Consider the following 122,026-nt stretch of genomic DNA (forward strand, 5'->3'; position numbering starts at 1 on the left):
GATGAGGCCAAGCGCTTGCAGGCGTGGGCTTGGGCGTGGCCTGGTTGGTGAGGGGTTTCCTGGCTCTCGAAGGTGGCGGTGCCTCAGAGAACTAGCCAGATCCCTTATTATCCACTACAAGTATTTTCACCACAAAATAACTTCTTGGCTGGTGTTTGTGACAGAGCTGTGCCTGCCTCACCTCATTTAAAGAGGAAACCGGTATAACTGCAGCATATTTGTGCCACTGGGGTGTCTGTGTGGTGGGTCTTCTGTCTGTTGGGGTGAGGAAGGGGAAAACAAGAACTATTGACCAAGATCTATGAAGAAACTCTGCTTCCTGTCAGTGGAAGCCTTGGGCCTGTATTTTTGTTGCTGGTTTCTTGGGCAGTGGAGGTTGGGAGGGGAATGTTAATAAATAATGTTCTAAGCACAGGTAGCTTCCACTGATGTGAAGTTGGAGTTGTAGGGGGCTGGCATCTCTGAAGCAGGCCCTGTTTCTCTGGGTAATTGCCCATGTGTTTTGCTATCTCACCAACGCTAATTAACAAAGGCAGGGAAAGTTAAAAATTCTCTATTTTAAAAGCAGACCTCTCTAGGTATTACAGATGCCTTGGATTAGTGAAACTAAAATTAAAATCTTTATCTTTATTTTCTTTAAAGTTGGTGAGTGTAAAAAAGTAAAATAAGGACTACTAGTTTTCACTATTGGATTAAAGTTGCTTTCACTCTTTTCTTTAGACTGTAGTGGAGTGCTTAAATCCAAACCACCTCTCTTTGAAATGGAAAAAGAGTAATTCTGGTGAAACTTGACTGCACTACTTGTAGAAAAATGCTGTGGCAATGAGAATGCTTGTTTGAATCAGACCTTTGCTGATGGAGCACTATACACTAACTCTTATTTGGGAATGTTGAAATAATTTAATACAAATGTGAATAAATGGTGTCTTCCTCCCATTATTGACTGTACTAGATTTCACAAAGTCTGAGAATACTAATATATTGTTTCAATTTTTATAGATTTTTTCCATCTTTGTTTTTGCCACCTGTGGAGGTTATAAAGGTACAACTACAATTTTAGTTTCTTGTAAAGGTGTTGTGAACAAAACAGTTACAGCTGCTTTTGCTTATCCATTCAGGTGAGTCTATTCTTTTACTTCCTTACTGTCCTCACCACTGCCCACTAATTTTATTGGATTCACTTGTTACCCACTATAATATGGATAAATCTACCTTTTTTTTAAAGTCCTCTCTTATGCTAATTCAAACATCCTGCAATGTGTAGTCTGTTTTTGAGAAATCAGGGCACTAACTACTGAAAGCATGTTTGTCTCCATCTCTATGCAGATTATGTGGCTGGGAAAAGAGATTCAATTGCCAAATTGAAATATACACCTTCTTGATGACTATCATGAGCTGAAAGCATTTATTTTAGTGGTGCATGAATCATTAAACTATCTCTAGATTTTAAAAAAAAGTTACCCTTCATGTTGTCTTCATTTTGTCTCAATACTAAAGTACTGCTGATCCTTTAAACAGAATTTTAAGGGGAATTCTAAAATCTTTAACAGATGCTTTCTGTTTATCGAATAATTCTAATTCCATTGAGGGATCCAGTTTAGACTTTAGGTGTAGCATTTTGCTTAAGTACTGAATAGGAAAGCTCACCTGGCATTATGTGCACCAGCAGCTGATTTCTATATGAATATGGTCAACTAAACTTGGTAGTTGCCCATAACACATTGAAGCAAAGACAGAACAATATTTCTGTGGGAATATGAGAGGGAGACTAAAAAACACTTGACTGGAATCCCAGCCAAATATAAACAGCAAGGTTCAGAGAAAAATAGGGAAGGAAGAAGAGTGACCCTTCCTCCCCTTTCCCAGCATCCAGAAGGGGTCCTAATAAACATAGGCCTCAATCCTGTAAACTGCTGGACAGGTATCAAGGGCTGTAGCTGCACAGAGCAGGCTATGGGATTGGAGCTTTAGCAGATGCTGATGGTTAGTGAAGGCTAGTATAAAAGATCAAGACTCCCTGCCCCAAGTCAACATCCAGAGGGGGCAAATCTATTGTGCTGTCCATTCAGTAACCCACTAGGGTTGAGTTGAATCTCTCAGCAGAACTGCTGGGAGCCTAAATATTTGCATTTACCTACAGCTAATGATTTAACCCTGTGGCTGGCAAGCTCTCATCTAGCTGTTTCAGCTTAGGCTGGCACACTTAAATTAAGTACAGTTAAATTAGGCTTGTTTCCAAGTCTGAGAGGCTTAAACTTCAACTTTCAGGTTCTGAGTTAATCTTCATTTGTAACTTCTATTTAAGTGTGGTATGCCTTGTAGCAAAATCTAAGTCTTTAAGGTGGGGAGGGGACTATAGAGAGTATTCTGCAACTTGAGTTGCTAGTCAATGTATTCATCTAAAGAATGCCTTATGCAGTCGGAGTGTTGATGGTTTTGTTCTCATAAAATGCTAAGATACTGAAGTTTCCCCTTGTGCAAGAAAGTCTTGCTATGGAAAATGCACTGTCTTTCCCCCACAGGTTGAATACAGCTGTGTTTAGTGCACCAGATCCAACACGATGCGGTGGCACTTGGACTGACTTTCACCTTGTGGGCAACTTCTCCTCTTCTGCACAGTTCTTTGTAACTTTTGCAGTCCTGGTATTCCTTTACTGTATTGCTGCCCTTGTACTATATGTTGGGTACATGCACCTGTATCAGAACACTGGCAAAATCCCATTGATTGTAAGTAACTAACACTAAGCTATTTTCATCTTTTTGTTTTTAAAACCACTGAAAGGAAAAATGACTTCTGCTCAGCACAGACCTGTTTAAGTGACAATTAAACTTAAATTGTCACATTGTGGTGCAGTGTGGAATGGTTTAAAATCACTTGGGTTTATTAAACTTTGCTAATTTAAAAAAATAATAAAGTTGCTGCTTTTTAAAATTAAGTTGAAAACTGTTGCCACTACAACTTTTAGATTAAAATATAAACAAACTAAATTGATAAATGGTATGGAATTTTAAAATATTTACTGGAAGGGGTTCTTTATTAATCTTAACAAACCCAATGTAAGCAAAAAGGAAAATCAAAGATGAAGGCACAGATCCTGCAAACTCTTTAACTGGTGTGTAACTTTACTCACATGAATTCCACTGACTTCAATGGGACTGCTCATGCTAAAAGCTAAGTACGTGCATAAGTGTTAGATTTAGCCCCTGACACTGCCATCTTCTTTAACTTGTAGTGGCAGAAAATATTACTTCAAAACAAAATTGACTCAGCGGCAGCACTAAAAAGTTACTTTCAATAAATCAATGACACTATTATGAATTGTGTACAGAAACAGGCATACACAAAAATAGGAGCCTAACGTTTGCTTATAAAGATTTGTTTTGGGGGAGGGTGCTAGATGCATTAAAACAAGACACACAAGTAACTTAACACAAGTCACATTGACTTCAAACTGCAAAACGGGACAAAGGAATGTAGCCTGGTCAAAGCATTTCAGATTTCTTGACTTGTGGAAGTTCAATATATTGAAAGGAGTTGTTCGCTGCAGACTAACTTTATTGCTCTGTTTATCACAGTAAGGACGTTAGCGAGGCCTGGACTTGTTTCAGCACAGATAAGCACTTTACAAGTTTTCTTATTAAGAAGTTTCACATATCATTTGAACTTTTAACAACTGGGAGACAAGTAAAGAACTTCCACTCTACCTCCTTTTTCCATTTTACAGTCTTTAAATTGCTAAAAAACTAACGTAAATAAAAACAAGCCAATTTTAGTTTAAAATTATTATCCTTCTTTGACTGAAATCTTCTGACTAGTTAGTTGTAATCATGAATAGGCATTAAATACTTTAACAGATTGGGAATCTTAATACAAGTATGGTTCACAGAAAACAGGCATTCCTATTGATTGCTGCAGATTTAAATGACTAAGAATATAGGACCTGGATTCTGCAGTTGGGTCTACATTGGTGGCTGGGTGGAGACCATGAAACCCTGTGGTTTCCGAAGTTTGCATGTACAATCTGATTGCAAAATGTAGGCCTAAGTCTGCGGTGTGAAATACATGCAATAAGTTTAGACACTTATGTTTTAAATGTGCTTGTGAAGGTCATCTGATCTTTCCTTTCTTTGTAAAATGGCTATAGTCAGACTTTTTGGGGTTTCTGCTTAAAATAGCAAAACTAGTAAATTAAGTCTTAGTCTAAAGGGTCACAGTCAATTTAAATCTCACTTTAAATATGAAAATATTTCCCCTACTAGTGTTACTTTTAACACCTAAAACTACAGAAAAATATTTGAGGTAACTTGACAGCTCTCTGGATATTGTCAATTCTGCAGTTTCCTCTGTACAGGCTTTTTCACACATCAACAAGAGATGCAGTTTTGTTTTGTGTTTGTTTTTTTGTTTGTTTGTTTAGGGGCAGAAAGATTTAGGGGTCAGATATACCACCTAAAACTACTTCTTTTAATTTAATGTCCATATTTTAATTTTTACTACCCAAACTTAAAGTGCCATTTGGACAAATTGGAAATTGTGAGACACAGTGAAAGTCTCCCGGGCCACCAAGTCCTATCTGTGAAGGTGGGCCTTGTGTCTAAGGGCTAAACGAGAAAGGGCTGTGTTAGTATAGTTAAAATGGCAAACCTCCTCACCTACTTCCATGTGTGGATGCAATTTTAATGGTATAAAAGTACTTCTATAGGCATAGCGTTTTCTTTTTTTCGCTTCCCAAAATAGAATAAGCTATATTGGTATAAGGCACCTTTTAAATCAGTAACATCTTAGTGCTTATACCAGTATAACTGCGTGTGTATATATACACACACACACTCCTAACTGACATGCTGTTATAACTCTTCCAGTGGGTCAGGCCTGGGACTTGGCTTGGAACCCAGATATTAGCTTTTCCATAGACTTTGAGTGACCTTAGGCAAGTGACTTTTTTTTTTCCAGCCTCACGGGGATTTTGTAAAGATAGTCACTACTGTATAGACAATTCTCTGAATAGTTCAGAGTCTACATATTGGATGACTTAAAAACTGCAGCACTTCAAACAGCAGAATGACACTTTTCAGCTGTCAGTGTACCAAGAGATTTAATATTAAAAATATCAGTACTGCGTTCTCAAGCACAATTTGATTCTCCTGAGCCTCTGTGCCATTTCTGGGGGGGGGGGTGAACATTTAGGATAACTTATCACACTGAACTGTACCTAACATTCTGCCCATGTTTTAAATAACTTTTGGGGGGTGCAAGCCTTCAGATTAGAGAGAGGTAGACTTCTTCTATCTGAATTGTGTTGACAAATTGTAGTAATTGCTTGACTACGTTTGGTTAGTTATTTTATAATGAAATATACTTAGACTAAATAACCAGCATCAGTCAGGTTTATTAATGTGGTAGGTACAGGAAAAATGTTCTATACAACACCAGTCTCCCCAGAGCAGTCCCATGCAGCGATATTACGTTCACCTTACACAAAAGGTGTGCTCCAAGTTGTACATTTCAGCTGAAATGATTTGACAAGTTACACATTTCTTTACACGTCACTTAAATCCAACCCATCAGTTTGTTCCAGTTCCCTAACTTGTTTTGTTCCTTATCTTTCTTTTTGGATACTAGCATTTCAGGCACTGATATGTGAAGGTACTTCCTTCCGTAGCTTGTGCTAAGACACAGAATGAATGTACCTTGATTTTTACAAGTTTCCTGTCTGCTTATTCCAAATGGTTACTTCAGCAAATGCAAGGTGGTGTGGGATACTTGGCATAAGTGAACAGGATTATGGTATAGGCAGTTTAGGCTAAATTACTGTTACAGTATTTGTGATTAATGTTTGTACTAATGCATACTAATATGGTGTGGATAATACACACTGTATTATATCAAAATATGCTAGCCAGCATATTTTAGTCACAACTGCTAAGTTGAATGTCTATAACCTTTTTTAGTATAGAAGGGGTGTAGACAGTTCTGTAGTCCAGTTACAGTACTGTCTGTGTAACTTTTATATTGTGCTCAGAAAGAAAACTAGTATCTGAGACTGCCTAATTAAACTGGCTTAATATGTTTTCACAGGTAAGTCAATAGCTATGGACCTGAAGAAGAGCTGTGTTTAGCTCAAAAGCTTGTCTTTCACCAACAGAAGTTGGTCCACTAAAGATATTGTCTTTGTCACTGTCTAATAGTTACCTAACTCATTGTCTAATAGCTACATATGCCAGTGTTGTATCTTGACTGTAAGTCTGATGCATTTTTTTCACTTTTCCCTTAACTGGAAAATGTGTTTAATTCTCTTGTGGAAGTGGTAATTGACAGTTGTCTTTTGGTATAGGACTTGGTTATTACTGTCATGGCTGCTTTTCTGTGGCTGGTCAGCACTTCAGCCTGGGCTAAGGCACTTACTGATATAAAAATATCCACCGGTCCCAGCATTGTTCAGGAGATTGCATCTTGCAAATTACCAGGATCAACTTGTTTGTTTGCCTCTGTTACCAGCATGGGAACTCTGAATGTGTCCGTGGTACGTATGTCAAGAGTTATAGCATCCTTACCTTGCTTGTATTGCACCTGAACTTACAATACACACTTTATGGTATTCTATGTAGCACCCATTTTTTAGTTTTACTGAAATTCCGTCATGGGTTACCAGTCATGCATGATGCTCATCCTAAGGCAGAGCACTCAGAGGCAGATTAAGGTTTCCTAGGGCCCTGGGCCAGAGCAAGTGGGGGGGGGCCCTCCCCACCCCTTCCACTTATGGTCTCACCCCTATTTTGCACCCGATCCAGCCCCTGCACGTATGACCTCGCCCATGGCACTCCTTTGTGCCCCTTCGCCGGGATCCTGCCCATTCCATCCCCAAACTGCGGCCCCAAGACCAGAGAAGCTCTGTTTCCCCCACCGTGGCCCCAGGCTCCAGCAGGTAGCAAGAGCTCCTCCAGTCCTGGGGCTGCAGCAGGGATCCCTGTTCTGGGGCTTCCCGTGCTCCCCCTGGCTTCTGCTGGGGATGGGGTTGGGGGGCGCTAGGGGCTTTAGGGGCTTCCCCTACCTCCACACCTGGCACAGCTACCAGGGAACAGGGTTGGGGGCATGGGGGCTTTTCCCACCTGCCCAGGGCTCTGGGGTCCCCCGGTTGGCCGAGGCCCCTGGGCATGAGCCTCATAGGCCCAGTGACTAATCTGCCGCTGAAAGCACTAACCAGAGCAACAACTGTTTCCTCTTAAAACCATTCTTGGCAAATCTGTGTAATTTAATTTGCAGAAAGATATCTTTCAAAGTCATTTGGGAATCTCTCTTCCAGGCACCTTTCTCTTAAGCTTCCACATTACTTCTCTCCATAGCCACTCTCAGCGAGTGCGATTTGTCCAGTAACTTTATTGAAATTCATGTGGGGTGTCTCTGGTAGGAGTAAACTAGCTACTGCCTGACATTTATCTATCGAACCTGGCCTTTGTAGTAACTGTTAACCTTCTTCGCATACCCCAAAACAAAGAGATTTAAGGAAAGCTCTTTTTAGGGGCTGGGAACTGCACAGTATTCTTGTGGTGATAGATAACAAGCTTCTCCCCTATTCTCCCCCTTTACTAAAGCATAAGGAGTGTGGCCAAGAGTACATTGTATTAAATTGTAAATCTGGGTTCAAAAGTGATCTTACACTTGCTCACTAGGCCAGTGGAGATCACATGCTTAATCCCTTAATGCATGCCTGCAGTTTCCATTCAATGAATGGAGGAACTTCATAATTCCTTGCATATCCGTGACTGTGGTCCTACATCTCTATAATGAGGATGCTCATTAGCCATAACTATCACTGCTAACTCATGGAGAAATGGGTCTAATCATTAGTAGATCCCTGTGGAAAGAGGATCAATTAACTTAATATTTAAAGCACTTTGCAAGTATAAATCTCTGAAGGAATGTTGCAAGCCAAACTGTTTTGCCTGCTAGTTTCAAATTTGTGTGCTACAAGAGTTTAATTTTTATAATCTATTTTTAACCCCCGCCCCCCAGGCTTTTGGATTACTTAACATGATTCTGTGGGGAGGAAATGCTTGGTTTGTATACAAGGAGACCAGCTTGCATAACCCATCAAACTCAACTTCCCAAAGCTCAGGAATCTATCCACCTACAACAGGAATATAATTAGTAAGATGATGATGTTGATACTTCATAAAGAGCATCTATTTTGCATCCGACGGCCAACAACTTGAAGTCACTGCAGTTTTTTTGTAGTAATGAATAGTTTAAACAAATTAGTGGGTAAACTTCTGCTTTGTACTTAAAGCATGTCTCACAGAAATATGGATGTAAATTTTCAAGTGTTTTACAGTGAAATATATTATGACTCTAAAATGAGTGCAGTTTCTTCATTAAAAATAACAAATTGTTCAGACCCTCCTAAATCTCTTGGCAAATACTTCCCCACACACACACCTTTTCAGGAAGTGGTTCTAGTTAACATTTGTGGGAAGAAACTGATTTGGATTCTGTAACATGACTGATTTCTCAGTTGAAAAGACTACTTAGCTTAGGATGTTTGGAGTTCCAATATTAAATCCCTCATTCAGAGGTTACCTGCTAATAACTTTGCACAGATAAGCTTTCTAAAAAAATATTTAGTCATCTCTGGTAGCATGATTCTGGCATTCTGTAATTTTCTTGTATATTGTTGGTGTTTTTTTGGAGGGGGAATCTAGTATAGACACTTTCTAATGTTGTATTTGCAGATAGACACTTAAGACTTGTTTGGTGTTTATATGTTCATTGTTAATACTTCATGATTCGGGACAATCTTCAAAAACACTTAGTAAAGCTGCAAGTCACACTTCTGTGGCATAATTTAAGAACAGAAGAGTTAAGAAATTTAGGTAGGGTGGGGGTGTTTAAGTGCATCTCAGCTACAAAGCATTGTTCTAAGTTTGAGAGATACTGTAGATGCTAAAGCTGACTCCATCAGTAAACTTATTGTGTTCGATTCAGGTAAATGAATCCAAGCAGAGCAATGGGAGGTGCATAGGACTTACCTACCTAGTGACACAACAGCTGGAGATGTCTGTCTTACTAATCTATACAGGTCTTGTTTAATAGTCAAATCTTGATCCCAGTAAATAGACAGTCTTCCCATGAGATATTTACATATTCAGTCATCTGACTTACTGTTACCTCATTTATTTCTCCATGTGAATTGTCTAGCAAAGATGTCTCATGGTTTCTGTAAACTTTAATAAATATTTAAACAGTTACTGGGGCTATACGCTCTAAGCAGCAAATATTTCTATAAGCTTGCTTTCTTTCTTTCAAAGCTAGGACAGGTGTAATGGTACATACATCTCTTGATCTTTCAGTGTCTTGCCTTAAGTGTCTTTCCATCTGTAAAGATGTAAAAAAAAAATAAAATAAATGTACTGTTGCAAGAACAGCCTCTAATAAAGATGGATTGCTGTAACTTTTAGTCCATATACTCATTTTTTCTTCCTTGCTTGCTTCTGTGAGCAGACTTCCCTCGCAATTCTACCTCTGGCTATGTAGAGGAGGAAGCCGCCTGATGGAATGTAGCAGTAAGAGCAGGACCTTGGCCCAGCTAAAGCAGGATATGGTAGTGTGGGTGGATGGAGAGAGCTAATTGGTAGAGCCCCACAAATCTGCGTATATCCGTGGCCACAGACCATGTTTGTGGATTGCGAATCAGAGGCCGATTCAAATTTTGTATCAACACAGGGCTCTACTAATTGGAACCCATTATGTGCAGAACAAACTGGGATAGGGTGAGTAAAGAAACAGGAACACTGAGATTGGACTCTTGCCTCCTTCAGAGTGTAGGATGAACCTAGTTTAGGGATGAATGTGAAGCACACAGATAAAAGCCCAGCAGAAAATCAATAATTCTGTCTTCAGAGTAGAATTTGAATAGTGTGCAGAAAAGAAGATGTGACACCTCCTCCCTCCCCCACACACACATTAGTCACTCTTTGACATTTCACAGGTGATAGTCCTGTCTAAGCCACTTTACATATAGGAGAATGAAAATGAAAGCTTGGGCAGAGTGTAGGAGAAATCCCTTTATAAACACAGCTGTGGCTCTTTTCTTTTCTAAAAGAAAGCTATTCAATGGCCATAGTTATTTTCCCAAATAGACCTATTTATTGGCTGCAGAAAACCCCAGTCAGACACTTCTCTAAATCAAACTGGGCCATGTTTGAAGTAATCAAGTAACCTAAGCCAAGGACTTGACTTTTCAGCAGTTATTAGTTCAGGCTCACTGCCAAAGTTTAGTTCTATCACCACCTTTTCTATATATACCTGTTAAATATCCTTTTTCAACTTTAACCCAAATTCTCTATTTTATTATATAATTTTTTTAAAAATCTCCCTTTACAAAGCCTAGCACAATAGAAAAGTGGTCGTGAATTTACCTTTGATTCCAAGGAGAACTTTTTTAAAACAAATGTTCCCCTGACATCTTTACACCTTAAGCAGTGCAGTATTCTGCTGGTAAATGAGAATGTACTTTTTATATTTTTGCTTAAACTGATAGATGTACGCAAAGGAAATAGTATAAATGGTGAAAAGTAAGTCAAATTTTTAAATTCTTTGTTTCAAGATTTTATTTACACTGTAAGGAAATTTTGTTTTCTTAGGATATATTTTTTTTACCCTGACTGTGTCCCTGTAAATTTAATCCCCAGCAAGGGCCTAAACCTGCAAACACTTATACTTGTGCTTAACTTGACTATTGTGAATAGTCCTATTGAAATTAATGCTCATGATGATGCTAATCAGGGCATGATTACAAGAGTGGGTCACAAGGAAGCAGGATTTATTAAATTAGGGCATGCAGAATTGGCATTTTGGAAATAACCTGCAGGTGGAATTAAGCTGTGTCTCCTGTGTTGTGTCTGCTCAGTGTGACATCTATTCCAGGGTAAATAAGACAAGTTCATAATTTAATTTATATAACAGGGGTAAGTGGATCTGAGTCACTCTCCTTCCTAGAATAAACATCAGCTGCTTCCCCTTCCATGGCTTTCTGTTCCCCTCCAGAGGGGAGTGTCTGATGTACGCTGCTTGCACTGGCCTCCCTGGTGGAGTCCTGCAAATTGGGGAGGAAAAATTCAAGGCATCATGCCACAGTAGCAGTCAGCCTCTGCAGGGCTGCTGGATGGAAAAGGAACTGCCCTCATTTGCTCAGGAAGCTCACAGGTGGTGGGAAGCCAGTCCTTGACATTTTGCTTTTGAATTTCATCACCTTTGTGCTGGCAGTTGTGAAATGTTTTTGTGTCTTGTTTATGCACTTGTAAAAAGGACCCTCCACTGCCTGAATAGTGTTTTTTCTGACTGTACAAGAAGCACTGAAACTAATAGGAAATGTATAGAGGGCCTGATTGGATCATTCTGACAGGACAACAACAGAGCTGGCAAGCTGCCAGATCTCTCCAGGTGAGATTCTCTCAGCATAGGGTATCTCCAGCTGGCAGCAATTTCACCAACATCTGTCAGGGGAGGGAAGCTTCTTTTTTTTTTTTTGGTCAGGAGGGTGAAAATCCTCTTGCTCATCACCTTTGTTACAGCTTCCTCTAGTGAATCATCATATTAGGGAACTAAAGCTTATTAAGCACCTTTTAAAGAGAGAGACAGAAATCTGAGGTATGAAAACACTTTGGAAGAAAGGGAGAGTTGGGTGATGGTTGTAGAGGGGAAAAAAAGAAACCACACGGTCATTTATTAAAGATCTGGGAAAGGATGGATAGTCTTATGAATGGTATCCCCTGTTTAGGGAAGGGAGCCTTCTATGGTTTAGAATGTTCATACTATTGATCTGAGAGCTGGGCCTGTCCCAAAATGATTAAAAATGCACCTGTCCCACTAATTGATTTCCAGAAGAGATCCCTGGGCCTGCCTCAACTGTGGGGCTAGTAAAGCCTGTGTCTCTAAATTGCTGGCTAAGATTTTTGCCACCATGCTGCAGGCAGTGTTGTAACAGCTTAGCCAAGGGAGATTTGGCAAGGTGAGGTTACTGGTTACCAGTTGCCATTTCAAGGAAGTTACTGAATGGAATCCAGTGAGATAACTGTGGACAGGCCCCCAGCATTAGTCAGGCCCCTCGCCCCGGATGTATAGCAGGGAACTCCAAAACACCAGCAAAGGGCCTGCGTTAATAGCAGTTATTTATTTAGACCTATTCTGAGTGGTGTTTTATGACATTGTGGTAAAATCATCTGAGCTTGGTCTACACATGTACTTCCACTGTTACTACCACCAGTGAAGTTGCAATGGTGGGAGATTTCCTAAGAAAGGCTGGTGTAGATACAGCTGGGGAGGCACTGTACTTGCCTTCCTGACATCATCTCCTAATGCCTTACTTGAGTCACAGTCTCCAACACGGTCTCCTGGATGGGAAACCCTGAGAGGAACTCTTTCCTGCCTGCCCCTAGACTGGATCAGGCTTCTGCTGCTAGGGAACTCAGCCCTGCTGTGCTGCACTATGCTGCCTGCGGGTGCACAGTGACCCAGGATTTGGCGCCAAATCCAGCTGCAGAATCCTGGGAAGCTGAAAAGAGAATATACTTCTTGGAGTGGTATTAAGAGAATCACTACTGCCTTCACAAATGACAGATTTCAGAGTGGTAGCCGTGTTAGTCTGTATCAGCAAAAACAATGAGGAGTCCTTGTGGCACCTTAGAGACTAAAATTTATTTAAGCGTAAGCTTTCGTGAGCGAAAACCCACTACATATTTTCCACTCGATGCATCTGATGAAGTGGGTTTTAGCCCATGAAAGCTTATGCCCAAATAAACTTGTAGTCTCTAAGGTGCCACAAGTACCCTCATTATCTTCACAAATGAGGGAGTCTAAGCAAAGCTGTTATTTCCCAGTTAGGCATTCTGCTGTTCCACTGAGTTTATTCTCTACTTCATTTCTTGTGTCAATATTTAGTCTGAGTTCTTTTATAGCAGTTTTACATGGCCCTGTATAACCTAAAACAGATTAGTTATTGCCACATGTAAGGACAGTCCTTATTATTAATCATCATTAAATATTAACCTGAATCATGACAATGATTCAGGAAAATGTTAACACAGGAGCATTGTGTTCCCACTGTTAAGTGTTCTGTTGTGGAGGCGGTGTTAGGGTGACCAGATGTCCCGATTTTAGAGGGACAGTCCCGATTTTTGGGTCTTTTTCTTATATAAGCTCCTATTACTCCCCACCCCCTGTCCCGATTTTTCACACTTGCTGTCTGGTCACTCTAGGTGTGTAGGTTCCTTCAAGTCTCAAAACCAACACTAGGGAATAGGTGACAACTTTCTTTTTTACTGTATGAAGTATGTTTCAATCTCATTGGTAAAGTATACACACACACACACACCCCCTCACACACACGTGTTCTAGTGGTTATAACAGGAAACTAGGAGTCAAGATTTCTGAGTTCTATTCTGAAATAGCAAGTTTCTTTCAGTTCTTTGGATGGGGTGCCAGTTCCAAAAGGTTTGCCGGAACTCATCACGGCTCTTTCTACCCAGAAGATTTGCTATACATCACACATTTCATTATGAAACCCATCCAGAGCCAGGAAACGCTGCTTTAAAACCTTTGTGCTCACCTGGGGACAGCAAAAGCCCCTGTTTTTAATTTCACTAACAGGATTATGGAACCCAAAAGAGTTGTACGCTAAACTTGGCTAGTTGCATTTCCATTTCAAACCCCAAACTAGCAGAGCATCGCGTGGGTTGGAGTTTTTTGAAAAAGTCCTCCAGTCAGGGCCTCTGGCCCCTTTAGTGAGTGCTCTAATGTGTAACAAAGAGGGATCTCCTGCTGCAAGAGAAAAATTAAATTATTACATTCCAGAAGAACCCATTTGCTATAGAAAGGGGGTATCGCACACATCCCCAGGTACAGGAAGCTTGGGTAGAAATGGGCCAAGACAGAGCCTGATTCACTGTTCCCCTGCACCTGGTGTGATCACCTGGGTCTAAATCAGAGCAGCAGAACTGTACTCTCTCTGTACTGGTGTAGAGGAGTGCACAAAGCATAGGGCAACTGCCAATTGCTTTTGCAATTTTTATGGCTCATTTTGATTGTATTTCACACGGTCTCTATCTTCGGGGAGAAACGGTTTCTCTTCTTTCTTTTTTTTATTCAAATTTTTTATACTATAGTTTGCATCTGTGAGGTTCTAAAAATTCACTGTATAGTTGCTGGTGCTTTTTGTTATAACCAAGGAAGATCTGCGGGATCATTTTAAGCCACCACTCATCCCTCCACAGCTTCAAAAGCACACATTTCCTTCTGTTGTAAATCAGTGGAAACCACTCATACATTGCTTTGTTGGGCCGATGCACCGGGCTGCATGAAGATGATTTTGTAATTAAATATTAAGGGCCAGATCTTCAGCTAATATCAGTTGGCATGGCTCCACTGATGTTGGATTGATGCTTGCTGAGGATCTGGCCTTAAATATTCTAGTTCAAGCAAAGCATGGAACTGGGAAAGCAGTAAAAGAAACATACCAAGTAGCTGGAAAAAACCCATATTGGCTAATGCTGTGCAGTGCCTCCTTTGTCTGTAAGCTTGCCCTGAACAAGAGTTTTTCGTCAGAAACATCCTTATTAAACCTGGCATTCTGGTTTGGCTCCATCTGAAGAAATGTTATGCATGGAACTCCTTGCCTGAGCAAATCTGATAGGCCCCTGACTATCGGATTTGTGCAAATCTAATAGGCAGCTTAGAGGGCTGAGCTGTACAAAAAGCTGCTATTATGACTTCAAATTCAACTTGTCGTGTTCCTGCGCAAACATTTATTATAATGTTGCACAACAGCAGCTACACAGTTCAGAAGGGCTTAGAAAATTGCACAGATGTGAAGTAGTTAATAGTCTCACTGGAATAAGACATAGTTTGCATCATGAAAACAGCATGTTATTAAACTGCACATTTCACTTCCATGCATATCAAACTAGATAACGGGGAAGAACTCGCTAAAAGAAAACATAGAAGTTCTGAGAAGAGATAAGTAAGCAACACACTAATAATGGATTCAATGCAGAACCACAGAGATGAGACCCTTTGAACTCTGGGAAAGTTCAGGTCTGAACTCCTGATTATGTTTCCAGTAGAGTCCACAATGTGATAGGCACTTTCAAGACACAGGCTAGACACATCACTGAATGCATTTTTGGAAGACGCTCAGATCACCATGATGGGTGCAGTATGAGAACCTGAATAGAATAAAATAGGAGGCACAGTCCTTTCCCTAAGAAGTTCACAGCCTTAAAACGGGCAGATGAATAGTAGCGATTGGTGGGACGGGATGCCATGTGAAAGTAGAGAGATCAAGGTGGAGCTTGGCAAAATAAAGTTAATTGTTTTTTACACTTGTCACTAGTTTCCCCAGAGACAGCACACCACAAGTGATTAAGGAGGGACTTATATGCAGAGAAGTCAGGGACCTATCAGATTTGCTCAGGAAGGGTGTCCCATGCATAATATCTCTGTAAGATGGAGCCAAGTCAGAACACCAGGTTTAATAAACAAGTTTCTAAAGAAAAACTCTTATTCAGAGCAAGTGTATAGATAAAGGATTCATGTTCCTGCCACATCCCAAGCCCCTGGCATCTCTTAAGCACTGAGACTTAGTAGGTCTGTATCTCATTATGAGCTGTATTGATCAAGGGCTAGAATTCTTCCTGCCTACATAGAGATGGGTGGGTCCAACGCCTCAGCAGTATTATACCCCTGTAGCTACACTGTGCCAGAGTCCCTGCACAGGGCTGGATGCACAGGTGAGGAGTGAGACGGCCAGGACAGCGCTGGAGGGGAAGTTGCAGGGCAGCCTGTCCGCCAGGGAGCTGGAAATGGGAGGGAGCCAGAGTTATGAAGTTACAGGGGCCACCAGACAGAAGACCTTGGCCTCCACCAGATCCCCTGAACCCTCTGCTCATTCTGTGGGGTCACCATGGGGGTGGGTGTAGTAGGAAGAGAGCTTGAAACATAAGCCTTTGTATCAGAGGCCTGGTATGAGGCAGGACCTGCTCATAAAATCTGGCAAGAGTAGGGCTGATAATGCAAAAATACACATTCCTAAGAAATGCTAAGCACAACGTACTCACAGAAACACATCCCGATATCAAGTGGTACCAGAACATACCGATATTAAGGATGGTACAAAACATTCCCCAAGGATAACAGAAACACACTGACCCCTCCTAAAAGATAAGGTCAGGATAACAGTATGTAATAAAAATGTTTTAAACCAACATGTACAAGGTAACAGGTAATAAATAGCAACATCAGAGGGCAGTAACTAATTATGTCAGAGGCAGTACTAATTTGTTTTTATCAGGGTATAAAAATGTATCTCAGAGGAAGTATCTTTGTCCAGCCGAGGGGGGAAATGGAAAGCCCCACCATTCACTGAGCTGCATCCATGGTCACAGGCATACATATCTTAATATCCTTGTAGAGTCTGCCAGGTGCTATTATCGTACTTTGTCAACAATAAACCTGGCCTGGTGCCTTCGTATCTTAACGTATCTTGTGGTCACTGGGCAGTTCGCCCAAGTTCAGCTGTGCCGGCTGTCTGCACAGAGCTGGGACAGCACACAGGGAAAACACACACAGCCGAACATAGAATCATAGAATATCAGGGTTGGAAGGGACCGCAGGAGGTCATCAAGTCCAACCCCCTGCTCAAAAGCAGGACCCATACCCAATTAAATCATCCCAGCCAGGGCTTTGTCAAGCCTGACCTTAAAAACGTCTAAGGAAGGAGATTCCACCACCTCCTTAGGCAACGCATTCCAGTGTTTCACCACCCTCCTAGTGAAAAAGTTTTTCCTAATATCCAACCTGAACCTCCCCCACTGCAACTTGAGACCATTACTCCTTGTCCTGTCCTCTTCCACCACTGAGAATAGTCTAGAACCATCCTCTCTGGAACTACCTCTCAGGTAGTTGAAAGCAGCTATCAAATCCCCCCTCATTCTTCTTTTCTACAAACTAAACAATCCCAGTTCCCTCAGCCTCTCCTCATAACTCATGTGTTCCAGACCCCTAATCATTTTTGTTGCCCTTCGCTGGACTCTCTCCAATTTATCCACATCCTTCTTGTAGTGTGGGGCCCAAAACTGGACACAGTACTCCAGATGAGGCCTCACCAATGTCGAATAGAGGGGGAAGATCACGTCCCTCGATCTGCTCGCTATGCCCCTACTTATACATCCCAAAATGCCATTGGCCTTCTTGGCAACAAGGGCACACTGCTGGCTCATATCCAGCTTCTTGTCCACTGTCACCCCTAGGTCCTTTTCCGCAGAACTGCTGCCTAGCCATTCGGTCCCTAGTCTGTAGCTGTGCATTGGGTTCTTCCGTCCTAAGTGCAGGACTCTGCACTTATCCTTATTGAACCTCATCAGATTTCTTTTGGCCCAATCCTCCAATTTGTCTAGGTCCCTCTGTATCCTATCCCTGCCCTCCAGTGTATCTACCACTCCTCCCAGTTTAGTATCATCCGCAAATTTGCTGAGAGTGCAATCCACACCATCCTCCAGATCATTTATGAAGATATTGAAGAAAACCGGCCCCAGGACCGACCCCTGGGGCACTCCACTTGACACCGGCTGCCAACTAGACATGGAGCCATTGATCACTACCCGTTGAGCCCGACAATCTAGCCAACTTTCTACCCACCTTATGGTGCATTCATCCAGCCCATACTTCCTTAACTTGCTGACAAGAATACTGTGGGAGACCGTGTCAAAAGCTTTGCTAAAGTCAAGATACAATACATCCACTGCTTTCCCTTCATCCACAGAACCAGTAATCTCATCATAGAAGGCGATTAGATTAGTCAGGCATGACCTTCCCTTGGTGAATCCATGCTGGCTGTTCCTGATCACTTTCCTCTCATGTAAGTGCTTCAGGATTGATTCTTTGAGGACCTGCTCCATGATTTTTCCGGGGACTGAAGTGAGGCTGACTGGCCTGTAGTTCCCAGGATCCTCCTTCTTCCCTTTTTTAAAGATTGGCACTACATTAGCCTTTTTCCAGTCATCCGGGACTTCCCCCGTTTGCCACGAGTTTTCAAAGATAATGGCCAATGGCTCTGCAATCACAGCCGCCAGTTCCTTTAGCACTCTCGGATGCAACTCATCTGGCCCCATGGACTTGTGCATGTCCAGTTTTTCTAAATAGTCCCTAACCACCTCTTTCTCCACAGAGGGCTGGCCATCTATTCCCCATGTTGTGATGCCCAGCACAGCAGTCTGGGAGCTGACCTTGTTCGTGAAGACAGAGGCAAAAAAATCATTGAGTACATTAGCTTTTTCCACATCCTCCGTCACTAGGTTGCCTCCCTCATTCATTAAGGGGCCCACACTTTCCTTGGCTTTCTTCTTGTTGCCAACATACCTGAAGAAACCCTTCTTGTTACTCTTAACATCTCTCGCTAGCTGCAGCTCCAGGTGCGATTTGGCCCTCCTAATTTCATTCCTACATGCCCGAGCAATATTTTTATACTCTTCCCTGGTCATATGTCCAACCTTCCACTTCTTGTAAGCTTCTTTTTTATGCTTAAGATCCGCTAGGATTTCACCGTTAAGCCAAGCTGGTCGCCTGCCATATTTACTATTCTTTCGACACATCGGGATGGTTTGTCCCTGTAACCATCTAATCACAGGGGTGAGTAAAGTATACTCCTCCTATGAATTGATCTGGTGTTTGTACAGCCTCTAGCACAATGGGGGTTCTTGTCCATGACTGAAGCACCTAGGCATTAAGATAATACTACTAATAATAAACAACTCCTGAGAGGAACTTCTATAAGTACAGGAGATCATTGCTGTTGATACACCAACATGTGATCCTTATTTATCTAATAAGGAAGAGGCAGGTATGAGCCAATAGTACAATTTGGTGCATTTAATCTGAATTTTTAAAATCTATAACTTCACTGCAGCTGTCTGCTTCCTAGCATGTGGTGGAGGTGGCCTTTTCAAAGCTAATTACCTCCTCAGCTGTAGGTAGTTGCAGGGCCTCTGCAGTGTGGATTCTGTGGCTTTTTTCTTCCATAGACCTTGAACCTAATGCACCAGTGTCCACCACCATGTGCAGTCATTTACAGTGATTGTAAAGTGGGTGCAGTATGTTACCAAAGCAGAATGGCAGAGTTTACAGCCACATTTCATCAGCGTAAATGACTGTGTGAGGTACAGTGCTCTGGAAAATCAAGCTCCATGTCTGTAATATGGCTGATACCACGTGTAATGCTCTACTGCTACAGAGAGTTAAAAGATGTATAATCTGCCAGGCAACAAGGTAAAACCCTGCATAATTAATTAAGGTTGAGTCCTTGCTGAAGGCTGTGTGGCTGCTTTACTATTTTGCTGAGTGGATAAGTTTATACTGTTAGTTGCGGAGAGAAACTGGAATGCCCCAGTATTGTTGTTCCCTTTCCTGATTCAACAATAGTGCATGATCCTTCTACCACAAGTGATGTCACTATTAATTCAGCCCAGGCTGTGTGGGAAATCTCTAAGCATGTCTGCCTTTGCTCCAGCTTGTCTGGCAGAATACTGTCAGCAGCAGTACCTGCTCAGAAGAGAAGTAGCTAGATTTATTGGTCTGAACTATCAATGACTTTCATTCCTGGATGATTTAGTGGGCCAGATTCTTTCCAGTGTCTAGATTCTACAGGCACAGCATAGGAGTGGGGGGTTAATTAACTAATTCTGTGTAAAATGTCTGAGAAACTGGTGTCCCTTCAAGAGGGATATGGTGCACTTTGTTCCCCTTGCCACAAACGGAAGTCAAGTGATGGGGATGAGGGCTTTTCTCCATGCATGCTGGAAGGACAATGTTTATTGTATTAAATTTTGAAGTGTGTAATATTTGACTATTCCTAAACTGAAGGGATCAATATTAAAAGGCAGGAAAGATGTACAGTCTGCAGGAAGAAGGAATGCACGGTAAGGTTAGATCTTATGGTGACTAGTGCTTTAGAAATATTAAGACAGCTAAGGTCTGGTTCTCAACTATCTTGTTTAGGTTATGTCTACCTTTTGTCAGTTTTCTCCCTGTGGCGGGGAAAACACCACAGCAGCCCAACACTGTAGCATTTAATTTCAGAAAGGGGAACTACACAAAAACGAGGGAGATAGTTAAACAGAAATTAAAAGGTACAGCGCCAAAAGTAAAATCCCCGCAAGCCGCATGGATGCTTTTTAAAGGCACCATAATAGAGGCTCACCTTAAATGTACACCCCAAATTAAAAAAACAGAGAGAACCAAAAAAGTGCCACCGTGGCTAAACAACAAAGTAAAAGAAGCAGTGCGAGGCAAAAAGGCATCCTTTAAAAAGTGGAAGTCAAATCCTAGTGAGGAAAATAGAAAGGAGCATAAACGCTGGCAAGTGAAGTGTAAAAATACAATTAGGCAGGCCAAAAATGAATTTGAAGAACAGTTAGTCAAAGACTCCAAAAGCAATAGCAACACTTTTGTAAGTACAGCAGAAGCAGGAAGGCTGCCAAACCGCCAGTAGGGCCCCTGGACGATCAAGATACTAAAGGAGCACTCAAGGATGATAAGATCATGGCAGAGAAACTAAATGAATTCTCTGCGTAGATCTTCATGGCTGAGGATGTGAGGGAGATTCCTAAACCTGAGTTGTTCTTTTTAGGTGACAAATCTGAGGAACTATCCCAGGAACTATCTATTGAGGTGTCACTAGAGGAGGTTTTGGAGGTAACACTTACCTGGAGTGGCTCCGGGGTGGCAGCAATGTGCACTGGGGCCAGGGCAGGCTCCCTGCGTGCCTGCCACAGCCCCACGCCACTCTGGGATGTGGCCGGCCCCATGTCCCTGTGGCCCCTGGAGGATGGGGGGTCAGAGAGCTCCGCGTGCTGCCCTTGCCTGTGGGTATCTCCCCCAAAGCTCCCATTGGCCACGGTTCCCTGTGGTGGTGGATGTGGTGCCAGCCACTTCTGGGAGTGGAGCGGGGCCCGTGGCGCCATGGGGGTGGCAATCCCATGGACCAGATCCAAAGCCCTAAGGGGCTGGATCCAGCCCACGGGATGTAGTTTGCCTACCCCTGTTCTAAGTAGCGTCAGTGAAGCATTTGGTCAGCTTCTTGAGATGGGACTATTCTCAGTAAGTGCCTAATCAAGAAACACTTAGCTGACAAAGAACTTTGGGAGGCACCAATCCATATCTGAGCTTTCCTGGGTTCAAACTGTTAGTTCAAACTAACATGTAAACAATAGCGTTGGCCTGTAAAGAACTGAGTCATGCATGGACATGTGGCTTGCCCATGTGACTCCAGGCTCCATCCTGCTGCTGTGATCGTCCGCAGGGCAGAGGATATAAAAGGCTGCTGCATCTCCTCCATTTTGTCTTCAGTCCTGCTTCTTGCTTCTGGAGGGACTTTGCTACAAACTGAAGCTATGAACAAAGGACTGAATGACCCATCCCAGCTGTGGATGTACTCCAGAGACTTGATTGAACCTGTAGTTTATTCTATCACTGCTACAAGCCTGAACCAAGAACTTTGCCATTACTGTATATAATTTAACCAATTCTAGCTCTCATCTATATTTCTTTCTTTTATGAATAAACCTTTAGATATTCGATTCTAAAGGATTGGCAACAGCATGATTTGTGAGTAAGACCTGACTTGTTGTATATTGACCTGGGACTGGGGCTTGGTCCTTTGGGATTGGGAGAACCTTTTTCTTTTACTGGGGTATTGGTTTTCATAACCATTCGTCCCCATAAGGAATGGCACTGGTGGTGATAGTGGGAAACTGGAGTGTCTAAGGGAATTGCTTGTATGACTTATGGTTAGCCAGTGGGGTAAAACCAAAGTCCTCTCTGTCTGTCTGGTTTGGTGTGCAAAGGAACCCCAGCCTTGGGCTATAATCGCCCTGCTCTAAGCAATTTGTCCTGAATTGACACTCTCAGAAGTGTCCGACCAAGGCAGCGTAGTTACAGGGGGTCAACAAACATGTGGACAAGGGGGATCCAGTGGATATAGTGTACTTAGATTTTCAGAAAGCTTTTGACAAGGTCCCTCACCAAAGGGTCTTAAGCAAAGTAAGCTGTCATGGAATAAGAGGGAAGGTCCTCTTGTGGATTGGTAACTGGTTAAAAGATAGGAGAGGGTAGGAATAAATGGTCAGTTTTCAGAATGGAGAGAGGTAAATAGTGGTGTCCCCCAGGGGTCTGTACTGGGACCAGTCCTATTCAACATATTCATAAATGATCTGGAAAAGGGGGTAAACAGTGAGGTGGCAAAATTTGCAGATGATACAAAACTACTCAAGATAGTTAAGTCCCAGGCAGACTGCGCAGAGCTACAAAAGGATTTTTCAAAACTAGGTTACTGAGCAAAAAAATGGCAGATGAGATTCAATGTTGATAAATGCAAAGTCATGCACATTGGAAAACATAATTCCAACTATACATATAAACTGATGGGGTCTAAATTAGCTGTTACCACTCAAGAAAGAGATCTTGGAGTCATTGTGGAGAGTTCTCTGAAAACTTCCACTCAATGTGCCACAGCAGTCAAAAAAAGCTAACAGAATGTTGGGAATCATGAGGAAAGGAATAGATAATAAGACCGAAAATATCATATTGCCTCTATATAAATCCATGGTACACCACATCTTGAATACTGCATGCACATGTGGTCACCCCATCTCAAAAAAGATATATTGGAAAAGGTTCAGAAAAGGGCAACAAAAATGATTAGGGGGTATGGAACAACTTCCATATGAGGAGAGATTAATAAGACTGGGACTTTTCAGCTTGGAAAAGAGACAATCAAGGGGGAATATGATAGGTCTATTAAAATCATGTCTGGTATGGAAAAAGTAAATAAGGAATTGTTGTTTATTCCTTCTCATAACACATGAACTAGGGGTCACCAAATGAAATTAATAGGCAGCAGGTTTAAAACAAACAAAAGGAAGTATTTCTTCACACAACGTACAGTCAACCTGTGGAACTCTTTGCCAGAGGATGTTGTGAAAGTCAAGACTATAATAGGGTTAAAAAAAGAACTAGATAAATTCACAGAGGCTAGGTCCATCAATGGCTATTAGCCAGGATAGGCAGGGATGGTGTCCCTAGCTTCTGTTTGCCAGAAGCTGGGAATGAGTGACAGGGAATGGATCACTTGATGATCACCTGTTCTGTTCATTCCCACCGTGGCACCCAGGCCTGGCCTTACCATAAGGTGAAGTGAGGCAGCCGCCTCAGGTGCCAGACTGGGGGGGGGAGGGCGCCACTAGGACGCAGAGTTTAGAAAATTGTGTCTGCTGCTGGTTCATATGTATTCTCTCAGCTCTAGCTGCACAGAGATGGTGGAGTGCTGTGCTGGAGGAAGGAGGGCACAAGAGACCAGGCAGGCAGGAGAAAAGGTGAGAGAGAATAACAGAAAGAAGCAGGAGGTACAGGGAGAGAGAGGAGGAGGAGCCTCTTGTGTACCTCTCTAGCACCCTCAGGAGCTTGGACTGATTAACACCAGCTTCTCAGGGAGCTTCCTGTTTCCTGCTGCTTCCCTGAACCCACTTGAGGAGAGCAGGCAGTCAACTGAAGTAGTAGGAGCCAGTTAGGCCCTTAAGATGCTGATATCTTCCCTCACTCACGCCCTGCTACCAGCCTGCTTATTTGTCCCCTTCAGCTGAGTGTTGAGAGCCACTATAGCTGGCACAGAACAGCAGTCATGAGTGAAGAAAACGCCCCTCTGGGGCAGCATTCAGAAAAAGAAAGAAAGCAAAGGAAGCTTTTCTATCTAAGCAGGAAGGAGCTCTCCTGAGAGACATAGACACAAATGTTCACGGTGAGCCTTCCGTCTGCAGTGAGGATGTGAGTGGTGAGGAGATGCCTGATCTTCCAGTTAGTCAGAGTGCAGGTGACCTGGCAGCTACTTCAGCATCCATATCTCCATCTCAAATGGATGTAACCATGCACATTCCTGAAGAAAAGTGTAGATAAGAGAAGAGTGTGGTGGAGGTGCAAGAAACAGCTGTTGCTGAGTTTAGTTCCTTAAGTCTAGATGACCCAGGACTGTGGACCAACTTGAGCAGTAGCCCAAGGGACTTCCTTGTACTGCATGGGCCACAGCAAATGAAAAACTTCATTTTCCCCAAAGCCAATGAAAATAGAAGTTTCCATCCGACACATTACTGGCGTGAAATCCCCAATGGTGACAAAGTGGAGAGGCCATGGCTTATGTACTCAAAAACCCAGAATGCTGCATACTGTTTTTATTGCAAACTCTTCCAGTCTAATGTTCCAGCCACATTGGGTTCTACAGGAGCAAAGGACTGGAAAAATCTGGTTAGAAATCTGGCATGCCATGAGAAGGCAGCAAATCACCAGAGAGCATTCCATAGGTGGAAAGAGCTTGAGATGAGACTAAGGTTAAAGGCCACCATAGATGATCAGCATCAAGAGAAGATTGCATCAGAGTCTCTTTACTGGCAAAATGTTAGATGGGGTGGGATCTGAGTTACTACAGAAAATTCTTTTCTGGGTATCTGGCTGGTGAATCTTGCCCATATGCTCAGGATTTAGCTGATCGCCATATTTGGGATCCGGAAGGAATTTTCCTCCAGGGCAGATTGGAAGAGGCCCTGGAGGTTTTTCGCCTTCCTCTGTAGCATGGGGCACGGGTCACTTGCTGGAGGATTCTCTGCTCCTTGAAGTCTTTAAACCACAATTTGAGGACTTCAATAGCTCAGACATTGGTAAGAGGTTTTTCACAGGAGTGGGTGGGTGAGATTCTGTGGCCTGCGTTGTGCAGGAGGTCAGACTAGATGATCATAATGGTCCCTTCTGATCTTAATATCTATGAAAATGTTCTGAAAAGGCTCATTGCCATTGTGAGAATGCTTGCTACCCAAAACCTAGCACTGCGTGGCACTTCAGATCAGCTGTATGTGTCAAACAATGGAAACTTCCTTAAAATTGTGGAGCTGATGGCTAAGTTTGATGCTGTACTCAAGGAGCATCTAAGAAGAGTCACCACCCAAGAAATGTACACACACCACTACCTTGGAAAAACCATTCAAAATGAGATCATACAGTTACTGGCAACAAAAGTCAAACAGAAGATTGTGGCAGATCTGAAGTCATCAAGATATTACTCTGTTATTCTGGACTGCACACCTGACATCAGCCATACAGAACAAATGATTTTAATGGTGCATTTTGTAACAACAACAGAACCTAGTGAAAATGTCCCTGCAATGGTGACTGTCAGAGAGCATTTTCTAGAATTTATTGACATTGATGATATTACAGGAGATGGTATGACAAATGTGCTTCTTAAAAAGCTGAAAGATATGGGAATTGCGATAGCTGACATGAGAGGTCAGGGCTACGATAATGGTGCCAACACGAGAGGAAAGAACAGAGGAGTGCAGACACGGATGCGAGAGTTAAACCCTGGAACTTTTTTTGTCCCATGCAGTTCTCATTCATTGAACTTGGTGCTCAGTAATGAAGCATCAGCTTCCAGTGAGGCTGCTGAATTTTTTAATGTAATTCAAAGCATCTATGTATTTTTCTCTGCATCAACTCCTCGATGGCAAATTTTGAAGCAACATCCTCTCTGACACTGAAACCACTGAGTGTCACACGATGGGAAAGTCGAGTGGAGGTGATAAAGCCTATCAAACACCAAACTGGGAAGATAGATGATGCCATAGTTGCCATTATGGAGGATAATGGTATGACAGGAACTGTTCATGGGGGAACAGTGACAGAGGGAAATGGAATCACCAGAAACGTACATAACTTCAAATTTCTGTGTGGCTTAGTGTTGTGGCATGACATACTGTTTGAAAAAAATGTTGTAAGCAAGAGACTCCAAGGTGTTGACCTTGATATATCTGGAGCAATGGAACGACTGGATAAAGCAAAGTCATACCTACAGTCTTACCGGTCAGATGAGGGATTTCAAAATGTTCTGAAGAGTGCACAGAAGTTGGCAGAGGAACTTCACGCTGAAGCTATTTTCCCACCCATTCAAGAATACAAGAGTCATCGAAGAAGAAGACATTTTTATTACGAGGCATGGGATAATCCCAGAAGAGACCCCCAAACAACAATTCAAAGTTGAATTTTTTTAACCAGGTGCTAGATTGTGCAATAGTCAGTTGAAGAACATTTCATGCAGCTCAGGGAACACAGAAGTATATTTGGGATGTTGTATGATATTCCAAAACTCCTCACTATACCTGAAGAAGACCTACACCAGCAATGCAGGGCACTAGAGACAGTGACACATGATGACATGCGCGATATTGATGTGAGTGATTTAGATGATGAACTGAAAGCCCTTTCAAGATATATTTCAGCAGGATCAACTCCAAAGGCTGTTCTGGAATATATGTGCACAAATAAGATGACCATCCTCTTTCCAAATGTTTTTGCTGCTCTGCACATACTTCTAACACTTCCTGTAACAGTTGCCAGTAGAGAATGCAGCTATGCCAAGCTGAAATTAATAAAAACACATCTATGCTCCACAATGACACAGGAGAGGCTGGTTGGCCTTGCAACCATCTCAACAGAACATGAGCTGGCAGGAAGCAGTTCAAATCTTTGCAACCAAGAAGGCACAGAAAGCACCACTTTGATTATTCAGACAGATAAAAACACCAGTGTTTACTATGCAGACAAGAAAAGTTACATTTGCTGTTCAGGCATTTGAAGTTAAGTGTTACTTAAAATTTTTGAACAAGGCATTTTAAGTTGTTAGTTCTCCTTTATTGGGGTAGGTAGCAGAGCAGTACCATGAGAGGAGTAGAACAGAAAGAAGGCAGAATTGAGACCCTTCAAAGTTTTGGCCCAAGCAAGGGGGCATTGGGGTGTCATTTGAGCTCTCCGCCTCAGGTGCCAAAATGTGGTGGGCTGGCCCTGGGGGCACCTGGCAGTGACCACTGTCAGAAGAAACGGCAAAGAGTCCTGTGGCACCTTATAGACTAACAGATGTATTGGAGCATAAGTTTTTGTGGGTGAATACCCACTTCTTCAGATGCATGTAGTGGAAATTTCCAGAGGCAGGTATAAATATGCAAACAAGAATCAGGCTAGGGATAATGAGGTTAGTTCAATCAGGGAGGATGAGGCCCTCTTCTAGCAGTTGAGGTGTGAACACCAAGGAAGGAGAAACTGCTTTTGTAGTTGGCTAGCCGTTCACAGTCTTTGTTTAATCCAGAGCTGATGGTGTCAAACTTGCAAATGAACTGAAGCTCAGCAGTTTCTCTTTGAAGTCTGGTCCTGAAGTTTTTTTGCTGCAGGATGGCTACCTTTAAATCTGCTATTGTGTGTCCAGGGAGATTGAAGTGTTCTCCTACAGGTTTTTGTATATTGCCATTCCTAATATCTGATTTGTGTCCATTTATCCTTTTACGTAGGGACTGTCCAGTTTGGCCGATGTACATAGCAGAGGGGCATTGCTGGAACATGATTGCGTATATTACATTGGTGGACGTGCAGGTGAATGAACCGGTGATGGTGTGGCTGATCTGGTTAGGTCCTGTGATGGTGTCGCTGGTGTAGATATGTGGGCAGAGTTGGCACCGAGGTTTGTTGCGTGGATTGGTTCCTGAGTTAGTTACTATGGTGCAGTGTGTCATTTCTGGTGAGAATATGCTTCAGGCTTGTGGGTTGTCTGTGGGCGAGGACTGGCCTGCCTCCCAAGGCCTGTGAAAGTGAGAGATCGTTGTCCAGGTTGGGTTGTAGATCACTGATGATGCGTTGGAGAGGTTTTAGCTGAGGACTGTATATGATGGCCAGTGGAGTTCTGCTGATTTCTTTCTTGGGCTTGTCTTGCAGCAGGAGGCTTCTGGGTACACGTCTGGCTCTGTTGATCTGTTTCCTTATTTCCTTGTGGGGGTATCGGAGTTTTGAGAATCCTTGGTGAAGATCTTGTAGGTGCTGGTCTCTGTCCCTCTGATACTTGTCAGAAGACAGGATACTGGGCTAGATGGATCTTTGGTCTGACCCAGTGTGGCTGTTCTTATGTAAAACTTTTGTTGGTCCTTCTCCCGCCTACATACCTACTGCCGCTCCTCGGCATGGTTTAATTATGCCAACAGGAGAGCTCTCTCCCGTCAGCATAGAGTGACTGCATGGTACACCATACAGTGGTGCAGCTGCAGCAGTACAGCTGTGCCGCTGTTAATGTCATGTAGACATTGCCTACGGCCTTGTCTATGCTACACGGTTTTGAAAACTGTGGAGTTGTGCACACTACAAAGCTACTTTTGGTGGCAAAACTCTGCTGTTTTGCCACCAAAACAAAACCATCTCGACAGGAGGCGTACAGCTTTTTGCAGCAAAATTCAAGTGACTCAGCATCAGTGTAGGTGCTGCCTTTTGTTATGTCACTATAACTGGGTCCCCCCAGTATCCCACAATGCCCACTGTGACCGCTCTGCTCACTGTTTAGAATGCAGCTGCCCTGCATCTAGCCACTCAGGCATGTGCCCAGTGGTGAGCTGGAGCTGGTTCTCACCGGTTCGCTAGAACCGGTTGTTAAATTTAGAAGCCCTTTTAGATCCGGTTGGTCCGCGAGGGACAACTGGTTCTAAAAGGGCTTCTAAATTTAACTGGCCAAAAGTGGCGCCTTAGGCACCGACTCCATGGGTGCTCCAGCCCTGGAGCACCCAAGGGGAAAATTTGGTGGGTGCAGAGCACCCACTGGCAGCTCCCCGCCCCACACCTGGCCCTGGCCCCAGCCCCAGCTCACCTCTGCCCTGCCTCCAGCTCCTTCCCTGAACGCGCCACCCCGCTCTGCTTCTCTGCCCCCCAACCCCAGGCTTCCCGCGAATCAGCTGTTCGTGCGGGAAGCTAGGGCAGGCTGAGAAGCAGACTACGGCTTCCCGCTCAGGCCCAGGGAGGCGGAGGTGAGCTGGGGCGGGATGCGAGGAGGGCTGCCCGCACTGCAGCAGGTAACCTGGGGGGTGCGCAGGGGAACTGCTCCCCTCCCCAGCTCACCTCCGCCACCCTAGACCTGAGCAGGAAGCCGCCGCTTGCTTCTCAGCCCTCCCCGGCTTCCCACTGAACAGCTGATTCGCAGGAAGCCAGGGGAGTGCGGAGAAGCAGAGCGGGGCAGTGCGTTCAGGGGAGGAGGCGGAGCGGAAGTGAGCTGGGGCCGGGGGTGGGGCAGGGAGCTACCGGTGGGTGCTCTGCACCCACCAAATTTTCCCCATGGGTGCTCCAGCCCCGGAGCACCCAGGGAGTTGGCGCCTAAGGCACCACTTTTGATGTGATCAGTGGGGGGAGCGGCCGCTCCCCCTGCTCCCCCCCAGCTATACTACCCTGCCCCTAGGAGCCAGAGGGACCTGCCGGATGCTTCCTGGGAGCTGCCCCAGGTAAGCACCGCCGGCACTCCCCACCTCGCCCCCTGGCAGGTGGCTCTGGCTCTTAGGGGTGGGGTGGGCACCCATTACGGTGGACCATGAGACCCTCCTGCCCGGTTCTGGGGGCAGTCAGGGGACAGGGGAGGGGGGTGGATGGGGCTGAGGGGGGGTCATCAAGGAACGCGGGGGGGTTGGATGGGGCAGGAGTCCCAGGGGGTAGGGGTGGGCAACGACCCCCTAGTGGGGTGAGGAGGGAACCCATTGTTAAGATTTTGGCAGCTCATCACTGCATGTGCCCCTCCCCTTTCAAAGCTCCAGGAAGCTTTGACATTCCTCAGGGTGGAGAGCTCACAGAGCTGCTGAGGATGCCACTCCCAGCAGCTGAGGCGGCTGTGGGAGAACTCGGAGGGAATCACAGAACCATTAATATAGAATCCCGCTCTCCCAGGCACTGGGAACATGGAGGCAGGCAGAGCAGGCTGCTGGTGCAGAGACGGGGGGGAGGGGGAGATACTACTGTTCTGTGCAGAGCTGGGGGCTGATGGGCGGGGGAGCTGTCCTCCTTCCCCTTCCCCCCCTCCCCCTCCCACTCCCCCTGCCCCAGGATTGGTTGCTCAGGCCAGGGGTGCCAGAATAGAGGGAGTCAAGGGGCCCATCCACTTTTCACCACGGGCCAGAAACTGGAGCCCGGCCTGGGTAAGAGGAGCCTTGGGGGGAAGGGGTGGGGCCACAGAGGGGGTGGGGCCTCATGGCCCTCCCCCACTTTTAGGAAGAGTCCATCACCCCTGGCTCAGGCTGCTGTCTGAATTTAGAGACAATATGCCGACACGCTCTCCCGCAGCACACACTCTCTCTCGGTCACATACACAATCTCTCACACACTTCCCCAACACACACACACACACACAGTTTGTCTCACACACACACACACACACAACCTGTCACACACACTCTCCCCCTTTTTCCCCAGCCACATACACTTCAGTTGAAAAGCGGCTGGCAATCTGGTAGGATGCCCCTGGAACAATGGGATTGAGAAACCTGCATAATGTGATGCTGTACCTTCCCCATGAGGCATTGTAAACCCTTCCCAAGACAGCCCTTGGCCAGTTGAACCAGGGCTTAGCTACTCAGAGTGCACTGCTCTCTGTATTGATGCAAGAACTGCTAGTGTGGATGTGCTCTGCTGACACAAGGAGCATAGTGTGGACATGTAAAAGCAGTGTAATTAAAGCGGCATAACTTTTGTTGACAAAACTCTGTAGACCTTCGTCTTTTAACCCTGTGAAAATTGGGTGTGGAACGCTTCCATGTTGGGCCGGTAGAGTTTTACACTTACTTTGCACAGATGATAAATAATTAATTGGTGGAACATAGGAGGAAATCAGGCCTTTAGTCTATATACGACTTAAGGAAGGATTTGATTAGGTCTGATTAATTGGAAAGTTTAATAGAAAGTTTAAGAGAAATATAAACACTTGTTATATCACATTAGCGAAGGGAACTCAATTTATTCTGAGGTATCTAATGGGATCACCAGTTGACAGAAGGCAAAGAGAGAATCTGTTCTACTGGCTGCCATCTCTTGGTATCCAAAGCCCCTTCATTTTCCCCAGCTTTTTTTAAGAGCATGATTCTAGACTGAGATTTCAACTCACATGATAGCCATTGAAACATGGTGAACCTACATATTCATCACTTACTACCTCCCCACCGCGGCCACATGCACATCTTGGCCTCTCTTTCTCTCTCTCTCTTTGGGTTACCTTTCAAGGGAATGTGTTACACTTGGCATGTCTTCCATATCTAATTTTACATCTACACAATCTCCCTTATTTTTTTAAATAGAAAAATGACTGATCAGTTTCTTCCATCATTAACCTGATGTACCACTAGGGGTCACCATTGTTCCATAAAGCTTAAAACAACACAGTATTTGTGAAAAGAAAAGCAGTACTTGTGGCACCTTAGAGACTAACCAATTTATTCACATCCGATGAAGTGAGCTGTAGCTCCCGAAAGCTCATGCTCAAATAAATTGGTTAGTCTCTAAGGTGCCACAAGTCCTCCTTTTTCTTTTTGCCAGTATTTGTGGGCTCTTGCCGGTCATTTTCCATCAGCCCTTCTCATATCTCTAGCAATACCACAGGGCACCCTTGGGCTACAAATTTTTAAATCCTGAGAAATGCTATGACTGAAACCACAGGGTTACTTCCCTTGAAAATAGTAAAAATCATTCTATTTCCTCCCCTTCTGCTTCAAAGAGTAGTACGTTCTCTAGAAGAGAATGCGTGCAGCAATGCACATAGGACGAGATGAATATGCTGGTAGCATTAACCTGCTTTCCCTGAGGTTATTGGGTAGTTCTATCATGAAGCATTTGCTGCCTGCTTAGATGCTGCGGGATAAATGTGCTTTTATGCTGAAGTACAGAGTGAGGCACATCGGTTCCTTCCAGGCTCTCAACTGGCACATCTGTAACCACAAAGACAATAAATTCTGAGATCACAGTTCACCAGGTGATGCTGTGGTGGCATTTAAAGCCGCTCTGCTTTCGAAATAACAAGAGTTTTTTTCTTTGACAGTTCTGAGTGAATTGTAATCTTCTGCTTGGAACAAGAACTTAGAAAACGAACCTTTACAATGTGGGGATGGGAACCAATCTGTGGGACATGAATGAAAAGTCTGATCCTGAAAGGACCTGGGTAACTGTGAAACTCCCACAGACCACAAAAGAAGCCACACAGGTGCTGAGGATCAGGCCAAAACGTAAAAAAAAGGCCTGCTACCCAAAGGCTGTGGGGAAATACTTTCTTCAAGAGTTTAAGGAATTGAGGGTGGCCTGTGTGTATGTGTGTGGCTGAAACAGCGCAAAGGATTCCAGGATATAGTGTCATAAGGGGGGCAGGGGGGGGGAAAGAGGTGTGAGCCATGAGTAGGAAAAGGTGGAGATACCTAAAGGGATGTGATAAAGAGGGGAAAAAATAAAAATCTGGTTTTAGAGAAAGTAATTTCTTGTAGATGAAACTCACCCCTGTGGATAGGGCCAGCCCAAGGCCCAGGCTCCATACTTTGGGATGTGAAATGGTACTCGAATTGTGCATGGACATTGAGCTGGAGCTCTGCCCAGAGGTGAATTACACTTCTCTGTGTTACTAATAACTTAAGGCTTGGATCTCCCTCCCCCGACACACCTCTACTCCGGATACATATGTGTGGTTTGTAGTTTGCACATTAATGCATTCATGGACAGCTCAAGTAGGAGCTGGGAGTCAACCCTGGAAGAAAATGCCGCGGGGTTGGTACTGTGACACACCCCCAAGTGAACTTTCCTCCACTGGGGGCCTTCAGCCAAAGTTCCACTGGTGGAATCTGGCCCTTGGACTAAGTTTTGATATTTTCAAAGCCACCAAGGGGATATAGATGTCCATTTCCCATTAATTTCCCAAATCCCCCATCTGGCTTTGAAAATCTTGGCCTAAACTAGCAGGGTATTTAAAATCTCTTCCATTTATGCAGTTTGTTTAATTTCGCATTTGACTCTTCTAGGACAGCAAACCTAGCTGAGTCAGTTTATAATCAATGTCATTCAGGGAGGGATAGCTCAGTGGTTTGAGCATTGGCCTGCTAACCCCAGGGGTTGTGAGTTCAATCCTTGAGGGGGCCATTCGGGGATCTGGGGCAAAAATTGGGGATTGGCCCTGCTTTGAGTGGGGGGGTTGGACTAGATGACCTCCTGAGGTCCCTTCCAACCCTGATATTCTATGATTCATATCCCTGTGGCCTGTTCCCATGTGCTAGCACAGTGCTGCAGATATAACTTGTTCCTACCACCAGAGATTGTTAAGCTCTGGGAGGCGAGGGAACTCTATGAACTGAAATGTACTCTCTTAAAAAACAAACAAAAGACCTCACACATGTTTTTATTAAGAGCAGCTTTAATATACCCTTCTCAAAACCAAAACCTAACCTTTGGTCTTAAATGACTTGTGCGCATGTTTGCTTTCCCTGTAGTTCTAGTGTCATCATCAGATTTCACCATGGTTGTATTTATCCTAAAGAAACCCACAACAAAGGAAACAGCTGCACAGGAGCAAAAAAGATTTTTAGTTTGGTTGGTCAGAAAACCCTCCAGAAACCCTCCCGGAAAAGAGCCATGGCTAAGCTGCACAGAATAGGAAGGTTTCAGAGTAGCAGCCGTGTTAGTCTGTATTTGCAAAAAGAAAAGGAGTACTTGTGGCACCTTAGAGACTAACACATTTATTTGAGCATAAGCTTTGCTGTAGCTCACGAAAGCTTATGCTCAAATAAATTGGTTAGTCTCTAAGGTGCCACAAGTCCTCCTTTTCTTTTTACAGAATAGGAAGTGTCGCTGCTTGAAGAATGACGGATGCTTCACCACAGTGAGAGAAGCAGCTCTGTGGACAACCACAGACAAGTAAAGACTAGAGCTGCCATGATCAGGAGTCCTGGGTTCTATTTCTGACACTGCCAGTTACTTACTTTATGACCTTGAGCTTAGACTGTCTGTCTCAATTTCCCTATCTGTAAAATGCAGTTCATGAGACTAACCTGCCTCATGGTTATCATTCATATTTGTATTCCAGAGGCCCCAATCAGGGATTTGGGTCTCATTGTGCTGGGTGCTGTACAGATGTACAGTAAAAGGCCGTCTCTGCCCCTGCCAGTTTATAATCTTGGTTAAGACGAGATATAAAATGTGGATGAAACAAATAAATGAGCTGGGATTGGGGAAGGATGATTTCATAATCGGGGTGCTGGAACAATTTTTATAGTGGGGGTGCTGAGAGCCATTGAACGGAACTGTAAACCCCTTAGATAATGGAAACCACTTCAAGCCAGGAGGTGCAGTAGCGCCCCCCGCACCGCTAGTTCCAGCAATTATAATAATAATAATTAATAATACAGCCATGGTTTTGTGTGGATTATCTGTGTATGCAACATATTGGCCAGATGCCTAGTCATCACAATTGTGTTGTAACTGATTAATCAAAGTTTGTAAAGTGCTTTGAGATCCTTGGATGAAAGTGCTATAGAAGTGCAAGGTATTAAGTATAGAGCTATGTAAGATCCCGAACATCATTTTGCAATACTTGTCTGAGCCACATACAACATTGGAGGTCTTCTCATTAGCATTTGGAATATTAAATGAGGATATAGTAGTACATTAATATGGCATGCATGATCCCATCATTTTAACGGGGCTAATAGTGCTACCATGCTGTGCTATAATAGAGACAGATAAGTTGGAAAATGCATTTTCCATCTCCTGTCTGAGGCTGTTTCAATGGCAGAATGTGGCTTTGGTTTTTGTTTGGGGATGGCTTTTTTCGGGGTGGGGGGAGACTTGCAATGTTCCTCGTTAAATACAGTGCTATGTCATTGCATTAAAACACATACGCTGTGTCTACGCTACAACCATCTGCTGGCATAGCTGTTGGTCAGGGGTGTGAAGAGGTGTGATCTCTGATTGACAGGTGGAAGAGCAAATGCCCTTAGCGTAGAAACTGCACATTTACCGGTACAACCTGTTTCTCTCATGGGGGTGATTTTGCTCTGCTGGTACAAAGCACATCCACAGTAGAAGCACTGTGCCAGTCTAGTACACCAGTAAAGTGTTCCTAGTGTAAACATGGTCTTAGCAACCATCTGATTATCTCCAGCTATAGTCCACTGAAAGGTATTGGGGAAATAAACAAAACTCTTCAAGTGGAGTACAGCCTTGACAAGAATATGTTGTCAAAGATCAGCCTCTCTTGATTCCAGTAATTTAATTTGGGACTCCGGTCTGATTTTTAAACACCAATGTTCACTGGGTCAATTAACAGTGGAAGAAGCATACGAGTAGTGGCCATTGGCTGGAGCGTCCCAGATGAGTGAGGCAACCCCACATCAGACTATTTTATAGCTCAGTGGTGAGAGCAACCCTCTGAGAGGTGGGAGATCCTGTTCTTGAGCTTGGGTCTCCCGTATGCCAGCTGAGTCCTCTGTCTGCTGAGCTAAAGTTTATAAGGTGGGTTCCTACTCACAAGAAATGGCTTAGCTTACTCAGTCCAGGAGGGGGCATCCTGGCTGTGGATCACTAAGCAGAGATATGCACCTCCCTGAAGCCTTGACTTTGGCTCCAATCTCAGAGAGGACAGAGCTTATGACACATCCTCTGGTTGGCATCGCCCATTGGCAAGTTTAGGCAGCCCTCCACTTAGCATGCTGGCTTTTATGGATCACATTCATAGGTACCTCTCTCTCCTAAATAGGGAGCCTAGGCACTTAATTCAGGCTTTGGGGATGGTGTTCCTGTGACTTTCTAGATGCTGAGTGTTGCCATGCCTACGTCCCTTTGTGGAGCCAGGCCATCATGCTTTTCAAATGTGGACTTTCTTCTATGAAGTAGGCCCCCTGATCATTTTATGGAAGGGCAAGCTGAGCTACAACAAGGTTAAAATGATTTGCCCAACAATCCTATAGTAACATCAATAATCCTGATAGTCAGGCCTGTGCTCTACCCCCAAGGCAGCACTGACTCTGTTATTCTGCCACTCATAAGAATGTATTGCACATCATAAACGCTAATGAATCTGCTTTTTGGCAAGAGAGCTACATATTTGTTCTTAAGAGGACATTTAAAATTGCAGACATAGAAACAAAATGACTATTGCTGAATAAATCATAGAATCATAAACATGTAGGGCTGAAGGGACCTCAAGAAGTCACCAAGGCCACTCCCCTGTGCTTTTGCAGGACCCAGTAAACCCAGACCATGCCTAACAGGTGTTTTTCCAACTTGTTTTTAAAAGTTTCCAATGACAGGGATTTCACAACTTCCCTTGGAAGCCTATTCCAGAGCTTAACTAGCTTTATAGTTAGAAAGTTTTTCCCAATACCTAACCTAAATCTCCCTAGCTGCAATTAAGCCCATTACTTCTTGTCCTATCTTCAGTGGACATGGAGAACAATCGATTCCTGTCCTCTTTATAACAGCCCTTAAGATACTGAAAGACTGTTATCAGGTTTCCCCTCAATCTTCTTTTCTCTAGATGAAACATGCCCAATTTTTTCAACTTTCTTCATAGGTGAGGCTTTCTAGACCTTTTAGAATTTTTGTTGCTCCCCTCTGGACTGTCTCCAATTTGTCCACATTCTTCCTAAATTGTGGTGCCCAGAATTGGACACAGAACTCCAGCTGGGAGTACTTGGCAAATGGGCAAGATAGTTAATGTGATTTTTTTTTAATTAGATCAGCAAATAAATAACGCTAGCTATGAGGTCCAAAAGGTCACTTCTGAGTAGACTACTATGGCCAGACATATTTCAGACAGACCATGGACAAATACAGTAAAGGCATTTTTGCATTCCTTGATAACTATAGTTATTTGGCCAGCAGCAAGCTGAGATTTATCATGTTTGTATTATAAATAGTAGTTGCATTAACCATGAAAGCTAGGTATTTATGGGTTATAAAACTTTTTTTCCTCAAGAGAAAAGACCCAAAAAATCTGCTAATATGACCACAAGCAAACTGTAAATCCTCCTCAGGAGAACTGATTTGTGCTCTTTTTAGAACAACATTTGCAACTTATATAACAAATTTAATCCACAGTTCTCAAAGCACTTCAGCAACATGAATTAAACCACACAATATTCCTGTAAGATATCACCATACTTATCTTGGAGATCCAGGAAACAGAGGCACAATGACTTGAAGCCCAGTGCAAAATTATTGTAATAAATAGCAAGACTCCTATTGACTGCAGTGGGTGTTGGATCAGACCTTGTGCATGATCACAGCAAATCACTGGTCAGGAGCTCTGACTCCCATTCCCCACTATTCTAGCCATTAGACCCCACTTCTTCTCACTATAACATCTTGTAGCTGCAATCAATGGTATCTGTCAGAAATAAATTGTGCTAGAATCTTTCCTCCACCCTCTTATACCATATCCATCGCTGTGTATATTAATAAATGTGTAAGGCCAAAAGAGGCAATTACAATAAACTAAATTGACATCCTGCATAGCACAGGCCATAGAATTTCACCCAGTAATTCCCACAAATTGTGGTTGAGCTAGAGTATATCTTCTAGAAAGAGACAAACACTCTCTTGATTTAAAGACTTTGAGTGATGAAAAATCCGTTACATCCTGAAGGAAATTGCTCCAATCATTAATTAACATCACTGTTAAAAACTTGCACTTTAATCCAAGTTTGTTTGTCTAGCTTTAGCTTCCAGTTGTTGGCTCTGTAGTATCTGAATGCCTCCCAAATAGAACAAATGCAAGGTTTAGTCCAACATGTAGACGAGATGTCTTCCTCCTCCCCAAAATGTGGCTAGAAGCTTTATTATGTAGTGTATTGTATTATTATTAAGGTGTATACCTCTTCTCTTCATCCTACTATCTTAGCCTTAGAACTGTTGCTGTGGCAAAGATAGGCTAAAGAGGTGGATTTTCCACTGCTCCCCTGAAAGTGGGGAGACCCATAGTCATTCTCAACTCCTCCCAGCAGGGAGGGAGTTCCATAGCACTGGGCCAGCTGCTGGAAAAAGCTCTGTCCCCTTGGCATGAGGTTGACCCTTTCATAATCCCGGTGAAACTTAGCTCCTGCAGGAACTTGGGGTTCCTGAGCAAGAGGCATTTTTATGTAGCTTGGTTCATGGTCATGGAAGTCCTTAAAGAGGAGGACCAAGTTGAAGTGTATATGGAGTGTTCCATGTGGAGCCAGTGTAGTGAGCAGAGTACTGGGATGAGGTATGTTCAGCAACTATGGTGGCTAAGGATGCTGTGTTCTAGAGCAGTTGGAGCATTATGATCAGTTCACTTGTTCCCAAGTACAGTGAGCTGCATGGGACTCACAAAGGCATGCCTTCTACTGTGCCCAAGTCACGGCTCAGCAGTATGGGGCCAAACCTCAAGCCAACCTCAGATGGAAGGAGGAGTCCTGGGAGCCATAGCTTGTAGTTTCCAGTAGCAGTGGAGGGTCAAGCAGAACCCCAAGCTGTGACTATTTGGGGAATCTCTAAAAAGGGGGAGCTGCTGTTTTGGTGACTAAACCTTCAAAACGTTTATGGCTTCCCACCAACACAATTCTGTCTAACTTGAGCCAAGTTTCAGTCTGCTGCTTTTCATGCAGTTGCTGATCTAGGCAATGAGCTACCTGGGGTGATGGTTCTATTAGTGGGGGAGGTGAGCAAGACAGAGCTGGGTGTCATCCGTATTGCTGTTGCAAGCATAATGTTCCACAATTTCTCCCTAGAATGGAGGAGTCATGTTGTTCAAGCACAGGACTAGGCACCAGGAGAGCTGATTTTTACCCCCTGCTTTGCCACAGGCTTTCTGAGTGATGCTAGGAGCTATTTGTGCCCCAGTTTCTCCATCTGTAAAAGAGGGATAATGATTCCCTACCTTTCAAGGGTGATGTGCGGGACCTTCAGAAACTATAGTGAGGAGCACCACGGGAATGCCAATAAGGGCAAACTGAAAAATGCAGGCTGTCTTCTTATAATAAGTATAATGCAATTCAAAATCTTCATCACACACAGAAATGAAGTTTCTTTATCAGTGACAGGTGTACCTGTGGGTATCTCTGAACCATGTTGATGAAAAGATAAGAGTTACAATGCCAGTACCAGTTACTGCAGCACTTCTTATTACACTGGAAAGCAGCTCGTGCAGAAATGGGATGTATTTTATTTACATGAAACCACTACAAACAATAGTGGGCTGGAGCTCTGAATAGGTGACTAGTAATGTTGGTGCTCAAGGGTCAAGCAACACTATAACAACCAGCACAGACACAGTAACTGGTAACATGCCCAGACTGTGCAAAGGCAGTGAATCACTCTTTCCTATCTCTAGCATTGTGTTATTAAAGATAAATTAGGTTTCTAATTGCTAAGTGAAATGTTGTCATGACTGAAGAACTTTTCCCTGCTTTCTTCTTTTCCAATTGCAATTGGTGTTTCCTAATAAAATAGTTCATGAGCCAAACCCCTTCCAGGCCCTCAGAAACAGCGTGCTAATGCAACACTACAAGGAACAGCCTTACAATTAGTAGGAACCCAATCAATGAAGTTGTCATATGTCTTCCACTGCACGGGAATGGAGTCAAGTCTTGTGTGCTTTTCCCATCAGTCCTGGAAAATCAGATTGCTGTTTCCAAATTTGTATCTGGAAATAAGGGTAGTCCCCCTTAACATGGTACAGACTGACACATCGGAAAAGTTAAGATCAAATAAAATTAGAATTTAAGATCCTCACCTAACTTAATCCCAAACATTTTCTGCTGCCATTGAGCTGATCAGATCATCCCCCTTGTACTCAAGAAAAAAAGAGCAGAGGATTTCTGAAAAATAATTCATTCAGAAATATTTTTGTTTGCAAACTAGCAATTTCTTGCAATGATGTAACACTTTTTTCCCTGTTTCAGTATTGTGCACAGCATAAACCTCATACATTATCACACTAGACCAGTTATATTGTAACATACGTTGTGAAATCATTTTTCTTCTGGGTATCTTCAGCTTGATTTTGCAAAATACAAAAAGCACAGAACATGATGAAATTGAACAATAATAAAGTTACAAAAGCTATGAACTTTAACAGGAGGACCTAATACAACAAAAGAAGCTAGGGATATTTCCATTCAAAAATATTTTCAAAACGTTTTCTTTTCTAAGTCATAAAGGACAGGATACAGATAAAAATCATGTGTGAAAAGCACTTCGCTGTTACCAACAAAATACTAGACTTTTTAAACTTACATTTCTTTCTTTATGATGATTATTTTCTTTTAGCCGCTCACTCAGTTTGGACAATGAAGCAAACTTGTTCAGTTTCCTAGCATTGTTTGTTTGCGTTTTGTGTGTGTGTGTGTGTGTGTGTGTGTATATATAAAATCAGCTTCATTTTGGGCTTTTTCTGGCATTTTTAGATCATTAATCTCTCTCTAAGTGGTCTTGGTGTCACTAGATGGGAGAGAACACCACACCCAGGATGTGTGTGGGTTACACACACGCGTGCGTGTGCACACACACACACACACACACACACACAGTGTGTCAGCTGCTACATGTCCTAAGGATGTGTAGTATGTATCCCTTCTGTGGCCGTGGCCTCACCTCCTGCCCACCCTTTTTAGGGTAATTCATGCTTCCAACTGCATTAGCCAACAGTCTTTGTGGTGTGGGGAGCATGAGGAATGCATTTATGGTTTGGGCCTATGTGGAGTGACACATAGGGGAATGGGGAAGCTCATTGTACCCTTTCCTCTTCCCCCAAGTTCATGCACCTACGCAGGTGCAGGGACAACCTGGCCCTACGTTTGGGTGCAATTTACATGGTACTGTCCATTTACCACGTCCCTCACACTAAGAAAGGTGTTGAGTAAGAAGCACAAGCCCCTCTTGTCTGTGGAATCTGTTAATGTTGTAATGCCGCAGTGAAGGTTTTCCCATGGAGCACACAGTTGGGATGGTTCCCAAAAGCTTCACACTGCATTCTTTAAGGCTGGTTTTGGCTGTAACAGAGGGTATATTTTGGGAGAGGGGACTGGCGACCTGCCGGGTGAGGATGACCCCCTACTCCCAGCTCCATCTTTTAGCTTCTGTAATTTCAGGCTATCCTGGCTTGAAGTTTCTGCCTTCCCTTCTGAGGACTTTGTTGCCATGTTATTCTTTGCTGCCAGCTCTCTGCCATTTGGGCCAGCTTCTTGCTTGCTCGGAGTCCCCATTCTGTTTTTCCCTTCACTGCTGTTTGCTGGGGCACTTGAAATTACCTGTGCAACCGGATCCTTTATTCCTGGTTGAACTGGCTCCTTCGTATCTTTCCATCTTCGGGCCCCAGATTTTGAATTGTATTCATACATTTTGCCAGTGACTGGGTAGGGGGAAAAACACAAACAGTTAAACTATTTCTCCTTTTAGCAGACTAATGGAAGGAAGTTCCGCTCAGCTTGTCAGGCTAATTAATTAAGATTTACTCCTTTTTAACTCTTACTCCACTTTTTCATGTTCTCTCTCTCTATGTATGTATGTATGTATGTGTATATGTGTGTGTGTGTGTGTATGTATATATATATATATATATATATATAAAATCTTCTTACTATATGTTCCATTCTATGCATCCGATGAAGTGGGCTGTAGCCTACGAAAGCTTATGCTCAAATAAATTTGTTAGTTTCTAAAGTGCCACAAGTACTCCGGTTCTTTTTAAAATCTTTTGTAGTTAATAAACTTGTTTTATTATTTTATCTTATCCAGTGTGTTTTAAATTGAAATGTCTGGGAAACTCCATTTGGGGTGACAAGATGAGTGCATATTATTCCTTTTAAAGAAATAAACTTTTATTGTCCAAGAGAGGGATGGGCAATATAGGACATACATTTCTGGGAGGAAACCTAAGACTGGGAGTGTACTGGGGGCACCCTGCAGTATAACCAAAGCTGAGACGAGTCAGTGTGTGTGTCTAGCAGGCTTCAGTTACATGTAGACCCTCTGGGTGTGGCTTGCATGCTGGAAAGCTGTTTGTGAGTGGCCCAGGTGAGAGCTACTTCAGCAAGGCATTGTAAGGCACCCAAGATTGCAGGGCAGGAGTGACACAGCTGCTAATTAGTCTGGATTGCACCTGGTATGTCACAGGTGGAGATTCCATAACCTGCCTAGGTAATTTGTTCCAGTGCTTAACTACCCTGACAATTAGGAATTTTTTCCTAATGTCCAACCTAAATCTCCCTTGCTGCAATTTAAGCCCATTGCTTCTTGTTGTGTCTCAGTGGATAAGGAGAATAATTTATTATACTCCTCTTTATAGCAACCTTTTACATACTTGAAGACTATTATCATGTCCCCCCTCAGTCTTCTCTTCTCCAGACTAAACAAGTCCCGGTTTTTCAATCTTTCCTCACAGGTCATGTTCTCTAGGCCATTGAACATTTTTGTTGCCTCCTCTGGACTTTCTCCAATTGGTGCACATTTTTCCAGCCTTTCGATCCATTAAGGTATAGATCTCACAATGGCCACTCGTTTAGGCGGAAGATCAGTGCTGTAGCTTTTGACTCAATTCTTTCTCTCTTCTTGTCTGTCCTACTGTTTTCTGAGAGGCAGCCTGACCCGTCGGCTTCTCTGTGTTCTACCGTCGGTAACCCCTGGATGCGGTGGCACCAGTGCATTTCTGCTGCATGAGATGAGGGTGAGCTCTCAGCAGCTGTGCAGGAGCGAGACCCATTGACCCCTGCTGTGCTTCCCTGTGGCGACTTTGGAGGTTGTGTCAATACATCTACTCCTACTCCACAGGCCGACCCCCCTGAATGTGGGGGAGGGGTGCAACGGCCACAGGGATTTCTGCAGCCCTAGCACTACGATCGCAGTCATGGAGCAGTCCTTCCTCCCCACTCCCTCTGCTAAGTCCACGATGGGGTAACCAGATATCAAGTGTGGAAAATCGGGATGGGGGTGGGGGGTAATTGGCACCTATATAAGAAAAAGCCCCAAATATCAGGACTGTCCCTGTCAAATCAGGACATCTGGTCACCCTACATAGTCCTGCTTGGCAGCAGTGGCACCAATTCAGATATTTCCACAGGGAGACGCTTTGCGGGGGGGTGGGGAGGGATTCTGGTCACCCCCCTCCCACTCTCCTAACAGAGACTCTGTTCTCGTCCCCACTCATCTGATCCCCTGGCCGGACTCCCCGAGTCTCCCTCAGGCTAAGAGCCCCTCCTCTCTCTTATCCACACAGTGCACAAGATGATGCCACCAGGAGTCGAGTTCTCAGCCACTCCCCTATGCTCTGCTTACAGGAACGCTCTTCCCCATGCGCAAGGTAGTAACACCATTTTGATCCAGCCACCCCTCCATCTGTCTAGAGGGGTGGGCAGGTCAATTTTCAGTGGTGTTGCCACCATGCAGCCAGAGTGACTCTCTGGACCCCTCCAGCAGCAGCTGTACTGATTTACTACAGAACCACTGCTTAAAAGTGGTCAGGCCATGCCCCCACCCCACCCCCGGCTCTGCTGCCTGTGGAACTTTAAACAAATGTAAAAATCTTGGGGGAGGGTTTTGCCCCTCCCGCGGCCCTTCCAACTGGTGCCACTGCTTGGCAGGGGGAACTGGAGTTTTCCCATAATGCATATTCTCTCTGTATAGTCACTGTACATGCTTTCGAGATATTTAGATATCTTAGCTGATTTGTAAATGTTACTAGGGTATTGGCTTGATTTTCATAACCTGTGAACATAAGAACGGCCATATTGGGTCAGACCAATGGTCCATCTAGCCCAGTATCCTGTCTTCTGACTGTGCAGGGCCAGATGCTTCAGAGGGAGTTACCAGGACAGGGCACTTTCATTGTGTGATCCACGCCCTGTCACCCAGTACCAGCTTCCAGCACTTGCAGGCTTAGGATACCTAGCACCTGGGGTTGCATCCCTGAACATCTTAGTTAATAGCCATTGATGGACCTATCCTATATGAACTTATCTAATTCATTTTTTAACCCAGTTATACTTTTGGCCTTCATAAAATCCCATGGCAATGAGTTCCACAGGTTGACTGTGTGTTGCGTCAAGAAGTTCTTCCTTATGTTTGTTTTAAATTTGCTGCCTGTTAATTTCACTGTGTGACCCTTTTCTTGTGTTTAGGTGAAGAAGTAATAACACTTATTCATGTTCTCCTCACCTTGCATGATTCTATAAATCTCTATCATATTGCCCCTTATTTGTCTCTTTTCCAAATTGAAAAGTCCCAGTCTTATTAATCTCTCCTCATATGGAAGCTGTTCCATTCCCCTAATCATTTTTATTGCCCTTCGCTGTAACTTTTCCAATTCCAATATATCTTTTTTGCGATGGGGTGACCAGAACTGAATACATTATTCAAGGTGTGGGTGGGCCATAGCTTTACATAGAAGCATTATGATATTTTCTGTCTTCTTATGTATCCCTTATTAATGGCTCCTAACATTGTTTGTTTGCTTTATTGATTACTGCCGCACATTGAGCGGATGTCTCCAGGGAACTATTCACAATGATGTCAAGATCTCTTTCTTGAGTGGTAACAGCTAATTTAGACCCCATCATTTTATATGTATAGCTGGGTTTATATTTTCCAATGAGCATTACTATGCATTTATCAACATTGACTTGAAATGTTACTCCCATTCTCCTTGGGAAATAAGTTACCTTATTTCAAGCCAAAGATTTAAATTCACTTATAATTTTTCTTTACCTGGGTCTCTGGCTTCTCCATTAAAGACAGTGTTTATCTTGGTCATTTCCTATGAAATGAAGAGACACACAATGTGAAATCAAACCTGTGAAATAATTAAAGAAGGAGGAGGAGCTGTGACTTGGACATTTTTATATGACCTGCATGTTGCATTAGGGGGAGTTTAATCAGAACTAGCAACAAAAGCTATTGTGGCTTAGGGTGTTGCCACCAAATGTTCAGAGGAGAATTAATCAGTTCTGATGTGCTCAATGACTCCAAACATGCAGTCACAAGAGGGGCATCTCCAGAGGAGAAGAGGTTTGGAAATTCCTTATGGTAGACCAAAGTTCAGATCAAGCCACACAGTTGTTTCCATTCTAATTCATAAAAACTTGTGAAACCCCCTGTTCATATTTACATCCCCCTCGCCCCATCATTTTAATGCAACCAAAGGGTGCAATTCTGCCTTTCAGGCACTGGCCCATGTTGAGGCAGAATGGACACATGACACTTTCTGGACAGAGAGAGAGCACACACACGCACACACACACGTACAATGTGCCAGCTGCTACGCTTCTTATGGACGTGTAGTATGTATCCCTTCTGTGGCCAGGGGCTCACCTCCTGCCCTCCCTTTTTGGGATAGCTCATGCTTCTAGCCGCATTAGCCAACAGTCTTTGTGTTGTGGGGAGCATGAGGAATGCATTTATGGTTTTATGCATTTATGTTGAGTGACACAAAGGGGAATGGGGAAGCTCGTTTGTACCCTTTCCTCTTCCCCCAAGTTCATGTACCCACACAGGCGCAGGGACAACCTGGCCCTACATTTTGGGTGCAATTTATATGGTATTGTCCATTTACCATGTCCCTCACAATAAGAAAGGTGTTGAGTAAGAAGCACAAACCCCTCTTGTCTGTGGAATCTGTTAATGTTGTAATGCCAGGGTGAAGGTTTTCCCATGGAGCACACAGTTGGGATGGTTCCCAAAAGCTTCACACTGCATTCTTTAAGGCTGGTTTTGGCTGTAACTGAGGGTATATTTTGGGAGTGGGGACTGGTGACCTGACTGGTGAGGATGACCCCCTGCCCCCAGCTCCATCTTTTAGCTTCTGTAATTTCAGGCTATCCTGGCTTGAAGTTTCTGCCTTCCCTTCTGAGGGCTTTGTTGTCATGTTGTTCTCTGCTGCTAGCTCCCTGCCATTTGGTCCAGCTTCTTGCTTTCTTGGAGTCCCCATTCTGTCTTTCCCTTCACTGCTATTTGCTGGGGCAGTTGAAATTACCTGTGCAACTGGATCCTTTATTCCTGGTTGAACTGGCTCCTTCGTATCTTTCCATCTTCGGGCCCCAGATTTTGAATTGTATTCATACATTTTGCCAGTGACTGGATAGGGGGAAAAACACAAACAGTTAAACTATTTCTCCTTTTAGCAGACTAATGGAAGGAAGTTCCCCTTAGCTTGTCAGTTAAAAAGGAGTAAATCTCATCAAAAGGTCTGGAAACTCTGGTCAGTTTGGCAAGCCCAACTTCTTCATCTAAGTCCTAGATTTTCTATTTTAACTATACCGGTATAGTAAAGCGGCAAAACTCCCGTACTGTGGATGCAGTTATAGAGGTGTCGAAGTGATTATCCTGGTTCACGAAGATGAGTAAGCAATACCACTATTAGGCACCTTTATAAGGATATAGCTGTGTCAATACTAGAGGCTGTAGTAGTTTATTGACCCACCCCGCTAACTGATGTAGATATCCTGGTATAACGATCTAGTGTAGACCAGCCCTAAAACACACTATTATCTAGACTAAGAAAGACTCTGTGTGTGATAGGTTTGCTACATCGAAGTAGCTAACTATTTGAACAAACAATTTGAAACACCACATGGCATCTATTGTAGACATCGTTCAACACCTTTAAACTCAGGTTAGTTGGTCTAAGTTCACCCCAGGCTCAGAGATCTGGCATCACCAAAGATCTGGCCTATTCATTGACTTTTAATTTGCCTAGAATGCTTTCCCCCTGACAGATGCTCTATACTTCAGTGAAAGATAATGGGACGATGTGTTCTCTCTGTTTACATGCTGGGGGGAACTCATAGTTACAGGTCCTGCAGTCACAAATCTTTGGTACTTTAGTGCACTGTGCAATAGTGCTTTGTTAGAAAGTACTTATAGCCCTCTGTAGACTTTAATAGTGACTCTTCCCTTGTACACTGGAAACAGGCATCCACTACTTCAGCTCATTTACTTTCCACAGATATGTAGAGAAATTTCCTGGTGTCCATTGTAATTACCTTATTGTCTAAATTACTCCTTACTTGTTAAGTGGACAAGGGCAACTAGCGGCATTGCCTATAATTAATTAAACATTATTTTTACCAGGTACTGTGAGACAAAACGACTTTTAAGGATTGGCGAGAGAAGTGGAGGTTCTATGCTATAGTTAGTACTGTATCAAGATTAATGGATCTTAACACATTAGTGAAATGTGGGCAATTTAAAAATAAAATTGGATCTCTCCTCACATGATTTGGCTACTTATAGATTAGGCACTTTAGAATAGAAAAGAATAGGGAATGTCTAATAGCCTTATATGTAGCTACCAGCACAAAAGGTGCTGAGGTTACAGCCTGAAAATGTGGATGTTTACATACGCTCCAGCAGGGCTTTCATGCAAGGTTTAGTTATTGCACCAGTGGAGTTTGCAGGACACCTGACCCAGCTCCTCTTGAGTCTGCTGAACTGAGCACTTATGAATCCAAGTCTGGCAGGTGGGATGTTGTGGCACTGTCCCCAAGATGTGCTCATTCATCCCAAAGAGCACTCGCTCTGGGAATAACCCTAGTGTGCGTGGCAGTTTTCATTTTCAACCGGCACGCACCTGCCAACACAGCCATCCTCCGCCAGGCTGCAGGAACGCACTCCTAGTGAGCACATATATCTCCACTGCCCCTGCAACGTTGTACTGCAGCATAACATTTAAGTCAGGGCATAGCACAAATGTCATCCCACTGTGGTGCATTTCAGACCCTCTGAACTCTGTAGCTAGAGCCTGAGCCCAAACAGCTTTGTATTCGTCACGTTTAGATGTAATGTTTGTAGACATTGTTCACAGAGCCGTGTCAGTCCCAAGATATTACAAAGACAAGGTGGGTGAAGTAATATCTTTTATTGGACCAACTTCAGTTTGTGTGAGAGAGAAGCTTTCGAGCTACTTGGGAAGAGGAAGAGCACTGTGCAGCTTGAAAGCTCCACAGGTACCATAGCAGGGAGTGGCCCAGATGATACGTCTGAGGGAAGGGAGCAGAAGGAGACTCCACCAGTTGAAAGGCATGAGATGCACTGTCCTAAGGTTGCGGGTTCCATGACCACCACTCCCAAGAAAAGGAGGCGGGTGGTGGTGGTCGGGGACACTCTCCTCAAGGGGACTGAGTCATCTATCTGCTGCCCTGACCGGGAAAACAGAGAAGTCTGCTGCTTGCCAGGGGCTAAGATTCGCGATGTGACGGAGAGTCTGCCGAGATTCATCAAACCCTCGGATCGCTACCCCTTCCTGCCATTCCACGTGGGCACCAATGATACTGCCAAGAATGACCTTGAGCAGATCACTGCAGACTACGTGGCTCTGGGAAGGAGGATAAAGGAGTATGAGGCGCAAGTGGTGTTCTCGTCCATCCTCCCCGTGGAAGGAAAATGCCGGGGTAGGGATCGTTGAATCATGGAAGTCAATGAATGGCTACGCAGGTGGTGTCGGAGAGAAGGCTTTGGATTCTTCGACCATGGGATGGTGTTCCAAGAAGGAGGAGTGCTAGGCAGAGACGGGCTCCACTTAACGAAGAGAGGGAAGAGCATCTTCGCATGCAGGCTGGCTAACCTAGTGAGGAGGGCTTTAAACTAGGTTTACCGGGGGAAGGAGACCAAAGCCCTGAGGTAAGTGGGGAAGCGGGATACCAGGAGGAAGCACGAGCAGGAGCGTGTGAGAGGGGAGGGCTCCTGCCTCATACTGAGAACGAGGAGCGATCAGCGGGTTATCTCAAGTGCCTATATACAAATGCACAAAGCCTGGGAAACAAGCAGGGAGAACTGGAGGTCCTGGCAAAGTCAGGGAATTATGATGTGATTGGAATAACGGAGACTCGGTGGGATAACTCGCATGACTGGAGTACTGTCATGGATGGGTATAAACTGTTCAGGAAGGACAGGGAGGCCAGAAAAGGTGGGGGGAGTTGCACTGTATGTAAGGCAGCAGTATGACTGCTCAGAGCTCAAGTATGAAACTGCAGAAAAACCTGAGAGTCTCTGGATTAAGTTTAGAAGCCTGAGCAACAAGGGTGATGTCATGGTGGGAGTCTGCTATAGACCACCAGACCAGGGGGATGAGGTGGACGAGGTTTTCTTCCGGCAAGTCGCAGAAGCTACTAGATCGCACGCCCTGGTTCTCATGGGCGACTTCAATCATCCTGGTATCTGCTGGGAGAGCAATACAGCGGTGAACAGACAATCCAGGAAGTTTTTGGAAACTGTAGGGGACAATTTCCTGGTGCAAGTGCTGGAGGAACCAACTAGGGGCAGAGCTCTTCTTGACCTGCTGCTCACAAACCGGGAAGAATTAGTAGGGGAAGCAAAAGTGGATGGGAACCTGGGAGGCAGTGACCATGAGATGGTCGAGTTCAGGATCCTGACACAAGGAAGAAAGGAAAGCAGCAGAATACGGACCCTGGACTTCAGAAAAGCAGACTTTGACTCTCTCAGGGAACGGATGGGCAAGATCCCCTGGGAGAATAACATGAAGGGGAAAGGAGTCCAGGAGAGCTGGCTGTATTTTAAAGAATCCTTATTGAGGTTACAGGGACAAACCATCCCGATGTATAGAAAGAATAGTAAATATGGCAGGCGACCAGCTTGGCTTAACAGTGAAATCCTTGCTGATCTTAAACACAAAAAAGAGGCTTACACGAAGTGGAAGATTGGACAAATGACCAGGGATGAGTATTTAAATATTGCTCAGGCATGTAGGAATGGAATCAGGAAGGCTAAATCACACCTGGAGTTGCAGCTAGCGAGGGATGTTAAGAGTAACAAGAAGGGTTTCTTCAGGTATGTTGGCAATAAGAAGAAAGCCAAGGAAAGTGTGGGCCCCTTAATGAATGAGGGAGGCAACCTAGTGACAGAGGATGTGGAAAAAGCTAATGTACTCAATGCTTTTTTGCCTCTGTCTTCATGAACAAGGTCAGCTCCCAGACTACTGCACTGGGCAGCACAGCATGAAGAGCAGGTAGCCAGCCCTCTGTGAAGGAAGAAATGGTTCAGGACTATTTAGAAAAACTGGACGTGCACGAGTCCATGGGGCTGGATGCGTTGCATCCGAGAGTGCTAAAGGAATTGGCGGATGTGATTGCAGAGCTATTAGCCATTATCTTTGAAAACTCATGGCGATCCGGGGAAGTCCCGGAAGATTGGAAAAAGGCTAATGTAATGCCCATCTTTAAAAAAGGGAAGAAGGATGATCCTGGGAACTACAGGCCGGTCAGCCTCACCTCAGTCCCCGGAAAAATCATGGAGCGTGTCCTCAGGGAATCAATTCTGAAGCACTTAGACGAGAGGAAAGTGATCAGGAACAGTCAGTATGGATTCACCAAGGGAAAGTCATGCTTGACTAATCTAATTGCCTTCTATGATGAGATAACTGGTTCTGTGAATGAAGGGAAAGCAGTGGACATGTTATTCCTCGACTTTAGCAAAGCTTTTGACACTGTCTCCCACAGTATTCTTGTCAGCAAGTTAAAGAAGTATGGGCTGGATGGATGCACTACAAGGTGGGTAGAAAGTTGACAAGATTGTCGGGCTCAACGGGTAGTGATCAATGGCTCCATGTCTAGTTGGCAGCCGGTATCTAGCGGAGTGCCCCAAGGGTCGGTCCTGGGGCCGGTTTTGTTCAATATCTTCATTAATGATCTGGAGGATGGTGTGGATTGCACCCTCAGCAAGTTTGCGGATGACACTAAACTAAAGGGTAGGGATAGGATAGAGAGGGACCTAGACAAATTGGAGGATTGGGCCAAAAGAAATCTGATGAGGTTCAACAAGGACAAGTGCAGAGTCCTGCACTTAGGATGGAAGAATCCAATGCACCGCTACAGACTAGGGATCGAATGGCTAGGCAGCAGTTCTGCAGAGAGGGACCTAGGGGTGACAGTGGACGAGAAGCTGGATATGAGTCAACAGTGTGCCCTTGTTGCCAAGAAGGCCAATGGCATTTTGGGGTGTATAAGTAGGGGCATTGCCAGCAGATCGAGGGATGTGATCGTTCCCCTCTATTCAACATTAGTGAGGCCTTATCTGGAGTAGTGTGTCCAGTTTTGGGCCCCACACTACAAGAAGGATGTGGAGAAATTGGAGAGAGCCCAGCGAAGGGCTACAAAAATGATTAGGGGACTGGAACACATGAGTTATGAGGAGAGGCTGAGGGAACTGGGATTGTTTAGTCTACGGAAGAGAAGAATGAGGGGGGATTTGATAGCTGCTTTTAACTACCTGAAAGGTGGATCCAAAGAGGATGGATCTAGACTATTCTCAGTGATAGCAGATGACAGGACAGTAATGGTCTCAAGTTGCAGTGGGGGAGGTTTAGGTTGGAAAAACTTTTTCACTAGGAGGGTGGTGAATGCGTTACCTAGGGAGGTGGTGGAATCCCCTTCCTTAGAAGTTTTTAAGGTCAGGCTTGACAAAGCCCTGGCTGGGATGATTTAGTTGGGATTGGTCCTGCTCTGAGCAGCGGGTTGAACTAGATGGCCTCTAGAGGTCCCTTCCAACTCTGTTATTCTATGATTCTATGAAAGGTTGTATCTCTCACCAACAGAAGTTGGTCCAATAAAAGCTATTACCTCACCCACCTTGTTGCTTTAGAGCTAAGGTAGTCTGGAAAGCCTAAGGAAAGGACATGTCATATATTTGTACACAATAGGTTGTGGGGCTGCTACAAGGTAACCAATCCAGTTTATTTCTAGCCAAACATTTAAATTCACTTTTAATTTTTCCTTACCTGGATCTGTGGCTTCTCCATCAAAGACGGTGTTTATCCTGGTCATTTCCTATGAAGAGACACACAATGTGAAATCAAACCTGTGAAATAATTAAAGAAGGAGGAGTAGCAGTGACTTGGACATTTTTACCTACATGGATTGAAGCAGATTTATATGACCCGCATGTTGCATTAGGGTGAGTTTAATCAGAACTGACAACAAAAGTCATTGTGACTTAGGGTGTTGCTACCAAATGTTTAAAGGAGAATTAATAGGGTCTGACCTTCTAAATGACTCCAAATGTCATGTTAGATGTACGCAAGTCTCTATTACCTGGAATTAATCACGTCATTTTGCTCCATCATATCAGAACTAAAAAATTTAGAACTTGAGTCTCCCCTCAGTTACACTGCTTCTGGTCAGGGGTAACGCTGTTGAAGTCAATGAAGTTACACCGTGTAGAATTGGTTTGAATGGAGAAATAGGCCTTTTGTTGTTCTCCTTCTGCTTGGCCTTCGGATAATAATCTCCTTTCTGACCCCCGGTGACTCCACCTCTCTTGTGTCTGATATAGGAGGATGGAAAATGTAGTCTGGCTGGGGAGCCCAGTCCATGGAGGTGACTGGGGGGGATGATGCACCTGAACTACAACTCCCAAGAGGCACCACTGTGGGATTTCTGAATAGAACATTTTCAGGTTTTGGCCAAAAACATTTTGATATTTGGGTGTTTTTGTTTGTTATAATGAAAAGTCAAAATATATCACGGAAACAAAATTTTTCATGAACCATGTTTGCTTTAGTTGAAAAACCAATTCCCTTCTAAAGCAACTTCGATGGAAAATTTTCGACCAGCCCAAATGACAGCATTGTGTAGCCTGAATAGCTCAAGATTCCTTCTTTTCAGTGCCTGCTTTCTCAGTGTTTAATATCACATATTGGGCCAGATTTAACAGGTCATATTGGTTTGTTTTTCCAAAGTCACTAAATAAAAACCCTGACCTGGTTCACCCCATTTCCATCTCCTCATCCAATCCCTCCATAAATCAAAATGCCCTTCACCGTGATCCTTTCCTCAGGTAGGAAGGTAACAAGCTAGATGGTTGAAAATCCTTACCCTAAAGGCCCACAAACAAATTATGGACCTAACAAACCCTGCTAAGTGTCACCATTCAGTCACTCTGCTTCCCACTGAATCCCGTTACTCACTGTATTTTGTGTGTCTGTCTGGATTGTAACTCCGTTCAGGCAGGGATCTGGGTGAAATCCTGGCCCCACTGAACTCAATGGGAGTTTTGCCATTGACTTTAATCAAGCCTGGATTTCACCCCTCCTCTATAAAACACTGTTGGTGGATAAGGAGCTTCATGCTTAGCAGATTGGGCTCCAGACTGGGAGTCGGGACTTGCACCCATTCCCATCTCTACTATTGACCTACTGTGTGATCCTGGGCAAATCACTTCTCTCTGTTTCCCTTCCTACTCTTTACCTGTCTTCTCTCTTTAGGTTGTAAACCCTTTAGGGAAGGGATTGTCACTTATATATGTACAGCATCTAACACAACAGAGCGCCAGTCTGAGCTGGAATCTGAGTGTTACTGTTATATTAATAATAATCCTACAGTCCTTGTTTAGACCAGACTCTCATTGGCTGATAAGATCTGTGGGACCAGAATCTAATATGGCATCATTGATCCACTTGCTAAAATTCCCATTAGTATTTCTAGTGATGGCTTCCAATTCTCAGTCTGTATATATGAAAAAACCACTCGGATATGTCTACAATTTAAAAAATAGCACTATTCAATATTTTTGAAATAGTGGGTTTGTAGAAAACATGTATAGTGGCAGAAACAAACTATGCCAAGAATTCTACCTTGCAATCTCCCTCATTGGCATCAAACAAAAATTCCACAGGTTCTGTGACCATACTTTAGGACTGGTGTGGGCCAAACACTTACTTTAGTTTGTGACTTACAGTACTTACCCAAACCTCTTCTTTCTTAACTTTCTTCTTTTCTACAGGAAATGAAATGTACATTGCAAGAAATCAGAATTTTTTTGACTGTGATAAACAGACATTAAAGCCAAGATTTTCAAAAGTGATGAGTGAGTTTGAGACACCTTTTAAAAGAAGAGCCTGACTTTCACAGGACAGATGATCAGAACTTTCTGAAAATCAGAGCCCTTTGAGGTATTTCAGGTTGGGCACCCAAAATTGCTAATCACACTTGACAATCTTGCCCTAGAAGTAGAGGTGAATAATTTGCCACAAATAATTTTCCTCAATTAATTTTACTTTCCATTGATTGTTTGAACAGATTTAGAAATTGACATGTATTCTTTATTCAAAATTATTCACACCTTTGAAGAGTGAATAATTTGCTTTGGGGATGAAATTCCCCTCTGTGCAGACAGACAGCACTAGGGCTATGCACAACTGACCTCCCAATCAAGCCATATTCTGAGGGTACAGCTGCTGCAAAGTCCTTGCACTGGCCCTCTACAGGAGAGTAAATTTTACCTGTGGGGAATATTTGAACTAAAATGTAGCTTTCATGAGTATTTGCACTTGTAAAGCTTATGCACTTGCAAGTTCATGGAAGCCAAAACAAGAAAGTGTTGCAAACCCAATCAAGCAACATTCTGATTTGTAAAATGGATTGGATATTTGCAATCTCTTTCCCGCACCCAACCCCCATTTTCACTCATTCTGAGTTAGTAGAGAGTATAGGCGCCAACTTTCTAATATGCCGGGGGGGTGCTCCCCTGGCTCCACCCCTTCCCCCACAGCCACAACCCCACCCTGCCTCTTCTTGACCCATTCCGACCCCTCCGCTGAGCATGTCCCGCCAATCAGCGCCTTCTCTCCCCCCACCCCAGTGCCTCCTGCATGCTGCAGCTGATCCATGGTGGGCAGGAGGGAGGGGGAGGTGCTTATTGGCGGGGCTGCCAGCAGGCAAGAGGTGCTGGGAGAAGGGGGAGGCACTGATAGGGGATTCAGCACCCACTTTTTTTTTTTTTCTGTGGGTGCTCCAGCCCTGGAGCACACACACAGTCAGCGCCAACAGTAGGGAGACTGGGCTTCTCTACAGCACAGATCCATGGATGCTGCCCAATTTCAAGGGTGCATGCTGCCTCTATATTTCTGCATTTCCATTTTTGTTCCCTCCTTTGAGGCTTTTTTTTAATCTCCCTTCAAACAACACCTCCAGCCACCAACAGGCTCTGGTGGTTGGCATGTGATGGCCTAAAATGTATAATTACTACAGATGGGTCTGAGCCTGAAAAATTACTTCAAACCATCTTCCTTTTCCCCCCTACCAACTCAACTTTTGGGGCTCAACTTGAGGCAACTTGAAGGGACCCAATTTTTCAGAAAGTACCAGGCATCCAGCCTCTGAAAAACCAGGCACCTCTAAGTGTCTCAAACCAGGCACCCAAAATCACTTGTTATAGGTAAAAAGAAAAGGAGGACTTGTGGCACCTTAGAGACTAACCAATTTATTTGAGCATAAGCTTTCGTGAGCTACAGCTCACTTCATCGGATGTTCCCCGATGAAGTGAGCTGTAGCTCACGAAAGCTTATGCTCAAATAAATTGGTTAGTCTCTAAGGTGCCACAAGTCCTCCTTTTCTTTTTGCAGATGCAGACTAACACGGCTGCTACTCTGAAACTTGTTATAGGTGAGAATCATGGCTTCCAAATTGGGATGGCCTGGTTGTGTGTGCGGTGTCCAAAAGCTGGTTGTTGCTGAGTCAGCTCAAACTGTATTTAGGAGATTGAACTAATGTAGAGTGCTGGTAAGGCTAGTTGGAAAATAATTAATAAATTCCTGCCCCACCATGCCAGAGCACTAGACATTTTCATAGATTTTTAAGACCAGAAGGGACCATTAGACCATCTATTGTGACTTGTATTGGCACAGGCCATATAATTTTACCCAGTTATCCCTGTATTGAGCTCAATGCATAGGTCAGTACATGGATTATGTATCTGAAAATGGAATTACAAATTTCTCTGACTAAGGCTACGTCTCCCCTACCAGCTCGGGGTGTGATTCCCAGCTTGCGTACACCTACTAGTGCTAGCTCTCATCTGAACTAGCATGCTAAAAATAGTTGCATAGCCATGGTAGCATGGGCAACAGCAGTAGCAACGCAAGCTCCCAGAGGTACAAAGTACAAACCCAGCTGATCCCCGGGAATACGCTCCCAGCACAGCAAGCCCATGCCACTGCTGCCACTCTCCATGTTACTACAGCTACAGTGCTACTTTCAGCACGCTAACTCAGATGAGAGCTAGCGTATGTGTACAGGAGCTGGGAATTACACCCCTAGCTGCTAGTGGAGATGCAGCTTAGTAAGTGGTGCGCTTGTTCTTAAGAAGTAATGAAAGCATTAAAAAAAGATACATACCTGGTGTGGTTTTCCTATAATAAAAATATAAAGTCATCAATATAGTAAAATATGCAATACCTATGCCTACAAAAATATCATGTTCCAGTTCTAGCCCTAAGAAATCCTGTTCTTTTTTGATTTGGCAAACAGGATATTTTCTTGTGTTTGACCTTTTTCGGTTTGTTTAGTTTGGGCATGTTTGTTCTGCTGCGCCTCAGCATTATTAACTACTGCTATTGAGCTACCAGAAGCAGTAAAACAGCCCTGAATATTGTTTTTGCGACTCCCAAAAGAATGGCTGTATATATATTTTTTAATCTTATCAGTAAGAGCATGGTGGAGTTATACAACCCCCCAAAATTATACTTTAAAAAAACTACACTCCCCATCCAATACTAGGGCTGAGCTAATATCTTTTAAAATATTTGAAAGGTTTAAAATGTGACTTGAAAATATCAAGATTGCTTTTTAACAGGAGATCATGAGTCTCGACGAATCATTGTCACCAATTAATAAATAATAACAATAGCCATATTATATGCCACTGTATCCATTTGTCATTTCTACCACACGTTGCTAAACTCCTTGCACACACCTCTAGAATAGTAACAATATCTCGCAGCTCATATGTTATCTCTAAGGCTGCGGGTCAGTCATGGAAGTCAGGTATTGCGTGACTTTCCGTGTCTGAGGACCTACTGAGGCAACCCCTGGGCCAGCAGCAGCAGTAGTGTGGGAGGGGGCCTCAGGGCTGGGGCAGGAGATTGGGATGTGGGGAGGTGCTTACCTAGTGGGGGAGGCTCCCTGGAAACAGCTGGGACGACCCTGCAACTCCTGACTAAGGCGGGAGGGCCAGGGGGCTCTGTGGGCTGTCCCTGCTTGCAGGCACCACCCCCGCAGTTCCCATTGGTTGCGGTTCCCGGCCAATGGGAGCTACAGATCCAAAGCTCGGCAGGGGTAGTGTGCGGTGACCCCCTGGCCTCTAGGAGCTGCAGGGACACGGGGAGCCAGGTAGGGACCCTATCAGCCCTGCCAACTGCCAAACCCCCCTCACCCCCCAGCACCAGCGCGGGTCCCGGGCTGCGTGCCAGCACCCGCCCCCCACCCCTCCCCCAGCACCAGCACAGGTCAAGGGCCAGCACCCGCAGCACCCCCAGACTCCCCACCCCCACCCCAAGCACCCACAGGCCCCAGGCCAAGTTTTAGTTTTGGGTAATAGTACAAGTCACAGACAGGTCACGGGCCGTGAATTTTTGTTTACTGCCCATGACCTGTCCGTGACTTTTACTGAAAGTACCCATGACTAAAACATAGCCTAAGTTATCTCTCATTCTGAAAGATTTGAGCACAATTGGGCCATGATCCTGATTGGGACTTCTGGTGGTAACAATAAACATTTAGTAATTACGATTATTATTATTTCTGCTAGTGATGTTCAGCTAAAGCATTTGCTAAAGTATCAGTAAATCCACCAAGGGTTTCTATGTCATTTTGATTTGACTATCTCTTTAAAGAATCAACATCTTATTCCAACAACTATTAAAAGTTTATTACAGCAAATGACACATTGCTCTAAAATATTCAAAGTATAAATTCCATTAACTCTCAGAGTTTCAAGTTGTCTTTATAAGTAGTGGATATTTCTCAATAGTAATAACAAACTCACTATTTCTCAAGGAAACTAGTGTTTATGTTCTTTTTTTTGGTTACTTACAGTGCTCTTTTATTTGCTTTGGGTTTTGGTGGACAGTAGGTACGGATATATTTTGCCAGCAGGAAGGATAGGTATCCAAGCAGTCCAAGCAGTAGCATGCTGCCAACAGAAATGAGGAACGGCACATACCAAGCTGATTCAGAATAAATATTTTCTGTTCTGATCAGAAGTGTAATGGCAAGCTTTGAAAAAAAATAAAACAGAAAAGATTCTTAAATGCTGCAAACTGAATTTTGTTGACAACTAGTGTAGAAAGTATGTTTCTGATTGTGCTCCTGTATTTTATAGTAAAACATGCATACGTGTGTTTAAAAACTTTGGATTGCCTTAGGGTATGTCTACACTGCACTCAGGAGGTGTGACTGCAGCATGTGTAGGCATATCCTAGCTAACCTTGAGGCTAGCTTGAGTAACAATATCAGTGTGGCTGCAGCAGCAGGGATGGTGGCACAGCCCCTAGCCATTTAAATATGTACCCAGAGTCCTGGGCGGGGTGGTACTCAAGAAGGTAGCCTATCTTAGACTGCTGCCTCCTCCACTGAGATTGTTACTTGAGCTAGGTTTGATCTAGCTAGATCAAAGCTAGCTCAGGTATGTTTACCCATGCTGCAATCCCATCTCCCGACTGCAGTGAAGATATACCCTTAGACAACGAGAACTTTCTACCTCACTATCTTAGTATATGGAAGTACAGGAAATGCTGCCCAGTGTTGAGGTAATAGTTTCTAGTTATCTAAGGCAAAACTGGAAAGTTTTAAAGCACTACCATTGTATGCAGTTCAATGCCAATGTAGTAGGAATACTGTTACATAAAAATAGGTGAAACCCCAAATTCTCATGTGACCTTCCTTAGCTCTAGAAAAAAGCCTAAACACAAAGTTGTGAGCTATATCGGAGGTCCCCCCAAATGAGAGGTATTCAGAAACAGAGTTTTGATTTGGCCCATTATTAAGGAGTTAACAGATCCATTGTTAAGGTTGTATTTTGAAACGGGCATAACATGGAGCATAAATTATTGTTTTTTCTCTACTGCGGAGTCCTTTCTGTGTGAAATTTTACACTATTCATTTTCATTGCCTTTGAGTTTCCTATATAGTTTTCATTCAATTTTTGATTGCTTTCTGCACTAAATTCATCAGGGTTTCTGGCTATTCCTTATTGCTGGGAGGCTAGTAGCGTGAGGGAAGCAGAATTGGGGTTGTGATAGGTGATCTGTGGTGCGTGGTAGTTTGTGGTAATAGTAAAGTGTGTGGCTGTGGGAGAAGGGGTAGAGAGTAAGTACCGGTAAGCAGTTTAACATCTGATTTCTATAGTTTGGTGGGTGTGGAAATCTTAACTCATTCACTACAGGGTATTTTTGTATATTACTAGAGATAGGAGTCAGTTAGGAAGTTTGGATCCAGGCATTTTCAAAGCAAAGCTCTTGTGATTTCAAACATTCCATGTGTGAGATTCTGGGTTTCTGATCCAGGCCTGTGTCTACTTGGCTCATCTGTGGGTTTACTAAGGGCACAGCATGTAAGATTCCACTCCCTCGTCCACCCTCTGCAACCTCCCCACATCTTGGTTCAGGTGCGCTGGGGAGAGTAGGGACTGATGCCAGCAAGCAGGGGGGCAGAGAGGGGTGAAGAATGGGGGAGACCCGTGGCTGCACACCCCTCTTTTTTAAAACACCAGCCAGTAGAGCTGACATGGCACAGGATGACAGAAGCAAACTGCATCTGGTAAAGTGCTGGCACAAATTGCCTTCCTCTGAGGGAAGTGATGGAGACAGGGAAAGAATTGTGACTCTGAACCACAGTTCTTCCTGAGGTGGCTCAGCTATGGACCATCCCATATATACAAAGGTGGATTAAGGTTTCCCTGGGCCAGAGTAAGTGAGGGGGCCCCTAGGCATCCCTTCTGTCTGCAGCCCCACCTGCAGCCCCACCCTTTTTTGCCCCTTCCCTGGGACCACACCCCTGTTCCACCCAGGGTCCCCCCCATTCCGCCAGTCCCACAACCCATTTGCTCTTTTCTGCCCTGCCCCCACGGTGGCCCCAAGATGGGAGAAGCTCTGTCCCTGTGACACAGCCCCAGGCTGCAGCAGGGAGTGAGAGCTCCCAGGAGCGCAGTAGGGGTCTGGGTGCTGGGGCTTCCCCTATCACCTCCCATGCTTCTGGGGGGGGGGAACAGGGTCGGGGTGCTGGGGCTTCTCTCGCCTGGTGTTTCTGCCGGAGAGCAGGGTCAGGCACAGGTGCTCCCCCTGCCGTCCCATGACTTCTTCCAGAGATGGAATCAGGATACTGAGGGGGCTTCCCCTGTCCCTGGCTTCTGCCAGGATGGGGGTGGGGCACTGCAGGGTTTTCCCCCATCCCGCGGCTTCTGCCAGGGACAGGGTCAAGGTGTGGGGGGGTGCTGTGGGGTTTCCCCTGTCCCGCAGCTTCTACCAGGGACGCAGTCTGAGGACCTGGGGGTGGGCTTCCCCTATCCTGTAGCTTCTGTCAGGGATGGGGTTGGGGATGCTGGGCGGGGCTTCCCCCGCCCCACCCGCCAGGTGGCTGAAGCCAGGGCCCCCCAGTTGGCCTGGGCCCCGTGGGCCCAGTGGCTAAACTCCCACTGCATATGTAGGGCATTGACCAAAGGCTCCATCCCACACTTAGCGTTTCTTTGCAACTTTGTGTGTTTGAAACAGAAGAAACATTGGATGAGGGTGAGTGGGATATGCGAGAGGTGTAGACAGTACCTGGGTGTAATATTTGGGTGACCCAAGTGATGGAGAAATATCCCTTCTGGCTGTTTGAAAGCTAGTTTTGTGCTACCTTTTTTCGATCTTCACACACAAAGATTAATCTGTGTATTAATTAATTTGTGTATTCCATCATTAGAGAAACATACAGATGTGTGAGTCAGCCAAAGCAGTGTATAGCTAGGAACCAAAAACCAGTCTCTGAGAAATGCATGAAGAAAAGTTAATATCCCAGGCAAAGGTTAACTCCTGCTCTCTCCTTATCAATGCAGCTGCCAACGTCTATAACTTCTCAATTGTCTGCTCTAACAGTCTCCCCATGGTAGGCTCCAAGGCTCAGGCAGGGCCCATCTGTTTTCTCAGGCTTTCAGGGAGAGTGGGAGTTAGAGGGGATGGCATGTAGAGTATGTTGCAGAATGGGGTATTTTTAATCAATTATTTTATTATGGCTTGATATTTTGACAAGGGGATAGGCTTTGCGATGCTTTCTTGTATTGGCTATGATCTTAGGTGATGGCAGGGTACCTGGACCTTTGGGTAGGTGCCTTTTTTGTTGTAGAAAGTTAAATAAACATTATGGGTTTGTATATGGGTCCAATCCTGCAAGACACTGAGCTCCCTGTCTCCCACTGACTTCACTGTAAGCGGAAGATGCTTACCCTTGGCTAGGATTGGGCCCACAGTAATTCTTGTGTTCTTTTGAGTGCACTTACCCTCCGTTGTTTTAATTGTCCCACACAGATCCCCCATGCAACAGCCACAGAATTAAGTTGAAGATTCAGAATTTCAGTGAACTTACTGTAGTAGTGATGGTAGTAGTTGGGTTTGGGATAACTTTGATGCTTAATGTCACTGTCCCAGTTTCGATGAGGGCTGTAGCTCTGTTCGAACTTGACAGCAAATTGTCATCTGTTATATAGACGCGCAGTCTGTAGTCCCAGATTCTATCCAAACCACTGTCATAGTCAAATCTAGATGCAAGAATCAACTGAGAGATGTTGGAGCCAGCACTTGGTGAAAAAGTGAAATGATTATTCACGTTACCTAAAAGTAGAAGCAAAAAAATCCACATAAAACTAAGTTTGCGGATGACACTAAACTGGGAGGAGAGGTAGATATGCTGGAGGGTAGGGATAGGGTCCAGAGTGACCTAGACAAATTGGAGGATTGGGCCAAAAGAAATCTGATGAGGTTCAACAAGGACAAGTGCAGAGTCCTGCACTTAGGATGGAAGAATCCCATGCACCGCTACAGGCTGGGGACCAACTGGCTAAGCGGCAGTTCTGCAGAAAAGGACCTGGGGATTACAGTGGATGAGAAGCTGGATATGAGTCAACAGTGTGCCCTTGTAACCAAGAAGGCTAATGGCATATTTGGCTGCATTAGTAGGAGCACTGCCAGAAGATGGAGGGAAGTGATTATTCCCCTCTATTCGGCGCTGGGGAGGCCACATCTGGAGTGCTGCGTCCAGTTTTGGGCCCCCCATTACAGAAAGGATGTGGACAAATTGGAGAGAGTCCAGCAGAGGGCAATGAAAATGATTAGGGAGCTAGGGCACATGACTTATGAGGAGAGGCTAAGGGAACTGGGCTTATTTAGTCTGCAGAAGAGAAGAGTAGGGGGAAGGGGAGGATTTGATAGCAGCCTTCAACTACCTGAAAGGGGGTTTCCAAAGAGGATGGAGCTAGGCTGTTCTCAGTGGTGACAGATGACAGAACAAGGAGTAATGGTCTCAAGTTGCAGTGAGGGAGGTCTAGGCTGGATATTAGGAAAAACTATTTCACTAGGAGAGTGGTGAAGCACTGGAATTGGTTGCCTACGGAGGTGGTGGAATCTCCATCCTTAGAGGTTTTTAAGGCCCAGCTTGACAATGGGATGATTTAGATGGGGTTGGTCCTGTACTGAGTAGGGTGTTGGACTAGATGACTTCCTGAGGTGGCTTTAAGACATCTTTTTGTGCCCTCCCAATCCTGGGCTGTTCTGGGTCACCGGCTTAATTTAGGGCTTGTCTACACTTAAAACATTACAACAGCATAACTGCACCACTGTAGCACTTCAGCGTAGACACTACCTACGCTGATGGGAGGGATTCTTCCATCAGCATAGCTAATCCACTTCCCCGAGAGGTGGAATTCTTCCACTGGCTTAGCGCTGTCTACATAGGGACATAGGTTGTCTTAACTACGCCACTCAGGTTTGTGGATTTTTCACACTCCTGAGTGACGTAGTTCTGCTGATCTCATTTTCTAGTGTAGCCCAGGCCTTAAGCAGCATCCCTATGGCTGCACTATGGGTCTCAGCACTGCCTTGAATCTGTGGAGACCCACCAATTGACATGCCTCTTTCGCTCCCAGCTTCATCCCCTGCATGTCCCCTATACAAGGCTTTGTCCTCGGAAGATAGCCTTACCATTCTTTCCTCAGAGCCTGCACCAGGAGACCCCTCCCATGGCCAGGACCAGGGCTTTTAGAGCCCCTTTATGCTACTCTGAGCCTTTTATGTTGTATAAAGGGACTGGAGTGGGGGTGAGGCTCTCACCCTCTCTGCTTAAGATATTTGTCTGCATCACCTGTTTAATCATTACCCCATTCTCAGCTACTGCCTCAAAAGCAGAAGTTTTTCCTAAGTTCAAATAGCTCCCTTTTTGTGAAATGAGGCAACACCAAATGTCTCAGCACCTGGCTTATAATTGATTTTTGTGTCCAAGCACACGTTCTTACAAAGGGATTTTAATGAGTACAGCATGGAGTTAGGACACAAGTTTTGTCGAGCAGTTTGGAGCAGTGCCCCAAATTCCACTCTGTTACACTGATAGAAATCTGAAATCCTGGAACTTCATTAAGTCCACGGGGGTTTTTCCAGTGTACCTGTTATAATTGAAAGTACAACTTGTCCCTGTGTACAAGAGGAGTAGCAGTCTGGCTGGCTCCAGTGAGTCAATGTGAGTTTTGCCATTAATTTAAATGGAAGCTCTCACTAGCTAATCTTTAAGTTATTTCTAAAGTGCCTGTCTATCACCATCTTATTAAACCCTAGCCAATATCAGCATTAGCATGTAACATGTACTAGACTTTTTTGTTCACAAAATCAAATGGACTGTCTATATCCAAGCATTTTCCCCATGCACCAGGCATGTAACAATGACATTCAAGAGTCAAACAAGTGCAGTACCTGAATTAATGAAGTACCGGAAAGATCTGGGACTAGAATCGCGATCAACACACTCTATCCTGAAACCCTCAATGTTGGTCCCAACAGCTAGGTCTACCGGGATTGCCAATGAATAGGTATTGGCTGAACAAACTGGTTTTTCATCATTTACTTCAAGAACATTGATGGTTACCTGAAAGAGAGCCAGCTGATCAGGTGAGATTCTTCCAGTATGCTGTGCCAGAATATTACCAGCTCTAGTAGCTGGTAGGATTTGTTCTTCATTCTTTTTATTGACAGTAGTTAAACAAGAGTGGCAGGGAAGGTCCATTAATTTAGTTTTTGCCTTGGACATGTTAAAGTTCAAGAGATTATGAACTCATGTTGCGACCGATGTTTCTTTAGAACTCAGATTCATTAAGGCAATTATGTTCTAACATTGAACTTTCTTTTATGTGGGACTTCTGATTTTTTTGAATTGCCTAAAGTATGTCATAGTCAGAATGGAAAATAATACTTTACACTTAATAGATCTAGCCAGTCAAGGTTCTCAAAGTGCTTCACAAATGTTAATTAAGCTTCCTGACATTTAATAATAATTCAGCGACTGAGGTTTTAAGGCCTGGTTTGACAAAGCCCTGGCTGGGATGATTTAGTTGGGGTTGGCCCTGCTTTGAGCAGGGGGTTGGACTAGATCAGTGGTTCTCAAAGCTGGTCCACCGCTTGTTCAGGGAAAGCCCCTAGCAGGCCGGACCGATTTGTTTACCTTCCGCGTCTGCAGGTTCAGCCGATTGTGGCTCCCACTGGCCGCTCCTGGTTCGCTCCAGGCCAATGGGGACTGCAGGAAGCAGCACGGGCCAAGGGACGTGCTGGCCCTCCCTTCCTGAGGTCTCTTCCAACCCTAATCTTCTATGATCCTATGACTGTTCTATGCATGAAGGGAGCCCTTCTCATGTAGATCTACCCTTCCCCATGTGGAGATGAGGGGCAGTGAGAAAGTAAACATTCTCCCCCCAACACTCCTTGTTCCTTCACCAAGCAGTTATTGGCTGGAATGGAAAATTGGGTCTAAATTCTTGGAGATAATACAATTTTTTTGAATAGCAAAATCAAATGTAATGCAAAAATGGGGTAAAGAGAGATGTTAACCACTGAAGGAAAGAGTTTATATGCACAGAAGTTTGGTGTTCTCTGAAACATATAAGGAATGAATGTAAGTTTATGTATACACTTAAAGCAGTGTGTACAGTACACAGGGCCATCCTTAAGCATACACAACATACGCAGCTGCGTAAGGCACCTGAAAATTTGGGGCACCACTGGGTCTTTGTGTCCACCCCCCTGGCTTTCCTATCCCTGTTCTGACTCTTTCTGCAGGCTCCCACAGCTGGCTGCTGCAGCCTGGTGAGTCTTCCTCGGGAGGGGATCTAGTATTTAAAAGGTTTCAGAGTAACAGCCGTGTTAGTCTGTATTCGCAAAAAGAAAACGAGTACTTGTGGCACCTTAGAGACTAACCAATTTATTTGAGCATAAGCTTTCATGAGCTACAGCTCACTTCATCGGATGCATACTGTGGAAAGTATAGAAGATCTTTTTATACACACAAAGCATGAAAAAATGGGTGTTTACCACGACAAAAGGTTTTCTCTCCCCCCACCCCACTCTCCTGCTGGTAATAGCTTATCTAAAGTGATCACTCTCCTTACAATGTGTATGATAATCAAGGTGGGCCATTTCCAGCACAAATCCAGGGTTTAAACAAGAACGTCGGGGGGGACATGAGGGGAAATAGGCTTGAATAGAGACTGGGAGTGGCTAAGTCATTATGCAAGGTAACCTAAGTTAATTGTATCCAATTTGCAAATGAATTCCAATTCAACAGTCTCTCCCTGGAGTCTGGTTTTGAAGTTTTTTTGTTTGTAATATCGCAACTTTCATGTCTGTAATCGCGTGACCAGAGAGATTGAAGTGTTCTCTGACTGGTTTCTGAATGTTATAATTCTTGACATCTGATTTGTGTCCATTTATTCTTTTACGTAGAGACTGTCCAGTTTGACCAATGTACATGGCAGAGGGGCATTGCTGGCACATGATGGCATATATCACATCGGCGGATGTGCAGGTGAACAAGCCTCTGATAGTGTGGCTGATGTTATTAGGCCCTGTGATGGTGTCCCCTGAATAGATATGTGGGCACAGTTGGCAACGGGCTTTGTTGCAAGGATAGGTTCCTGGGTTAGTGGTTCTGTTGTGTGGTATGTGGTTGCTGGTGAGTATTTGTTTCAGGCTGGGGGGCTGTCTGTAAGCAAGGACTGGCCTGTCTCCCAAGATTTGTGAGAGTGTTGGGTCATCCTTCAGGATAGGTTGTAGATCCTTAATAATGCGTTGGAGCAGTTTTAGTTGGGGGCTGAAGGTGACGGCTAGTGGCGTTCTGTTATTTTCTTGTTAGGCCTGTCCTGTAGTAGGCGACTTCTGGGAACTCTTCTGGCTCTATCAATCTGGGGTGGGGTGGGGGGAGAGAAAACCTTTTGTAGTGGTAAACACCCATTTTTTCATGCTTTGTGTGTATAAAAAGATCTTCTATACTTTCCACAGTATGCATCTGATGAAGTGAGCTGTAGCTCACGAAAGCTTATGCTCAAATAAATTGGTTAGTCTCTAAGGTGCCACAAGTACTCCTTTCACTTTTAGTATTTAAAAGTGAAAAAGCCTCCAGCCTGCCAGACCTATTAGCACAACGCTGAAACTGTTAAAGAGCCATTCAAAGGGTAATGAAGTCATTTAACAGGCATTTGCCAAACCCCAGGTATATACTGCCAGTTTCTGAATTTACTGACAAAAAACAGTTGTGCATTGCTGTAATATTTAGTCAGAACATGTCAGTCTACAGGACCTTAGTTTAAAATTTGCTTTAAAATATTTCATTAGTGAGTTAGTGAAGATTATAAAATCACATCTCTAAAAAATCCTTGCATAGATTTTTAGATGCACAATCATCTTTAGCCTTAAACACTTGGCTCTTCAGACATATAGTTTTTTAAATAAATCCTTCAAAAGACCACCCTTATCTAAAATACACATTTTAATTACTAAAGTAAAAAAAAACTTGCTTGGAAAGTCTCTGTCCTTCCCTTTCTCCCATCACACCTGCCCCCTCCAATTGAAGAGAGCCCTTAAAGGCAGAACACCCCTTTCCTTCCAGATAGGGAAACTCTTTGTCCAGTTTTCTTTACTTCTGACTATCTAATGAACTAGTTTTAAGAGAACCCTCCAACAAAACCTTAGTAAGATATAAAATCCTTTGTTATGCCTAAAATCTTTGGAAACTTTAAAAAAAAAAAGTTGGTGAAATTTCATAAACATTGTCTATTGTTATGGAGATCACACAAAGTAAATTAGTGTTCCCTTTTTCTAAAAGCAATGAACATTGTTATGAACACCCTAAACCTTTGTGACTGATTAATTTAAAATAATGTCTTTGTTTCAGTGAGTTAAATATGTAGTAATCTAGAACGATTACTTTACGAAGGCTTAAGAGTACATTTAAAATATAAAATCAGCTTAGAAATACTGATTAAGAAAATGTAAAACGCAGAAGAGCTGCATCATGTATTTCGTAATAATGTTGTATTCAGCAAGACAGCTGACTCACCCTTACTACAAAGTTTTTGCAAATAAATGTCTGACAAACTTCAGGGCCTATCAAAAAACCTGTGACTGACATTTTTTATTCCCAAATTTAGCGCTTTTAATTAGGTACCTTCTGCATGTCCATCCTGCGTGAGGGAGAGGGTACGGGGGTCTCTGTGGGGAACTGTGATTCTCCGCCACCGTGAGGCAGGCCGGGCGTCTTGTTATCCTTTGCTGTCTCATCCCGCCCCCACCTCCCACTGCCGGGCTGCAAGCTCAGGCTGCCATTGGGCATAGGGGCACCAGTTTAATAATACTATGTAGGGCCCCATAAATCCTAAGAAGAAAAGGAGGACTTGTGGCATCTTAGAGACTAATAAATTTATTTGAGCATAAGCTTTCATGAGCTACAGTTCACTTCATTGGATGCATGTAGTGAAGTGGGCTGTAGTTCACGAAAGCTTATGCTCAAATAAATTTATTAGTCTCTAAGGTGCCACAAGTCCTCCTTTTCTTTTTACGGATACAGACTAACATGGCTGCTACTCTGAAATAAATCCTAAGGACGGCCCTGACAATACAGGTATTACACATGCAGGTATACGCCACAGTGACAGGCAGGCTGCATCCATACTTGTCACTGTGCTGTGTAGCCACATGTGGCAGTGAAAGGTTCCAGCAGTGAGGAAAGGCTCCAGCAGCTCCCCACTGCCAGAGTTTTTCACTGCATCCAGGAATGGCTCTGGAAGGTGGGAGACAGCAGAGAGAGGCGCTGGCAGCAGGAAACTGCTGGAGCCTTTCCCCACTGCTGCAGCCTTTCACTGTGGTGGGGAAAGGCTCCTGCAGCGGGGAGACAACAGGACACTATGCTGCTAAAAATAGCAGTGTAGACATGGGAGGCTTTGCTTGGCCATGTAGGGTGTATAGCCTAGATATCAGGAGTGCTGGGCACTCTACTCCCCTCACTTAAGCTGTGCCTCACTGTCTACACAGCTATTTATACCCGTGCTAGCTGGGTGTGCAGTATCTGTTCTCAACGTGCTGCTGTAAGTGTAGGCATGCACTTTATGGCCTTTGTGGATACACAGAAAGCTCTCTCGCTGCCCACCAAAAATATCAAGGATGAATAACAGGCAGATAAAAGAAAGTGTTTAAAGGAAAAAACAACAAATAAAAATGTTTTTTGTTTTGTTTTTGTTTTTTAATGCCAGGACTCCCTACTCACTCCCATTGTATCCTCCCTTTGTGTGAAATTCAGCTCTGTGTAGAGAGCCGGCCCACAGCCTTAATATCACTTCAGTGGGAGTCGAGTGGTGCATAGGTCTTGGGATGACCGTGGACATAGGCTAAGTTTTGCCTCAGGTGGGGGTGACATTTGCAAAAGTAGTATAGTTTTACTCACGGACACTGTAGCAAGCTTCTCTGCGTCAGAAGCTTGCACTGTGAGAATGTACTTCTGTGTTGTTTCATAGTCTAGTGTAGCTATAATCTCCAGATTTCCTTCATTTGGGTCGATCCAAAATATATTTGTGTAAGAAAGGGTACCTCCTCCAGCTACAATGGAATATGTGATTCCAGTAAACGGTAAATCCTTGTCTGTTGCACTCACTTTTCCAATGCTGGATCCAGCTGAAAAGAAGAGTCATGTTATCTTAACGTTTACAAAAATTACATACAAAATGAAATGTACAGACTATAAGGCTCCTCCTAAGTGAGTTTCTTAGTTCAAATGATGTAGGCAGATTTTATTGTAACTCTAATTTAGGACTTGTCTACACAAGTAGTTATTCCAGTATAGTCATTCCAGATTAACTCCTGGTGTGGATGTTGTTGTTCCAGAATAATAGTCCCTTATTCCAAATTAGCTTAATCCATTTCCAAAGGTATTCTTATTCTGGTATGAGTGTGTCCACACCAGGACTTAATCAGGAATAGATGCTGTGCTTGAAGTTCATACACTACCTTAATCTGAATTAACTTCTCAGTATAAACAAGCCCTCAATATTTGTTTTTTCTTTTTTTTTTAAACCAACCCCTGCTTCCCCCCCCCCACAAAAAAAAAAGAGGAGGGGGAAGAAATCCAAAAGTTTCCCATATTTTGGCTGTCAGTTTCCCCATATATATGATTTTTCATATGTGATGCTAGAGTGACTTCTGTGTAGGAGTTAATTTCACCCTAAATGCATATTTAAATAACCAGCTTCTTATGAACTATAGGCTAAATGCCCAAAGTGAAGCAGGGAGGGGAGGTTGAGGAGCTGTTGTCACTGAGGCCATTAGCATTTCATTTATTTCTCCTCCTGGCTCTGTGAATTCCAGCCCTGCTGCAGATTGCTAGCTCCTAGTTGGTGTGACAGCCAGCATGCTTTCTGCCAGCACTACCCCATCCCCAGAATCCTGTTAGAGCCCACATCTGTATTTTCTCCAAAAATGTGTGCTGTTTTGCAAAGGGTTTTTAAAGCAACAGTATTTAAAGGTTTACATTAACACTTGTTTAACTCCTATAAGCATTCTGCAGAATCCAGCAAAACTCTGGGATGGACACAGAGGTTTATAGTCACACATGTGTTTCAGAGATTTATTTAAATGATTACATTACAAAGGTCTGAATCACACAAGTGGGAGGAGGAAAACACATGCAAGACAGGAAACTCCATGAGGTTCCCCATATTGTGCATACAGAGAGGCAGTGTATGATGCCTAGCCTCACCCCTACACTATGGAACTAACAGATCTCTCAAAACCAAAGCATTCCTGATAGCTGCATGAATCTAGGGGAAACAGCTGAAGATCAGGGCCCTGGCCCTCTACATGGGGACCTATGCCTCCACGCTATGTCTCTGCTCTCCTTGATTCCCATCAGCAACTTGACATTTTAGCTCCTGCAGAAGCCATACTGACAGGGAATACTAGCCTGCCAAGCCACCAGAAAGTCCTCCTCTTCTGAGGAGACAGGAATTGAATCCACATCTCCTGAGTCCCAGTCCAGTGCCTTACCATTACACCATCCTTTGTTCTGCTGTTTTGCTTGAAAAGCATCGCTGAGCTCAAACAGGTACTTTCAAACCACACAAAGCTTGTAGAGTTTCAGAAGCAGCCTCAACACGTTGCCCCCTGAACGCAGGCCAGGATTTGGTAGGTATTGCAGGCCCAGTCATATCTTGCAATTTTGCTGTAGGCCTGCCATACCTCTTTCAAGTGATGGTTCTGTGCATTGTCTTTTGTCTACCTACAGTTGTGGCCATCTTCAGATGATATGACCCCCTCTCTGGCTGGGAAGAGGTTAATGACAGCCTGTGAGCTCAGTCAGCCCCACCCATTAAAACCTGCCAGAGGTGTCAAGCTTGAAGGGAGGAGTCAAAGAGGAAAAGCCCAGCTCAGTAGTGGCTGACCAGGAGAAGGAATGGATCTCTTGTGCTAGGCCCTTAAAGGAAGGCCTGGTTGAGACCAGAGGAAACCTAGAAGCTGCCTGGAGGAAGCCTGGGCTGGTACCCAGGGCCGGTACCCAGGGCCTATCCAGAGCCTCCTAGATACCAGAGTCTCCCAGGGTAGATAGGGACCTTTCAATTTGCTTTGTTCCTTGTAACTGATCTGAGTCACAAGAAGTAGACCAGGCCTTCCTTGAGAGGTCCACATCTCCTTCAGAGCTCTTTCCTCTTTTAACTCCTCCCTCCCGGCTTGGCAACTCTCACAGATGTAACAGCACAGGGCTGACAGAGCCCATAGACTCTCATCAACTCCTTCCCAGCCTGGAGCAGCTGTCAGTAGGGGATACCAGAAGAGAAGACCCTGCTGCACAAGCTCAGCTAGGAGGGGGTACGCTGGTGGTGAGCTACCGTTCTGCTTTACTGTATATTTAGCTGATGGGTAATGTGTGTCTCAATGCTGTTAGAAAAAATATCAGGTTTCACAGTCCCAATATGTGGGTCATTTTTAAAAATTCAATATGGTGGTGGGGAGGGAGGGAACCACTACAGTGCGTGGTAGAAGAGTGGATTTTAATAAAGACTATCGCTTCTGTTTTGGGGGTGAGTTTTCACTTTTATGTTTTTGCTGCCTCCAATTTAAGCTTTGTTTAATGACATGTTATAATAGAAAAGTTCCACAGCCAGTGCAAATTGGCTAATGAAACTGTGCTGTGTGAACTAGAAAAAACCTGGCCCTTTAAACCCAGTGAAAATGCCTGCAAAAGACTGTAACTTCCATCTTTTACCCCCTCCTTCCAAAAAATCCCCCGAATTCCTGATGGAATTCTGTCTGTTCCTCTCAATTACCGTACACTCCAAGTAAAAAGATTTTAAAAGCTTGAGTTAAATGCAGCTGCAGGTAAGGGACATTGTAAACACACAGGGGGCAGGCACCCTACACAGAGGAAGAAAACACTGCTAACGCTGCAAAGAAGTTGCTTAGGAATAACTGCAGAACAAAAGGTGGTGTTAGAGCAGAGAGCAAGCTGGAAGGTCTGGGGAGCTGGGAGAAGTGGAAAAGGCAGTGGGCAGCAACAGGGGAGGCTGAGGCAGGCCATGTAAAAGATGTGCGAAAACTTCTCAGACAGCATGAGTGGAAAAACTCATGCTTGAAAGGTTTTTGCCAAATTGTTTAACCTGCAGATTTTTTCTATTGCAAAAGTAGGTTCCTCACAACAAATGCGTTTTCCCCCACCCCCAAGCGAGTGCAAGTCTAACTCTGTTTCCTTGTATATACCACTCTACTAGGCAGGAGTGGATAGTCTTATGCTTAAAGTATTGCCCTGGGATTCAGGGGCATGGTGACACACCCACTACAACAGAGGCTTCAAGGGGTCCTCAGAAGGCAGCTTTATGGCTGTTATTCACAGTGCCAGAGACAAGGGAATCATCCCTTAGCTGAACCAAGGCTTTTTGGATCCATTTATGCTCTTTTACGTAGTGTAAAGTGGCCAGAGTGGGAGTGAGGATCTTGCCCAAGAGAGGTGTATTCAGTTCTTGGTTCTACCACAGAATTGCTATGTAACCTTTGGCAAGTCACTTAATCTTTCTCCCCGATTTGTTAAAGGGGATATAAAAATACTTCCTTTCTCCCACCCTTTGCCTGTTTTGTCTATTTACAATGTAAACCCTGTACTTTGAGGTTGTGCAGTGGGGTCCTGATCTTGGCTGGGGCTTTGAGGCACTATTGTAATACAAACTAATATATTTTTGCTCCAAGATGATTATTTTACACTGTAACAACCTTACACCTGTAGGACAGCCTTTACTTACTGTACCTCGGGTAATTTCTGAAACATTGAATACATATGATGGGTTATTGAAGCCTGGGAAGAATTCATTCACTGGAATTATTTTGATGTAAATGTAGATATTATCTGGAAACACAATGGAAGATTAACTAATGGTTAAGTATGGCTATGAAAACATCTGTTGAACATAAACATATTTTGAATAACATTCCTTCTTCTATGCAGTAACAGCATAGGAAAAAAATCTCAAAGAAGAATAAAAGGGATACTTGCTAGTATAGTAAGGCTGGGCAATATCTTGCACCACAGCTGTCAAAGTATATTCCTCAACTGCTAGATTATCTGGATTTTCGAAATCCAGACCTCCAATCAACTAGATTAAAAAAAGGAAACTGTATTTATGCCTTGTTACATAAAGTCACAGCACACACCAAGCAAATGATGATTTCCAGTGTTCTGTCCATGTGCTGGCTAAGTACATATATCACCGCCCTCTTTGAATTATACAAGCAATTAATAAATTACAGGACTGAATACACTCTCTGGTGGCTAGCTGTAATTCCTAACTTCACTACAGCCAAGAAGATTCATTCTCCTTTAGCTAAAGTTGTAGGTGGCCTGTGTTATATGTAGCTGAAAGTCTTGATCATTTTATCTTTTGAGTTCAAAGTGTGTGTAACCTGCTGGCTAAGTGTAACAAGTCCCTTATCTCATGGTTGGTCCATAAAGAGGAAAAAAGCCAACTACTACTACCACCACCACCACTTAACAATGTTGATCCCTTCGATCAGAGGTTCTGAACCAGGGGCCTGGGGCCTCCTGGGGGGGACCATGAGCAAGTTTCAGGGGGTCCTCCAAAATAAACCAGAGAGTAAGGCTGGCATTAGGCTCCCTGGGACCCAGAGCAGAAAGCCAAAGCCCAAGCCCCACCGTGCAGGGCTGAAGTCAAAGCCCAAGCAATTTAGCTTTGCAGGGCCCCAGGCAATTGCCCTGCTTGCTACCCCCTAATGCCGGCCCTGGTTTTTAATCTACTGGATATGCTGAAAAACAGTTGCTGTGGCATAGGTTGGCCATGGAGTTTATATAGCATGTTGGAGGAGCCTCAGAAAGAAAAAGGGTGAGAACCCCTGCTTTAGATCATGGGGTGTAGGCCTATGCTTAAGGTCTCAGGTTCAGTCACTGATGATAATCCCTGAGGAGAGTTGTTACAAAGTGGTTGCCCAAATGGGGAATTAAAACCCAGTCTCTTGCATTGTGCCATCCTTTGTAGCACCCATACTGGGGTTGTCAGCACTAAAGCTCAAGTCTCTACCATTTGAGTTAAAATAGTAACTCCTTCAGCCGGTAGCAGTAGTAGGCTCTTATCCTCTATGAAATAGCCAATGGAGGGGAAATGGCACAGTTAGCCAGCATGTTACATTATACAGCCAGGGTGAGCAGAGGAGATTAGGACCATAAATTCCTGTGTTGTCATGCAAATGTTTCTTAGCCTTGTAGATGAGGAAGTAGTTTGCTGTACATCAACATCCATCATGCTTCTGCAATGTTCTCCTCTTTTGAATGGTATATCTAGGTGTTTGCTGGTTTGTGTATCTGCACAGTTTTTATCCACAAAACAACCAACATTACACATGCCAAGCAATGGGATAGAGTTCTTGTAACTGCAGATCTGACTGATATCAGCACAAGGAATCCATTGTTCTGTCATGTGAAATAAACAAGTGCAAATCCCAACGTGCATTTGTATGAACTGACCACCTTCACAGGTTTCAGAGTAGCAGCCGTGTTAGTCTGTATCCGCAAAAAGAAAAGGAGGACTTGTGGCACCTTAGAGACTAACAAAGGTATTTGAGCATAAGCTTTCGTGAGCTACAGCTCACTTCATCGGATGCATGCAGTGGAAAATACAGTGGGGAGATTTTATATACACAGAGAACGTGAAACAGTGGGTGTTACCATACACACTGTAACAAGAGTGATCAGGTAGCTCTACAATTCTTATCAGTGGAGTCAAGAGGCGGTTTTGAGTTTGAGATTTCTATGGTATGTCAATCTTTCTTCTGAATAGCCAAGATCTCATATAGTATTTTACAAACACTTGTGTGAATTGGGATTAGTCTGGCACTGTTTAAATTGCTGAGACCTGCCCCTGGTTGCTCGTGTTATACTTCCATATCAATGTTAAACAATCAATGTCAATATAGTGCTTTGAAACTCATTCCTATGTGCCCCCACACTGCTTAGAAAGGAGATTTCAAACAAGTCTATGGCTTTGTTTATTTTTCCCCAGTTTTAACCATTCTTTCAGATTTTAGAATAAAGAGCAATTGTGCATCATGATCTCTAGACTCCATAAAGAACATTCTCTCTCTCACACACACACACACGCACACACAATCATGCGTGCATTTCATCAACAGTTTCAATAGACTTCACCCTAGCCCAATGTGAATAACAATTTTTCCTGAAAGGATAATGAATGTAGAGTATTAGAAGACACCTTAATTAGATTTAAGAAACTGCCATCTTAATTGAGACTTCCTAAAACAAAACAATTAACTAACCACAATTTTTCCAGAGCCAGATGGATTCAGTGTAAATTTGTTACTTCCAAGTCCGGACAGTCCAGTGAAGTTAAATTCATTATTTGGTGGTTCAACATCTATATCCTGGCAGTGATCTCGTAGGTCAAGGAAGAGTGTCCCAGTGGTGGCTGTTTCAGATACCTCAAGTCTGTCAAAAAGAAATGTTTCCCATCATGCCTCTTTACAACATTCCTCTGAACAGCTTTTGAAGTGTACTGCATATTGACTTCCACATACTTTTCAAACCAAAATCCCAGATTCCAACACCCCAAACTTTAGGAGCAGAACTGGAATCTGATCTGTATTTTGTGGCTAACCCCTTTCTCTCTCTAATGGGCTGAACCAAAACCCTTAGACAGAACCCAAACCAAATGCTCAGAACACCCCTTAACTTTGGAACCAGCATCAGGATCTCAGTTTAATCCACCTCTAATTTCAAATGAGTATCTTTTAAAAATCTGCATTTCAGTACTCTATCTACATGCTGAGACATGCTACTTCATTTGCCCCTTAATTGATACTTGGCCTGGGTTTTTCTTCACTGAACAAAATACTTAAGTATATGCTTAATTTTACTCATGTGAGTAGTCCCATTGAAGTTGGTGTGGGACCAAAATCAATTAGACTACTTGCATGTTTAAAGTATATGTTTTTGTGCTTTGTTGTATCAGGGCCTATGAAGGCATAAGGTTACTTTCAAACACTGAAATTAGTTTTTATTCTTTATCTTTGAACAGCGTGTGATATATTTCCAACTAAACTACTTACAATAACCCATGATCTGTCAGCTGAATCTGATATACCTCAATCAAAGCAATTCTCATTCATCACATCAGATTTGCAGAACTGAAGAGTTATTTCCTCCATGAATGGAATAGTAGACAAACAAAGTTGGAATGAGTTCCAGATGTTCTGTTCTAATGGTTGTCATCTTGACAATTCCATCTTCTATTGATGAAAGGCTCTGATACCCATATTATAATGCAATGTCAAGAACCCGATCCAGAATTATTTTGCAGCTTTCTGCGGTTCTATTTCCCACAGTATCTCCTCCATCTCCCTACTTCCTTGTTGCTTGCAGGGATGGGATGGAATCATGACCACTCCAGTCATTTCACTCAATACTCCTTGAGCAGCCTTGTATATGTCAGGCAAGTTGGGAATAGCTTGTGCTTTGTCTGAGACATAGACTCCTGGGGATTTATTTACAGGATGTGGGGTTCTATCCTGAGAAGCAGGGACCTTGAAAAAAGACTTTGGGGTTATGGCAGATAATAACTGAACATGAGCTCCCAGTGTAATGCTATGGCTAAAAGAGTTAATGTGATCCTTGGATGCACAAATAGGGGAATCTTGACAAGGAATAGGATGAACCTCCGTATTTGGCACTGCTTTGACCACTACTGAACATGGTGTCCAGTTCTGGTGTCCACAATTCAAGAAGGATGTTGATAAATTGGGGAGGGTGCAGAGTAAAGACATGTGAATGACAAAAGGATTAGAAAACATTACAGTGATAAATGCTAGGAGCTCAATCTATTTAGGGTAACAAAGAGAAGGTTAAGGATGACTTGATGGCGTGGTAAGTACATACTTACATGGGGAACAAATATTTGACAATAGGTTCTTCAATGCAATGGCTGGAAGTTGAAGTTAGACAAATTCAGACTGAAAATAAGGTATAATTTTTTAACAGTCAAAGTAATTAACCATTGGAGTAGTTTACCAAGGGTCATGGTGGATTCTTCATCACTGACAATTTTAAAATCAAGACTGGATGTTTTTCTAAAGGACCTGCTCTAGTTCAAACAGGAATTATTTCAAGGAAGTTCTATGGCCCGTGTTATGTAGGAGGTTGGACTAGATGATCAAATGAGTCCCTTCTGGCCTTAGAATCAATGAAAAATATCCCAAAGAGCTACAGGTTAAGGATCATGATGCTTAAAAACACAGGAGAAGGAGATTCTTCATTACTACAGGCTTTCTTCCTAATTGGGTGCTTTGTGCCATCCTTGGAACCTAAAGTAAATTGTTCAGATCAATTTAATAATTTCTCAATTTAGAGAGAAACACTTTCCTGTCACTAAACTAATTTTGCTGGGCTGATTTCCCATCTCACTTAATGCTATTCTGTTTTTTTCAATATGCTTTAATTAGAGAGCTCTTCTCTCATTTCCTGAAGAATGAATAAATATCTAGGAGTTCAATCTAATCAGAAGTGACTGGTTTAAAGTGAGTTTCTTGCCTATCACTCTGATTCTGGGGTTTTTTTGTTTTGTTTTGTTTTTATTAAAACTGTATTGCAGTTTTTTAAAAACAAAGTGCTTAGGGCTCAACTCTGCTCTCAGTTACACCAATTTAATTCAAGGGTGACACCTCTGAAGTCAATTGAGTTAGACTGATATAAAACTGGACATGAGATCAGAACCAGGCCCTGGGATCCAACTCTGTAGTTCTTGTTCAATCACAGATCCCATTGACCCTCTCTGGAGTTTCACAAATAGATGGGTTACAGGACTGAGTCTTTTAAATGTGAATTGAAAAGATTTAACAAAAAATACATCCAATGAGCCTTACAACTGGAGCTGTGTGAATAACTGACTTTTCGGTTTCCTGGTAGTTCTGAAAAATTGTGGAATAAAATGCAGTTTGTATCAAACTGAAAAATTTCAGCAACTCAAAAATTTTAAGGAGTACTTGTGGCACCTTAGAGACTAACCAATTTATTTGAGCATGAGCTTTCGTGAACTACAGCTCACTTCATCGGATGCATACCGTGGAAACTGCAGCAGACTTTATATATACACAGAGAATATGAAACAATACCTCCTCCCACCCCACTGTCCTGCTGGTAATAGCTTATCTAAAGTGATCATCAGGTTGGGCCATTTCCAGCACAAATCCAGGTTTTCTCACCCTCCACCCCCCCACACAAATTCACTCTCCTGCTGGTGATAGCCCATCCAAAGTGACAACTCTTTACACAATGTGCATGAGAGTGAATTTGTGTGGGGGGGTGGAGGGTGAGAAAACCTGGATTTGTGCTGGAAATGGCCCAACCTGATGATCACTTTAGATAAGCTATTACCAGCAGGACAGTGGGGTGGGAGGAGGTATTGTTTCATATTCTCTGTGTATATATAAAGTCTGCTGCAGTTTCCACGGTATGCATCCGATGAAGTGAGCTGTAGCTCACGAAAGCTCATGCTCAAATAAATTGGTTAGTCTCTAAGGTGCCACAAGTACTCCTTTTCTTTTTGCGAATACAGACTAACACGGCTGTTACTCTGAAACCTGTCAAAAATTTTAGTGGCTGGGGGGGCGGTTGGTCCCATATCTCAATGAGTACCCTAATCACTGGGCTAAAGATTAAAAGGGAGCTTCCTCCTCCTACAGCAGTTTTGTGAATGGTGCCAAAGCCTTCTTGTCAATCCTGTTCTCCCCCTCCCTCCATTCTTTGTTTATTAAAACTGGAAAACTCCTGTCCAATTCGTGAATAGTTTCATGTTGACTAAAGTTGCATGGGAGGGGGGCAAATAAACAGTGTGAAAAATTTCTCCCAGCTCTATTGACAACAGCACAAAGATAGAATAACACCATGATCAGCCCCATGAACTGTGAAAGATTCTAAATCCTTCATGTCACAATCCCACCTATCCCCCCTTACCACACACATACAGTATGAATGATACTCGTCCAGCAGAAAATAGCAGGACTGATGGTAATTGATAGTGCTTGCAACTGCACACCAACTATGTATAATGGCAGAGTGGTCTATGCCCTGAAGAGTTTGCAGGCCAGGAACATGAAGATAGCAGACAAAGGAAGGGAGTTGGGAAAGGAGAGAGCAAAGGTTAAAATTAATAACAGCCAGAACAGTCTGAAAGTCAACCGCTTAGAATGATCCCATTTAATAAATTAGCATGAAATGAGAGAGGTGAAAAGTCTGCCCCTGTTCTGGACAGAAATGATGCTACTTTTAATTATATACAGTCTATGGCCCCTCGATGCTGTGGTGATTGGCAGCTGAATGAGAGAGAGAGATAAATAAACGCCTGATTTGGCACAGATGTTTTGGGCCCAATTTTCAAATCTGAGCCAACAGGATGTTTGAGCCCTGCATCTTAGCACACACAGTCAGCACTTACCAGTAGGAGCTGATAGGGAGTGCCCATTTGAACACACATATGCAGGATCTAGGTGCCTAACTAGGGTGCCCTACACCACATACTGGCCCCGTCATATTGGTGAGAGACACTGTGAGTGGCTTAGTACCTGAAGTTGTACAAGCTACATTCTGGTGGGTTGTCATTAAGATCCTCAATAATGACGGTTATCTCTGTTTCATTCGTTTGCCCACCACTGGGACTGTCCTCCACACGAATGACCAACGAGATGTTAGGATGTAGACGCAGGGGAGCAGCATCTCGATCTATTCGCATAGCCACGTAAATCACACCAGTGACTAAGAGGAAAAGAATGGACAGGTTAGATAACTACTGGAAAGGAAATGACAAGAATTCTTATTTAAATGTATTGTTGTCCTTAAGGACTTGATGACTCAGGGAACTGGTGATAAATATACAGCCTTCCCTACCTCCACGTCACAGCTGTTTGTTTAGTGATCTGAAATAAACTGATGCATTTTATCTAACCCTTAGCAGATAAGTGTCCACAGCACAAAAATACCATGATGGCTGACAGCCTCAGCAGAGAAGCCAATAACTGACCAGGCATGGAGACTGGCCTACCCTCTCACCCCTAGTAGGGGTCTTTGTAAGTCAGGGGTGAGATACATTGGCAGAGTAGTGTTGGGAAGCGTGCACTGCTAATGTTCATGCTGTCCCTGCTCTGTGGCTAAAGACAGAACTTCATTTTCTAGTGCTCTCAAGGCAGCTCTAGATCTACGTATAAATAAGAACCATTCTCAGCTATGATGTAGTGAACATAAGAATGGCCATACTGGGTCAGACCAAAGGTCCATCCAGCCCTGTATCCTGTCTGCCAACAGTGGCCAATGCCAGGTGCCCCAGAGGGAGTGAGCCTAACAGGTAATGATCAAGTGATCTCTCTCCTGCCATCCATCTCCCTCTGACAAACAGAGGCTAGGGACACCATTCCTTACCCATCCTGGCTAATAGCCATTAATGGACTTAACCTCCATGAATTTATCTAGTTCTCTTTTAAACCCTATTATAGTCCTAGCCTTCACAATCTCCTCAGGCAAGGAGTTCCACAGGTTGACTGTGCGCTGTGTGAAGAAGAACTTCCTTTTATTTGTTTTATTTATTTGTCCATTAATTTCATTTGGTGGCCCCTAGTTCTTATATTATGGAAACAAGTAAATAACTTTTCCTTATTCATTTTCTCCACACCACTCATGATTTTATATACCTCTATCATATCCCCACTTAGTCTCCTCTTTTCCAAGCTGAAAAGTCCTAGCCTCTTTAATCTCTCCTCATATGGGACCCGTTCCAAACCCCTAATCATTTTAGTTGCCCTTCTCTGAACCTTTTCTAATGCCAGTATATCTTTTTTGAGATGAGGAGACCACATCTGTATGCAGTATTCAAGTGAGCTGTAGCTCACGAAAGCTTATGCTCAAATAAATTGGTTAGTCTCTAAGGTGCCACTAGTATTCCTTTTCTTTTTGCGAATACAGACTAACACAGCTGCTACTCTGAAACAAAGTATTCAAGATGTGGGCATACCAAGGATTTATATAAGGGCAATAAGATATTCTCTGTCTTATTCTCTATCCCATTTTAATGATTCCTAACATCCTGTTTGCTTTTTTGACTGCTGCTGCACACTGCGTGAACATTTTGAAAGAACTATCCACGATGACTCCAAGAGCTCTTTCCTGATTAGCTGTAACTAAATTAGCCCCCATCATATTGTATGTATAGTTGGGGTTATTTTTTCCAATGTGCATTACTTTATATTTATCCACATTCAATTTCATTTGCCATTTTGTTGCCCAGTCACTTAGTTTTGTGAGATCTTTTTGAAGCTCTTCACAGTCTGCTTTGGTCTTAACTATCTTGAGCAGTTTAGTATCATCTGCAAACTTTGCCATCTCACTGTTTACCCCTTTCTCCAGATCATTTATGAATAAGTTGAATAGGATTGGTCCTAGGACTGATCCTTGGGGAACACCACTAGTTACCCCTCTCCATTCTGAAAATTTACCATTTATTTCTACCCTTTGTTCCCTGTCTTTTAACCAGTTCTCAATCTATGAAAGGATCTTCCCTCTTATCCATGACAACTTAATTTATGTAAGAGCTTTTGATGAGTGACCTTGTCAAAGGCTTTCTGGAAATCTAAGTACTCTATGTCCACTGGATCCCCCTTGTCCACATGTTTGTTGACCCCTTCAAAGGACTCTAATAGATTAGTAAGACATGATTTCCCTTTACAGAAACCATGTTGACTTTTGCCCAACAATTTATGTTCTTCCATGTGTCTGACAATTTTATTCTTTACTGTTGTTCCAACTAATTTGCCTGGTACTGACATTAGACGTACTGGTCTGTAATTGCTGGGATCACCACTAGAGCCCTTTTTAAATATTGGCGTTACATTAGCTTCCAGTCACTGGGTACAGAAGCTGATTTAAAGGACAGGTTACAAATCATAGTTAATAGTTCTGCAATTTCACATTTGAGTTCTTTCAGAACTCTTGGGTGAATGCCATCTGGTCCCGATGACTTGTTACTGTTAAATTTATCAATTAATTCCAAAACCACCTCTAGTGTGTCAAGTTCTGTCTTCACTCATTCACTTCTTGGTTATATACCCTTTCATCTGCCACTGTTCAAACAGGATAACTTGTCTGCCACGTATTACTATAGATAAAGAGCCAGAAGAGGGTGACAGAATGTGTGTATACGCTGTCTGTGTTTCATAGTGTACTAATGGGGAGTGTAGTGCTTTAAGCCCAAAAGGCATAAGGAATCCAAAGCATTTAGCAAGAAGAAAAAGTCACTGAGCCTGATTCTATTCTGTCCTGTGCTTTGTGTAGTCATTTACAACTGCACCAATCAGATTGAAAGTGCTACCAGCTCGGAAGGGTAGCATTCACTGACGCAGCTGTAAATGACTTGAGGAGAACCCGGTATGCATGGGCAGAAGGAAAATAGGGGGCAGAAGTGTTTCTCTCCTGTTATATGAGCTCTTCAAGTCTTCTGAGATGTCTCACCTGGGGGAAATAATGGATTTGAATTACAGGGCTTCTGTAGGTCATATCCTGGGAGGGGATTCAGCCTGCACCATGAAGAACATTAAAGTCCCGGTCCTTAGCCCCCTGATCTGACCACGTTGTGTTGCTCTCATGGTTCAAAGAGGCATAAAACTGCCCTAAGAAGGCAACTGAGGAGACCGCTTCCCTAGGGGAAACCCAGGCTACATCACTATCTACATCACTCCCTCCCAGCCCACTGCTGACGAAGTACGCATGTTGCAGGCAGGACCAGAGGTGGCTGGAGTGTGCCCTGAAAATCTCCAGCCAGCGCAACAGCCCCTTGGGGAATTCTGCAGCCAACACAGATTAGGAAAATGGTGGGGCTACACTAATTTATTCTGGAGGTGCCGGGGGGGGAACAGCCCTCAGGATCAGATGAGTTTAAGCCACTTTTGCCTCTTCCCCCCTCCCCCCCCCCCCCCGATTTTTCACTTCCATGTTGAGCACAGCTCAGCCAGACCCAAGGACCTGGCCCTAAGAATGTGTTAACCCTATATAAAGTATGCTGCTTCTTCATATGGGCAGCGACAGAAGGAAATAAGGTAACTTAAAACTGGAGCCAAAGGAGTTTTTCTAACCTAGATTGTTTCCTTTCGTTGTACCAAAAGGCAGAGATAGATTGAAAGACAAATAGTATTTTTGTTTGTCTTACATGGATTTATGGCAAAATGCGTATTAGGTGGACTGATGCTGTAGACAAGTCTGCTGATAATCCCTTCATCATCATCTGGATCTTTAGCTGTTATATTGGCAACAACAGTTCCTGGGCTGTTTTCCTCTGGAATCCTGTAGACTCTCTCTTTCCTAGAGTAGACAAAGAAGTTCAACAGAGGCAAATAAATATTCCCCCACGTCCCTTGCTAAGTGTCAATATTGCTTGAGAGTCATAGAATTGTAGATGTCAGAAATAGAAGAGACCTGTTAGATCATCCAATCCATCTCCTGGCAAATGGATTAGCTGTTTTCATTCCATCCACATGCAGGTTAAAAGATAAAAATAGCAGCAGCAGTATAAGGAATCTTGCTACGGAATAAATACGGTCACTGCTACCAGGACAATATCATTTTAAAGAACTTGTCTCAGTGGTGCAATAAACTTTTTAAATGACAGGGTCTGCTTTCCCCGGACTGAGCATTCCCAGAACTCCAGGCAACATTTGGTTCACTTTATTTATAAAACCAGCTCAACATATTCACCCTGACAGGGCCAGATTTCTCCTGAATGAGCTTATGGCCCAGGCATTGTTTTACATGCAGATTTGCATGGTTACTTGTGATTATTGCAGCTGCATGTACAAATGAGTATTCTGATGTGCAATTGCAATCACTGCATGTGCAAAAGTAGGCATGGCAGAGCATGCGCAAAACTATGCAAGGGCCTCAGGCCTCCCCTAATGGAAATCTGACCTATTCTATTGAAAATAATGCACATGTCTTAGGGCCCGCTGTGGCAAGGTGCTCACTGAAGTCAAAGGGAGTGGAGGGTGCTCAACACTTTCCAGAAGTGCTCAGCATCTTTACTGACAAATGTCAACATTTCAATGAGCTTCCCATGTCATTACTTAACTCGTTAATCATTCCATAGTCCATGGCCCCCAAGGAAATTAGGGGGCAATATATCATACTCTGAAGGACAATAGACATGGGGTAGCTTTGACCAGCCAGGGAAGTGAATTACAAAGCCTAGTTCATCTGTGGAGGATATCGTGGCTCTGGTCCCCAGATTTTCGAATGTAGGAACTGCTAGGGACAGCACGCAAGCTGCCCTAATTGTTACAACAGCACACAGGGAAAGAGGAGGGAAGCCACATAGAGCTTGACAGATCAAAGACAACCTGAATTTCACCTAGAAGCAAACAGGAAGGTAGTGAGGTCTATGGAGAATAGACACAATAAGTTCCAACTCATCTAAATTCCAATTTTTAAAAAACTTGCCCTCTTTGTGACTGGAACCCACACCACCTACCCACCCCCACAGGCAGTCCTAGCCATGACATAGAGTGGTTATTCAGCCCTCCACAGGGTCTTGCATGGAGAGACAGGAAGCTTCTGAGCACACTGCAGGTAGTGCTGAATGCCAGCACCACTGTGCCATGGGTTTGGCCACTTCCTTTTGAGATATATCTAGACTACGTGCTGTTGCTGATCTATCAGCCTCCTGCCAGTAGCTTTATATAGGATGCTTCAGGCAATGCCTTTTAGACAAAGACTACAATGTAATTAAGAGAGAAACATATTTGCTTTCTTGTCTCCTCCTTTGGTTTCCCATTCTGAGGAGCAGATTTTCAAAGGGTTGGCTGCCAATGTAGGATTTTGCACACCAAAAACTGATGTGTTTGCATATCTTGTGGGTACTATTAAAAAGACCCTTTGAAACTTTCGCCCTAAAAGCTTTGATCAGAAAAAATGAAAACAGGTTTGTAAACTTGTCAGGTTTTCCCAAACTCCCACCACAGCTCTAATCATGATAGAGTCATGAAGTTCAAAGCCCAGGCATGCAGCTCACATGTGTTTTTGTATGTGACTCAGTAGTGATATGGGAGGTCAATTAATGAAGTATCATTTTATCTTTGGAAGCTCAAGCTCTTAACAAACAGCTTGAGCTGTGCTTTTTGGTTTGTAATACCAATAGAAATCCTTATTCTGAATAGGAAGAGACCATTTCATTCAGGGATCAACCAGATACCAGTGATTCTCTGTTCTATATAAATATTGTTTTTTACATCTAAAACACGAAGTCATTGCTGTTATTCATTAGCTTAGGATATAGTATGGTTGAAAAGGTAGCTAGATATTTAGCATAATACCAGTAGTCTTTCAAGTCTCCTGGATAAAATAACAATAATGGCAACTTTTGGAGGGGGAAAATCAGTCTAGAAAACAATGTGGTCCTACAGGTACAAATGGTGTTTCTGAAATGTATGAAACTCCTCCTAGTTGTATGTGACCAGCACAGTAACGTGGGGCATTTACATTTAAACCTCTCTCTGCTAATTGTTTCCTTCATGCATTTCAAGTATCAAATAGGCAGGAAGAAAAAGCCACATTTCTATTTATAATACTTTGTTCTTCTATTTCACCAAACATCTCAGGCTTTACAGATCATACCCAGATCCTTGGCCCCAATTCCAGCAGCTTTCCACTGGTCAGGCAGCACAAAGCAGCCAGAGGGGCAGCTGGAAGTCTCTTGGCATGGTGATAAAACAGTGTCGCTGGCTTCTCCCTCCTCTGTATAGAGGGCAGGGCTGAACCTCACTGCACTCTGGCTGATCTTCACAGGCATAATGGCCTGTGGAGGGACGTTACAACCTAGCATGGATTAGATCAGCCCTTGCTGTGCCCTAACTTGTGCCAGGTTGCCACCAGGATCAGGAGAAGAATTAGAGCCTTTCTCTGTGCAAGTGAAGATTAAGGCCCTTAATTCTAACACTGCTTTGAGGTAGATAACCTCTATAAAACGGATACAATATTTCAGTGATTTGTCCAAGACCACACAGGCAGTCGTTAGCAGAGTCAGATCAAGAATTTGGGAGTTCAACCTACCAGGCACCTGCTCTAACCATTATAGCCCACATTCCTTTCCACTGTAAAATAACCTTGTTGACACCAAAACTTGCTCAGGGTGGCTGCCGGATCAGGCCCTGCAGGGAAGATAGGCAGGTGAATGCCTATCTTCCTTCAGTTCATGGATCGTGCTGGGAGTTAGGCAGGAGACAGGTGTCCAGACCCCTAGAGGGAGGCAGCAGCTCACATGTCCAGAGGCAGAAAGGTAGCTAGGGAACTTTTACGGAAAATGTTTAGGTACTAAAGGTGGCACCTGAGTAGGGGGTGTCACGGAGTCCCTGGGTGATGCTCTGGAACTGCTCCCCATGAAGCCAGTCAGGACTCTGGGGAAGTCTCCTTTCTGTGAGCAGCCTGTCTTCAGGACACACAGCTCACACAGCTTCCACCTTCCTGGGTCTGACCTCAGAGCATTCAGCATACTCTGCCCCTCCGTGTGCTTCCCACAGCAAGTCCGCTCAGGCGGGGCTCCTGGGGAAGCCAGAGGGTCCTACACCCCAGCTTCACAGTCAGACGTGACTCCCAGCCAGCCAGTAAAACAGAGGTTTATTATACGACAGGAACATGGTCTAAAACAGAGCTTGTAGGTGCAGAGAATCGGACCCCTCAGCTGGGTTCATTTTAGGGGCAGTGAGCCAGACAACCATGTCTGCCCTTCACTCCATGTCTCCAGCCAGCCCCAAACTGAAACTCCCTCCAGCCCCTCCTCCTCTTGGCTTTGTTCCTTTCCCAGGCCAGGAGGTCACCTGATTCCTTTGTTCTCCAACCCTTTAGCTCTCACCTTGCAGGGGGGAAGGGCCCAGATCATCAGTTGCCCGGAAACAGGGTGTCGGCCATTCTCTGTGGCCAGACTCCTGCACACACCTGCCCTCTAGGGCTCTGCAGTGATCATACACCCTTACCCCACCACCTAGATACTTAAGAACTGCATAGGGGAAACTGAGGCACCCCCACACTATTCAGAGGAAACATTAAGAACAGTCCCACTTCGTCACAGGGGGCTTATGCATTGCAGTGGACCCTAAAATTGGGACTTAGGGCCTGGATCCATAAAGATATTTAGGCTCCTAACTTCCAGTTTAAATCGATGGCAGTAAGGAGTCTAAGTACCTTTGTGGATCCGAACCATAGACCTTATTTTGACATTCTGCACAGGGGTGAGTTTCAGCCAGACAGAGTGTATGTCTTCATGCTTGACTTAGCATCAAACACAAGCTTTGAAAATTAACTGTAATAACATGTACAGGGATAATGGAAAGAAACTGATAAAAACGTCCAACAAGAGACTAAGAAGTCATAACAAAATGAAAATAGTGTTTTAGCAACAGTTATTAGAATAGTTATTAATGTTTGCCAGAAGCTGGGAATGGGTGACAGAGAATGGATCATTTGATGATTACCCTGTTCTGTTCATTCCCTCTGAAACACCTGGCATTGGCCACTGTTGGAAGACAGGATACTGGGCTGGAAGGACCATTGGTCAGACCGAGTATGGCTGTTCTTATGTATTATCATTAGTTTATTATTATGTGTATGGTCGTGGCACCTCAGAGCCCCAGTCATGGAGCAGGACCCCATTTTGATAGGCTCTGAACAAAAAGATAGACCCTGCCCCAAATAGCTTACAATCTAAGTTTAAAAAAGATGGATATAGAAAGAGGGAGAAGTACATGGAAACAATGAGACATTGTATCAGTTAATGGCTATGCTATAGAGTCTCCCAAAAGGTTGAACCAATAATGCTGAGGCTGAAAAGTCTGAGAACTATGTGTATTTTTAGGGTGCAAAGTGATCGTTTCACTTACGTGGTAAAGTAAGGTGTTTCGTCATTGGTGTTAATGATGTTGACTATCACTGCCCTGGTGGTGCTCAGCCCTAGGCGGTCTGTCACTGTTATGTTTAACAAATAACTGTTAAATAAAAACAAAATCAAACCAGAATCACACCGTGGATTACATGCAGTAGGTCTCTGTTAACAATGAACAACGAGAATGATCAGAGGATCAAAATGAATACTTACAGATGTGGATCTCTCTCAAAATCAAATTCTTTTGTGGAAGAAATGGTTCCAGTTTGAGAGACCATGAATGGCTGTGACACAGGGGTACATGAATACTGGAATAAAAGGATTATGAATTAGTATCTGTATCTTTTTAAAACATCCAGCCATTCATTCACTGGCTTACAGAATGGATCAAGGAAATATATGCCCCACATTTACAGTATTCCCAGAACTCTGTGTATGGAAATGTACAGGCATCGTGGTCACCAGCAGGATCAAACCCAGGACATTCATCACCAGAAACACAAGCCACTGTCACTTGAGCTATAGAAGTAGATCTTCTGGTAAATAGCAAGCAGGGCATGACAGTGGTCCCCATTAGAAAGAGACATGGTCACACACCAAGCTAGTCATTGTGTCACATTTTTATCAGAATAATTCTCACCCCCTCTGGTATCCTAATCCATGAAAATAATGTAATTTACCGGCTGGTGTGTGTGCACGTGCCACTACCCATCTAGTGGTTGGGCTGCAGGAAATACTTAAGCAAGTCTGACATTTTATCCGGAAGAGAGTAGTGGTGCACAGATATTTAACCAGCACAGTATAATCTCCATGTCCAAGGTAGATCACCTTTTTCTGCATTTAACTAATATTCTGTATGCCAGTTGAGATGCTCCTCTACACTGTTACTAACAACACACTGCTCAGGTCCTCATCTGGTGTAAATCAGCATGGATCTATTGTCTTCAATGGAGCTATACTGTTTTTTACAAAAGTTGAGGATACAGCCATTATCAAGATAGAGCAGATATGCAGTAAGACAGCAGTAAGTCTTTGTAAGACAGCAGTTGCAAAGCCTTTTGCCCTTCATCTCTTGGAGGTCCATGCAGGATAGATAGAGAAGAGAACACTGACACACAGTGCAGTTGTACAATGACTTTGTGTTTTTATTCAGGAAACTGCTCCCAGGTTGCCTGCCTCAGGGACATACCATACTTAGTCTGGTTTCTCTTCTGGTCCCTTCCTTTCAAGTGGGCCTAAGAACTGATTCTGCTACCCATAGGCCATAATCAGTAATCCTGTGAAGACATCATGTCTGTACTACAAAGTTATGTTGACCAAATTTATGTCGGCATACAGCCACCACAGTAAGTACTTCGCTTGTGCATATGCGTACTTGGCTCCTGGTGTCACCAGTGCATGTCTTCACCAGGAGCTCTTGTACTGATGTAGCGTGCAGTGCACCAGGGATAGTTATCCCACAATGCAACTCGCCACTGTCCACTGCAGAGTCTTGTGGGAAGTTTTTGCAATACCTGATGGAGCCAAAACGAATTGTGGAAGGGTGCCTGGGAGCATGGGGTCAACTTCCCATAATGCAGTGTTCTCCATCCCATAATTTCATCTGCATACCATAATTTTCGTGCCTTCTTTTCAAAATCCCATAAACCCCCATATCTCCTCTTACCATATGCCATCTCTGATAGATGCATGGCACCTGCGCAGTTCTACACTCAGTTCATGAGCATTGCAAGGATAGGGTGCATGATCCCGGGGTACTGCAGAACCTCAGGAGGAGCTGCAGGGGACATAATTCCTTGGAGGCTAGATTACCATGGGACATAGAAAAAAACAATTCAAGATTGTTGGTGGCATTCATGGAGCAGCTGGAGATGGTAAAGTGCTGGTTCTGGGACTGAGAAACGAGCACTGACTGGTGAAATTGCATCATCATGCAACTTCAGGCTGATGAGCCGTGGCTGCAGAACTTTTGGATGAGCAAGGCCACATTCCTAGATCTGTGTGCCCCAGCCATCCAATGCAGAGACACCTGAGAAGCAAGTAGTGATCGTACCCTGGAAACTTGCAATGCCAGATGGCTACAGCCAGTTGGGAATCAATTTGGAGTCAGGAAATCCACCCCAGAGGCCATTGTCATGCATGTGTGCAGGGCCATTAATCGCCTCCTGCTATGCAGGATTGTGACTCTCAGCAATGTGCAGGACATAGTGGATGGTTCTGCAGCCGGGGGTTTCTGAACTGTGGTGGGGTGATAGATGACGCCTATTCCTTTTTTTGGAGTTAGACCACCTTGCCACAGAGTACGGCAACAGAAAGGGCTACTTTTCTATGGTTAAGCAACCGCTGCAGGATCACTGGGGACGCCTTATTGACAGCAGTGAGGGCTGGTCAAGGAAAGTGCATGACACATGTATCTTTAAGAACAAAGGACTGTTCAGAAAGCTGCAAGCAGGGACTTTCTTTCCCAACCGGCAGATTACCATTGGCACTGTTGAAATGCCAATAGTGATCCTGGGGAACCCAGCCTATCCCTTGCTCCTATGGCTCATGAAGCCATACTCCTGCCCCCTCAACAGCACCAAGGAGCACTTCAGCTACAGGCTCAGCGGGTGCAGAATGACAGGGGAATGTGCCATTTCCAGGGTAGCTGGCATTGTTTCCTTACAAGATTGGAACATAAGAACATAAGAATGGCCATACTGGGTCAGACCAAAGGTCCATCCAGCCCTGTATCATGTCTGCCAACAGTGGCCAATGCCAGGTGCCCCAGAGGGAGTGAGCCTAACAGGTAATGATCAAGTGATCTCTCTCCTGCCATCCATCTCCACCCTCTGACAAACAGAGGCTAGGGACATCATTCCTTACCTATCCTGGCTAATAGACATTAATGGACTTAACCTCCATGAATTTATCTAGTTCCCTTTTAAACCCTGTTATAGTCCTAGCCTTCACAACCTCCTCAGGCAAGAAGTTCCACAGGTTGAATGTGCGCTGTGTGAAGAAGAACTTCCTTTTATTTGTTTTAAACCTGTTGCCCATTAATTTCATTTGGTGGCCCCTAGTTCTTATATTATGGAAACAAGTAAATAACTTTTCCTTATTCATTTTCTCCACACCACTCATGATTTTATATACCTCTATCATATCCCCACTTAGTCTCCTCTTTTCCAAGCTGAAAAGTCCTAGCCTCTTTAATCTCTCCTCATATGGGACCCGTTCCAAACCCCTAATCATTTTAGTTGCCCTTCTCTGAACCTTTTCTAATGCCAGTATATCTTTTTTGAGATGAGGAGTACGCAGTATTTGTACTTTTTTTGTATTTGCATTTGTACGCAGTATTCAAGATGTGGGCATACCATGGATTTATATAAGGGCAATAAGATATTCTCCGTCTTATTCTCTATCCCTTTTTTAATGATTCCTAACATCCTGTTCGCTTTTTTGGACTTCAGTGAGAAAAATATCCCAGTGGCTATAGCTGCCTTCTGTATCCTGTAAAGCAAAGGGGGAAAAGTTTCTGCCAGGGTGGAGGTGGGGCAACTATCTGCTGACTTTGAATAGCCAAGCTCAGGGAGGCTTTGAAAGACCATTTTAATAATGATCCAGAATAGTGTGTGTGTGCTGTAGTGTGGTTCACCTGGCCTTGCTCTTTTGTGGCCCAGTATGAATCTTGTGGTGATTTCTGTGTATTTTGGAATATAATATTGTCAATGCATCTATTTATATTGTTTATGAATGGTGCTATGGGTTGTGTGACACTGTGCAGTAACAGATAATTGGCTGCTGTCCGACCTACTCAGCACCAACCAGCATATATTGTGAACTAATAAAGATTAATTTCATTACAAAAAAAAACTTATTCTGTAATATGAATGGGGCAATTAAAGAAAACCTTTTGAAATTTAATAAAAATTTAAAAATTAAGGGAATAGAACTTATGATGTGGAAAAAATAGTCATGTCCATTTTAGGTACACATACACCAACCGGGGCTTACACAGGTCAGTGTATATGAAGCTGTGATTGTCTTTAATGTCCCCTGGAGTGGAGTGATAAGGGTAGTGCACTGACCCCTGATGCCACATGGAATGTTGAGTGGGGACATAGGAAGGTCCCAATCAGGGGTGAAAGTAACTTAAAGGACTTACCAGTACTCCAGAGTCCTGAGCAGGGGGCATGGCCTCGACCAGAAGAGGCGTGGCCTCAACTGGAAGAGTCGGGGCTTTTAAATACCTGGGCCCTTTAAATCAAGATTTAAAGGCCCCAGGGCTCCAGCTGTGACTGGGAGCCCCCAGGCCTTTAAATTACCCCCAGAGCTTCCAGCTGCAGAGGCTCAGGGGTGATTAAATGGGCCCCGGGCTCCAGCCACCGCTACCGCAGTGGAACTCCAGACCCTTTTAATGACCACCGGAGCCCTGCCGCCACTACCCCGGGGCTCCGGCAGCGGGGCTCAGGTGGCGCTTTAAAGGGGGCTCTAGCCGCTGCGGGGAGCCTGGGGTCCTTTAAAGCGCCAGCCTGGGGAAGCCAGTCTGGTCCGGCACAGCGTACTGGCTCTTGCAGGTACGCCGGACCGGACCGGCTTACTTTCACCTCTGGTCCCAATATTGAGTTCTCAATGGGCTGCAGCGGGAAACGAGCATGGAATTGTTGGACCTACAGGCCCACCAGAGTCTGCAGCATCTCTGTTTGCTGTCTGAGAAGAACAAGCATGTCCTGCTGCACATCCCCTCTCCTTTTCCTGCACCTTTCTCCTCTCCACTCCATCCTTCTCCAGGTTACCAGTAAGGGTCATCCTCCAAGCCCTGTGCTCATTCTCTGATGCAGCACTGGCTTGCAGGATATCCTGGAACACGTCATCCTTAGTCCTCTTTTCTTCCTCCGTATCTGGCTCAGGCATTCCGTGAGTGGGGATGGGGAGACCCTACAGCTGCAATGGCAGCAGCTGCAGGTACAACACACACAGGTACCTTTGTCAGTGTTTTCATGATGGAAATCAAAATGTAACGTGGAACTCACTCCCCTTGCTCCCCAAAAGTTGTAAGTGCTGCATTCTCACTTCTGCTTGGGACTGATAGAGCATGGCACCAGCCATGCTGAGGATGGCCCTCCAGCAGTTGGGAAAACGAGGAGGGAATTGCTCTGTTGCATAATTCTGGTTGTATAGGGCAATGGAACTGCATACTGGCACCGTTTCTCCCGGGGGTGGTGATTTTAGCTGATATCTCATTCCTGAGGGTAACAGAGGCTCCTTGTAATTTCAAAGTAAACTGCACACTTACCAGAGTTTCCTTCCCCTGCACCAGGCTCTCCTGTGCTCGACAGTCAGGACTGGCTGGACTCCAGTGGAGTCAAAACCAGGTCCTGGCTCACTGAGCAGCTAGATCCCCCGGTCACCTGCTCCTCCTCCTCGTCCACTTCTCCTCACTGTTCATGGCAGGGGCCTGTGATTCGGGCTCCTCAGAAGTATCCACAGGGTTCTTGGGGGTAGTGGTGGGGTCTCTGCTGAGGATGGCATGCAGCTTTCTGCAGCTCAGCACCAGATCGATTGTTGGCCTCCCTGGCCTTCTGGTACACCTGCCGCAGCTCCTCGGCTTTCATATGGCACTGCTGCTGGTCCCTGTTGTAGCCCATCTCCTGCATCTGTCAAGCAACCTACTCATAGATATCCACATTTCTGTGGCTGGATGGGAGCTGTGCCTGCAGAGCCTCTTCTCCCCAGAGGCCCAGGAGATCCACCACCTCCTGTCTCCTCCAGGCAGGAGTGTGCCTGGAGTGTGTAGCCAGCATGGTCAGCTGGGCAGTTGCACTCAACAGTGGAGAGCTGCTAGGGTGTGCTCGCCAAGCCAGGCAATCAGGAAAAGGAATTTCAGAAATTCGTGGGGCTTCCCATCTACCTGACCCTGAAGCAGTGGAGTTCACAACAGTGACCAGAACGGACACTGTGGGGCATTGTGAGACAACTGCTGGAGGCTAGTAAAGGTTGACATAAGTAACAGAGTGTCTACACTCACATTGCGTCGACCTAACTACGTTGACCCTGACTCTATGTTGCTTGGGGAGGTGGTGTTATTAAATCAGTGTAATGGGGCACTTATGTCATCAGGAGCCAAATTCAAGTGGAGAGACACCCACAGCTAGGTTAACGTAAGGTGCCTTGAGTCAACCTAACTGTGTAGTGTAGACCAGGCCTAACTTAACAAGTGATATTCTAGAACATACAGCATCAAATAATGATAAGCCAGGTGATCAGTAAAGTGTTCTTAAAAATCCTACAGCCTTATGAAAGACCTGCTCAACTGGTGCTACTCCTCTTGTGTTACTTCTTTGACAAACAGAAATGAAATAGAACCGAGTGTAACCACAACTCATCTCCTATTGTGATATGTTTAACTGAAGTTGCTGAAAAAGCGGCTGAGTAATCTAATCAATTAAGCTAACAAATTCTTGTCAATGGACCACTCTAGTTTTCCTGCTGGGAGTATTATTGTACCAGCAGTCCATCATTTCTGCATGTGCGTCTCCTTATTATGACTGGGATTTATCACAGATTCAAAGACTTTTGCTTATGAAGAATTCACTGCAGTTATTTTTCTCTTTCATTGGCAATAATCGTTAATCTAGAGCTAAATCCTGAGGCCTTTACATCTTTTCTTATTCAGTCAAACCCACATTGACTTCAGTGGGAGTTTGACTGAGAAAAGACTGAGTAAGGAGGTCAAGAATGCAGCTCCTAAAATGTAATTGGTCTTTTGAGTATTGCTACAGGCTGAAGTAACACCTGAAGTGTCTGTTTGTGATAATGTTGTATCTTTCACCAGTTTCTCAGGTAAAAGTCTGCAAAAAGTGACTTTTCTGAAATTCCTGCTGATATCCAGAACCTTTTCATTTTTTTAAGCTGTTGGCCACAAATCACACTGTATTGCTTTCCAGATGGCTAAATGCTGAGGTTTCATTGCATGAAGAGTTATTTCCCCAATGTTTCATTTAAAAGAAACTTCAATGTAACATAAAAGATTAAAAGCCCCATTTAACCCTTACTCTGAAAAGGGGTTTTGGAGACAGTTTGTAAGAAAGACCCCGTTACCTGCTATATCTATGGTGGGTCATAGCAAAACCCTGTCTCCAAACTCTAACTTCAGGGTGTTCAAATTTTAAAACCTACTCCATACCCCAGTGGTGAGAGATTGGTCCCTTCTTATCAAAAATAACATTCTGCTATTCTAGCTTATTATTTAAAATGTTTCATTTCAACTGACAATATACCGTTTTCTATATGCCTGATGAGTGAGTTCAGAGGAGAAAGTTCCTGGGAATTAGTTATACTTCAGATGCAGTGGATTGCATTGTCTCTCTCTCTTTTTTCCTTAATTAAACTTACTGTGAGTTGTGACTGTTCAGGATCAGATGCATCAATCTGGTAAATAACTCCAGGAGGTGTTCTATTTCCCTCCAAGATATAGATCATTACAGCTGGATGAATAGAAATATAGTCAATGTTAATTTTATCTTTAAAAAAGACACAGATATACTGACTGTATCAGAACACGTCATTACCTGATGCATGTACTCACTCTGCAACTCTGTCTAATTCCAAAATAAACAAAATACCCAAACACACACCAAAACAACACACAGCTGGGTCAAAAGAACATGCCCCCATGCTGTAAATAGACAACCATCAATATTTGTGATTATGAAGCTTACATCACTGACAGACAGAGCATATCTTGAACTGGTCATTGGTAAATGACCTGGGCTAGCTTGAATTTTTATGTCATTGGGGGATTGTGACCAGTACCACCCACCTGCCTCAATAAATGGGAAACCTGATGGGGCCAGCAGCAATTGGGTTAGGCCCAGTTGAATGTGGAAAGAGAACATGTGCTGAGAGGATGCAGGGGTGCCCTTCCCCTTCAAAGTCTCTAGTCACTGGTTGGCAAGCTTGGGGAGGAAGGGATCTGACTGGTCCCTCACTCTCCTCTTTCATTAATTTAAACCCTAGCTTCGGCCTCGTGAAGCCTCTTGCTTTTTGCTCCATTCTAGCAGCCTCACCCTCTGTCCCCTGTACTAGCAGCCATGAAGCTGTGTTTTGTGGATGCTATGGCTCTGATTGTTTGCCCGCTGTAGGGTCAGGAATGAATTTTTTTCTTCCTGTAGGGGCCAAACTGGCAGAGGGCTGGGGAGTTTTTTGCCTTGCTCACAGCATCCTGGAGGCACGGTTAAGTTAAATAAGAACAGAGTTTAATAATTAATACTCAATAAGGATGTTATTTCATTGCAACTTGCCGCTAGTTTTGAGTGTGGTTAAAAGGATAAAAGGGATGGTTCGCAGAAGTAAAAGACCTGGGATTTTACTGGTGGGCCTTGTGTTCATGGGATAGGAGGAGACCCTGAGGCCTTTGTGGGCTGAGGTTCCCCCCTTTTCGTACCCTTGGTCCCCCTTGGGGGCAGAAGTAGGACTCAGAAAAACGAACTGAGTCCTAGGGGTAAGATGAAGAGAGCCTACACGAGTGGTGGGTTATTGGGTAGGGAATCCTTTAGCCCCCACACTGGAACCACTTAAAATGCCTGGCAGGTGAGAGTATGGCTAACAGGATAGATAGCAGCCCTCCCAAGTGTTAAATGTAATAAAGTTGTGGCCTGATGCTTTAAAATCCATCCTTGTGTTTGTCCTTTTTCTTCACTGTGTCTACGTCAATTCAGTTCATATCATGAACTGCTAGGACTAGGATCTCATGTGCTACATCATTGGAAACATGGGAATCCCAGCTTTCCTAAGATGTATAGGAATTATTGCTAGTATGGGCAGTTAATGAGTAAGCGGACCTTTAACTCATTATTTACTGTAGACTTTTTCATGTCTGCTGTGTCCTGTGCTTATAGAATATTAATCTGTCCCTGACCCTGACTGGCTGCTTGTGCCCAAAGGAGCAGCAGGAATCCCCAAACAGCAGAATGAGGATTCCTAGATGACAGTGATATGAATATGAAGTTTAATGAGAAACAGACACATTTTAATAACCAGTGAATGTGCCATCAGTGTTAACGGCAGCTGGTATTGATAACTAACCCCACCCAGTTAGACAACTCCTATGTCTGTGTTCACTGATTTACTGCAGCTCTAGCTGAGTGTTAAACTGATGCAATTATTTTTAACAAGCTCCCAAATATAGCATGTTTCATGCTGCGCCCATCCCCTGAAGCATCATCATGTCAAATCTCATTATTATTTTTTACAGTAGCACCCACAACATGCTAGGCACTGTCCATGCTCTGAAGACCCAGGCCCTTCTCCAAGGAGTTTATTTTGTCTCTTGTACAAAGTATAGTAAAGAAGCAAGAACTCCAGGGATGCTTACATGTTATTTGTTAAACTGGCTGTTTTCCAGCTAGAAATGGGCCTGAACCAAAACCTGCACTGGCTCTTAATCCTTAACTTTGGCAGGGATCAGTATTTAAACTTAGATCCAAACTTCATCACTGGCCTCTGCCAGTGAGCCAAAACCCTGAAATAACATTGCCATTCTCCCAACTATTGAGGAGTTCATAAGCTGGCTCCATATTTTGTGGCTCTGGCCCATCTGTATTTTTGGGTAGGAAAAAAAAATCTTTGAATGTTTAATAATTCATTGCTGTTCCATACACATACACACACACATGTTAGAACACTGAAGTTTCAAACTGAAACTCTTAAAAGTCAGGAAGTGACAAAATTATGATTTCTCTTGTAACCTTAATTCTGCCCCTTTATATATGTATATGTTATACAGCCTTCAGTTACATGATGTCATGGTATAAGTTCTGCAGGTCCCCTCATTACTGAGTGAGCTAGATAGGTGCTCAGTGAGCCAGGCAGCTGTTTGATATTTACTTTTATCCTCTTTGAGATGTGGGGCCATGTACTGAACATACACTGCTCTCCTTCCAAACCCCACCCTGAATGAGGAAGGGATTCTGTGAACTCCAGCCTCCTTCTCAACACCCTGAGCAATTGCTGCAGTGAATGAAGCAGAGGTGCTCCAAGTTCCCACACATTGCACACACCCCCCCGCCCACACACACACACACACACACACACACAGAGCTGGGCCAAAATCACCGATCACATGGAGATAGTATTTTTGGAACCCTGTCTCTTTCCTTATGCACTATCACAGATCATAATCCCCATGACCTTACATTTAAAACTGATTTCCCACATAAATTTCTCTCACACACATGCAGATTCACTGTACTGCTGTGCACGCTGGCTGAACACTAGCTTTATTGTCTTTCAGAAACTCTTGCACATGCACAAAGTACATTTATTTAAACCTTTGTTGCTTCTCCAAATCCAATTCAGTTTTCAACAAGGCACAAAACAGTATGTCCATAACAAAGTGGCTATGCCTGGTTCCATAGAAGGAACTTGAATGTCAAGACACTCAGCATCACAATGCCTAACTTTTAGGTGACTAAAAAACACAGGAGCAACACTGCAATCTGAAAAGCCTGGGTTAGCCACTAGACTCCTATATGAGGAGATAGATAGGTGCCTCAGAATGTGATCCACAAAAGCCAACAGGCTAGGTGGGGATCTGCCTAAAATAGCCAATGGGGGGTGGGGAGCACGTCCTAAGCCCCACACCCTCAGGTCAGATTTCCATGCCTAAATCCGGGCTGCTAGGAGGGGCCTATCTTTGCTTGTGATTTACAAACTGGGAGAAGGTGGGTGTTTGGCCACTTAAGTCACATGCAGGGAACAATCAGAGGCTGCCTAAATCCACACACAACAGCCAGGCTTGGGCAGGAGAAGGAGCTCCCTTAATATTTAACCCAAGGGTTAGGGTACTCCCCCGGGATGTGGGAGAGCCCTAGTTCAAGTGCCCAATGAGGAGAAGGGATTCAAACAGGGATCTGCCACTTCTCAGGGGAGTGCCCTAACCACCAGGCTATAGGCTCTTTTTCTGGCCCAATTAATATTTAATTGTTCAATTATTTAAAGTGGAACAACTTCAACAGGAGAGATTGAGGGAGACTGCATAGTCTAGGGCGCTCACCTGAGAAGTGGCAGATCCCTGTTCAAATCCCTTCTGCTCACAGGCACCAATTTTTCATTTTTCTGGGTGGATGCTCCACGCCCACTCTGCCCAGAGGCCATGCCACTTCCCCCAAAACCCCACCTTCGCTCTTCCTGTTCCTGGCCCCACTCCATCCTCTCCCCCCAGCACCTTCTGCTCGCTGCCAAACAGCTGATCGGCGGGTGGGTGCTGAATACCCACTATTTTTGTTCCGTGGGTGCTCCAGCCCCAGAGCACCTGTGCAGTCGGTGCCTATGCTTCTCCTCATCAAGCAGAGAGAGGACTTAAACTGAGCATTGCCCCCATCCCAGCTCAGAACCCTAGCCACTATGCTAAAGGTTATAAGGGAGGGCCTCTTTTCCTGCCCCCACCCCAGCTGTTTCATGTGGAATTAGGCAACCTCTAATCAGGCCCCACAAATGATTTAGGTGGCCAAACAGTTTGTCTTTCCCCTGGTTTGTCAATCACTGTGTGGCTCAGGTGGGAGATTGGCACCCGGATGCGCAGAAGGAGGTTCAGATGCAGAAACTTAGATGGCAAGAGACTTTAGGTGCCTAGATGGTTAGGCGCAGCCAAGGGGAGTTTTGTGGATTGCTGTGATGCCTAAAAATAGTACTCGGATGTTTATGTACTTGTATGGATCCCACTCTACCTCCCTATCAAATGGGAAGTCTCTAATAGCTGCCACTAAGACACTTCAACGAATCAAAAAAGCTCATAAATATTTATTGTTATCACTAGCACTGCTTTCTTTTCACTCTTTTGGTATTTGAAAATGCTTAACCCATTTTTAGTGCAAGTCTCAAGGAGGGAAGTCACTCCCTGCATGAGATCAATCACTAAATTTCAGCTGAAAACATAAAACAGGTAACAACCACAGTGACCCTCTAGAATGGAAATATTTGGCCAATCTTAACTATAAGCATTGCTAGGCATTCTGTCTATAACATTTAGTGATTAAGGTTTAGTTTCCCAATGTTGTAATTTCAAGCATTAGTCTCTTTTGTTACTTCCAAGCAGTTCTCTTACTTTGGTTTGCCAAATTGCCACGAAACACAGGAGGTTCATTAACATCTGTTATTTGGACAGTAAGTATTTGAAGGTCACTTGCCCCAGCTGTATCACTGACATAAATCTGCAAATCAAAGCTGTTTGGCATAGTTTCATAATCTAGAACAGGATCTCCAGTGGTAACAACCTGAAATGTAACAAATTATTAGTAGCACACTATGCAATCAAATCTGTAATTATTGTATATAGGAATAAATACATATAAAAAGGTGCCATGTTGGACTGGTTAAAGACTGAGGGCTACAGGAAGATGCACCAACTGAGGGGGTACTGCAGTAGGTCCCTGTTGGACTATTAAAGACTGAGTCCAGGGAGGACTGAAGGACATTTTGGACTGTATCCCCCGGAAGGGCTTTGCTTGTTTTGCACATGGAGAGAGTGTGACTTGGCCGGAGGGCTGAGTCACCGAAGCCCCACTTAACAAACGCAGTGGCTGATGGGTCGCTGTGAGCAGAGAAAAAAATCACAGGCATGCACACCCTCAACCAGGGTGCGCTCGTGGGAGGTGGGTGCCACTCTGCCACACAGTCTAAATGAGAATCTAGATATTTCTAAGCAGATTGGGTCCTGCTTAATAGAAATATACCTCCAATTCACAACAATTAAACATTTTCACTGATTTCATGAACAGTGTGGTAAGCTATATATTCAGCTTTGATGCTGCTGTTTTTAGATGCCTCTCCAATGAAGAGGAAAGAGATGCTCAATTGTCCTTACAGAGCACGATGGAGAAATACAGCATGTTATCTGGAGGTGAGCTGGACCACTCTTTGCGCCTCTGAGCAGGAACAATTCTAACTCCAACTACCGATTGCTGCTGCTGTGGGCCTGGAGAGGGGGAGCCTTAGCTATACACTGCTCAAAGCAGGAGACTTGGTGCATGGGCTAGCATGTTCCTGCATAATGTGTGGGGAACCTGCTCTGCTGCTTTTGTTCTGTGGGTGGAGGGTAGGTAAGAATCTCCCTATGCTCTCCTCCCGCTCTCGCACCACAGCAGCAGAGGGTTGTGAAAATAGAGATTCTAATTGTCAGCCCCCATAATTCATGCATGAAAATAGCCTTCCCCATATCTCAGCAAAGACTTAATTGTAGAGTGTAGTTCTGGGGTATCTCATTACTAGGCGTTCATTACTTTTACAAAATATGGTACTACACATTCATTAGAATATTATGCAACAGCATAAATAATTAACACTAACTACGCTTGTCCAGTAAATGAGCTAATTACATTTGTGCCGCATCATCCTAGCTTTTTAAATCATGTTTTTCACTTGCCTAGTAGTTTGCAGAACTTAGTAATTCACAATGGAGTCATTGGGACAGATTTCAGGGCACATCTACACTATAGCAGCACAGGTATGGTTCTGCAGTGTAGATGCTTCATACATTTTCAGAAGGGGGGTTTCCCTTTGGGGTGACCAGATAGCAAGTGTGAAAAATCTTGGAGAAGCGGTAGCTAGGGTGATGGAAGAATTCTTCTGTTGATCTAGCTGCATCTACCATGGGGGTTAGATCGACCTAACTACATCACAGAGGGTGTGAAAATTTTCACAGCCCTGGGAGATAAAGCTAAGTCAATCTATTTTTTTAGGGGTAAGGCAGGCCTCAATCTGGTGTTGCTGCACCTTTCTGCTTTAAGCTAATTTCTTGTCCCTCGGATCCTGCAGCTGATCTGTACTGCCTCCCAGTAAGTTAGGGAACCTGGAGAACTGCTCTAGCTTGTTCCAGCTATGCTGCTGTGCAGAGCCCCCAAGGGCCCTGCCAGTAACTGAGGATATCTGGGGCCCAAGCTATACCTCCCTTCCCCAAATATGCCATCTGAATCAGCAGCCAGGAGGGTGGCAAACCATCCCTTTGGCAGCTCTATGAAGTCCAAGGATTCCTCAGTACTGAGGGAGCCTTCAAGGGGCTGATTAAACTGGATTCAGCTTAAGTAAGGTTGACAATCTTCCCCATTAAGGTGAGTTAGTAAAATTCTGTTATCGTGCAACAAGTTGGATTCAATGAGGGCCTGATTCTGAGTTTACATTACCTAATCCACACAGGGGTAGGTAAGATCAGAATCAGGCCCCAGGTGCTTTTATTCACCTTACAGAGTAACAGCCGTGTTAGTCTGTATTCGCAAAAAGAAAAGGAGGACTTGTGGCACCTTAGAGACTAACCAATTTATTTGAGCATGTGATGAAGTGAGCTGTAGCTCACGAAAGCTCATGCTCAAATAAATTGGTTAGTCTCTAAGGTGCCACAAGTCCTCCTTTTCTTTATTCACCTTAGTATTTTTTAAAACAATTACTTCTGTGATATGTGGAACAAATATGGTGTTTGAAAACCAATAAAAAGCCTAGAAGCACTATCAGCTATTTGGGTGCTATAAGAGTTGAATTTCCTGTAATAGATACCTTGATCTGCTTTTGCAACTCTTACAATTAAATGATACATGAATAAATACTGTACCAATATCAGCTCTCAGTAATCCAAAGAGTAAGCATCAGTCTACAGACTAAACACATTGCCCAAGTTGAATTGAAAACTTACCTGGTAAGTATGTGTAGCTCCAGGATCAATCCGAAAAGCTTTCGTAAGTGGATTTGAGTTTATTATTAAAGGATATCCTGAAGCCACTTCAGAAGGTGATGGTGATAAAGTAACACTAAACGTATGAACCAAAACATAAGCTGAAGAATTTTCTGTCACATTGCCTGTAGCAGGCAAGCCATTAAGTGACAGTGTTTTTCCCCCTGCATATTTGAAAAGGAAAGTAAAATTACACTTCTGTGAAGGGTTCCAGAGTAGCAGCTGTGCTGCAAAAAGAACAGGAGGACTTGTGGCACCTTAGAGACTAACCAATTTATTGGAGCATAAGCTTTCATGGGCTACAGCTCACTTCATGCCCTCTCTGTGAATGTCAGCTGGGACAGAGCACACACCTTCTGCCACATGCTGTGAACAGAAATGACCTGAAACTCTTCTCATGCTGATATGAATTGTGATGTTACTCTGCTGTCGAACCCATGCAAGTGACAGGAGGCTCAAACTATTTATTTTCTGCTTAAATGCTGGGGCTCTGCCACTGCAAGTTACTGATGTTAATGCAGTATTGTTACTCCATTGCTTGTATTCGCATGATAGCTAGAAATATCAGTCACCTGATACCCCCTGCTGCTGCCTCTCTGCACTGAATCACATTAAAAATCAAAAGGAAAAGGAGGACTTGTGGCACCTTAGAGACTAACCAATTTATTTGAGCATAAGCTTTCGTGAGCTACAGCTCACTTCATCGGATGCATTCAGTGGAAAATACAGTGAGGAGAGTTATATACACACAGAACATGAAAAAATGGGTGTTACCATACACACTGTAAGGAAAGTGATCACTTAAGATGAGCTATTACCAGCAGGAGAGCGGGGGTGGGGGGGTGGGGGAGGAGAAAAAACCTTCTGTAGTGATAATCAAGGTGGGCCATTTCCAGCAGTTAACAAGAACGTCTGAGGAACAGTAGAGGGTGCAGGGCGGGGGGAGGGGGGAAAATAAACATGGGGAAATAGTTTTACTTTGTGCAATGACCCATCTACTCCCAGTCTTTATTCAAGCCTAAGTTAATTGTATCCAGTTTGCAAATTAATTCTAATTCGGCAGTCTCTCGTTGGAGTCTGTTTTTGAACTTATTTTTTTGAAGAATTGCAACTTTTAGGTCTGTAATCAAGTGACCAGAGAGATTGAAGTGTTCTCCAACTGGTTTATGAATGTTATAATTCTTGACTTCTGATTTGTGTCCATTTATTCTTTTACGTAGAGACTGTCCAGTTTGACCAATGTACATGGCAGAGGGGCATTGCTGGCACAGGATGGCATATATCACATTGGTAGATGTGCAGGTGAACGAGCCTCTGATAGTGTGGCTGATGTTATTAGGCCCTGTGATGGTGTCCCCTGAATAGATATGTGGACACAGTTGGCAACGGGCTTTGTTGCAAGGATAGGTTCCTGGGTTAGTGGTTCTGTTGTGTGATGTGTGGTTGCTGGTGAGTATTTGCTTCAGGTTCAGGGGCTGTCTGTAAGCAAGGACTGGCCTGTCTCCCAAGATCCATGAGAGTGATGGGTCGTCCTTTAGGATAGGTTGTAGATCCTTGATGATGCGTTGGAGAGGTTTTAGTTGGGGGCTAAAGGTGATGGCTAGTGGCGTATTGTTATTTTCTTTGTTGGGCCTATCCTGTAGTAGGTGACTTCTGGGTACTCTTCTGGCTCTGTCAATTTGTTCCTTCACTTCAGCAGGTGGGTATTGTAGTTGTAAGAATGCTTGATAGAGATCTTGTAGGTGTTTGTCTCTGTCTGAGGGGTTGGAGCAAATGCGGTTGTATCGTAGAGCTTGGCTGTAGACAATGGATCGTGTGGTATGGTCTGGATGAAAGCTGGAGGCATGTAGGTAGGAATAGCGGTCAGTAGGTTTCTGGTATATGCTGGTGTTTATATGACCATCGCTTATTAGCACCGTAGTGTCCAGGAAGTGGATCTCTTGTGTGGACTGGTCCAGGCTGAGGTTGATGGTGGGGTGGAAATTGTTGAAATCATGGTAGAATTCCTCAAGGGCTTCTTTTCCGTGGGTCCAGATGATGAAGATGTCATCAATGTAGCACAAGTAGAATAGGGGCACTAGGGGACGAGAGCTGAGGAAGCATTGTTCTAAGTCAGCCATAAAAACGTTGGCATACTGTGGGGCCATGCGGGTACCCATAGCAGTGCCACTGATTTGAAGGTATACATTGTCCCCAAATGTGAAATAGTCACAAAGTTCACCCACCAGGTTTGCCGTGACATTATCGGGGATACTGTATTCAAAAACCAGTCCGAGAACACTTCAATCTCTTTGGTCACTCAATTACAGACCTAGAAGTGGCAATTCTTCAACAAAAAAACTTCAAAAACAGACTCCAACGAGAGACTGCTGAATTGGAATTAATTTGCAAACTGGATACAATTAACTTAGGCTTGAATAAAGACTGGGAATGGATGGGTCATTACACAAAGTAAAACTATTTCCCCATGTTTATTCCCCCCCCCCACACCCCCCACTGTTCCTCTGACGTTCTTGTCAACTGCTGGAAATGGCCCACCTTGATTATCACTACAAAAGGTTCCCCCCTCCCCCTCCCCCGCTCAACTGCTGGTGATAGCTCACCTTAAGTGATCACTCTCTTGTTACTGTGTGTATGGTAACACCCATTCTTTCATGTTCTCTATGTATATAAATCTCCCCACTGTATTTTCCACTGAATGCATCTGATGAAGTGAGCTGTAGCTCATGAAAGCTTATGCTCAAATAAATATGTTAGTCTCTAAGGTGCCACAAGTCCTCCTTTTCTTTTTATTAAAAATTATGAATTTCTTTTAAAAAAAAATCTTGAGACCTCTTGCTTTGCCTTCTGATTTCTGAGCCTTTATGGTACACTCAAATTTTACTCTCTTGAAAGCTGAGATCCTCATGCAATCTACAGATTAAAGCAGTTGGGACTTACAGGGGAAAACACCAAATATCATGAGACTCATGAGAGATGGCAACACTGTTTTTAAAGCAATTTAGTGACTAGAAAAAAAGGAGGAGAGCCAGCAATGTGTGACCAGCCAGCTCTCTGCAAGCACCAGCCAGTGCTTAGTGGTCCATGGACAACAGTTTAAGAAACCTTTGCTGTAAGCAGTCCATTCTTCTTTGCTGCTTGTTAGAAGGTCTATTCTTTGTGTATCTGTAATGCTCTCATGCTGAACCCAAATACTGATATTGCCAAGTTAACATGCCATGGTCTGGGTTTTGTGGGGGGTGGGTGAGAGGGTTTGGTTGGTTGATTGGTTGGTTTTTAATTCACCAACTGTTCACTAACATGAACCTAGAAAAAAAGTCTAAATTCTACTGGCCTGATCCTTATCGCTTTGTACCTGGTACAGTCATTTATATCTGTGCAAAGTGGGTATAAAACACTACCAGTCTGATTTTTAGTGTAAATGACTACATCAGTGTTTAAAAAGCGACCAGATCAGAAGAGGGTATAAAACGTTACCATTTACACAAGCTTTAAGGTGGTGGAGAACTGGGCTCTATACATGTCTTTATGGCAAGGTCTTCTTAAAACTTGCTACAAACATAGGTCAAGTTCATGTCATTTTAAAAACTACAATTTTTCTTTAATTCAATTAACCCACAAATGAAATATGAACAAAACCTGGAGCTGCCTAAAGTGAACTGACTTTGCTTTTTTGAAAATTCACCTGCTTTCCCACCCCAATACTCTCATCTTGAACCATGGACGTTATTCTGTAGCACAGCATCCGGCATAATATTATTGTAATGGTATATAAATGATCACAATGGGCCGAAATCTCCTGACAGTTATACTGATGCAGCCCCATGGCTCACTGCAGTCCGGTAACAAAACAGCTGTTCCTTGAACTCTTTTGTCAAAAGTTCTGATCTCAAAAGTACACTTTAGGTCCCTTAAGAGAAACTATAACAGACAAGAATGATTTAAATTTAGCAATGGAATAAAATAGTGTTCTTACCAGATATTCTTCCCAACAAAACCAAAAGAAGAAAAATGTTCTGCCTCTTCCCTAGAATCCTGCCATCCATAGTCCTAGGATGTGAACTGAAAGAAGATCTGGGTCTTATTTGCCTCAGTCTGCTTCAGCTCCACCTAAATTTTTCTTCCTTGTCATGCTGTCCAGTAAGAAATCAAACAAAGGTTCTGCCGTATCTAAGGGAGTTTCTAAACACCATCAGCCTGTTTGCTCTTCAGTGGACGGCTCCTTGCTGACATACCATAAAATATCCCTTAAACTGCAATCCTTTTAGAATGACAAAGAAGGAGGGGAATAGATAATACAATGCCGGCTTGATAATTCTGAGGAATGAGGTGTTCTCTCTCCATAGACCAGGGACAATATTGGGTGCAGCATTGCATGTTTCCCCATGCTGCTCGTGTGTTTCACACCTGTTCTGGGGTGTCAGAGTCATTTAGGACTTGTCTACACTAGAAGGGTTTTGCCACTATAGTTATACTGGTATATCCATTCTCACAAAATCCTCTAGTGTGCACTCAATGTATCGTTATTGCTTATGAGAGCACAGGGCTTTTCCCTTGCCTCTGTTCTGCAATGACATGAGCAGGTCCCCCTCCCTCCATGCTCTGTGTCATAACTTTTGTCCTGTATTTTCTCTCTTCTATAAATATATATTTGAGCCTGTTGGTTTGGTTCTTCCTTTGTCTGAATGCCCACACAGATCCCTTTGCCAACAATAGATCAGTGCTCATGTGCACAGTTACATAAATCAGACTTCTCCACAATCAGTTTGCAAACACCTAGAAGATAATAAGGTGATAAGGAACAGTCAGCATGGATTTGTCCAGAACAAATCATGTCAAACCAACCTAATAGCTTTCTTTGACAGGGTAACAAACCTTGTGGATAGGGGAATAAGCGGTAGATGTGGTATATCTTGACTTTAGTAAGGCTTTTGGTACTGTTTTGCATGACCTTCCCATAAACAAACTAGGGAAATGCAACCTAGATAGAGCTACTATAAGGTGGGTGCATAACTGGTTGGAAAACCATTCTCAGAGAATAGTTATCACTGGTTCAAGCTGGAAGGCCACATCAAGTGTGGTCCCACAGTGATCAGTTCTGGGTCCTGTTCTGTTCAATACCTTCATTAATTATTTAGATAATGGCATAGAGAATACACTTCTAAAGTTTCCGGACGATACCAAGCTGGGAGGGGCTGTAAGTGCTTGGAGGATAGTATTAACATTCTAAATGATCTGGACAAACTGGAGAAATGGTCAGAAGTAAAAAGGATGAAATTCAATAAGGACAAATGCAAAGTACTCTGCTTAGGAAGGAACAATCAGGTGCACACATACAAAATGGGAAATGACTACCTAGGAAAGAATACTGCAGAAAGGGAACTGGGGGTCATCATAGTAATGAATCACAAGCTAAATATGTGTCAACAGTGTAACACTATTGCAAAAAAAGCAAACATCATTCTGGGATGTATTAGCAGGAATGACGTAAGCAAGACACGAGAAGTCATTCTTCTGCTGTACTTCACACTGACTTCAGGGACAATGTGGCAGGAAAACAAGGGACACTGGCTTATCAAAGGTTTCAGAGGAACAGCCGTGTTAGTCTGTATTCGCAAAAAGAAAAGGAGTACTTGTGGCACCTTAGAGACTAACCAATTTATTTGAGCATGAGCTTTTGTGAGCCACAGCTCACTGAGCTGTGGCTCACGAAAGCTCATGCTCAAATAAATTGGTTAGTCTCTAAGGTGCCACAAGTACTCCTTTTCTTTTTGGCTTATCAAAGGAATTTCTCAACCACAGCAGCTCTGCCTTGTCACTCTCTGAGCCTCATGGTACATCTATGATAATAATGATGCCCACGCTCTCCTCCACTCCCCCCTACTCCATCAGCCCCCCCATCATCTCATCAGCCTCCTGCTGTGATGGGACACCCCCCCCCATCCCACTGACAGCAAGCCGAAAAAGTGTCCCTGCACTCAGGCAGTGCCAATTAGGCACACCTGTAGAGGATGCTCTACTTGGAGAAGGGGAGCTTCAAAAGGTGAAGTGGGTCACAGACAACGTGGGGAAGTTTGCCCAAGAAGAGAGGCTGCTGGAGACCACTAGCGAGCCCAGTAGCCAGGGGAGTCCAGCCCAAGACAGTGACTGGCTTTTCCTTCCTCCCCCCTCTTAGAGTAGGGCAGACAGACACTGCAGCCCTGAGAAGGGATCTGATGTCCACTCTCTGTCAGTTCCCCGTAGCTGGACCTGAGGAGCGGTGCCAAGAACAGGAGGTAATTAGAATCAGAAAGGACCCTGGAAGTAAGCCCAACTCCCGCTGGAAAAAGTGAGCTTGCTCGGGAGTGGGGATTCCAGAAAGGACCCTAGGGCATGAGTTTTAAAGAGATGATGGCTGAGCCCAAGCTGCGAGCCAGCTGACTACAAGTGGTGGAGAATATGGGCAAGATGTCCTATGCCTGATACAAGACCTTGAGACAGAAACATGTTTCACACCAGACCTTGGGGAGGGATTATCAGTCGATATGGACCCTGAGCACCGGTGTAAGTGGATGGTAGAATGACAACAGCAGCAGGCCAACCAGCAACAGCAATTTCAGCAGCGAACGTTGCCGCAGTGGATGATCCAGCAGCAGGCCCAGCCAGCACAGCCACAGCAGCTTCTGAAGGCGATTGCGACCCACCAGCAAGAACGCCAGAGTATCTTTCTGCTGCAATTTAAAAACCCCTTTCCCTGAACAGGAAGGCCTAGCATGGCCCAATCAGCCAAGAGGAGCGCTGCTACCTGTGCCGCTGAAGATGGGCCCAAACCATGATCCAGAGGCATTCCTCAGCTCCTGTCAGGGGTAGTGTTGGCCTCTCAATGGCCTCCAGAGCACTGGGCATTAGTTTTAGCTCCCTACCTGATAGGACAGGCACAACCAGCCTAAAATAACCTTGATCTAGAGCAAGCTAGAGACTACCGTCGGTTGAAGACAGCTATTTCAGATTATCTGGATATATGCGAAGAGACACTTAGGTACCGCTTTAGGCTGGAGACCTACCCCAAGGAGGCACGCCTGCGAGTAGTGACGCAATGTTTAAAAGAGGACTGCTGATGGTGGCTTCACCCCAAGGAACACATCAGGCTTCAATTTGCAGAATTGGTCCTCACAGAGCAATTCTTGTCTATACTTCTGGTGAGGGGCCAGGAGTGGGTTTTCCGGCATTGCCCTGACTCATTGTTGGATGTGGTACAACTGATGGAAAATTTTCTCACAGCCAAGGGGTTGCTGGAGATGGGACACACACTGCCTCCAGCTGCTCACCAACTAGGGCAGATGCTGCACCCTGGGCATGACAGAAAACATGTACAAACCCCACTGCAGCAACCTGAGCTACTTAAAATCAAGGCCCATCAATGTACCATCCATCAACTGATGGCCTGGTGGAAAGATTTAAAAAGATGTTAAAAGAGATGTTGAAGAGGTTTGTTGGGACAGACACTGGGACCGGCTCCTCCCACCACTTCTGTTTGTCATGCGAGAGGTACCCCAACCCTCCACGGGTTTCTTTTGAACTGCTCTATGAATGCCAGCCCCAAGGTATCTTGGATGTGTTGCTAGAGGGATGGAAGGAGCAAGGTGAAACGTGCTTGGGGAAACCCAATACATCTTCTGACTACTGGAACGTCTGAAGAAGTTGAGCACTTTCGCAGAGGAGGACCTCATCCAGGTTCAACAGAGTCAAGAACATCCACAGGGCGTACTTACAAACCTTCCACCCCAGAGACAGGGTGTTGCTCCTGTTACCATTCTCTGAGTCAAATGGCCTGTTTGATTAAGAAATCAAGCTACCCAGCAAGAGGAAAGAGACAAAGATTTATCATGTACATTTTCTCAAGTCATGGAAGACTCGGAGTCCTCCTGATAGATCCCTGGCTGGTGAGCCCTGAACTAGGTCCTGAGGTAGCTGCTAGCCCAGAGTCTGGACTCAAGCCATTGAATGGGGCTCTTGCACCAGAATAGAAGGCCTAGTTTTTGCAAATGATCTGAGACTTTAGTACGTTCAGGTGTTCTGCAAAAGCCTGGGGAGGACACACATCATACAACATCATCTGGAGGCTGCACCAAAACAAATGGTTAAAGAAATTCTCGGCCCTTACCTCCAATCTCGGGGATTCCACAACCTCCCTTGGAAGCCTATTCCGGAGCTTAACTATACCCTATAGTTAGAAACTTTTTCCTAATATCTAACCAAATCTCCCTTGCTGTAAATTAAGCCCATTATTTCTTGTCCTACCTTCAGTGGACATGGAGAACAATTGAGCACTATCCTTTTTCTAAGAGCCCTTAACACATCTGAAGACTGATAACAGGTCCCCCCTGTCAGTATTCTTTTCTCAAGGCTAAACATCCCAGGTTTTTTTAACCTTTCCTCATAGTTCAGATTTTCCAAACCCTTTATCATTTTTGTTGCCCTGTTCTGGACTCTCTCCAATTTGTCCAATTTCCTAAAATGTGGTGTCCAGAACTGGATACAGTACTTCAGCTGAGGCTTCACCAGCAATGTTCCCTCTAATTTTTTCTACCCATGTGCAGACTAAATATTGTTATGTGCACCAAGGTAATGTGCGGATGTGCGCCACCAGTAGAAACAAAAAACTTAGGTATAATATATATTTTAAAGAAATTACCAGTAGGGATAATTACTCCAGCCAGGACAAGGAAGGCATTTTAGAACTCACTACTCAAAGAATTAAATTTAAGTGGGAGAGCGAAATAAAAGTTATGAAATGCATAGACCAGTCAAAAAACTCAAATAACAGCACTTTGAAAGAATAAAATTACAGAGAATATATGTGCATTGCAGGAAGTACCAAGAAGTAACAACAACAACAACAGTGTTGGGAGGTGTGTGACACAGACAGTGTGTGTGAGAGAGAAACACAGACTGTGTGTGAGAGACTGTGTGACAGAGACTCTGTGTGTGTGAAAGAGAGACACACAGAGACAGTGTGTGTGTGTAAGATACACAGACTCTGTGTGTGTGAGAGAGAGACACAGAGACTGTGTGTGTGTGTGTGTGTGTGTGCTGGCTGCTGGGGAAGTTTCTGAGAGACACCTGTCTGCTGTCTCTTTAAGGCACTCAGTGAAAGCTCTCCTCCTCCTGAACCATGTCCTCCTGCCCCGCTCTGCGGAGATGGGGTACATGGGGAGGGGGAAAGACAGAATGTGTGTGTGTGTGAGAGAGAGAGAGAGAGAGAGATGGTGTGCTGACTGCTGGGGAAGTCTCTGATAGACTGTGTGCTGTCTCTCTTTAAGGCACTCACTCACCTGAAGGCTTGTTCAGACCTCAGAGCTGCTGCGAGTCCTGAGTCCTGACCCCTCTACCCTGCTCTGTGGAGACGGAGTACAGGGGAGAGGGACACCCTGACATCAGCACCCTCCTTCCCCCACCCCACCCCCGCTTCCTCCTGCTCTGCACAGCCACCAGGAGGGTCCTGGGAGCAGCTGCAGGAGCAACATGGCCGCAAAGCAGCAGGGGGTAGGTGGGTGGAGAGGGTGTGGAGGGGCACCTGAACACACGCTGCTGGCTGGATGTGTGAGTGCTCTGATAATCAGCTGTGCGGCACTTGAAGCTCTGCTGGGTAGCCGCCCAACTGCGCCGCTTACAGGGAACATAGCTCACCAGTGGTGAGTCAAGCGAGACAAATACCTCCCGTGTCTTACATACATTTCTGTTAATACACCCCAGAATACTAGCCTTTTTTGAAGCTGCATCACATAGTTGACTCATATGCCATTTGTGATCCACTATGACTCCCACATCCTTTTCAGCAATCCTACCACCTCGACACTTACTCCCCATTTTGTAGTTATGCATTTAATTTTTCCTTCCTAAGTGAAGTACTTCGCACTTGTCTTTATTGAATTTCATCCTGCCGCTCTTCAGGCACTGCGGTGACACTCTGAGTCAGTTTACTTTTCTGTTTCTACGGCTACCCTAGGGAAGAGGACATTTTGTACTTGCTGTGATAATTGTCCATTGAAATGTAGGTAGCCACTGCTCCTAAATAAGTGAGAGACTTTTGCAAACTTGATTCATAGCCATCAGGGAATATTTATTATTGTTATTACAATGACCAGTTTTGGTAACTTACTGAATCAGTTTTTATCTTCATCTCCCTCCTCTTAAAAACTGCAATTGTTTTCTATTAGCTCCCTTGATCATTTTTCCCCCTAAAATGTTAAAGCTACTCTGAGGGCCAGCACCAAGAGCCCACACAACATTTTCATTTGATTCTCATCTAGCTGAAAATTTCTCCTTGTATCAGCTCTAAATAATATGTAAATTAAGATTGTGTCTCACATAGTGTGTCTGATGTCAATGAAATCCCACTAGGTGTTTCATATGAATCCAAATAAATATAGATACAGTTGGCTTTATTCTTTTCATATGAAAAGGAGAGAGAGAGATGCATAAAGGATTTCAAAATGATTCTGCATCCCTTCTTTTCCTCCCGCTTCATCTCCTGCTTGTCCCTCCCTCTGTATCCCCTCTCACAATTTTAATTAAAAGTATGGACTGGAGAGTATTGATTTGATTTGTGGAAGGGAACAGCCCAACCAAATGGGTTCACAAGGGTGCTGTGTGATGGAATGTATAGACCCCACACAGACAAGGGAGGTGCCAGAGTGCCCCTGAAGATAGGGATAGCCCCCCATCTCCGGTCCTGTCGATCATTCACGATAGGGAGGAGGCCTTTAAAGGGGAAGAAATGCAGTGGGATGGGGGAGGAGTCAGATTGCCCTAAGCAGCAGACTTCAGGAGTGACTCCTGAAGCTGCAGCAGGAACACCTAGCTAGGAGACCTTGAGTCCGCCCCTGAGGGGCGTACAGTGCACTCCCAAGGTAAGGCGAACAGGCTGACCTGTGACTCAGAAGCCCAGCCAGAGCAATTTCCACACAACTCACTACATTAGTGCCGGATCACTGGCAGCACTGTAGACTCACCCTGCTCCCCCCCACCCCTTTTGCTGGGGTTACAGGGAGGGATTATCCTTGAATGTGTTGGGGTTTGTCATTTTCATTTTGATCCCCCATCTGGAGAGACTTAGCCCACAAAAGGCAGAGCATGCCCCTCCCCTGCCATGCAAATAGTAAGGAAGTAGAGCCTGTGCTGGACTCCCCAGTGTAGATAACTGGGCATGGTCAGATTCTCCCATCCTCACAGCAAGGAACCAACAAGAATTCTGTTGCACCCTGGCTGTGTTTGAACCAGCCATTCAGAGAGGTCAAGTGACCCGCCCAAGGCCACACAGCAAGTCAGCAGCATAGCTGGAGCTCTTGGCCCCCAGCCCCAAGCTCACACCAGGAAAAATGCTCCTTCTAAAACACCATGAATGTAAGGGGCACGTCACTGAGAAATATGTTTCAGGAGGAGTTTCTGTCCTGGTTTCATATTTTTTTAAAACTGTTTTCATGAAACATAAATTTAAAAATTAATCCACCTTAACTAGAATGGATGTGGCAACAATGACTTTGTGAGTTGTGGTTCCTGATCTTCAAAAAGTATATAAAGATTTTTTTAAAAATACAGGTCCTGTAGTACACAATAAAAATATTTGACCATACGCTGCGTTCAGTGTCTAGATGGAATTCCCACTGATGACCATGTCAGTCATGAGTGTGACATGATATGTGACTGTTTGATTTGTCTTAAAATCTGAAGGCAACTAAAGGCCTGGTCCAAAACACACTGAAGTCAATCAAAGTCTTTCCACTGAATCCAGTGGCCATTGAATCAGGGTTAAATCCATGTGACAATCCACTGTACCTCATGCTACAGCACTTGCTGCATATTACTAGTTTGTTTGTTGCTATAATTGTTTAGCCTCCTGAGCTGATAAGATTTGTAAATATACAAACGTCCCTTTAAAGTAGCGAATGATACAAATGCCACAAGGAAGAAAGTGCTGTATAATTCCTGGTACAGAAACTCTAAGGTTTCTATGTACATAAGGTGATGCATGGCATGGTCAAACAACGTCCTATCCCACAAGGAACAAAATAAATAGTGTCTTCTATTATGAAATTATATTTTGCATGTAAAATATTAAATAGGTGGTTTTACAGGGTATTTTAACACAGCAAGAATATTTTCCTTTGTCATCTGTGAAAGAGTTTGCATTGTATTTAGCAGAATAGCGTATGACCTAGTAGGGGATTGGCAGTTGGGAGTTCTGGGTTCCCCATTCCTGCCTCTGCCACAGAGTGACTGTGTAACCATAGGCAAGTCACAACTTCTTTATGCCAAGTTTCTCCACCTATTAAATAGGGAGAATGATACATCACTGCCTCATAGGAGTGCTGTGAGACTTAATTCATTAACGTTTGTTAGCGTGTTGGGGTCCTTGGTTGGAAAGGTTATAGAAGTGGAAAATATTATTTTTATCATAAGACCAGGAAAACAAGTTCCCTTAAAATAAGTCACAACCCAAACCTTTCCCCAACCATCCTAAAGGCTCAATTGTGCCTGATAGGCATAGCCCTGTGTTGAAGATGGTCCAGAGCTTCATTGGCTCTGGGATGGATTGTGCCTCTTGAAGCCTCCGCTGAAAATGACATGCTCTTGGTGCCACCTTTCTACTCCTACAACTAAACCTTTTCATAGAATCATAGAATCATAGAATATCAGGGTTGGAAGGGACCCCAGAAGGTCATCTAGTCCAACCCCCTGCTCAAAGCAGGACCAATTCCCAGTTAAATCATCCCAGCCAGGGCTTTGTCAAGCCTGACCTTAAAAACCTCTAAGGAAGGAGATTCTACCACCTCCCTAGGTAACGCATTCCAGTGTTTCACCACCCTCTTAGTGAAAAAGTTTTTCCTAATATCCAATCTAAACCTCCCCCACTGCAACTTGAGACCATTACTCCTCGTTCTGTCATCTGCTACCATTGAGAACAGTCTAGAGCCATCCTCTTTGGAACCCCCTTTCAGGTAGTTGAAAGCAGCTATCAAATCCCCCCTCATTCTTCTCTTCTGCAGGCTAAACAATCCCAGCTCCCTCAGCCTCTCCTCATAAGTCATGTGTTCCAGACCCCTAATCATTTTTGTTGCCCTTCGCTGGACTCTCTCCAATTTATCCACATCCTTCTTGAAGTGTGGGGCCCAAAACTGGACACAGTACTCCAGATGAGGCCTCACCAATGTCGAATAGAGGGGAACGATCACGTCCCTCGATCTGCTCGCTATGCCCCTACTTATACATCCCAAAATGCCATTGGCCTTCTTGGCAACAAGGGCACACTGCTGACTCATATCCAGCTTCTCGTCCACTGTCACCTTTTGCCCAGCTCCTCCTCTCTTGATTACAGCAAGCTTCCCCTCTGTAGCCTCCCTGAGACATGTCCTCCATTCCAACCCAGACAGAGGACTTGCTAAAGTCATCTTCCTTGCCTGTCAATCTGACGGTGTCATTCTGCTCTTTGTATCCTTCCATTGGCTCCCTTTCCTCTACCACACCAAATTTAAGCGTCTTGTCCTTGCCTTCAAGGCCCTGCATAGCTCTGCTCCTCCCTGCGTATCCACACTGGTCTCCTTCCCTGTTGTACCACAGCCAGTGGTGCCACTTTGACATGAATTTCTCCTCTAGCCCCACAGCCATCTTCACACCACTCTCTGTGTACAGGAAATCCAAAGCCACAGCTCTTTCTGCATGCAATCCCACTTGAAGGCCAACTCGTTTTGGGCTGCATTCTGGCCCCTTTACACCACTTTGGCAGCACAATGGGACTGGAAAGCAGCCCAGTTTCCCCAGCACAAACAGGGGGTGAGGGGGTTCCCTGAACAGCATGCGGTTGGGTCCCTGGGCAGCGTGGGGGTGGGAATGGATTTGCTGTGGGAAGAGGAGACGTGTCTACAGTGTTTTGGGATCAATTACTCTTGGACTGCTATAGTTTATGCTGAGAACTGAACCAGCTCGTGGCAGGTTCTGTGGGGGCAGTAAGGCCATATTTGCCTATTTCCTCTCCCCCCGCCCCCTCGCTCCTGGGGCTATGTTTCCTGAGAGGCACAGTTCAGCATCTGGGCCTACATAGCTTAAGACAGTTTGGTTTGCTTCATTTTTTAATCAGACATTGTGTTACCAAGTCATGTCCAGTTACCACCTTGACTACTTCACTTGTGCTTTGTTCCCTGTTCCCCTTACCCTCAGTCTGTTTGTCTGATCACTTTAGGCCTTGATTGTGCTTTGCCACAAGCCACCAACAAGGGGCAGCAAGTTTTCCCTTCCCTTGGAGCAGACTGGAGGCAGACTGTGACTCTCAGGACTCTGCCTCTCCCTGTACCTGGTGCAGCCGATTTTCCTAAGCACACGGATACTAACCGGCATGTTGCGGGGAAGGAGCCAAGATTTCACCCACTGCATGGCACGTCCCACCTACTTGCACAAGGAGGGTAGTGGGGACATAGCAGCCTTATGGAGGCCTCCCTGTGCTGCCACTTGTGATCCAGGTAACTAGTGCAAGGAAATAAGGGGAGAACCTTACGCTCTGTTGTGCTGTTGCACAATCCAGGCCACACACTGGCCGTTATATTGTAAGGTCTCTGGGCAGGGACTGTGCCTCTTCCTATGAATCCTAACAGATTGTGTGTCCCTCCGGAAACAAAGAATATGCCAGCTCTCTTTAGACTGATAGACTTTAAGGTCAGAAGGGACTGTCATGATCATCTAGTCTGACCTCCTGCACATTGCAGGCCACACAACCTTGCCCACCCACTTCTGTAGTAGACCCACGCTCTCTGGCTGAGTTACTGAAGTCCTCAAATCATGGTTTAAAGACTTCAAGTTACAGAGAATCCTCCATTTGCATTAGTTTAAATCTGCTAATGATCCATGCCCCACGCTGCAGAGGAAGGCAAAAAAACAACAACAATTCAGGGTCTCTGCCAATCAAACCCAGGGGAAAATTCCTTCCCAACTGCAAATATGGTGATCAGTTAGACCCTGAGCATGTGGGCAAGACCCACCAGCCAGATACCTGGTAAAGAGTTCTCTGTAGTAACTCAGACCTCTCCCCATCTAGTGTCCCATTACTGGATAGTGGAGATATTTGCTGCTGGCAGTCGTAGATCAGCTACATGCCATTGTAGGCAGTCTCATCATATCATCTCCTCCATAAACTTATCAAGATCAGTCTTGAAGTCACTTAGGTTTGTTGCCCACACTGCTCCCATTGGAAGGCTGTTCCAGAACTTCACTCCTTGGATGGTTAGAAACCTTTATCTAATTTCAAGTCTAAACTTGTTGATGGCCAGTTTATAGCTATTTGTTCTTGTGTCCACATTGGTGCTTAACTTAAATAATTCTTCTCCCTTGCTGGTATTTATCCCTCTGATGTATTTAATAGATACATTGAGGTCAATGACAAAATGCAACTTCAATGGGAACAGGACTGGGCCCTAAAAAAGTGATCCGGAGGCGAGTAGAATCTTAATTATGTAAAGAAATGGAGGTAAGGACAAATGTGAACACTGCCTCCAACTTCCTTGCCCACAAACTCCATGGCTAAGGTTCATCTCTAGAAATACAATCCAGGGGGATCTCTGACAAATTTGAAAAGATTTGGTCTAACTTTTTAGGAACCTTTGATTAATTCATAGCAGATGAAAATCAAGATGTCATCTTCCTTTCCCCTTTCCTTTACTTTTTCTGTTCTTTTGACTTTTTTTCTGTTCTCCACTTATTCTTGGGGAGAAAAAAATTCAATTAAATATATAAAAAGAAAAAAATGTCTGCTCTTAATTATACTGGTGTGAATACAGAGCTGCCGCATGCTAGTCAGTGGAGTAACTCTGATTACGCTGGTGTAACTGAGAGCAAGTCTGAGTGAAGAAGTGATCCAGGTTCAGATGACATGAGGCAAAGCTCTATTGGAGGAGTGAGTGTGACTTATTCCATCTCTAGATCAATATTTAAAGTGCAGCAGGAAAGCAAGAGTGATATTCTAGATGCAGACATGCCTGTCCAGTGACACGTTTTGGTGCAAATATTATGAGACCAAGCTTTTGTAATGAAACAGCAGCTCTTATTGCTACATACTATTTGTTCAAGTAATGTTCTGAGAGTTGTAAAATCTGAAGCTAGATGAATGAATATAAAGAAACAGGGAAACCTCTTTGGACCAGATTCTGATATCACACATAAAACCCCACTGGTGTAACCAGAACTGCCTCAGGGTAAGTGAGGGCAGAATTTGATCTTGTGCTATACCCTCTTCTTGCCATGACTCTGTTTTTGGAGCTGAGGGAATATTGCCATCTAGTGCCGCACAGAAATCCAGCACAGAAAAAATAGTCACCCTGTACATTTTAGACAGATGTTACAGAGCACATTAAAAATGCACCAGAGACAACATTGGCCTTAGAGTCCTTTGCATAAAGATCTTTGTAGAAAGTTTTACACTTTTCTCATTTAAAAAACGTACACCAGGTAATTGAAGCTGAGAGAGAAAGCATTGCAAAAGAGACCAGTGTGGTTTCTCAGGTGTTCTTCAGCCACAGATCCCTTGAGCTATTAAAACATAAAAAACACATAAAACGTTAGTAAATTGCATTGAGAATTATGTGAGCCTGACCTTTCTGTGCCTTGTTTGACACAAAGTCTATCATTTACTGATCATATATCTATATTGTCCATTGCTGGGTTTGCAATTTTTCTCGTGGGTCTGTTTATTGGTAGGTAAAATATATATCACTCTGTTTTCTGGAAAGCTATGAATTTAACTGTGTCACCCTCCCTTGTGTTGGTGAGCACTTATTCACACAAGTAGATTCATTGACTACATTGAAAAAATAATTACACACACATATAAATATTCTGCATTGCATTTACCGTTCATAAAAGCTGCCAGAGTAAGAACACTAGCATTTATACAGAGAAAGAAAAACACCATGGGCAGCAGCACCAATTAGATCTGACCTAAAGAGATCCCTTGTAAGGGTAAGATGGTAGTTCAGTGCCCTTGCTCATTTAACCTTCGCCTCTGAGCTGAGCTAATTATGATTTTTTTTAATATGGGCCTATGTCTGAGATACTTGACTGAGACCATCAGCTCATTTAAATAGGCGACAAAATATGTGCCAGATTGTAATGATTTTCTGTCATTATGAATCTGGACCAGATTCAAAGCAGTGGAACCTAGAGGTAAATACATTTGTCGCTTTTGAAACAATTAGAAAATAAATCAATTTAGCAGTCAAAACTTACAGTTGCAAACAATATCCAGATCTTCTAGCTAATAATGTAATGTTTGTTTGTGTGTGCTGCTTTAAATTCACGACAGTGCACCACCAATATCTTTGGGGTGTGGTATGTTACTGTTTGGGGCTCGTGATTTGACTCCTGTTTCTGCCCAATAATAATGTAAAAACAATATTCAAATCACAGATACAGCCAGACTGTGTTGTGGGAAAGAATGAAAACAAATGAACTCAAATTAAACATGAAGCTGAGTAAGTAACATACATGTATATAAAAATGTGTTATTGACATAGTCAAAGGTAAGTCCTGTTCTGGAATTTCTCCCACCTTGGGAAGGACTTTGAGTATGACACAAAACACGTATCATAAACCACCCAAGAAATGAAGAAATGTTTAGCTAATGGGTATCCCATAATAATAGTAATACCACTTCTAGATAGTATATAAGGACTCCATTGCCTGTCTCTTCTGTGGGTTTGAGAGGGAGGGAGCGGTCAGGATTCTTTTGCAACATGCCATGAACTGCTGGTGAAAGGTCCTAGTGTCTTCCAAACAGAGAATCAAAATACCTAACAATATCTGAAAGACAGGCAGGGGAGAGATTATTAATATATTACAAAGCCCTCTCTCACCTCATGTATTCCCCAATGACTAAGATGCTTGAACTAACAGCTTCCCTAAATATAAATGTCAGGGAGCTAATGACCAATGTTGGAATTTGCTCCACCCCCATGGTCTGACAGAGCATGAGCTTGTTGACCTCTAGTAAATATTGCTAGTCCCATATGTTTGCTCAGGCTTTTTGCTGACGTAAGGGCTGGACTAGATAGTTTGGTGCATTCTGAGTGGGTGGCTGAGGGTCTTTTTGACATTGGTTCAATTTGTTATGTAATTGGGGTATTTAAATGTTTGTATATTTGTTTAGGGCCTGATCTAGCACCCAGTGAAGACTCTCATTGACTTCACTAGGCTTTGGATTAGGCTCTTAGAGAAATATGGGGGCAGACCCTCAGCTGATAGAAAGTGTCATAGCTCCACTGAAGTTTACATCAGTTTATGATCTGCTCCAGGATATGTACATTTTTATAAAGCTAAGAAATAAATGTAATGCTTAAATAAGTTTCCCATCTCTAGTGAAAATGGAGCACTTATTAAATGTAATGCTGCATCTCTTCTCAAATCAAAAGAGACTCCACAACGTTCAGCCAGTTGGATTGCTCTATTGGCTGAACTGTCTTCAGTGCAGGCAAAAAAAAGATGTTCTATACTGTCATAAAAATAAAGGGAAGGGTAACCACCTTTCTGTATAGAGTGCTATAAAATCCCTCCTGGCCAGAGGCAAAACCCTTTCACCTGTAAAGGGTTAAGAAGCTAAGATAACCTCGCTGGCACCTGACCAAAATGACCAATGAGGAGACAAGATACTTTCAAAGCTGGATGGGGGGAAACAAAGGGTCTGTTTGTCTGTGTGATGCTGTTGCTGGGAACAGATCAGGAATGCAGTCTCAGAACTTCTGTTAGTTAGTAAGTAATCTAGCTAGAAATGTGTTAGATTTCCTTTTGTTTAATGGCTAGTAAAATAAGCTGTGCTGGATGGAAGGTATATTCCTGTTTTTGTGTCTTTTTGTAACTTAAGGTTTTGCCTAGAGGGATTCTTTATGTTTTGAATCTGATTACCCTGTAAGGTATTTACCATCCTGATTTTACAGAGGTGATTCTTTTACCTTTTCTTTAATTAAAATTCTTCTTTTAAGAACCTGATTGCTTTTTCATTGTTCTTAAGATCCAAGGGTTTGGGTCTGTGTTCACCTGTACAAATTGGTGAGGATTTTTATCAAGCCTTCCCCAGGAAAGGGGGTGTAGGGTTTGGGGGGATATTTTGGGGGAAGACATCTCCAAGTGGGCTCTTTCCCTGTTCTTTGTTTAACATGCTTGGTGGTGGCAGCATAGGGTTCAAGGACAAGGCAAAGTTTGTACCTTGGGGAAGTTTTTAACCTAAGCTGGTAAGAATAAGCTTAGGGGGTCTTGCGTGCAGGTCCCCACATCTGTACCCTAGAGTTCGGAGTTGGGAAGGAACCTTGACATATACATATTTAAGGTACTTACTACCATAGCATCTAAGCAACACCCACTTCAATTGTTGCTAATGCAGAGCATCATTTTGTCAAATACTTTAAAAAAAGTAGTTGTACCCGTTGGTGCAAAACTACTGAAACATTTCAGGCACATGTGTCTAAAGGATCTGAGGTCATGCTTATGGGAGTCGAGGGACAGGCCACAAATTGGCATTACTGTCTCATCTATGATTTCAAGTATCAGAGGGGTAGCCGTGTTAGCCGTGTAAAAGCGGCAAAGAGTCCTGTGGCACCTTATAGACTAACAGACGTATTGGAGCATAAGCTTTCGTGGGTGAATAC

The 122,026-nt window shown here is 44.0% G+C and overlaps 2 protein-coding genes across 2 annotated transcripts in view; one reads left to right on the top strand and one right to left on the bottom strand.

Moving 5' to 3' along the window:
* Window positions 1-9,353, top strand: part of SYPL1 (synaptophysin like 1) — a 9,752-nt gene extending 399 nt beyond the window's left edge. The window contains exons 2-5 of the mRNA XM_048836354.2: window positions 1,000-1,118; window positions 2,523-2,727; window positions 6,336-6,524; window positions 8,015-9,353. Coding sequence (XP_048692311.1) covers window positions 1,000-1,118; window positions 2,523-2,727; window positions 6,336-6,524; window positions 8,015-8,146 — 645 coding nt within the window. The 3' untranslated portion in view covers window positions 8,147-9,353. The remainder of the gene's footprint in view (window positions 1-999; window positions 1,119-2,522; window positions 2,728-6,335; window positions 6,525-8,014) is intronic.
* Window positions 9,354-39,821: 30,468 nt separating this feature from the next.
* Window positions 39,822-106,411, bottom strand: CDHR3 (cadherin related family member 3). The gene is made up of 21 exons (XM_048836348.2): window positions 106,342-106,411; window positions 102,327-102,529; window positions 99,750-99,918; window positions 95,039-95,130; window positions 87,875-87,969; window positions 87,660-87,764; window positions 82,946-83,097; window positions 79,320-79,509; window positions 75,024-75,192; window positions 72,733-72,832; window positions 72,487-72,585; window positions 68,644-68,870; window positions 63,633-63,804; window positions 61,261-61,505; window positions 57,734-57,915; window positions 56,038-56,051; window positions 53,607-53,638; window positions 51,642-51,690; window positions 45,885-45,985; window positions 44,621-44,669; window positions 39,822-41,270 (listed from the first exon to the last, which is right to left on the bottom strand). The coding sequence occupies exons 1-21, from the start codon at window positions 106,409-106,411 to the stop codon at window positions 40,882-40,884; spliced, it is 2,904 nt and encodes a 967-aa protein (XP_048692305.2). The 3' UTR covers window positions 39,822-40,881.
* Window positions 106,412-122,026: the final 15,615 nt, after the last annotated feature.

This window comes from Caretta caretta, chromosome 1, assembly GCF_965140235.1.
Source record: "Caretta caretta isolate rCarCar2 chromosome 1, rCarCar1.hap1, whole genome shotgun sequence".
NCBI lineage: Eukaryota > Metazoa > Chordata > Testudines > Cheloniidae > Caretta > Caretta caretta.

Excerpts from the sequence above, each read along its gene's own strand:
- CDHR3 (XM_048836348.2), bottom strand. The coding sequence starts at position 106,411 with ATGGATGGCAGGATTCTAGGGAAGAGGCAGAACATTTTTCTTCTTTTG. Across the intron at positions 79,510-82,945 it reads GCATTTTGCCATAAATCCAT|TCACTGGTGTGATTTACGTG; the intron begins GTAAGACAAACA and ends TTTTCCTCTTAG. Across the intron at positions 41,271-44,620 it reads TGGAGAAGCCAGAGACCCAG|TCACTGGCAAAATGTATGAA; the intron begins GTAAAGAAAAAT and ends CCCCCTACCCAG.